The sequence below is a fragment of the Xiphias gladius genome, chromosome 3 (assembly GCF_016859285.1).
Source record: "Xiphias gladius isolate SHS-SW01 ecotype Sanya breed wild chromosome 3, ASM1685928v1, whole genome shotgun sequence".
Classification (NCBI taxonomy): domain Eukaryota; kingdom Metazoa; phylum Chordata; class Actinopteri; order Istiophoriformes; family Xiphiidae; genus Xiphias; species Xiphias gladius.
Genome location: NC_053402.1, coordinates 13,109,044 through 13,226,005, shown reverse-complemented (window position 1 = coordinate 13,226,005; position 116,962 = coordinate 13,109,044). Strand labels below are relative to the sequence as shown.

The 116,962-nt window shown below is 41.7% G+C and overlaps 13 protein-coding genes and 1 pseudogene across 19 annotated transcripts in view; 6 read left to right on the top strand and 8 right to left on the bottom strand.

The window, feature by feature from the left end:
• Nucleotides 1-12,029: 12,029 nt before the first annotated feature.
• On the bottom strand, nucleotides 12,030-13,781 carry LOC120807294 (annotated as a pseudogene).
• Nucleotides 13,782-13,877: 96 nt separating this feature from the next.
• On the bottom strand, nucleotides 13,878-16,255 carry LOC120807304 (methionine-R-sulfoxide reductase B1-A-like). The gene is made up of 4 exons (XM_040159095.1): nucleotides 16,124-16,255; nucleotides 15,359-15,501; nucleotides 15,061-15,175; nucleotides 13,878-14,482 (listed from the first exon to the last, which is right to left on the bottom strand). The coding sequence occupies exons 1-4, from the start codon at nucleotides 16,176-16,178 to the stop codon at nucleotides 14,463-14,465; spliced, it is 333 nt and encodes a 110-aa protein (XP_040015029.1). The 5' UTR covers nucleotides 16,179-16,255; the 3' UTR covers nucleotides 13,878-14,462.
• Nucleotides 16,256-17,105: 850 nt separating this feature from the next.
• zgc:174624 (uncharacterized protein LOC100151757 homolog) lies at nucleotides 17,106-24,894 on the top strand. 2 transcript variants are annotated; one of them, XM_040159072.1, is made up of 5 exons: nucleotides 17,106-17,413; nucleotides 17,675-18,815; nucleotides 22,050-22,262; nucleotides 24,537-24,583; nucleotides 24,713-24,817. In XM_040159072.1, the coding sequence occupies exons 1-4, from the start codon at nucleotides 17,230-17,232 to the stop codon at nucleotides 24,568-24,570; spliced, it is 1,572 nt and encodes a 523-aa protein (XP_040015006.1). In that variant the 5' UTR covers nucleotides 17,106-17,229; the 3' UTR covers nucleotides 24,571-24,583; nucleotides 24,713-24,817. The 2 variants fall into 2 exon arrangements, with proteins under 2 accessions (XP_040015006.1, XP_040015000.1); XM_040159066.1 differs by lacking the exon at nucleotides 24,537-24,583 and having other exon boundaries at nucleotides 24,713-24,894.
• Nucleotides 24,895-27,810: 2,916 nt separating this feature from the next.
• LOC120783659 (testis-expressed protein 2-like) lies at nucleotides 27,811-41,324 on the top strand. 2 transcript variants are annotated; one of them, XM_040116791.1, is made up of 12 exons: nucleotides 27,811-28,259; nucleotides 32,032-33,375; nucleotides 34,856-35,056; nucleotides 35,479-35,758; nucleotides 35,853-36,037; nucleotides 36,665-36,865; nucleotides 37,506-37,605; nucleotides 38,097-38,229; nucleotides 38,358-38,495; nucleotides 40,022-40,231; nucleotides 40,329-40,449; nucleotides 40,631-41,324. In XM_040116791.1, exons 2-12 carry the CDS (start codon nucleotides 32,182-32,184, stop codon nucleotides 40,775-40,777), a joined length of 2,910 nt encoding a protein of 969 aa, XP_039972725.1. In that variant the 5' UTR covers nucleotides 27,811-28,259; nucleotides 32,032-32,181; the 3' UTR covers nucleotides 40,778-41,324. The 2 variants fall into 2 exon arrangements, with proteins under 2 accessions (XP_039972725.1, XP_039972718.1); XM_040116784.1 differs by having other exon boundaries at nucleotides 27,812-28,259; nucleotides 35,850-36,037.
• A 22-nt stretch (nucleotides 41,325-41,346) lies between these two features.
• On the bottom strand, nucleotides 41,347-47,069 carry LOC120783638 (60S ribosomal protein L3-like). Of its 3 annotated transcripts, none has more exons than XM_040116743.1 (10): nucleotides 46,956-47,069; nucleotides 44,641-44,833; nucleotides 44,178-44,346; nucleotides 43,663-43,798; nucleotides 42,856-43,042; nucleotides 42,574-42,734; nucleotides 42,311-42,412; nucleotides 42,028-42,123; nucleotides 41,748-41,867; nucleotides 41,347-41,552 (listed from the first exon to the last, which is right to left on the bottom strand). In XM_040116743.1, exons 1-10 carry the CDS (start codon nucleotides 46,989-46,991, stop codon nucleotides 41,493-41,495), a joined length of 1,260 nt encoding a protein of 419 aa, XP_039972677.1. In that variant the 5' UTR covers nucleotides 46,992-47,069; the 3' UTR covers nucleotides 41,347-41,492. The 3 variants fall into 3 exon arrangements, with proteins under 3 accessions (XP_039972677.1, XP_039972694.1, XP_039972686.1); XM_040116760.1 differs by lacking the exon at nucleotides 46,956-47,069 and adding an exon at nucleotides 45,686-45,729; XM_040116752.1 differs by lacking the exon at nucleotides 46,956-47,069 and adding an exon at nucleotides 45,181-45,222.
• ndufb10 (NADH:ubiquinone oxidoreductase subunit B10) lies at nucleotides 46,973-49,558 on the top strand. The gene is made up of 4 exons (XM_040116772.1): nucleotides 46,973-47,212; nucleotides 47,492-47,630; nucleotides 48,901-49,040; nucleotides 49,415-49,558. Exons 1-4 carry the CDS (start codon nucleotides 47,065-47,067, stop codon nucleotides 49,501-49,503), a joined length of 516 nt encoding a protein of 171 aa, XP_039972706.1. The 5' UTR covers nucleotides 46,973-47,064; the 3' UTR covers nucleotides 49,504-49,558.
• Nucleotides 49,559-50,010: 452 nt separating this feature from the next.
• Nucleotides 50,011-52,959, bottom strand: rps2 (ribosomal protein S2). Its single transcript, XM_040156430.1, has 7 exons — nucleotides 52,848-52,959; nucleotides 52,393-52,530; nucleotides 52,198-52,287; nucleotides 51,021-51,128; nucleotides 50,591-50,924; nucleotides 50,231-50,322; nucleotides 50,011-50,138 (listed from the first exon to the last, which is right to left on the bottom strand). Exons 2-7 carry the CDS (start codon nucleotides 52,525-52,527, stop codon nucleotides 50,058-50,060), a joined length of 840 nt encoding a protein of 279 aa, XP_040012364.1. The 5' UTR covers nucleotides 52,528-52,530; nucleotides 52,848-52,959; the 3' UTR covers nucleotides 50,011-50,057.
• Nucleotides 52,960-53,763: 804 nt separating this feature from the next.
• rnf151 (ring finger protein 151) lies at nucleotides 53,764-57,198 on the bottom strand. The gene is made up of 4 exons (XM_040122354.1): nucleotides 56,705-57,198; nucleotides 55,924-56,093; nucleotides 55,701-55,797; nucleotides 53,764-54,558 (listed from the first exon to the last, which is right to left on the bottom strand). Exons 1-4 carry the CDS (start codon nucleotides 56,705-56,707, stop codon nucleotides 54,088-54,090), a joined length of 741 nt encoding a protein of 246 aa, XP_039978288.1. The 5' UTR covers nucleotides 56,708-57,198; the 3' UTR covers nucleotides 53,764-54,087.
• Nucleotides 57,199-57,239: 41 nt separating this feature from the next.
• tbl3 (transducin beta like 3) lies at nucleotides 57,240-73,989 on the top strand. Its single transcript, XM_040117203.1, has 23 exons — nucleotides 57,240-57,459; nucleotides 57,587-57,638; nucleotides 57,956-58,051; nucleotides 58,883-58,930; nucleotides 59,041-59,182; nucleotides 59,275-59,359; nucleotides 60,057-60,227; nucleotides 60,385-60,460; nucleotides 60,604-60,700; nucleotides 60,786-61,006; nucleotides 61,541-61,682; nucleotides 62,421-62,479; nucleotides 62,668-62,774; nucleotides 62,931-63,066; nucleotides 65,873-66,112; nucleotides 66,516-66,586; nucleotides 66,704-66,710; nucleotides 67,430-67,488; nucleotides 68,935-69,038; nucleotides 70,383-70,454; nucleotides 71,047-71,205; nucleotides 72,242-72,335; nucleotides 72,833-73,989. The coding sequence occupies exons 1-23, from the start codon at nucleotides 57,428-57,430 to the stop codon at nucleotides 73,203-73,205; spliced, it is 2,643 nt and encodes an 880-aa protein (XP_039973137.1). The 5' UTR covers nucleotides 57,240-57,427; the 3' UTR covers nucleotides 73,206-73,989.
• On the bottom strand, nucleotides 73,952-78,219 carry noxo1a (NADPH oxidase organizer 1a). The gene is made up of 8 exons (XM_040122342.1): nucleotides 78,154-78,219; nucleotides 77,957-78,037; nucleotides 77,787-77,859; nucleotides 77,505-77,688; nucleotides 76,471-76,661; nucleotides 76,250-76,369; nucleotides 75,947-76,061; nucleotides 73,952-75,249 (listed from the first exon to the last, which is right to left on the bottom strand). Exons 1-8 carry the CDS (start codon nucleotides 78,217-78,219, stop codon nucleotides 74,517-74,519), a joined length of 1,563 nt encoding a protein of 520 aa, XP_039978276.1. The 3' UTR covers nucleotides 73,952-74,516.
• Nucleotides 78,220-81,004: 2,785 nt separating this feature from the next.
• On the bottom strand, nucleotides 81,005-85,376 carry gid4 (GID complex subunit 4 homolog). The gene is made up of 6 exons (XM_040154973.1): nucleotides 84,973-85,376; nucleotides 84,474-84,533; nucleotides 83,530-83,637; nucleotides 82,778-82,879; nucleotides 82,558-82,688; nucleotides 81,005-82,429 (listed from the first exon to the last, which is right to left on the bottom strand). The coding sequence occupies exons 1-6, from the start codon at nucleotides 85,195-85,197 to the stop codon at nucleotides 82,366-82,368; spliced, it is 690 nt and encodes a 229-aa protein (XP_040010907.1). The 5' UTR covers nucleotides 85,198-85,376; the 3' UTR covers nucleotides 81,005-82,365.
• An 897-nt stretch (nucleotides 85,377-86,273) lies between these two features.
• On the bottom strand, nucleotides 86,274-90,300 carry drc3 (dynein regulatory complex subunit 3). The gene is made up of 13 exons (XM_040123703.1): nucleotides 90,288-90,300; nucleotides 89,783-89,983; nucleotides 89,590-89,706; nucleotides 89,292-89,458; nucleotides 88,996-89,142; nucleotides 88,659-88,778; nucleotides 88,446-88,558; nucleotides 88,191-88,365; nucleotides 87,951-88,082; nucleotides 87,584-87,654; nucleotides 87,117-87,240; nucleotides 86,608-86,739; nucleotides 86,274-86,483 (listed from the first exon to the last, which is right to left on the bottom strand). The coding sequence occupies exons 2-13, from the start codon at nucleotides 89,940-89,942 to the stop codon at nucleotides 86,388-86,390; spliced, it is 1,554 nt and encodes a 517-aa protein (XP_039979637.1). The 5' UTR covers nucleotides 89,943-89,983; nucleotides 90,288-90,300; the 3' UTR covers nucleotides 86,274-86,387.
• A 474-nt stretch (nucleotides 90,301-90,774) lies between these two features.
• On the top strand, nucleotides 90,775-109,225 carry LOC120785113 (TOM1-like protein 2). 3 transcript variants are annotated; one of them, XM_040119486.1, is made up of 16 exons: nucleotides 90,775-90,906; nucleotides 96,057-96,141; nucleotides 97,865-97,943; nucleotides 98,484-98,633; nucleotides 99,191-99,325; nucleotides 99,414-99,557; nucleotides 99,786-99,902; nucleotides 100,938-101,071; nucleotides 101,671-101,713; nucleotides 102,753-102,924; nucleotides 103,493-103,607; nucleotides 104,462-104,537; nucleotides 105,498-105,572; nucleotides 107,748-107,807; nucleotides 108,399-108,435; nucleotides 108,601-109,225. In XM_040119486.1, the coding sequence occupies exons 1-16, from the start codon at nucleotides 90,855-90,857 to the stop codon at nucleotides 108,744-108,746; spliced, it is 1,620 nt and encodes a 539-aa protein (XP_039975420.1). In that variant the 5' UTR covers nucleotides 90,775-90,854; the 3' UTR covers nucleotides 108,747-109,225. The 3 variants fall into 3 exon arrangements, with proteins under 3 accessions (XP_039975420.1, XP_039975431.1, XP_039975441.1); XM_040119497.1 differs by lacking the exon at nucleotides 105,498-105,572; XM_040119507.1 differs by lacking the exons at nucleotides 105,498-105,572; nucleotides 107,748-107,807.
• Nucleotides 109,226-112,383: 3,158 nt separating this feature from the next.
• Nucleotides 112,384-116,962, top strand: part of srebf1 (sterol regulatory element binding transcription factor 1) — a 15,327-nt gene continuing 10,748 nt past the window's right edge. The window contains exons 1-2 of the mRNA XM_040119293.1: nucleotides 112,384-112,753; nucleotides 115,366-115,944. Of these exons, the coding sequence (XP_039975227.1) occupies nucleotides 112,594-112,753; nucleotides 115,366-115,944 (739 nt within the window). The 5' untranslated portion in view covers nucleotides 112,384-112,593. The remainder of the gene's footprint in view (nucleotides 112,754-115,365; nucleotides 115,945-116,962) is intronic.

Sequence of the window (116,962 nt, the reverse complement as noted above, 5' to 3'; positions counted from 1 at the left end):
ATTACTTTTGTTCTTTTTTGCAACTTGTGTACCACAAGTAACAGAAATTGTCCTTTTTGTGGAACTTTCTAGCATGAAAAAAAAAAAAATCAAGTGTACTTTGTTATGAGCTACAGGAATATCAGTGTTTTACAAATGTAAACTGACTCCACAGAGGAAAATCCTCCGTGCCCCTTTGAACCCATATGATAGATGTCTCAGTCGGCCCTGTGAAAAAGAGAAGCCCTGCAGACGTCTATTCAAAACCTCTTGTACTCTCCCTGCACCCTGAGACTCAACACTGAACCAACACATAGCCAACATAGTGACAAGTCTCCCGACACGACCCTCCCAAAACAATAGGCCTGAAGCGAGGAGGGGCCCCTGCGTCTGCCCTGTCTCCATCCCATAAATACAGTATCTGAGGCTGAGTGTGTCACCTTTGGGGCTGTACAGGAAGGATCAGCGCTGGGATGTTCCCCTGATTCTGTAAAGCTGGCGCAGGGGATTGAGTTTCTTCTGGCAACGGGATGGAGCTCAGACTTCGAACCTGACTAACACACCAAGGGCAGCCGTCTGGAAGGGATGAAGGGAGAGGGAGGAGAGGTAAAGGGAGGTGAGAAAGAGGTGCACACACACTCACTCACACATACTTAGACATTCAGCCCTGGGGCACAGTATGTTTCAGACAGAGATAATAAATGAATTTGGCAAACTCACTGTGTTGGCTAATTGAGGGATTTTTCTATTTTATCTTTGTTCAGCTCCCTTCTTCAATATCCACAGATAAAAACAGCTCGCTTGGTTAAGAACAAAAGCCTGAAAACAGCAGGAAACATCAAGCCTGACTCTGTTTGAAGTATAAACACAGAAATGTCAAAATGACAAATCGCCATTTTACAGGGGGCTATGAACTGGGTTATATGTTGCTGGTGACATTTGCCTGGCAAAGAATTAATTATTGGGATATACGCTTATTTCCTTTTTGGCAGAGTTAGATGAGAAGATCGATACCACTCTCATACCTGTCCGTTAAATATAAGGCGCAACTATGGCAGCCGGTTATCTTAGCTTAGCACAAAGACTGGGAACAGTGCAAAACAGCTAGCCTGGTTCTGTTCAAAGGTGACAAAGCACACATAACCCCCTGTAAAGTGACAATTTGTCACCTGCACTTCAGTTTTTGTAAAGATCAAGCAAACTAGATGAAAGATGTTAATAAGTGATCCTTAGAGGCGACTGTAAACGGATTTTGTTACCTTCAGACACAGCCATGCTAGCTGCTTCCCCCTGCTGAAGCTTAGTCTCGCCGCTAAGCTCAGTTAGCTGGCTGCTGGTTGTAGCTTCGCATTAAGTGTAGGCTACATGAGAGAGGTATCACTCCTCTCATCTAACATTCAACATTAAAGTGAATAAGTGCAAGTCCCAAAATGTCGCAGTTTTCCTTCAAGGAATATATGCACTTTTCAAAGTTAAGTATCGCAAAGCCTGTGATTACAATTTCCACCTTCTGAGATATAAAAGCAGTTTAAAAAAAAAAAAAACAGTGTTCAAACAAAGGTCTGTGCGCATACTGACATGACCCAGGCAAATATAGAATAATGATATGTTTTGAAGCACAAACAGCCATTGTAAATCCATCCAAAGAGAGGCCAGCCTGGCACTGAGGCATTCACAGCTTGACTGTCTGCTGGCTAGCGGCAGATTCGGTCAGAATGAGGTCAGGATCCGTGCTTTGCTTTCATCAGACTTTTTATTTGCTTTTCCCTCACGCTAATTGCTCTAGCTGGAGTTATACTGACAGGTTTGGATGCAGAAATATAAACAGTGAGATTACAGAAACAAACAGACGGCAGCGGCGTTGAGGAAACAAATCCAACGTGCAAATTGTGAACTGTGTCTTTCTGTACAGGATTGAGTTTGGATAATACGTCTCTCTGTTGATGTGTTTGTGTGCATACATCTCTCTGTCTTTGTGTACATTACTGTGTGCTCGCATTCATCTGTAGGCATTTATGCGTGCATGCGTGCAGTGCAGACTATATATCCAACTGTCGCACCTGCAGGTGTGCGCTGCTGCTGCATCCCTGTGTGTACCACTGATAGAGATTTCCATAGCCAGAGGCCTGCTGTTGGCGTGTACATGTGTCAGCCATTACAGCAAATTACAAATCCTCCCGAGCAAAAGCAGAATGTTCCACTCTCATTTTGTAATTTCCAGTATGTGGAAGAAGCCGTCGGTCTCTTGCGATAGCCGCAAGATACCCTTCAGAATCCTTAAAGCCATCATGACAGATCTTTGAAACCACAGCCCAGGAGATGCTCATTTGGCAGTACAGAGGCATGGCTGCAGTTTCCTACAAATGGAACCTGATGCTTTTCTGTGTCTATCAGTGAGATATTTACTATTAATGAACTCCAGACTGAAGATGTACAGTGTAAGAGTGTTTTTCAACAGTTTTGGATTGGATCTTGAGACAAGATCTTTATGGAATCTAAACAAATTCACTTTTCATTTAGTTTCCTTTACAGTGATGTGGTTATTAGAATAAAGCGGGGGTTATCCCAAAACAATTCAATTTAACGCTCATATTGTGGTGTCTGAAGTGCAAATCCTTTGAAGAAATAAAAGATGGCAACACACACTGTCTGCAATATGTTATATGCTCAGTCGTCGAGCCCTCAGGTGGTGAGGATCAATGCATGCAAAAGCCAACAACAAAGCAACAGTGAAGCCCCACCCTTCTCCTGGAGCCTTCCCAACTTTCATCTTCAAACGCAAGCAAAGTCAGTAAAAATGATGGTGTGGAAGTGGAGCCAGAAGAGGGAACAAAATCAATCTTATCTCTTTATACATACAGAATTTTCTGCCCCCACATCTTCCTCTTCTCCTCCCACCCTCCATCCCTTGTGTCCCGCCACCTTCACACAGGTGCATCGATCTTTTCGCCTCCGGCAGAACTTTTTAAATTCTCAGACTTGCCCTGTAGCTATATAGAGACAACACTGAAAGGATGAATGTACTTAAGATCTGAGAGGAGAGATGTTGTTTGCAGCTTATGCAACACCCTCAACGGCCTTGAAAGCATTAAACAGTGTTAGACCCGTGTAATGTGGTCTAAGTTCAACATGGGAATAATTTATATCTGAGGAAGGGGTTTGCTGCAATTCATTCCAGCTTCCTGAGGGTTAGATTTGGTCTGCACCCAAAGGCAGGGAGTTCATTTACGCAAATGATACACATGTATAGAGATATAAGCCCACAGATATTTTTCACCTAACCAAAAATGAATGCAAGTCGTCCTCGACCGCTAGAAAGCAGCTGCACGGAACAATTTTCAATGTGTCTTTCATCTTGGCAATAAAAACGAAAATACCTTTCCAGGAAGCAAGTCTGTACAGGAGCCCCATGTTTTTTCAAACTGTTATTTACCTTCTCTGGGTGCTTTATTGTAGCAGTAGAATCAGGCGAGCAGGAATCTAAGGAGTGCAGAGGGAATTAAACTGAATGACAATCATGTCATCACACAAGCCGCAGACCATTTGGGAAATGCCTTATTTTCTAATCCACAGCTCCGAAGTGAAAAGTGGGATCTGGCGGTTGGCTCCTAAGTGATGTTGGGTGTGTTGAGAAGGGTGGAGGTGCAGGGAAAGCAGGGTGTGGGGGAATTGCGAGCGTGTGTGTGTGTGTGTGTGTGTGTTTGTGTGTGTCTGTGTCTGTGTCTGTGTGTTTGTCCCTGTATGACAGAAGACGAGTGTGAGTGAGACAGAAATGGAGTGAGAAAGAGGTTAAAAAAGAGACAACCGTGATTAGTTCAGTATATAGTTTCATGCCTCCCAGCTCACTTTGGGGGATCCACTCAAGACGTGTGGCTGCAAATCTGACAGAGCTGTGAAGGTGAAACATTTTGAACTGCAGCATGTGTCTGACTGCACACACGAAACGTGCAGGTATGTGTGCAGATGCATGCATCCGTGGGCTCGTGGAAGCCCACTGTCCCACCCTGCGTGTACGTTGTGGTACTCAATCCTGAACCGTTACTTACTGAAATGTTTGTGGGCTGCTCCATCTGGCTTTCTATCATCAAATGGCCTCGTCGTTTTAAATGTTGATTACCATGACGTCAGCTCCAAACCGCAGACTTGCCCTTTTTTGTGTCAATGTCACCATATATTTCCGCCCAGTGTGTGAAAAACAACTTTATTTCTATCTTCGCAATTGACATGGAGGGTTAGATTGAACACTGTGCTACTGTTAATGTGCCAGAGCTGTCACCCAAACGGATGTGCTCGTTAATTTTCACACTCACACAGCTTATTTGAAACAATTGGAAGGAGTAAAGATGCGCGTGAATGAACAACTGGGTGAATCTCTCCTTATTTAATCGGTGGCTACGTGTTAATTTATGTGAATGAATCGAACCTGGACAGTCTCTGCAAATAAAAACGCAAACAGTCATCAGATGGGTGTTAACAGACTGTAATTACTGGTGTGAAACCACAGCAGTTTGTCTCTCCACTTTCTGGAGTTTCCCATGTTTTTCGAATTCCAACCTGTCACATCAACTGTGAGAAAAGAGAACTGTCATCCTGAAAAAAAAAAAAAAGTTGTCCATTCCCTCACTGTTGAGTCAGGCCTGCTAAAATGGTATCACCTGTCCTGTGAAATCCTGCAGGCCAGAGGGAATGTGCGCGCGTGTGTGTGTATGTGTGTGTGTGTGTGTGTGTGTGTGTGTGTGTGTGTGTGTGTGTGTGTGAAAACTGTTTCATGCTGCAGAAACAGGAGACAGGCTTCTGACCCGTGGGGGCAGTCTGCATTTCACAGGAATGTGAAATCATGTGCGACTCAAACAAGCAAACCCTCAGCTATGGTGCTGATGGTGGTTTTGGCCAAAGGGGACGGTAGTGTACCAAATATGTGACCTACCAGGAAAACAAACAGGCCTGTTAGGAGATAAATGAGGTGTAAAAATGAGATATTTTGCTGAAGAGATTGACATGTTGCTCTTTTTGAATCATTTGAATTATTATCTGTTATAAGATGTTTAAATTGCTTGGAAACATCCATAAGCATTATGAGGTTTATATCAGCAACCAAAGCTCAATTTTGACCAGATACAGTAAGAAGAATTGTCAAGGATGGAGGAAAGTTAAGTAATAAATTGACATTAACAAATACGCTCATTCCCTTTATAGTTAGATGAAAAGATTGATACCACTTCCATATCTGTACACTAAATATGTAGCTACAACCGGCAGCCAGTTGGTTCAGCTTAACACAAAGACTACGCAAAAAGAGGGGGAAACAGCTAGCCCGGTTCTGTAAAAGGTAACAAAATCCACCTCTAAAGCTCACCAATTAACAGAGGTATAAAAATGATGGAATGAGAGTGGTATAAGTGGTAAAAGTTCTCATCTAACTCTCAGAAAGAAAGCAAATTTCCTGAAATGTCAAATTATTTCTTAAGCTTTTGGTGCAAAGATTTGGATCAAGGCTTTCTTTTACAAATCAGCCCAGGTGTGTGTGAAACGGACATCTGTCTGATTTACCACCACACTCTCACTTTGTCGCAAATCGGATATTCATATTAGTTTGTCTGTGAGCTTGATTCATATGGGAATGTATTTTGAGTCTTCATTTTTTTTAAAAACCCCTGCCAACAGACACACAGTCACGCACGCTCTCACACAAAAAATCTTCCTCTCTTTTCCTTAGCACTCATCTGGTCTCACTTTAGGTTTTGTGGTCTATGTTTTTGGGGACACAGCGGAGCTGCTGGCCCAAATGACAGCAGGAAGGCTTTTCTGCGGACTTCCAAAAATACATTTGAAATTAATTTGGATTCTGTTTTAACCAAACAGTCATTCACTTTCTGCAATAACTTTTACAGATACGTATGAAGAAAAACACAAAGAACAATCTGTGTCTTCACTGTGTCTTTAGTATTGGCGTAACACTGTGTTCTCCACACAAATCCAGGACACTGACATGCCAATAGGGAGAGGCTGACGGATCAAGAGAAACAATTGCTGCAGAGTGATTTACAGGTGAGATTAGTGTGTTTGCTTTTCTTGAACAAAAGCAAAAGAATAAAGTGCAAATGTGGAGAAATGTCAATGCTGGGGAAAAATTAATCATGTTTTCAAGGATTATTTTTTGATTGATAAAAGCCGCTGATGAGTCATAACTCTAGAAAGGTAGTTGGCTCTAATGTCACATACTTTGAGGAGCTGCATTAAAGAGGTGTGTGTGCATTTGTGTGTGTGTATGAGTAGCACAGTAGCTATATAAGCTATATAAGTTTGTGGAATTCCCCTTATTCTTGAAATGAGGGGGATCCAGATGTGATCACATAAACAAACACACACATTTAACGCTTTATTTAAAGCCAGTAATTATTATTCTTTGCAGTAAAATATAATATTACAGATGCTAGATGTGCTTTAAAGAAATAGGTTGACATTTTGAGAAATACGCTTGTTTGCTTTGTGGTGGAGAGGACTCTGCAGCAGGTTAGCTTAGCTTAGACTAAAGACTGGAAACAGGGGGAAACACCTTGCCTGGCACAGAGCCAGCCAAAAGGTAACAAAGTCCAACTACCAGCACCTCTAAAGCTCATTAATCAAAATGTTATAGCTCAATTAATCTGTACAAAAATTGAAGTGTCAGCAGTGCTGTCAGCTTTATATTGGTGGTAGGAATACTGAAGGGGCCCTACGGATCAGGGGGCCCACTGGCCAGAGTCTCCGTTTGAAGTGACAGGTAATATTCATTGCTGGAAAAATCAAACAACTGCAAAGAGACACAAAATAACCACAAAGACACAAAATGACCACAAACGTGCAAAGTGACCAAAAAGAGATGCAAGATATAAAACCACTACAAGGAACTGCAAACTGACTACAAAGAGACTCAAAGCGACTACAATCACAAAACGGCTACAAAGAGACACAAAAAAAAACAACTACAAAGAGACAAAAAATAACTAAAAGGAGTTTTTAAAAAAAGGACTACAAAGAAAAAAAATGACTAAAAAAGACAAAAAAAAAACTACAAAGAGACACAAAACCACTACAAAGAGACACAAAACCACTACAAAGAGGCAAAAAACAATCAAAAAGACACTCAAAATAAACACAAAGAGATGAAAAATATCTACAAAAAGACATAAAGCGACCACAATGAGACACAAAGACTATGAAGCTGTGTTGGTTGTAGACATTTTATGTCTCTTTCAGTCTGGGTGTCTACGCTCTTATGAGGGGGGGGGGGGGGGTTACATGTCTGTGTCCAGGAGCCTGTTGTCTCATAATCTGTCCATGCTTGTATTTGATGAACAGACATGATAGTGGTATCGCTCTTATCCTTAAAGCAATGTCAGACTATCGCTTTGGGGACAAGCTGACACACAGCACATGCTGTGCATACACACACATACATGCACACAAACATACTCACAGGCTCACAAAAATACAAATGGAGGCCTGCTCCAGCAGATCATCTGCATCTTCTTGTTCATCTTTAGTAAAAGAAACAAATGTCCCCTTCTGTTCATCTATCGCCTTATCCACAGAGAAAGATTAAAGTCAGAACACCTCCATAACTGTCTCATAATACTGGGGATGGTGTAGATTATAGGTTCCTGATTGGGTTATAATCAGTGAGGAGAATAAAGAGCTCAGGCACCATTTTCTGCACAGAAGTTAGCAATCAACATGACCAAAGGAGCAATTTTGACTATTAAGACCACACATCTGAGGCCTGTGGGGGGTTACAAGGTTCACAAAAGTTCTATACAGACCATATTTATACATGTGTTGCAAACACACACATACACACTTAGAGAAAAGTGCATGAACATATAAGGAAAACAGTATGCACAAACTTACAGCTTACAGTTGACACTCTTTGACACACACGCACACACACACACACACACACACACACACACACACACACACACACAAACACACACACACACACACACACACACACACACACACACACACACACACACACACACACACACACACACACACACACACACACACACACACACACACACACAGTATAAAGTTTTTTATTCTCTAACACACATAGTACGATCTGGATCTCATATTAAGCGCACTGGGATAACTAACCAAGATGACAGAGGATGAGCAGCCACAAATTGCAGGGAGCTGGGGCTGGCTTGGTGGATGGGTGGGTGGGTGTAGTTTGGGCGGGGGGGGTGGGTGGGATGGAGACAGTCTGTGGCATTGTACCCAGGGAAAGACTGAGGTAATTACTTTCTTCTCCCTAGTAGTGTTCAGTCTCTGTGCAAAGATTTTTTTAGTGTGCCATAAAACTCTCCAGACGTCAAAAGCCTCTGACGTTTCTGGACATGCGCTGACACAAATACAGCATTTTCCACAGTCCATCACTGCTCTGACTATCTGTGAACCAAGCCTCGTTTTAAATCATTTTGCTGAAATCCAAAACCGTCCTGATATTTCCATACGTCCTGATATTTCCATACGCTGAAGACTGCGCCTTTGATAAATGTTTCCTGGCCTCGGGCACACTTTTATCTGAGGCTCCATTTGATCATTCTTACCAGCCCCTGACTCTGAAATTCAGAGAGCAAACACAAAGTAGAAAAAGATTACCTGTTTGACATGAGGCGCACAGCTTGTCCACAGTCTCTTTCTGGATTATGGTGCCTACCTTTGCGGCCTTTCAAACCCCCCTGTAGTGGCTGATCGAGGCAGATAAGAAAAAGTTGACATGTGGGCACACAATCATCCAGTCTTATTCTCCTGTTTTAACCTTCTCTTATCCCTCAGTGAATCCAGCATCCCCGAAAATAAGGACACTTCTCCCCGATCTCTGCGAACAATACCAGTGCCACACACCTTAAGTATTCCTTTGAAGCCTTCAGACCAACCTGTGCTGCTCTCTTGGGGTCCTATCTCCCTGAAACAGATCAGAGTGCAGATAGCGAGTGATGTTTGCAAATACGTATATGTTCAAACCCCCCCTGTGTTATTGAAGCTGGTGGAGCTCAAAAAACAAGAATGTGATCATGTGATAAAGATGACAATAAAGCAGCAAAAGCCATTGAAATTTCGCATATTGTTTATTTTCTCACTGGGAGCCCCCATACTTGGGATTTTACAAGGAGCTTTCTGGCTTTGCTGTAGAAGTTTGCATCCTGCAAGATGATCTCTCAGAATGTTAAAACTGTTGACATTTTGTTGGAATGAACAGAAATTTGAGGTTTCCCATTGTTTCTTCCTTGTATGTGATTGTAAATGTAATTGTATTTTTATTACTCCTCATTCCACATTTACAGTGTTTATAACCAAGACGGCCCGTCAAAATATGCATTTCATATACCCACAGCACATAAAATATGTTTATACACTCAGTAAACTGTACATCAATTCATATTGTGGTTCACCGCTGGGCCTGTCGGAGAGGATGGGCAAAAATATTCTCATTTTTGTTTTTATAGGCTCCATCTCTCTCAAACACATGTCGTCAGGACAGAACTGCAACAATCACCAACCTGGACCGCTTTCAGTTTCCAGAACCTTCCTTTGATCCAGAGCAGAAATCACATTCCGGTGTCATGTTTAAAAAGCTTTGTTTATCCTGTCATTCATTACTGTGAGGGAGACAGATGTTTGGCCAACATATGTATGCCTGAAATATGTGGAGGGCACCTCCACCATGTCTGGATGGAGACATCACATATAGCAGTTTAACTCACATGCTGCAGATATTACTTACTGATGAAAGGAGTGTTCTCTATTTCTGCTACAGTCACGCATTAAGAAGCTTTATTTCTCCCACAAAGTGATCCCAGCTTCTGTGGTGTGTGAAGCAGAGCCACCGGACGACAGATGTTTTTAGGGAACACTACCTCGATGAACTCGGACATATTGTTGTGGCTTGCGGAAGCAGATTGAGACACTTTTTCTCTGTGGTTCAAAACAGAAGCAGGTGCGGTGCCCGTAAACATTCACATCCAAGCAACAGGCTCATGTAGGTTAGAATTAAAACAAGATGTCCCGTGAACCCGTCAGTGGGACACACATATGTTTAGTCGGAACCCGAGGCTCAAGGCCTTTGGGACTGAGGAAGGCTTTGGAATAGAAGTGGTTTAATGTAATTAAGGACCATGTTTGCTTTACAAGTAGGATGAGCCCCAGAGGTCAGTGGAAGAAAAATGGGGTCTGTCTCATGATTCTATCAGTGGATTACCACTTCCTCCTTCCTGTTTATTTCCTCTTGGCCATACAGCTGTGCTCAGATACCAACCAGAAAGAGTGTTCCTGCAGATAGCAAATGTTAATTACAGTCCTGTGTTTTCTACAATTTCCTTCTCACATTCTCACATCTAGTTTATCTTCGTATTTTCGTCTCTGTCTGTCTGTTGGCGGACCACAATATCTAATCAGTCATCGAGAAGGTTTTACTCAATTAATGAAGAGCTTGAGGTGAGGGAACGTTAGGAATTGGAGGAGACAGTCGGAGAGATGCGTCCCAATGAAGTCTCTGCTTGATGAACTTCAGAATTTGAACTTCCTGAACATCAATTTATGCAGGACACTGAAAATTAGAATATATATATATATACTACTCTTTAAATACTAAGCACATTACACTCACACATTTGCAACAGCTGCTCCCTCTGAAGTGAACTGAGGAGTTTTGATGATACCTCACAGACAAAATCACTATCACATCAAATGAATAGAACTGTCTGCGCTTTAAATGCTTTACCACTGCACAGCATTGCAATCTATGAGTGTTTGCACTTCCTTTCTTAATCCTCTGGCTGACACTGAAGCTTTCATCTCCCCCTCTGATCTTGCAGCCTTTGAAATGAGCAGCTCCACACCTGCTCATCCCAGACACTTAAACAGCACTAGAGTTGTTGAACGTAACCCCCCCATTTCCTCGCTTTGTTTAGAATTCCTCCACTCCACCGGCCAAGAAACAGGTTATTGAGTAATCCAGAAAACTTTGCTGAGTTGAAAACCACAGAACCTCCTAACACGTCTAACATGGACAGAAATTTCAAAAACAAAAAAAAAAAGCAGAAAAAAAAAAGCTCTTTGTCCAGGTAACTCGGTGAATCTGCTTTCTAAAAAAGCCCCCTGGTGTTAGGGGGAGATGGCTAGTGGGCACATTTCTTTGCAAACACTTGGCGGAGACCTGCTGCTCAGATATTTACCGTACTCTCAATCAGTGGATCTTGGCGAGTTAATTGAGAATGTAAAATAAATTACATGCAGAAAGAAGGTGATATATTTTTGTGATAAAAAGCACTTTCTCTTTATGAAACACTGAATGTTTGCAGGCAGCATTGAGGAATTTTCTGCAATAAATCAATAAATGAGTTTAAATGGGGGAGTGCATTGACAGCAACCAAAAGAGGTTGATGTCAATACACTTGTACCGTGGAAATGGTAGAACAGTACCGTGGAAATGGCTTTGTTGTTTGCCATAAATTAATGAGCATATTAATTCCATTTGCAGGATATTCTCTGTTATTCACAACAGTAATATGTATACTCATATGTTGCGTTAAGGTAAAGTGTTGTGGAAAAGTTTTAAGCACTTTAGATGTGTAGATTCTTATCGGTACCATCAGGGAGGCATCTATTGGGTCCCAAATTCATTCTGCAGAAGGACGAGTCCAAACATACAGCCAGAGTCGTAGAGAACTAACTTCAGCGACAAGAAGAACAAGCAGTTCTGCAACAGATGGTCTGGCCCCCACAGACTCCTGATCTCAACATCATGGAGTCAGTCTGGGATGAAGAGACAGAAGAAACACAGACATCCTAAATCCACAGAGGAACTGTGGTGAGTTCTCCAAGATGCTTGGAACGACCTTCCTGCCAAGTACCATGAAAGACTTGGTGCTGTTTTAAAGGCAAAGGGCGGTCACAGCAAATATTGATGTGATTTAGGATTTTTCTCTTCAATGCATTTTGTATGAGGTTACTTAATAAATAAAAACTAGTCAGTGCATTCTTTTTGAAAGCATCTTCACTTTATTTTTAGTGCCTGAAACTATTGCACAGTACTGTACATCATGGTTCTTAGCACAAAGAACAATCTGTGTCCACAGTGATGCATTAGCTAACTTGTTAACATGGTTAATTAAAGGTTTTTTAGAGCAAATAGCACCATCAATTGATGGAAACATGCAATTGCACTTTTGAAGGACGATTTGAGATCTGTCATGTACAATACAACCAACATATTTTCATAGATTCACATGTAGATTAATTTGCATTGAAGCCTGCAAACAATGTGCAAAACTGAGACAAGCAAGCTGGGACTCCATATTCCAGTAAGACTTTAACTCATAACTGTTAAACATCTTAAAACTCTTTGCCAGAGAGGGAAGTTAAACATTCAAGTGTACAGTACAAATGAAATGTGGCTGAATCTGTATGACCTAGGTGCTGTTTTTGTGTGTGCGTTTTTCTATGCTAATGGTTCTGTTCGGTCTCTTCTTTCTGCCCAGTGAGGCCAGAGTCCATCAGTGCCCGGGAGACCTATTGGGTTTTACCCCGGAGCACTTCATCCACTGGCTGCACCTACAGCAGCAGAACACCGCCTTCTCTTTCACAGCTCACCTTTCTGCCCATCAACCTTTTCTGTGGAGAGAGAAAAGGTCAAAAGAGTGAGTTAAAAGGTGGATGGTAAAGGTTTAGGCTACGTCGGAACCAGCTACACAGAAGACGAAGATAGGCCCACCTTTAGGGACGAACATCAGTGAGCTGCTGAATATTCAGAAGCGGGACAGCCCTTCTCTTGGTCCGTCATACAAGAACTCATGGCCCAATCCATTGCCACACTTTCCACAACAAACCTGGGACGTTTAACAGCAGAAGGTTCAAATCAAAACTCTATAGATCACAGAATTAGTAACAGTTATAGTGCTGGAAGAAAATCCCATATAGACCAGCTAGTGTATCATAACAAACATTCAGCAGTGATACCTTTGCAGAGGCAGTCTACCTTTATCGGCCCCCATGCTTCGGGGTGTTTGGAGACACTGTCCTCGTGGATTGTTTCTGAGAAGGCTGGCCAAGGAGAAGAGTGCTCAAACTTTGACGTGCTGGAAAATAACTCGTTCCCACACTCAGAACACACGTATGTACCTGAGAGACAAAACGGAGCCATGGACTTTTATTTTTGCCGCAGCAGGATTTGTTTCCCCGTGACATGCAGCGTTGTGCTTCCTTGTCACTCACCAGCCTGGAAGTGATTTTTGTATTCTTCTCCACCAGAAAAAGAACAATGTGACATCTCATCCATGTCAAATGTCTCAGTCCCTTAAAACCAAAAGTAGTTTCCCTTTAGTTAGTTTACAAACATGTCTACCAAGAGTCACCCGGTCTAAGCTGGAAGAAAAACCCTGCATGTCCAGATCAAGTGTCAGCAGCTCTGTCCTGCTTGTGTAACACCTGATCTTACTCTCAGTACTTCCACACGATGGCAGTACATATATGACTGAGCAGTAGTGTCAATGTAAGGCAAACTGTGCCATTTTAAATTTGAAGAATGGTTACGGATGCTATATTTCTGATTACACTTGTGTCCATAAATAAAATAATATATAAAATAATAAATATAACTTACGATAATATAACTAATATGGCCAGGGCAAAACAGGAAGAGGTGACTGGATTTGGGGCAGTTTCATTTCTTCCTCCTTTCTCATCTAGGAGAAAGTGGTTTAATATTTGAAAACAAGATTAATCAAAAGCAAGTATTTACCAAAATATCTAGGGAGAGTTTTGTTTTTTTTAATTTAAAATATATTTATTTCATTTCTTTGCATATTAGTAATTTTTATCCATTTACATAAAGCCCTTCAACTGTGATGTAGACTGCATCAGCATTATTTTCTTTAATGATATAGCATTTACATTTTCTGCATCTAGCATATGAAACACCGCAGAGGCCATTACTGACAAATTATTTTAAAACAAACATCATGAGTATCTTTGGAAAAGGTTCATCTATTCTTAGATTCGATTCTGTAAGCTACTGTTTTCTGGTATATTGGTTCATTTACTTGGACAGTTTTGCGAAATCAGAAGACCTACAAGAAAAACTGTGAAGGTAAACAAACAAACACTTTTAGTCTCCCAGTAAGAAATAGATTACAGAACCATGAGAAGTCTGCTCACACCATGAGATGATACAAGCGTCAATCAATGTAAAACTGATGAGACAGTGATTGTGTCTTCAGCGAGGTGATCCTGGTCACTGAGTCTGTGATGATTGCATAATAAAAAGGTGCTGAGACCAGTTCTCTGTTCTTGCTGTCCAGTGAGGCCACCATTCATCAGAGGCCTGGTGCTCCCAGCCTGGGCTTTGTCCCAGAACTCTTCATCCACTGACCGCGCCTTCAGCAGCACAAAGAAACTTCTACAAGTCTGGCAACACGTCCCCCTTCCAGCTCACCTTACTGTCCATCGACCTTATCTGGGGAGAGCAAAGGCAGACAGGGAGATGTGGGGTTGTGCTTGCGTAGTTTTCAACATCTAAATTTTGATGGGCACAGTCTCTAAATAGGAATTATTGAAATTGAGCCAGTTTCAGCATTTGAGACAAGATGTCTGCTGGACTGTTCACACTCTGAATCAGACGAGACAGTGCTGGAAACAACATAAATACAAGAAGAATGTAACTGCATATAAAAGTGTCTACATGTGTTGCTGCCTTATATTGTTTGAGGCACATACAAAATGTAAGTGTTAAGAGTTTTACAAGGATTTCATATTATATCAATACATATCCCTTTAGCTAACCAAATGGTATTGGCAGAGCATCTCTCATAACACATTTTTTAACCTATTTTACATGGTATTTGAAAGAAAAAACTCATACCTGGTATTATAACATATTTAATGAGGAACAATATCTGTACTGGAGAAGGCATTACTTCTCTCAAGTTGTGTTTGCTCAATGGAGATATGGTATCAGCAATAAAATTGACGTCCGTGCATTTCTAGGGCCCAATAACACAAGGTAGAAACTTCTGTGTAATAATCTGACTGTACCTTTAGGGATGAACTTCAGTGAGCTGCTGAATATTCAGAAGCGAGACAACCCTTTGGCTGGCCCGTCATTCACAAACTCGTGGCCCAGTCCATTTCCACACTTCCCACACCGCACCTGGAACAACACATCACGCATGTGACTCACGACTCTGTGCATATCCGCGGAGTTGTCCTTTAATGCGTTAAACAAAAAGTCCATCACATGAGAAGTCCTTAAAGGGTTGCAAGTTTTTGTTTTTTTTGTTTACTGCTAGTACCTTAAAATCATTTTTTTTTTTTTAGAAGTTACTGATGCTACCTTGTACGCCCCAGGTCTCTCCTCGTGTTTGGAGACACTGTCCTCACGGACGGTCTCTGTGAAGGCCGGCCAGGGGGACGAGTGCTCGTACTTGGAGCGGCTGGAGAACAGCTGGTGATCACACTTGGAGCAGACATAAATCCCTGAGGAGTGAAGGATGGGAGACGATGGCTGGTGTGCACCACGACGAGAGAACTGTTTCAACACAGATCTTACAGGCTTGCCGTCACGTTAGCAACGATTAATGTTGCTATATTGGTATCTTTTTAATCATGGACGCTTGTGATCGTGTTTTAGTTCTTTCTGTGATCCCTTTATATTCTAAAACAATATACCATGTTTACATATAACATTTTATACGTTTTTGTAATATTGATATTTATAACGTTGCATTTATATTTGTTTTTAAGCTCATTTAGATCCAGTTTTGAAACAGAGTCGTTGTGTAACCTGAACATGGGTTACAAAACTTTACGAGCTAACAGGTTTTTTGTAAGTACTTCCATGCCCATCAATTTAGATTTCTGTGACCGTGCGTGCAGTGTCAAGCCGACATTTAAGCCTTTGTTGGTAGCTACATCCGATAGGAACAGGAATGGCTACTTTAGTACGATATAGACAGACGTTGGCAAAGTTCTCTAGTGTTACAAAGACTAGTTAGCTAACAGTGGCTAGCTAGTTATCGTTAACTCCACTTCTGCTAAACAGCAACTGTTATGCTGAAATTTTTGAGCAAAGTACAAGAAGTCAAAGTCATGAGGGTACCTGGTTTAAAATGGTCTTTAAAGACCTCTCCACCGAAGAAAGAACAGAACGACATGACCCCCGCTTAGAGAGTAGTGATGTTTTTAATCAGCCTTCTGCTCGGAGCCCAAACAGTCCGTTAACGACAATAACACTTCCGGCCTGAGAGTCTACCCTTCAAAATAAAATCAGAGCCCTTTATGAAGTCTTTGCTTTGGAATAATTATTTACAGTTTCTAATCATAATCAAATAATAAACTGCATACATTCTAAAAAGCCACTATTAATTGAATGATTTCATTGCCCTTTAAAAGTATGCATTATAAACTTCAGGTAAATATGATAATAAAATAATTATTTGGGACGGGTGGCTGACAATCACTGTTGGAGGTTTCGAAAGGAAGCATGTAGTTTTCTCCATTTTTTGGTTTCTCCTCCTTAGGAAAAAAATAGTCATAATATTGGAAACCACTGCCACATTTTCTCTAATGTCAATAAAAACTGAACATTATGAACTTTGTAAAGGTAGAATTTATGGCACAATTTTTGTATTGATTCGTGATCCATTGTACAGGTTTGTCTAATGAAGTAGCCACCAAATGTATGAAGCAAAGACAGAAGTATGAAGTGGAGCTGCAACATAAATTCTAAAAAATACAAATGTAAAAATAGCCACTAAAGTTAAGAGGCACTTATTCACAGTACGTGCTGTTCGTCCAGTAATGTTTACTATCCTTTTAAAGTTTCAGATCAAAAACCTCAACAAAAAACTACAACAAAAATCAGTTTGGCTTTTTTTTTTCATCATTGTGAGTTACATTACTAGGCATTATCAATGTGTATATACAGTATATACAGTACTCAGAATTAGACCATGCTCTTGGTTTTAGTTGAGTTCGGTTTCTAATTATTTTGGTTAAATTCATCCAAATTCCTCCTCTATTTGGAACTGACGCTTTTATTCTGAACGATGCAGACCGGATGTAGCGTTGTGGCTGCTGGCGGCGGCGGGGGGGGGGCCTCAGCCTCTGGGGCTTGACAGGTCGGAGGTGGGTTAGCAGACTTGATGTTGTTGCTGTCCAGCCGCCGTCGCTGATGTTCCTGCGCCGCGTCTGTTCTCCCGAGACATGGACGCCACGATGTTTCAGCTGAGGTCGTTCGTTCACCAGCGGCTGTACGCAGCGGCGGAGGAGATCCTCGGAGAGGTGGAGAAAACCATAACGCTAGCGCTGTACGAAGCCGAAGTTAGTCGGTCTAAAGAGGAGGTCGAAAGTCTGCGACGCCAGCTGGGCCTTCTGCGAAAGAACTCAGGTTTGGCACTCAGCTTTAGTGCGCTGCGTGGTGGCGTTTTGGTCCTCATATTAGGCGGTGTAGCGGTAGCTGAAGAAGTAGCTTAGGATGTTGCTCCTTGTTTACGCATGCGCGCACGCACACAATCCACTCACCAAGCACTGAGAGTGCCCGTGCAAATCGGAGTTTTCTTATATAGCGCGTATCTTTTATAAAAATGACCCAGTTCCAATGGAAAAATGACAGGCTGTTAGGAAACTTTTATGTCTGTGTCTTTTGTAGCTGCAGAGCTTCCACTGACCAGAAGCACCACAGAACATGGAGACCAACGTGACACCCTAGTGCTGCAGGAAAACCCAGGACCCTCGACTCCAGAGGAGACTAACTTCAGTCTGAGTGCTGTGTTACCAGGACCCTCACAAACCAGCGCGGGCCTGGGCAATAATAACTGGAACTACTGCCTGGTTGAGACAGATTTCAAGATGTCTGAGATAAAAGAGGAGCAGGAGGAACTTGGGGACGAGAGTCAAACACAGGGGATTGTTTTTCCTTCCCCGGAAATTGTGAAAAGTGAGCGAGATCAGCCAGAGACGCAAGCATCATATGAAATGCAGCCAGTTTCCTCAGACTGCTCTGCAGCTCAGAGCGAGAACAATGACAGTGATGAGGAGTCAGTGAGCAGCAAAGGAGAGCAGACCAAAACAATGAAAAGGAAAGGAAAGAGTTTGCAAGGACAAAGCGGCAGTAATGATAAGAAGGACCAAGCCGTGTTGCCTTACGAGAATCGTTCTTCTAAAGGTCAAAAGGACCGCAGCTTTTGCCATTTATGTGGCAAGGGATTTCAGTACATCGGCTCCTTGATGAAGCACATAAAAACGCACGAGAGCAAGACTGATTGCACTGTTTGTGGGATGGCACAACAGTCCACAAAAGAGTTGATAACTCACATGAAGGGCTGTCACAACAAAACATATTTTTGTGACATTTGTGGCAAGACTTTTGCCAGTAATCGTTGTCTCCGGCTGCATGAAAGAATACACACAGGCACAAAGGAGTTTGCGTGTCAAGAGTGTGGCAAAACATTTTACCGTAGAGAGCACCTCGTCGTCCATGTGAGGACCCACTCTGGGGAGAAACCGTATCACTGTGATATCTGTGGAAAAGCATTCAGCCAAAGCCAGAACCTCACAATTCATAAAAGAAGTCATTCAGGGGAGAGACCATATCATTGTGGCCTGTGTGGCAAACTCTTTAACACTAGCAGTCACCTCAAAACTCACATGAGATACCATTCGGGAGAAAAACCGTACCCCTGTGATATTTGCGGTAAGCGTTTTCGCCAAAGTGGACAGATGACGAGACATAGGACCACACACACGGGAGAGAGGCCGTATGCCTGTCATGTTTGTGGCATGAGATACAGGTTTGCACCCAATCTTAAGGTACACCTGCAAACTCATGAAAAGGCAGCTGCTGAGTGAAAACAGTCAAATTAACTCAGAAGACCATATCATAGCTTGTGTGTTAGTTAGGCGAGAAAAGATGACCTGCGTGCCGTGACTCACCTGTTGGCCATTCCCGAGTTTATCTACAAATCATATATACTTAGGTTACTTCCGGCCCTTTCCGAAGGCATACCATAAGTTGTTAAACTCAGAGATACTTGAGGTAAGTCGTCTCACTGTGAACATTTAGTCAACTTTTTCTATATGTAGACTGAAGTTGGGCAGAGCTGGAAATTTGCCTAGGCCACCTATTTTAATGACTTCAACAAAACTCAAGATGCAGCCATACCGGATTTCGCCCCCCATTCATTTCTATGAGGAACAGAGGGGGACGCATTTTGGTCGCCAATCGACCCCGCCTCTTTCGCTTTTTGCTGATTTCAATCCGATTGAACTTGGACTGGGGGAATTGCGAGGCTCTCCAATGCCAGTTTGAGAGAGTGAGTGGGACTGACCTCCTACTCAGCAGATAATGATAACCTGGAGAAGGAGGGGTGCTGCACGGCTGTACCGTGTGCAAGGACAGTGGCAGAGATTAATGAAGTACAAACACCTGTTATTCCTACTTGGAAGTGTTCAGGAATTATTCCAAGGTGTTAACCCTACTGCTAACCTTTACCACACCAGATAAACAGCCTAAATTAGCTACTTTCGGTGAGTTATGTTTTTGCAGTAGTTTGAAGTGAACCATATATGAAGAAAGAGTCTATAGCTCCTGTAAAATCAGCCGAATCCATTGCATCAGTGTTAATATTGGTGTCAGAATTTCCCGATGTCTCCGACCCAGAATGACAAGTCGAAGGCTGATGTGAGCGTGTTTCCCACTCGGATGCTCATAAGTACGATTTAAACGATTAGCAGGAAGCCAGCATTACAGCCCTACCCTGGCTAGAAAGTAAATATTGCCCGACGAAATGCGGTCTGACCGGGCTCAACAGGTAAGTGACAGGTGTCCTCGCGGCCCTGAGTCTAGTCCCGCAGAATAAGTGAAACCACCTCTGTGGGTGTACCACGGGTGTGCGGGGCCTTTATCAGGTGCAACAAAACTTAACAGGAGAATCATACAGATGCCATTCAAGCTGGACTGCACATCTGCACACATTAGTGAGACTTGGTCTAATCAAACCCCTGGGTTGGTGTCCTGGGGCTTTAACTGTTTGAAATTAGCAACGTGAAGAGATTCATATCCATGTTAGCAAAAAAAATGTGATTGACAAATTCTCAGTTTGCTTTATAGATCAGTACATATTATCACTGCAGTTATTTACAGTTGTTTGTGACCACGCTTTAACTACTTTCACATTACATATATTCATTTGGCTTTTTTATTTTTTTTCTTCTCAAAGACACTTATTTACTGACACATATCAGGAGCATTTGGGGGTTCAGTGTCTTCAATCCTACTACTCTACCACCTGAGCAGCAGCCAACCCATTTCTGTAGTAAATACAGCCCTGAAGCAAGACTAGTATAGAACATAAGGCAGGTCATACAAAAATTAGCAATACAATATTTTTGGGTATCATTCAACTCTACAATTAGGTGTATATAATAGTTGCAATGAGTAAGCTAGTGACCTATCAAGTATTGCCCATCGTCAGAATGAATGGGGCATAAATTATGACCTGGCAGCAGTACTCGTTGCAAGTGTTGCTTTCCAACATATTTACACAGATAGTCAAAGCAAGAAAAAAAATAAATAATTAAAGGACACATTTTTATTATTCATTTAATCTTTGTTGCAGTGATCATTTAACAACAGAACCAGACAGACATTTTTACTGTGTATCATGATCAGCCAAGTTATTTTTACATCTGACATTTTTATAAATTTATCCAATACCAAATTAGGAAAGGAATTGTCTGCATGTAAACTTAGCTGATGGTGTTAAATGGAGGTCATTTCATCTAGGCTATGGATTTTGTCTGCTACTGTTATCACACAAACATGTCTTTGACAATGTGAATGCCTTGTTGTGATGTTTTTTCATAAGCTACTTTCATTTTGAAGAACAACTAGGAGAGCCCCTTTGCCTGTTATCCAGAAAGAAAAAAAAACACAGTCTAAATATGTTCATAAATCCCTTGAGGTTTCTGTTCTACATGATTTAGTCGGCTGAAATATGTTGGCATTTATCAAGACACTTAACTGACCCCCATTGGTAAAAACAATATGTATTTTTGTATATTGTTCTGTGTGATGTCTTCTTATGGTGAAACCAATTTTCCACACGGGGACAATAAAGTTTATTATCCTGTCATATTACATTACAGTAGTCTATCTTTACCTGGCTGTGGCCAACAAATCAAAATATTAACACCCATATTATCCTTCAGTCTGTCTAAACCCATAATAGCCAGAATAAAGCTACCTACATGGTACTAAAGTAGATTTACTATATGTCTGTTATTACGAGGGTGTACGTAGCAAGGAGGTACTGTGGATGGTATTTTTCCCTACCCGCATTATGGCTTGACAAACTTCCCAGCACGATGGTGAATATGGAAGAGACTGAAGTCCATCAACTAGGGTGAAAGACTTTTATTTTCTTTACATCAACTGCTGCACTTATGTGTCTGCATGTTGCCTTAAACTGAAAGCTGTCTGTGAGTTAAATTCGAAATTTTGACTTGCAGATTATTAGTTTCATTTTTTTTTTCATTGAAACAGAATTTTGAAAATCTGAATTTAAAATAAGCAAATTCATTATTACAGAATCTTTTTTTTTTTTTTAAAGGGATTCGTTTCTTGGCATTCCACAACTACAATACCCATGAGGCCTGGACACGGTGTCTTTTTGCTAAGACTCGTGGGATATGTTGTGAAATTCTAATAAAAACTAGTTTTCATCTTAGATATGTTCGTAGATATGTTCGCATTTTACTAGCCAGTGAACATAAAGCCCCTTAAGCTTATTGTATGGACAGAAAACCCCAGAAACACAAGAAATAACGATTAAAAACAGAGTGAATAATCATCGTCTTTAATATAAATATATAATATATATATATATTATATATTTTTCCAGCCGTCGTCACGTGACGGATACTTGCTTTTGTTTTAACCGCCACATTGCACAGCGTTACCGTTCTTGTCTTTTTTCTTTTTTTCTTTTCTTTTTTTTTGTTTTTTTGTACCAAATTCCATACAGCGTTTGTTTTCCCACCACCCCTGTCCACCGAGGACAGCGCGATGTATCAGCTGAGGTCGTTCGTCCACCGGCGGCTGTACGCAGCGGCGGAGGAGATCCTCGGAGAGGTGGAGAGAGCCATAACGCTAGCGCTGCAGGAAGCCGGTGTCCGCCGACCGGGAGAAGAGCCCCACGCGCTGCGTCAAAGGCCGGACTTCACGGAGCACATAGCAGGTTTGGGTCTTGGTAGCTTTACTCTCGTGTGGTAAAGTTTCAGACGTGCCTTGTTGATAGGATATGAACAAACAAATAATAATAAAAAAAAACAAATAAAAAAAAACGCCAAGGCATCAAATTCTCCTGCTATCTGACATCTGGCTAGCTTTAGCTTTCCTCCCCAACTCTATCGACTACATAAATTAACCGTAAATTTACCCTCGCTTCTCTGACGGATTACATGAACCTCAGCGTCCTGGTTTTAATCATGGACGACCACGGTGTTTGCGCGGAACACAGAGAAACATGGGGCCTGTACCACGGGGCGAGATTAGTGGGTCGTCCAGCCCTCTTTGGGCTTTGGAACCCGGGTCATCAGGTACCACGAAGCTGGCAGACTCGCAACCGCGGTGTGTCACCGTGGTAACTGGGCTATGTCACCACGGCAACCTATGCCGCAGGGCTAACCTGCTCCAGAGCAGGTTAACTTCAGGTTAACTTCAGGTTAACTACTGACCAGTCAGATTCCCACCGGACAAATGGGCCTACGAGAAAGCGACAAATCATATAGAGCCATGGATGTTTTTATTGATTAGTCGACTCGTTTTGCTGCTGCGGGCTTTCCATGTGTCCACTCTGGTTTTATAACAGAGCTTCTAACAAACGGAGGGAGAATTTACAGAACTAAACGACTACGTACCGACAATCACAGCTGTATTTTAGCTGCCCAAAGATTATTTCACCCCCGTCAGGATTCCTGACAGTGTCGATGGTTCTACACTCTTATTCCATCGCTGTAGCTCAGGATAACATGACTTGACTGTGTGACGACAAGGGGAAATAAAAAAAAAAACCGAAACCCTCTGTTGTCTTTTATTAGACTAAACTAATCCACGCGCAGTTAAGTATTCCACATGGTAAAACAATGCAACATGCCAGTCAGATAGACCTTCTCAGGTATTAACTACTTCTCTCATCTCTGCTTTGGCAGCAAAAACGGTCAGAAATTAATGGTAACTTTTTTTATGTGCATCACATATTCATAATACTTTGTTCATCCTCAGACAAAAAAAGCAAAAAATACTCACCCTATACTAAAGACTCTTATAATAATCCCTGCATGTACTTACAGTATATCCTTAGCCATACTTTAATATTTGGAAATTATTTCTAGTGTTTCTGCAGCTTCGTATTGTATTCTTTACATTTTATGTATGATTGTTTCATCTCATTTCATATTTTGTACTTTATTCATGGTCGTGACGACGTCCCCTTTGTCACAAGAACCCGGTCATAGTCAGACAGGTAAACCCAGAGTTAACTGAGCCAGTTGATAACCACCTTCATGATACCGGTTTTCCATGACAGCTGGTGTTAGGCTCCGTGAAGCCAGATGACCCCAAGAGAGCCAGACTAAGCTGAGCTTGCTTTGTGGTACAGGCCCCGGGTTATTCATATCCCTGTATTTACATGATCATAACAGTGTCCAGCTTTCTGTTGGTTTGTGTGCACGTGTCCTGATCCCTGAATATACCAGCTTTGTATTTCTGCACTGACTGATGTTGCTCAACAACAGAGAATGAGCAGAGTTGGGTTTCTGGCTGTCTAAACTCTGCTGCATTTATTATTCTGCTGGATCTGGCTTCTCCATCTGATTTTAAAAAAAATTTATAATTTTTTTTTATCATCGCCTAACTATTGGGAATCTACAAACATGGCAGAGAACGGTCAGAACAGAGGATAATGTGTTTATATGCCATAGTATCCTGGTTTCTACCGTAGTTCTCCAGCTTGAATATCCAGGTTTCTCAAAACCGGAATAATGGCTCATCCAGGATAAGGTGTTTACATGTGCAACACATAACCAGGATACTCCAAAAACCTGATCATAACCAGGATACTTGTACGTATACTTAAAAATTGTTAAAAGACATTTATGGAGTCCTTGCCCCTTGGCTTCTTGGCATTGTAAATCAGTCTCTGTCATCTGTTGTGGTCCCAGACTGCTTTAAAAGAATAGTCTGGCCTCCAGCTTCTCCAGAAACCTGGTCCAGATGCAGTACTCCCCTTTAACTGCTGTCCTATACAGTTTATTTGACAATTTTCAGTCTGGCTTGATCTATTCAAGGTTGATTTGATCCAAAGTAGGGCTGCATCTAATGACAATCGTTGGTCTAAAAAAGTGACAAATGTCTATCAGAATTTTTCTTAGATCAAGTTTGACATGATCAAATTGTTGGTTTTGTCAGAGGAGCAGTCCAATACCTAAAGATATTCTGTTTACCATCATAGAAGACGAAGAAAACCAGCACATCCACACATCTGAGAAGCTGTAAACGGTGAATTTGCTGAATTACTTTAAAATATGACTTAAGCAGCAATCAGATGTATCGCAGGTTAATTGAAAATTAGTTTCAGTTCTAATCCAGAGTAGCCTATTGAGGAACTTACTTCCATCCCCTTTGTAGTTACAGAATCTCCACTTACCAACTGCACTATGACTGGAGAGGAGGTGCCGCAGGAGACCTCAACACAACCCGTGGTACAAGAGTCTGACCGAAGTACAGCTAAGGTCCCAGGCTCCTCTCAAAGCGGAGCAGATACAGAAAACAATGATGGGAACTACTGCTTGGTTCAGATAGACTTCAAAGTAAAAGAGGAGGAGGAGGAACTTAGGGATGACAGTCAAACACAGGAGGTTATTTCTCCTCCTCCTCAAGCTGTGAAAACTGAAGAAGATCAGCCAGAGACACACGTGAATACTGAGCTGCCGCCAGTTTCTTCAGACTGCTCTGCAGATCAGAGTGAGAACAGTGACAGCGATGAGGAGTGGGTGCAGAGCAACGGGGCGAAGGTTTTGCAAAGACAGAATGGCAGCATGAAGGAGGACGCTCAAGCAACATTGCCTGATGGAGATTATTCTTCTAAAAGTCAAAAGGACCGTAGCGTTTGTCCTGTGTGCGGAAAGGCTTTCCAGTACATCCGTCCCTTCATGAAGCATCTAAAAACACATAATAGGACAAGTGAGTCTACAAAGGAGCTTCTAAGTCATTTGCAAAGTGCTCACAACAAGCGCCTCGTTTGTGATGTTTGTGGCAAGAAGTTTACCAACCCCGGTTGTCTACATATACATTCCAAAATACACACAGGGATTAAAGACTTTAAATGTCAAGACTGTGGGAAATCTTTTATCCGAAAAGAGCATCTGATTGTGCACATGAGGACGCATTCGGGGGAGAGACCCTATCACTGTGATATCTGTGGGAAGGCTTTCACTCAGAGCCAGAACCTCACAGTTCATAGGAGGACACACACAGGAGAGAGACCGTATCAGTGTGGGTCCTGTGGGAAACTCTTTTACTCCCGTGGTCAGCTCAAAAAACACATGAAATGTCTTTCAGGGGACAAACCCTACTCCTGTGATATTTGTGGTAAAACCTTTTGCCAAAGCGGACGGATGATTCGACATAAGAACGCACACGCAGCAGGGAGCGCGGAGTAACCTATATATGCATGGGGGAAACATCCCATAGGGATAAGACGTTTTTTAGATAAAACGGCTTAAATGCATCTCTGATACCCTGGATTTGATAGTGCCATTTTCCACAGACATACCAGTTAGGACAATCTTACTGATCCAAAGTGTTGTTCCGTTCGCAGGTTGAATAATTCATCAGCAAAACAGTGAAAAGTCTCTCCTCTCTTTATCATATGTATGAATGGAGATACGTGGCAAATAAATGACTGAACAGCAGTAATCACTTTACATATTGATCACCATCATGTTGTTTGTTGATTTCAAAATGTATCCCACAAGGAACTACAGCGGAGTTTATCTAATAAATTGAGCTCTTTCATTCAAGACGATTTTTCTCATCCATTAAATGTATTCATGGTGGCTGGTCAGTGAGCTGGCTGGGCTTCAAGTGGCACTCTTCTTAAAGTTCAGTGCACTTGCCGCTGTCGCCAAGTGCTGGCTCATGGGGGAATGCTGGGTCTCTGTAAATATAACTATAAAGAGTACGGTCTAGATCTGCTCTATATGAAAAGTGCCCATGAGACAACCTCGTTATGATTTGGCGCTATATAAATTGAATCGAAGTGAATTGCCACGAGGATTACTTCTGTGAAAACGGTTTGTTTAATATCTTCTGTGGCTCCAACGTCAACTGATGATGCTAGCTGGAGGCGTGGGGTTTGAAAGAAGTGGGTATTTACCAGGTAGGGAGCGTCTAATGAAAGATGCTGTTGAGTTGCATTATGGGAACTAGGATCTGGCAACTAAAACACAGCATATCGTCGATTTTAACCTTTTTTTTTTTTTTTAAATAAAAAAAATCCAAATCAACTTTATCGAGGTGCCGTGCTAAATTGTTATAGTACCCCTTTAACGCGCCCTATCTGGCCTTACAAAAGCAACATTTAACCCAGCTTTAACTTTGCTAATCTATGCTGTAGGGCCTAACTGCTCAAGATCAGGTTCATGCTAACGCTGTCAGATCCAAACATACCATACATAGATGGCCTGCAATAAAGTCTGGATAAATTAAGTTAGACAGAAATACTGCCTGAATTAATTACAGTAGTGCACATCTGGGGAGATGTGCACTTCCATCATGATTTTTTTTTATATCTAAGGTGTTAAATGTTCTAAATGCAGCCTTGTAGCAAGGCTTTTGTTGTGACAAGATCAGTCGCAATTATCAGTAGAAAGTAGTTTTATATTACCCATTATGACAAGAAGCATTTTCTTTCTGTGGATGTGCGCATTCACGTTAGGAATGAATTCCGGCTCCTTACGGGTGAAGGGCGAGCGACTGCACCTCCCAGCCGCCCTTCAAGCGTGACTTCTTCCTCTGGAGCACGGCCAACAGGTGGCAGCACACACACACACACGCCAGCGTTGTTCTCCACGAGTAGGACCGGAGGGCACACGACGCTCACAGCTGTCGGTACCATTAGCTGACACTGCGATGAGCAGGGAGTCCAAGTGTATGAAAGTGTCCATAAAATCCGCCATGTTTGAGAAAGTGGATCCAGCGGTTAAATGTCGGGTCACAGAAATCCAGGTTATTGCCTCACTGACCGTGTTCAGCCTTCAGGCTGATGTCTCTCTCTCCCTCCCCTCTACATGTATTCCTTTCAGTCCCATAGGCAGACGTGATGATCTAGATCACACATAGTTCCCGCGTTGAAAGAAAATCGAGGCTCAGTGGTTGAGATACGTTATGTAGCTCCATTGGGAGACAAGTAGAAATTCAATGCAATTTAATCAGAAGGGAATTTCAGAACGTGTCCTGTTTGTAAATACAGATCCGATGACTCCTTGGACACGTGGCCAGTGTGCCCTCATCATAATAATAGTAAAAATCTTTTTTTTTTTTTTTTTAAAAAAAAAAAAAAGGGATTCTTGCTTTTGAGCTGTAACTGGCGCGGATTTTCCAGGTCTTGCAATTACATAAGTCTGCGTACAGGACTGCGGTGTCAGAGGGGGAAGAGTAGAGCTCGGTCTGTGTTTTGACGCTGAGCGCAGAGCAGAGAGGAGTCGTCGCTCTGGCAACTGTTGGCCCCTCAAGCGTAATCTGGATTAGAGTTTCGTCCGGTCTGCAGCCAGGACTCCAATAATCACATTATTCTCGATTGGGTTTAACGCCTCCCGAAGCGGAAGGGAGGAAGGAGGAGCGATGTCGAGCGGCGCCGACACCTCTGACGCGTTAACCTCCGAGATGAACTGTCTGTGCGGGCGAGATCTTTTCAGGAGTTTGGCCGTTTTGGCGACGAGGACGGGCGCCAATCTGAGTGAAGTTGACTGAGTATTTCCTGCCTGCGGTGGACGGACGGCGCGCATCTCCGTGTGCGGGCACGCCGCACTCTGCGGCACTCGGACTGAGCACCGCGGCCCGCACTTGAAGCGCATTTCTGCACAAATCGATGCCTTATTTACAGGGCTGTGGACATTTCCCGACCTCTGCCAGTGATCTCGCGGGACCAGCTGGTCAACCATCGCAGATTCACGTGAGTGCTTTTTGTTTTCACCGATTGCGGCAAATACATGTTTATCATAAAGTGCCCGCAGCAGAACAGATGCCTTCATTTTCAAATGCAAGACTCGCGAAATTGTCCACAGGTGAGGGCGGAAAGAGTGCAGGCTGACAGTGCAGTGATGAATCTGGCGTTGAAGGAAAGTTGAGTGTCCATTGCCCACGAACAGTCGATCAACCGCTTTTAGCAAAGGAGATATTGCCTTAATGGGATAAAGAGCAGCTTCACCAACACTGACCATGTGATACCCAGACAAACACACAGCGCATTGCCAAATGTGTCAGTCATCAGGGTCAAATGATAGTCTGAGGACAGGATGAAGCACAGGAATGCCATGTAAAAAAAAAAAAAAGAAGAAGAAAAGACAGTCCTTACATGATCTCATACAGCACTTTACTTGGTTTTTTAAATGAAATGCATATAAGGAAGAAAAAAGAATATGTTGTGCCCCTTGATTACCCGCTTGTCCTGGTTAAGCCAGGATAAAAAGGCCAAGACGAGTTCAGAGAGGGGAAGACATGCAGATTTTTTTTTTTCTGGCAGGATTCAATCCCATGACGACGACCGGATTACAAATGGGATTTTCTACTGGCCACATCATTTCTCCCTCTCCATTTTAATCCATTTTAAGTGATCCACTCCTTATTGATAGGCCTGTCCCATCATAAGCAAATACATGGGGTTTGATATCCCTTTCTCATGTGACCTTTTGATGACCACCTAAAAAGAGACGACAGATACATTAAGCGGCTCTGTCAATACCTTTAATCATTAAAAATCTTTCGGTTTTTTGAATCCATTAACTTTTCCCTCCATACCTTTTATCTGATCATATCAACAGGCAAATTACTTTTTATGTATTATTCAAAGTCTTTTCCTTATATGCATCCAAGAAACCCACTGTATTCTGTTGTATTTAAAGATGAAACGTTTAGTTGGTTAATCGATTAGTTGATAGACAGAAAGTTATTCTGCAACTATTTTGATAAGCCATAAATCATTTTAGTCATTTTGTAAGCAAAAGTGCAAAACAGTCTTTGATTTTCTGCATTGCAAATTTGAGAATGTGCTGCTTTTCTTTTATATCATTGTAAAGTGAATATCTTTGGGTCTTGAGCTGTTGGTTGACCAAAAACAAGTCCTCTGAAGGCATCACCTTTGGCTCTGAAAAATTGTGATGGGCAGTCTTTCAGTATTTTTGGCATTTCACAGACAAATAATCAATAATAAATTGAGAAAATAATAAGCAAACTAATCAATAATGAAAATGCTCTTTAGTTACAGTCCTAATGTGACCTTTCTTGCCTTTGCGTCACTTTCCACTTTCCAGGGACAAACAAAACACATTAAGGGTTTCAAAATTTTTCCCCCTTCAAATCCTGTGTCAGTCCTCTGGCGGTTACACTTATTTCCTTCCTTACTTCAGCAGACATTCATGCACAGTCCTGACTGGAGAGCTGCCAAGTCCCCTCGTGAGGGTTCCACTGAGCAGCAAAGGTTTTCCTCTCCCTGTCAGCACGAACTGATCCAAACTGACTCCGAAGTAGAAATTGGTTAGGGTAACGCAGGGCTGTCTGGAGCAGCTGAAGCACTGGCAGAGCAGCGCTTTCGGTTAATTAAATTTGACAAACAGCCCAGCAGATTGGTGCTAAAAATTAATAACTCTTCTTATGAGCAGTGTGCAGAAAGGGGGAGAGATAAGGAGGGAGCCAGTGGGGGTAGTAATTTAAATTATGCCAGCAACATGGTAATAAATGAATATTTGTAGCCTTGAAAATTGGTTTCATCCAGGTCAGGGCTAGAATTCGCAAAATCCAGTACAGGACAATGGCCAGTCAACACTCAACAAAAGTGCAAATTTTTATTTTTGCAAATTTTTTCATCTGTTGGTGGATCATTTCTAATAGTCAGTTTTCTTATGCTGCACTTCTCCATAAATACAACACTTCGTATTGCTTATAAATCCCACTTGTGACTACATGTGACACTGCATTATACTGTATGTGTGTATAGCTGACAGCTAGCACAAGTGAATCCTAAAATGTATCTGAAATTGACACACTGATGGCCCGTTCATCAGATTCCATTCATGCCCCAAGTGTCTTAATTTCCTTTGATAAAAGCCTCTTTAAAATGGAGAATTACACTTAATCTGCACTCAGCTTGGAATTGTACCCCAGCTGTTGACTATCAGTGAATTGGGCTGTGCAGCTTGCCTGCCATGATACATGTCAGTGGTTGTCACTTGTAAAAAAGCTCTGAAGGGCACGTTATAGATCCATACACTCTCAAAGCCCAGATTTCCCCCAGAGGGAGTGTCTAATTGTTATGCTTTCAAAGGCATAATGGACAGTGGTTAGGGTCCGGTTGAAAAAAAGCAGCTTTTTTTCCCAGTTACAGTCATGACATGGAGAAGCTTAAGCATTACTAATATAATTGAAGAGAGGGCACATATACATTGTGTTCATCTTTAGTGCTTGGTCAAGTGTTTGTGCTTTTTTTTTTTGTCCTTGCATCAGACGTTCTAGACACAAGGAACAGCAGCAGCATGTGTTCACTTTCATCATCCACAGATACAGAGGCTTTCAACGATAAACTCTCCTGTGCTTCACTTCAGTCAAACCTCAGGCAGCCGTGAGCGCAGAGAAGTGAACTTGTGATTAAAGAGATGCTGTGTTCATCACCTGCAAAGAAGGCAGCAAGAAAACTGCACAAATATTTAAAATGACAAGAAAAGAGGGCGTTTGTTTTACTGAGCATCTTCCAGGGCTCCTTAAAGTTAGACCAACAAGTACAGTGCTCGTTTAAAACGTACCTGTTATCTCAGTTATCTTAGTTCAACATTTTATTCAATCATCTAATCATCATCACCAAATTTCCACTTCACGGCTGTTATGATATTAATAATAATAATAGATCCTATTTTTTCAGACACCTGATCAGAAAATACTGGACCACAAATTCAAAAGGATTGGGTGGGGATAAAAAGAAAACAAAACGGTGCTCTCTTGCTTGATGCTTATGCTTCAAGTAACCGTGCAGAGCAGTTATACTGCTTTTATAAGCCATTTCCAATTTGCAGAGCTTGGGTCTCTTTCTTAAATAGTCCTACACTTTAGATGATCCCGTGCGAGGTTCCGTAGGTGCAGCTTGTCTTTAGGGGAATCCGTGCCTTGACCGGGCGTGGATGAGTCGCCCCTGAAGTCGATCAGATGAGCAGTTGTCGAGAAAATCTAAGGACAGACAGACAGATTTCTACATTTATTAGCAGGATGTGTCAAATTGGCAGGAGCAGCCTAATGGAATATGGCTGATGCATTGGATCATGCATCTAATTTGGGATTAGCTTTGACTCTCTGCTAATGACTCCCTAGGTTATTCCAGAAATCAAACCACTCGTCCACCCCTGCCTTACCTCAAACCCAGACTCGAATTGACAGCACACACAGAGTTAAACAAACAAATGGCTGCGGCGTAACAGTAGAAAAGACATAGGAGACAGTGCAGAGGAGATTAGAAAGGAAAGATGTTAAGGTGGAAGGAGAGAGAAGTTTAGAAAAGTCAAAGCAAAAAGGGAGTGGAGAAGAGGGAAATAGGAAGAAGTTCAGAGCAGCAGGTGAAGACGTAGCAGAGCGGTTTAATTTTAAATGTTATGCTATCATTAAAAAAAATGTTGCTATGGATTAGCTGAAGCTGTTTAAATAACCACATTGTATATTTTCCTTGTTTCTCTTCACATTTCCAGCATCCAACATGATAAGCTACCCAAGGAGGATCTTACAAGTCTACATGCAGTTACAGAGTCACATTGTTAGCACCACGTTCCATGTTTTGGAGGTCTGCTACTCCTTTTGGTTGACGGCGTTCTCACCATAGCTCGTGGTTGACGGCCAGCATGGAGGAGAGCAAGCTCATCTTCAGCCTGGACCGCCATGATGAGGGTCCCACCGTGGCCTTCTCCAAAGACAAACCACAAGCCAGAGAGAGCCGGCATAACCCCAGTCTGGGGATCGACTTGGACCTGAGCCAAGGGCACCGCGCCCAGCCCCCCTTCCTGCCTCACTCCCCCTCCTCCCCAGGCTCTTTAACTGATCTGTCAGCATCATCAGCGGGCATGCTTATCACCACCAACTTGGTCAAATCCTCCTCCACGGACCTGGAGCCGAGGGAGAGCAGCTCTCTAAGAGGCAAACCTCTGCTCAGCCTGGTCAAGTCCCTGAGCACAGAGATCTCCCGTCGGGTCGAGCCAGAAGTCAATCTCTCCAAGTCTGACTCCAAGCTGCATTTGCATCCCTGGAAACAGCTTACCCAGCCAAAGATATCCGAGGCAAGGCCTGAAGCACGAGGACTTAATGAGAGTGACGATTGGGTGTCACCTCCTTCCACAGGCAGCATGTCTCCCACTGAACCCCGGGGCAGCTCGCTGATCGCTGAGCTGGAGGACACACGGAGGAAGTTCTCGGAGGCCATGCAGGATCCTCTGAGCATGCTGAGTAAGATCATGGGCGATGAAAACTCTGGCAGCCCCAAGCAGGGGAGGGCTTCTGGTGCCGGAGACTCACCAGCCTCCCAAGGGAGCTGTGGAAGAGAGGGGAGCAGCGAAGCTTCAGACTTTAAGTGCCGGAGGAGGACTGACGGTGAGCACAGAGGTGTGTGTGACACTCCTCTGAGAAGACTCCAAAAGAGTTCATTAATAAAGTCCTCCCCAGAATGCCACACCCTCAGCAGAGACAGCCATATCGAAATTCGCACTTACGGAGATATGATTCAAGTGGTGGAGCTCCAGAATGGATCCAGAGTGACACATCAAAAAACTTACACCCAGTCTCGAGGCACGGTCCCAGGCTCATCGCTGCCCATTCACTGGCTCTTCCCCGTGGGTCTTCTAGCTTACGGGTTCTTTGTGCTGCCCCTCCCTTCCTATCTGGCGGGTGTGTCTGTGGGGGTCGCATGTGGCTTTATGCTGGGCCTGGTGGTGGTGTTCATGTTTGCCCCACGACGCTCAAATGCCAGAGGCAACAAGGGCTGTCGGGTCAAGTCCAACATGGATCCGCTGGACAGAAAGCTTAATGATCCAGAAATCCTAGAGGTAATAAGATATAAAATGAAATATGGTATATAATAAAAAGAAAGGCGTAACATTAAAGAGACATGCTGGCATTGCAACTCTGTGTCTCTACTTTTACCCAAACTTGTCTCTGTGCAGTGTAGTCCTCATGTAAGTGTCGCAGAGAGCAAGAGGCTAGGCACTGGTTTGGAAAAACTACTGGACTAAAAACAGCATGAGTGATTTTTCAGCTTGACTTTTGGTGTGTGTGAATATGTCTTGTTTTCTCTCTCAGACATTTTCTCTGTCAGCCCAGTAAACCCATAGCCTACCAACAGCTGTTTTTGCACGTCATCTTTGTTGGGACAGAATTGTAAGTTGTTTATTAGTATATAAAAAACGTTAATTTAATTTAAATCCAAATTTCTAAAAAAACAAAAAGAGCTGGCGACACTAGCCAGTCCATCACTATGGTTCCAGACTAAATTATCTCACCAACAAGGTGGAATGCCATGAAATTTGGTACAGATATTCATGCCCTCTCAGGATGAACTGTAATAACTTTGATGGTCCTCTGACTCTAGCGCCATCTTCAGGCTAAAATGTAATCCTTTGGTTTATGACCAAATACCTGCAAAATAATGCCACTGCCTACATTAGCTGTCATTAAGTGCTAATTAGCAAATGTGATTAAACATTAAACCTGCTAAAAAAAATAGCATTTTAGCATTGTCATTATGAGCATGTTAGCATTTAGTTCAAAGTGCAGCCTCACAGTGCCTCTCGCACGCCTGCAGACTCTTAGCCTTAGTCTTTGATATGCAGAGGCGCCTCTGCAGCTGCTCCTACAGTAAGTACTTTCCGTTTTCCTGTGACAACGTTGGCCACACCGAAAGGAGCTTCAAGCTCTAGTGTTTTTTTTCTGCAGGGTGAGAGATCAAAACAACAGCAGCCATGCGAGGCCCCGGATAACACTAAAGATAAAGTCAGTGCTCTCAGTGGTGCCTCATGGATTGGTTTTAAGGTAATTACTGTATGAAGAATTACCCTCGGGCACAGCAGGTTCAGCGTCTGCAGAGAGGGTTGTTTTCTTAATAGCCTTCACAAAGCACTTCTTGACAGCTCTGCTGAGAGAGTGGTGCTGTCTGCCTCAATAAATGCAGAGTTAGCAGGTTCAAGTAAGGTAAAGTTTATGAGGACAGAGGAGTTACCACCATGAGGCTGTAGGCTATTTCAAAGACACTTCCACAGTGTTAAATGAGACAGATGTATTCTGCCATGGCTCATGTTTCCCCTCCTGCTGAGCTGTATTGTCACAGTTTGCACCACTCACTGTGAATTTAATTTGCCTGAGTAGAGACTTTGGTAGGTTGGCATATTTTCTGTTTTTTTATTAACCCTTAGCCAGTTAAATGCACTTAAATATAGCCCCAATGCAGCTGTCAGGATTGTTCAGTTCCCAAGGGAAAATGCGAAGGGATTCGTGAATGACTGTGTTGCTGCTTTCATCATTTTCTTCCAGGGCTGGATGAATGAGACACACAGCTACAACCCTGAGACTTTCCACCCCTCCGTCACACAATCTGTCTACGTCACACTGGAGGGCACCCGGGTGCACCTGGCACACCCACGTGCCGCCATCCCACGGTGGGCGGCGTTTGACGAGACACCTCGCGAGGCTGTCTTTTTGCGTTCACGCACTTATCAGCTGGCTAACTGTAAGGTCAGTGTGTCTGCAAAAAATATTCTCATTTCTGGGTCCCGGCAGATCAGCCATGTCCCTCAGAGGGTAGTAAAAGAGAGAGAGGCCGGGTGACCTCTTGCTTGAACTCTTCATACTCATCTCTCTTCACCCACTTTGTCATCTAACACGGAGGTGAAAGACCAGAAGGATTAGGACTGAAGTGATGATGCTCTGAATAAACTTGACCCCTCTACAATGGCAGTTGCATATTGAGGCTGACTACAGTCACTTCCAGCGGGATAATTGCTGACACGCAGTCTAATCAACGTGGGGATTCAATTGGCAATAGAGAACTGTCAACACAATTTCTGCATGCCAGCATCTCTTTTGGGAAGAAAATATAGATAAAAAGAGAATGATATTTTTCCTTTATTGTTCCTTTCTGTTCATTTTTACCCAAGGTGTCTTTGTTGCCTCCCGGTTTGGCCCGCAAGAGGGTGTGGAACAAGAAGTATCCCATCTGCATCGCTCTGGCTGAGGGGGAGGTAGGGGAGGAGAGTCTGGTTGAAGGGCAGGAGGAGGAAGAAAGCGCAGAGAGACACAACGTACCGGACCACCAGCTTCCTGTTACCCTCTACCTGTTTGGCCGCACAGGAAGAGAGAAAGAGGAGTGGTTCCAGCACTTCCTGTCTGCCTCCAGGGCGGGAGCCAAGAGTAGCGTGAGTGGTGAGGAGAACACAGGTAAGAAAATGTTGTGGCTCATGGTGACTGGTTATGTATACCTGCTCCTTCAGTCCAATCACGACATATCTGTCTTTAACTTGTCACTCAGAAGCACTATGTGGTGGAGATGCAGTTAAAGAAAGCACAGAGGAGCCGCAGGACTTGCCAGGAGCCATGAAAACAAGAACACTGTTGGACTACAGCATTTACATGGCTCAGCTGATTGGGTCAGAGAGTTGCAATCCCACCCCCAGCCCCTGCCACAGTGACAAGGGAAGCCCCACGACCCACAAGAAGGTCAATGAACAACACTTCTAGCCAGCTTTGAGGTCCAGCATCATGTCTAGTATCATGGCAGTGTAGGTTGTAAAGAGATTCCATTTAAAGAAGCCCCATGTCCATTGTGAGCAGATATCACAACTTTGCTTCTGCTCTACTTACCCTCTGGATGTCGTGCTAATACTTTACATAGCTCCCATCGATCAAACCTGGTCGATATGAGCTACTGTTCTGCTGTTCTGCTCTGCACTCAGAAATAGCCTTTTCAAGGATGCTGGCTCAGCCAAACATCCTTGCTGACTAGACCAAATGTCAGTCTGCAGAAATATCAGGTATCACCTAGCTGGAAGGATATTAATAGGAACTAAATGCGGTGCATCTGGAGCACCAGACTGAGCTGCTAATCCTGGTTTGGGTGTTTTGGAATTGGCACCAGGCGCAGAAACAGTTTTTCATGATGTTTAGAGGAGGTAGATGCGAAATCAGCATGATGAGAGTCAGTGAAAATTGGGGTCCGTTATTGATTGGCATAGAAATGGCAAAAAACCTTGCATCTCAGTCATATTAGGTCAAATAACCTCCCAAACAATGTTTGTGAAAACGTATGTGCTTCCTAATGACTTATTTCCTTTCAATTCCCTGCAGATTCAGAATGAGGAGCACGGCTCTGGAGGTCAAGTTGGAGCTGAGTCCAGTGCAGGTTCAAGGGTAGGGGGATTCTCTGCAGAGGGCCAGCCCACCTGGGTGAACTCCCTAGTGGGAAGGATCTTCTGGGACTTTCTCCGGGAGAAGTACTGGACTGATCAGGTGGCGCACAAGATCCAGAAAAAACTCAGCAAGATCAAGGTGAGGGTGGATGAGGGTGGTAATTGATTTTTCAAGGTTGGTCCGTGGTTGACAAGGAATTTGTTTAACTGATGGTCTTGGTTGTGCTTTTCATATGCACATTCATCTTCATATTCACACCATCATCAACAGCATTGTCAGTGTCATAATGACTAATGGCAGGGCAACAGTGAGTATCCTGTAGGTCAGAGCTCTACAAACGGTGCCACTCAATGATATGAGCTGAACAGCAGCACTGGTTTTCGCACAAGGTCAAAAGACGCGTCATTAACTACATCATTGCTCTGTGTGTGTGTGTGTGTGTGTGTGTGTGTGTGTGTGTGTGTGTGTGTGTGTGTGTGTGTGTGTGTGTGTGTGTGTGTGTGTGTGTGTGAGGTACTCATTTCCTGCTCACCTCTTTGACACACACCATCCTTTGTACTCCACTCTCTCTGTCTTTTTTGCTTCTCTCTCCTTCACACACGCTGACACGAACACACACACTTGCTTGCGTCCTCCATTCCTCACTCATTTGTTTGAGGTAATTACCTACCTCTGCGGGTCTCTCTATCTGTTTTACATAGATTTAATTTGAAAGTTTTTAAGTCTGGCTTGAACGCAGCATGTTTACTAATTACGTAGACTGTTTGTCTCATTATAGTTGCCATACTTCATGAATGAGCTGACTCTGGCTGATCTGGACATGGGCACCTGCCTACCTCAGGTCCTTAACACATCCAAACCTATGCTGGATCGCAGAGGTACAGTATGTGTGTCATTATTTTGTATGTATATGCCTGTACACACCTTTTGCTCTTTGCTGATTTGTTTTCTTTTCTATACCACTACACATGTGGAGGAGTCACCAAACAAGGTTTACCCGACAGTCTCTACCCCGATCTCTCTCTCAGCCATATTCCTGCAGTCAGCTCAGGCCATGATCTCATTTATTTCATTACAGAGTTTGTCTTGCCCGCATTAAAAGCTTTCCATTGTCTGCTGCTGAAGCGATTAGCAATCCTCTTAGCCTTGACTAAGCTCAACCAACAATAACATGCCCAAGCTATCCTCTATTTGTCTGATGTTCCCACTGCAACAACACTGTGCCAGACCAGATCAAGAGGACATGTTGGCTCAGCCTCCAAACCAACTCAGGGTTTAGATCAAAGTTTCTTAAGACCTCTGAAGCATTACTGGCTACCTGTTAGCTGTTCTCTTCTCACTGCTTAACCCCCCTTCCTCCATCTCCAAGGCCTGTGGCTGGAAATGGAATTGATGTACACAGGCTGCCTTCAGATGACCCTGGAGACCAAGATGAACCTGTGTAAGCTGGGGAAGGAGGGAGAGGACGAGGCTCACACTGTTCCAGAGACCCAACAAGTGGGGTGAGCCCCGTCTCATTTTCATATTCCTCAACAGATAAATGTGAGGGCAAAGGTGAACGTGCTGAGGAGAAATGTGTTTTCTAAGCTTGTTGGTTTGCCTTAAGAGGTACCACTGGTGTGTTTTACAGCTCTAAGCCCAGGCTGTGTATACTGGCTGATAGTGATGAAGAGTCATCCAGCGCAGGCTCATCCGATGAAGAGGAAGTCCCTCCATGTGAGCCCCAGGGATCTGTGGGAGATAAGAGCACAGTGGTATCGGCTGATGGGTAAATTAACAACTTTACTGGTGTTTTCTACCACAGGGATCAAATATACCATGGGGCACCGGTCAAAAATCTGCACCTCACTGTAATTTCTGAAGCGTGTTGTAGTTGTGGCCACGTTTAGATTTGTGATGTGGCAGCAGGTGTTTATCCCACGTTCACAGACACCTCATGTAAGAGGAAAGGCAGCAACGGAACAGAGAGAAAAACGTGTTCTCCCTATTGGGTTACTGAAGATAGCAATAGCACAGTGTTGAATTAATCCATGTTTGTGTGCTTTTCAGAAACTTCCATTTTTTAAGCCCGTGGTTCCCAAACTAGGGGGCGCAGAGATGTAGGCAAACATTAGCGGTGAAACTGAAATTGAATCGAGCCTTTTTACAGTAGACGCTTGACTTGTCTAACGCAAGTGTAATAAATAACACTATTATTTGCATTAAATGAACTGCAGTAATTGATGGAATGCAACATTGTTAAGGTTAATAGTTCTACCTGTGCATTACCCACTGTGACGAGTCAAAATGTCTGCTGTGAAAAAGCGAACCTGACAACCGAAGGCCAGCAAGATTCAGGCATGCAAGATTTATTCAGAAAGTGAAGTACAAGATGGACAGACTTTAGACAGGAAAGAAAGGGAAAATTGTTGATGCTCTTAACCAAACATGTTAGTCAAATCCAAAAGTTGACTTTACTGTCATATTACCTTGTGTCTTTTGTGTGTAAAAAATCTGGCAGTTTGGGTCAAACGTAACAGCCATTTTTCACGTCTACAACAGAAATGAACGAGAAATGTGTGAAAAGAAACGTTTATTTAACATTTAACTTGGCTCCTTTTAGTTTCCTCATCATCGTTACCAGTCAGTATAAACACAATTAGTCCTGATATTGGGAAGGATGAGACGTTGTTGGGGCTTGCAACGGGAAGCATGACAGAAAAATCTTGGGAGCCACTGATTTAAACTAAGTCCAATATAATCTAGATTTTAGGAAACGTTTTGGGAATACACAGTCGAAACTAACACTTGAATGTTGACAGTAGTGATATTTATGAGACAAAAATTTGTAGTAAATATGGCAATTTCCCTACGATGTCAATCGTTTTAAGCCTTTGACAGGTGATGAAAAACACCCGATTCATCACTAATTGTGTCCATGACTGGAACATGGTTGAAAGTTTCAAATTATTTCAAGAAGTGGCCCTAACTGCTTGTGCATTGGAGTGCAGGTTCAGTCCTTATGTCTCGTCCAAATCTACGAAGAGCAAAAAAGTGGAGCATCAACATACATTTAATATCTAAAAGTCTTTTTTTTTTTTTTTTTTAGCAATAGTAACATTCTTGGACTAGTATTACATTTGTGAGCACTGTGCATGTAAAGCATGTGAACCAGGGTTGTAGTCAGTTTATTGCCAGTTAAGACAAGTTTATCACGAGCTAGCTGGAAAAAACGAGCCACTCCCAGTCATTTTTGGATTTGCAGTATACAAATATGTATGACACATTTTTACTGTTGTCCTTATTTTACCCCAGGCACACTGGTGGCAGCACAAGTAGGAAAATCTTGAGATTTGTGGACAAGATAGCAAAGTCCAAATACTTCCAGAGGGCCACAGAGAACGAGTACATCAGGAAGAAGATCGCTGAGGTGTCCAACATGCCTCTGATGCTCAGCGTGGAGGTCCTGGAGCTCTCTGGTACTCTGGCCATCAACATTCCCCCTCCTCCTACTGACAGGATATGGTACTGTCATTTCATACACACATTCAATGCCAACGGCGCATTTGTTGTTATTTGTTTTATCAGCAATGTTTCTTCACTAAAAGTCTTCCTCTCTCAGGTACAGTTTCCGGGTGCCCCCCAGGTTAGACCTTCGTGTGCGTCCCATGCTCGGGGAGAGGGAGGTCACCTTCACCCATGTCACTGAGTGGATCGAGAAAAAACTGCAGTGCGAGTTCCAGGTGAGTCCATCCTGGGATCTGTCTGCTTGTGTAGGACAAGAATTAGGCTAATATTCTGAAAATAATAATGTAGAAAATTTATAATCCACATCTCACTGTACACGCTCCTTGTGACAATAAAAGATGAGTATGTGAAATACCGTAGACGGATTTCTAACTTTTAATCATTGCTGCTCAACAGAAAGTGTTTGTCATGCCCAATATGGACGATTTATATCTGCCCCTGATGACATCTGGCCTGGAAAACCCGCCTGCATCCCACCACTCTTCCGTCCAGTCCACATCCCACCAGTCCTCCATGGAGTCCCAGGAGTACGTGTCAGAGTAGTGACCCCTTGAGGCTGCAGATGGGACACTCCTGATGCAAAATAGCCATTGTGCAGCTGTTGCCATGGATCTCTAATGGATTCTGAGGCCGGGTACCGGCTTGGTGTTTAACAGAGTGTTTTTGTTGTAACCTGTGCGGGATAGATGTCTCCTGAGGACACACTGAATATAACTCAACTGTACTTAATAACCTTAACACCAGTGAGAACACATAGTGCAAGGGATTTCCAAAAGGGACCTTTTTTTTTTTTTTTTTAAAATGCTGATGCTGATGTAGGCGCAGGACTGAACAACTGGATGTCTTTACTGCACAAAAACAAGGTGCTGTTGATGGCCTCTGTTTTAAAAGAATGCAGATTGAACAGCAAACTATCCATCCATCAATTTTCTAATCCGCTGACCCTGTTAAGGGTTGTGAGGTTGAACAGACTAGAAACTGAAAGACGTGGAGATAATAACCTGATAATTACTTGGTTCTGTTCAACCAAGCTGCCGTGGTGCATGTGATTTCTGAACAGTGTTACTGTAATGTGCTCATGGATTTATCAGTGAACAATAAAAACCTGTTCAAAAGTTTAAATATATGTTTATTGTTGAACATAAACTGCATATAAATATGTAGATGATGCAGTTAAAACACAAACACACAGCTGTTGCATTGAGCTATTTTACATGGAACAACAGCACAGTGTATTTGAAACTCATAATAAAATTTTTCAGGCATCCTTGGGCAGAGACTCTGGCAGTTTCTTCAGGGCATCTTTCTTCAGTGGCCCCTGCAGGTAAACCAGAGGTCGGAGGTTAAAATAGTACAAAATGATTCAGGAGTGATTAGGTCAACGCTGGAGAAAAAGAAAAATAGACCCCTTTTGTGCAAATATTGGCTTTACTCATGCAAATGCACAAACCATTCTTCTCTTCACTTCCTGGTATTCAGATTTTAGTGCGCACCGAACCTCCCACACACTCACCATAAATGCCCTCTTCTCCTGGGCAGTCTGGAAGCAGCCGTGACCAAATTTAGAAGTGGTGTCAATGAACTTGAGCTCAATGGCTTCCCTGGACTTGCGAGAATTGTGCACAAGCAAAGACTGGGGAAGGGGGAACACACAAAAATACACACATACTGTAAGTTTCCTACAACACTGTACAAGGGGCTTCGCTTTTTACTTTGAGACTAACTCAACTTACAGAGTCAGAAATGTTACAACAACAGATATTTAAAATTGGACTTGCAAAATCACACTGTACCTTTCTGAGAGTGAGGACGCGTTTCTTAGCCCCGACCACGCAGCCTTTCACCATGACAAAATCATTATTCACCTCACCATAGTGGGGGAAGCCTCCCTACCGGGACAATACGCCCCCCCCCAAAAAAAAGGACAATGGAAGATTAAAGGAGAAGAAAGGGTAAATGAAGACTGCTCAGGGAGAAATGTATCACTTTCTATGCAACCTATAATGATGCCAGAACCACACCCAACTGATCATCAGTTTGCTTCATAAGGATTTTGTCACAGAAAGGTGGGAGTACCATGGGGGTTATGGTCTTCTGGCTGGTGTCGTAGTTAGTGGAGGCATTGTTCCGGATCACCTTCCCATCCTGGGTGTGGACACCCCTACCAATACGGTAGATCTGAGGACACAAGTGACACAAGGGCCTCGAGCACGGACGCATAGAATTATGGTAAACCTACCTACATATACTAAAAATAATATTGCTTATGATTATTCACTAATATTGAATAAAAGCATATTTCTACAAGAACAGTTGAAGCTGGGTCTTGTGGGTGAAACCTTCTTGTTGAGCTCAGTACGGTGGTGGTATCCCTTCTGACCAGCACGAGCGATAGTGAAGCCGCATCGGGCTGGATGCCAGGCTCCGATACAGGCCACCTTCCTCAGGCCCTTGTGAGTCTTCCTGGGGAGCTTCTTTGTGTGCCAGCGGCTTGTCACACCTATAAGCCCCAAGAAACAAAAAAGGCCTGAGTTGAATGGTTGATATGACCATTCAGTTCAATCTGGGTACATCTGATTTTCAATTCCACAACCTAGCACAATCAGCAGCATGTTTCCTACCTTTGAAGCCACGACCCCTGGTGACGCCAATGACATCAATCATCTCACCCGGGTAGAAGACAGCAGATACAGGCACAGCCTGCTCCAGACGCTCCTTTGCCCAGTCCACCTTGTCTGCGATGCTGCCCCCATTTAGCTGCACCTCCATGATGTGGGCTTTTTTCTGCTCTATGGGCAGCAGTCGCATCTGGCAACGGAGAAGCGATACCTATGAAGCCCGTAAAAGCCTAGAAACCCCTATGGTTTTCTCTGAGATTCAAAAGCCAGAGAATATCTTGCTCTGAACTTGTCTTTTTCCTAATTAGATTTATTATTCAGCATGAGATCATATTTGAACTCTTGGCAATAATATCAGGCAGTTACCACAGCTCTGATATTTAAAAGTAATTTATTTTAATCTAATCTCCACTGCACAGAGAAAGACTGGTTTTAGCAACACTGTCAGTAGTCGAGATCTTGGCTAATCCCCATTTTATTTGTTGCCAACATCGATGTTTTTCCCGCGGCGAGGCCCGGGAGAGCGGCCAGGTTCTGCCCCGAAAATTATTTTTAAACTGCCATTTGAAACGGCACCTTCCATTGCTCCCCACGGGCAGAGATCCCAGGTCAGAGTTATGTGGATCTCGGCAGCCAAGAGGTTTGGGATGTGGCTGTTTTTCCTTTCCGTTGCACGTGGTCTAAGTCCGACACCTTTGCCCTTTTGCAGGGAGCGCTCCGCGAGAGGGAGAGGTTGGAAACTGGCCTGACAGGAGGCCAGAACTGTTGCGGCCAGTCAGTCCAAACAGCCTTGAGAAAATACCGGCCTACCTGGGAGTGAACAATGACCCTGATGACGGAGCAGTATTTCTTCATCGCGGCAAAGTCCCTGTCCAGCTGCTGCTTCCCCGTCTCATCCTGCCATTTCTTGCTGTACTTGGTGAAGGCCTTCTTCTTGCTCTTGTGCCTGAAACACAACACAGGCAGCTGCGCTGACATCTGGACATTCGAAAACAGCTGTAAAACACCATGCAGTCATTTGGTGGAATCAGCTGATCTCATTAGCCTAACGTAAATACATACGTTTTTATTAATCTCCTTAATTAATCTTGTTAATTCAACTTCAAATGTCTGTTTCTTTCTTTTTTTTTTTTTTTTAATTTTCAGATCACTTCAACTTATAAACATTACGTGTAACCCGTAAACGTCCAGCTCGCCTGAGCTGAGTAACGTAGTTCACGTGGCTCAGATCAGCAGCAACCACAGCTGTAAGTAATTTTGCGTTAAGTGAAGAGCGGACCCTTCAGACTCGTGGGGGGGGGCGATGTATATATAATGGCGCGCACCAGTTTTTGTAGAACCTGCGCTTGCACTCGTCGCCGAGATGCTCGGCAAAGATGGTTTTCAGGGAACGCAGGCCACGGACGGTCTGAATGTATCCCACCACTCCCACCACGATGACGGGGGGGGTGTCGACGATGGTCACGGCCTCCACCTCCTCTCGTTTTGACTGCTCTGTGGGAGGAACATGGAAGACATCCGTCGGTAGGGAGTTAGAAAACCGCAGTCCGGCGCTGGATTTGCACCAGGAGACGTGTGGGCATTGGGTATCAACGATATGCAGCAGAGGAAGGGCAAAAATATGCAAAAAGAAAAGAAAAGGAAAGAGATGGCAATTGAAGCGTAGATGTTAGGCTGGCGTTGGCCCGCACAGCAAAAATTATCAATAATATTAGGAATCACTCAAGGTCCATGTGTATCCCAAAGCCGCCCGCGCACCCACGATGCACGAGGTCCAGCCGTACTTACTGAGGCCCGCGCGGTGCACCTCCCTGACGGTGTGGGTCATGCCCGCCTTGTATCCCAGGAAGGCGGTGAGGTGGACAGGTTGGCCCGGGTCGTCCTTGGGCCACGTACGCACCTTCCCCCTGTGCCTCTTGCTGCGCTTGCGGGGCAGAAACCCCAGGTGCCCGTGGCGGGGTGCGTGGAATTTGCGATGGGACTAGAAAGGACGTAAGGCACACGGTCGCTACTCATTAACATGGAACTCAGAAAATGCCAGATGTATTACGGTGATTTTTTTTTGCAGCAGCAGCAATGCCTGGTTATTTGTCTGGTATTTGACATAGAGGTGACGCACATGTGTGTGTCACGAACACACTGCACGTGTACAGCGTGAACAGATGTTCACGGAATAGGCAACAGGTTGGTATGGTGTCCAGATGTGTAAACTGTAATGACACCAATACCGGCAGACACTGTGTTTGCTCTGCATCCCTTCACAGTCTATTACACTGAACATGTACATACATGTGGAATAAAAGTCATGCAGACACAAATGAATTATACCCCATCGGTACAATGATATGTTGCCATAAGTCGTGTTTTTGAACGACTGCGTTTCATCCAATTTCCAAATTTTCTTCAGGCATTCAGATTCCTCTAGGGTCTCCAGAAGTTGTAATCCTAAAGCAAAACATCATGCAGTCAAGTCTCGTAATCTTCAGATCTATTGCCTTCCTATCCAGGCCATGTGATGGCACTTTCTGCAGTGATTTCTATGTCACCTTTAATGTGATTCGGCCCAGCCCAAACAATTAAGAAAACACAGAGCACGATACGGAGCAGGATTTGGTAGAAAATAGTAGTCAGCATTTCAGAATCTCAAGTGGTCTCCTCAGAGGCAGCCATTGCAAGATAAAGTTTGCCAAACACGACCTTTAAGAACCCAGATGGCCAAACAAACCCAAGAGTCACACACACACGCTCACATGTAAAAGACAACAACAGGTGAAACCGCACAATGATGTATCCTTTATAGTAGAGAAGAACCAAAAACACAATGAGTACTGACCATGTCCGCGCACTGTCCAGTCGAGGGATAGAAAGAGAGGGGAGCCGGTGCTGACGTAAAGTTCATACTAAGATGATACACAGTGTAAGAGCTCTAATTTGGTGTTTGGCCCAGTTGAGGAGCTGTATTCGCTTTCAAACAAGGCAATCTCTGCCAAGTTCTGACGGGAGAAGATAAGAAGAGGGAAGAGGTTAAAGTCTTAGGTCTGAGATGGTGGGGAGGTCCATTGGACGGGAACCATATAACCAAGAAAGGAGAGAGAAAGGGACGAGAAAGTTTTCATCTTCATGTGCCCCGCATCCACCTGCCCTTTAGAGATGATACACTCTCTTCTCTCTCTTTAGAGAGCAATAACGCTGAGGTCAGTAGTCGGTCACCTGTCGCGTAGGGCTGCTGAACTATTACTCTCTGCCTGCCTGCTGTGTGTCCATGTATGTGGCAGTGTCTGATCTGAGTGTCTGGCATGCCTAATAAGACGTGTCTTGTGATTGATCGTTTATTAGTTACAACTTGTCCGGATTGAAAGAAACAATATGTCACAGCCGCATCACGTGTAATATTAAATATTAAAACTACCACAAGAACCACATTACAGGTTGTTTTTTTTTTTGTATTGGAGTCATCTGTAGCAGTTTGGGGTTGTGTATCTTTCTTCAGAATAACTTACAAAGAGGTGCAAGACCGGCAGACAGAAAGAGACACAAAACATTGTTTGTAGCCAGGTCATTTTGTGTCTCTGAGTGATTGTTTTGCATTTTTTGGGCAAAATTTAGGCTTCTTTTTGTGATTGTTTTGTTTCTCTATAGTTGTTTTGTGTCTTTGTAGATGGTTTGTGTCTCTTTTTGTAGTTGTCTATGTAGTGATTTTGTCTCTTTGTACTGGTTTCGTGTCTCTCTGTTGTTCTTCTCTGTCTCTCTGTAGTTGTCTGTTTGACTTGTTGACAAGAAATGTTAAGTCTGCTCATGGGGGGCCCTGGTCTAGGCCCCCCATTGCCCCTTTGGCCCCTGGGCCTCTGCCAGGTGGGCCCGTTCAGTAATCCGTCCAAACTGGTGGTTGAAGGTTGTCAGCTCTGCACCGCCACCTGCTGTCTTTAAACGGCACAACAACTCTACCTGTAACCTTTGCCCTTCAACCTTCATGTTTTTAAAAATACCGCTATTGTGCCTGCGCTAAGTTCCCCCTTAAGCATAATATTTGTAACCAGTGATAATTTTAGAGCACTACAAAATAAAGAATAACTAGATAAAAATTAAGTTTTACATTTACTGACCTCCACTTCGCCATTTGTGCTTTGCCTTCTGCGCATGCGCTACCTCGAAAGGAGAGCTGTCGAGGTCGAATCGTAGGATTTCCTTAGTATTGGTCAAACTACGGCAAAAATGCCTACAGATTTTGATAAAGGAGCGTACCCAGAGCCTCCTCGGCAGACCCCGGCTGTGGACAAACAGACAGCGCTGCCAAACCCGGCCCTGATTCTGTCGAAACTCTTCTATTACTCCGTGGACTTGCCCGTCACCACATTTAGAGGTAACTGAAGCTAACGGAGCTAACTGTGCTAGCAGGACAACAACACAGCTCTCAGGACCTGAGGCTGCTAAATAGACAAAACGTGGTTGTGTTTAGACGTGTTACGATGATATCACAGCCGGTGCCTCGCAAAAATATCACAGTAACTTAATTACAAGGCTCTGCTTTGTGGAGGTAACGTTATGGACAGAGTCAGCGTCAGCTATACTAGATATCCATGCGGCGTAGACTTGCCCAGGCTTAACTGAGCTCTGGACTGTTGTTTCTTCCCTCATCCAGATGTTGTGGACAGCATTCGGGCTAAAAACAGGTCCGTGTACTACCACCAAAAATTCCGCCGTGTCCCGGACCTGACCGAGTGCCAGCAGGGAGATTACCTCTGCTACTATGAGGCAGAGATGCAGTGGAGGAGAGACTAGTAAGTAACGAGTCAAACACGAACCCAGATAAGATTGAATCACCCCGGAGGAGGCATGATTAGTAGAATAAAGATACATAGCATATATAGAGCATGGAAACATAGTATGTTAAAGCACACACACAGGATAGATTACCCCCAGGGCCCTCATAAACTCCAAATTTAATTTCAGACTTTTTTTAAATACCAACAAGAATGCAATTTAATGCCTGTTCCATGGTCATGCTCATCAAGTGCGATGGAACACCAGCAGGGAAAATATGGCTTAGAATAATCACATTTTTTCAATACTTACCAGCAGTATATTACAAGAATTTTGTATGATTTTAATTATTCAAATTAACTTGAGTGGCATCATTCTAAAAGAATGGGTAAATGGATTAACTTGTAAAAAGATAGAAAGAATTGAAATTCATGTAAATCTTTGCAAAAATCTCAACTTATCCATCCTGAGCTGATCAGTTTCGAGCTACCGTAGTAGCAGCAGTGACAATGTTTGCCTAAGGTCCGTTGGTGCAGACTGAAACAGCGTTAAACCGCCTCCTGAAGCACAATCCTCCGTCACAACAGTCACTCTCTTTTAAAGACCTGCAAATAACCCTACTGGTAAGGATAGCACTCCAGCAGAGGAATATGGGGACGGGCACTTAAAGGAATAGGATGCATGCACAGTACGAGTGTAAGTGGAACTGGGGGGGGGTCAGTAGGGGGCCCATAGCTCAGTTTTATCCATATCTTAAACAGTTTGCTTAAAATTTTCAACGACGTGGCGATACCCCTGTGCGCAAAGCAAGCAAAGTTTCTCGGTTTGGTATGGAAGAACGTGACTGGCCTGCACAGAGCTATCACCTAAACCCCATCCAACACCTTTGAGACAAATTAAACACAGACACAGACTCTGGCTTTTTCACACATCACCACTAATGATCTTGTGGCTGATTGTGAGAAAATCATTGCAGCCAGGTTCACAAATCTTGAAGAAAGCTTTACAGAAGGGTGGAAGCTGTTAGATCAGCATGTTCAGTAATCGCATATAGGTGTAATGTTTTTTGCCAAGAAGTGGCCAGAAGTATGAACCTTGAATCTTTGTATGAACCTTTTAATCGTGAGAAAAAATGGGGTGAAAATTTGTTTCCCTTATTACAAGGGCACAAGTGTAAATCCATCCATGTGTTAAGTTTTTTTTGGCATAATGAAAACGGCATCATGGAATAATGATGTTCTTCTAGCCTCCCGGCTGAATGGGATTTTTTTCGTCTGCACTCCTCAGTAAGGTGGACCAGGAGATCGTGAAGGTGATCCAGGAGCGTCTGAGGGCCTGCCAGCAGCGAGAGGGAAGCAGCTACAACCAGAACTGTGCCAAAGAAATACAGCAGTTCAACGAGGTGACCAAGAACTTCCAGTCACGCTGTGAGTACTGTCGTTTGGAGCTTGAACGTGGAAGCAGTTTTTTTTGCTGTTTTCCAAATAGCTCTCTTTTAGGAATCCTACATGTCATGACACACTGCTGCCTGAATACAGCAAAATATCAAAGTCAGCAAAATATCAGCAAAAAAATAAAAATGAATAGGTTCCAGCTTCTGAAATGTGAGAACTTGCAGTTTTTATCTAATTTGGGCACAGAAACTCTGAAGACAGCATTTTGGGTTCCGGGAATTCATGCATTTTTCTTACATTTTACAGATCTGATAATGAATATGTTTATGGACATTGTCATGTTATTTGTCACTTAATTTTTGTGTGGCTATCACTAAATCCTTACTCCACAACCTTCCTCTTTTCAGACGGAGACCTGGGAGCGTACGCCAGTGGGAGGAAATGTCTAATGAAGCAGAAAGAACAAATGATGGCAGCTCAGGCCCAGAGTGCTTAAGAACAGTTCTCAGTCCAGTGTAATAATTGTAAAATAAAATGTATGTCACAAATCATGTATTAGTCTTTCTGCTCTGTCCTCTGATGAAAATGTTATCAAAAAGTGAGATGAAACTGTCAAGACTTGGTAAAGCAACTTTGCAGTCAAGGGATTTTTCCTTTAGATTTAAGTCTTGCAAAAAAATCATGGAGAATGACGTTTTCCTGCAAAGACACTAGGTGCACCGGGCAGAGTGAATTAGACACAAATCCATTTGTCAGCTCTGCAGTTTTACAGGAGCTATTAGGTTAAGGTAGACAATGCAAATCAGTGAGAATTTATGGCAACAGATGTCCGGATTAGAACGTTTCAACTAAATATGAGAATTTGATATGAAGTATTGTAACTTCACACATTTACAGTATCCATAACACTTAATCCATGTTAGGCGCTTCTTCTAATCTGTGATCCACACCTTTTCTTTCATGAGCTCAACATATGCAAAATAAGACACTTATGCACTTAAGATAGTTGTGTTTAAGAACGTTTATTCAACGATTCTCTGTACAAAAAGTTTAGGAGGTAGCTGCCTGGACAGCCTGTCCCCTCTGCACAGACACCCTGGTGTGAGTCTTGGCCAGATGGTCAGTGAACTCCTGGAATAAGAACAAGGTAGACAGTCTGTTAATACGTAAACTTAACATGTTTTAAAAAATTATGACAAATGAGTCCAAGCTGTTTACTATACCTGGTAAGGAGACTTTGTGAAGACAGTCTCCTTCCAGAGATCAGGGGTCAGGTAACTGTAGGTCTTGGAGATGGCATCAAAGGTGGCCTTGGCTGAGGAGGAAACGAAGAAATCATGAGTAGATGCTTAAGATGGAGCTCCAGTACATAATGGTGCTGCAATGTGATTTGGTAAAATTGTTGAGCACTGAAAAGGGGAACAGAGGTGACCACTAAGCCGTCATTCTGCCGTGCATTACACTACTCATTTCTTTCTCTCCTGATAACGACAACTACACCACTGTAGAGGTGAAGCTGAGCAGAGCAAGGAGAAAACCAGAAACACTAAATAGATGAAGACAACCAATTGCAAGAATCTTACCAAAGTTGCCAAGTGTGGCGGTGCAGCCCCTGGCAGAAGTGTAGCAGTCATCGATACCAGCCATCATGAGCAGCTTCTTGGGCACAGGGGCGGACACGATGCCAGTACCGCGGGGGGCGGGGATGAGACGCACCAGGACAGAGCCGCAGCGGCCGGTCACCTTGCAGGGCACGGTGTGGGGCTTGCCGATCTTGTTACCCCAATAACCTCTCCTGACGGGGACGATGGACAGCTTGGCCAGGATGATGGCTCCACGGATGGCCGTGGCCACCTCTTTGGAGCACTTCACCCCCAGACCCACATGGCCGTTGTAGTCGCCAATGGCAACAAAGGCCTGTGAACAAAACAGTGTTAGATTATAGACATTAGCATTACAAGAGGATAACAATCATTAACAAGAGGGGACCTACAAAGTGTTGGTACAACTCACCTTGAACCTGGTGCGCTGACCAGCCCTGGTCTGCTTCTGGACGGGCATGATCTTCAGCACCTCGTCTTTCAGACCAGAACCCAGGAAGAAGTCGATGATCTCAGACTCCTGCAGGGAAAAAAGTGGAGAGCTTAGCATTAGACGGGGGTCCACTGCAGCTGTGAAATAATATCTACCCTTGTATAATTTTTTATCCTTTCAGTTAGTATCCATGCATCCACTTTGACTTTAGAATTTCAATCATGGCAGAATGTGCAGCTCTCCCATTATAAGTCCTTAGGTTATATTAGCACGGCGACCCAAAACTTGGCATTGTAGCATAATACTAGGGCTGCAACAAATAATGTATATTATTAATCAGCTGATTACTTTTGATTAATCCATTAACCATTGTTTATAAAATGCCAGAAAATAGCAAAACTAAATACGATAAGTTCCCAGGGAACAAAGTGACAGCTTCAAATGTCACACACTCAGTTTTCTTGTCTTGATACACATCAAACCCTCGTATCTAAGGAGTTATAAATGGCAAATATGGCAATTTTATTAAAAAAAAAAAAACTATCAAAAATGTTGCCAATTTTCAGCTCTATGTAATACTGCATCCAACCTAGGTTATGTGCGTATCCATGCAGCTATATTGTACAATATAGTAACGTCTGTTTGTGCCTTGCACACGTTTAAATTATGAAAGAAGATTTTGAAAACCTAGGATTAAATCAGTTTGATTAGTCCATCGTTCCTCTCTCGGGTATCCTCATACTCTAAGCATTCATATTTTGCTCATGTCTTGCAAAACGAGTAAAGACATACACAATTTTCAGCTACTATCTTGCAACTTGGGAAACTGGTTACAAAGTCTTTGTGCCGCAGTACAATATTATTGCTCCAGAGTGTGTAAAAGTCCTGGAAATGCCTTCAGAACAGCTCTAAGTGTAAAAGGACCAAGGTTTCCAAACATTGTCAGGATTACTCTTTCAGAGAAAGTGAGGCTCTGCTCTTTCACCAAATGTGATGATACAGAATGTACAAAATAGGGCTAACAATCCACCAAATGGTATTCTGCAAAAGTAAGGTTTATCCTGGGGAGATGGACTTTTTTGCACGTGACAGACCTCCCTACGCTCCCTTGTTAGTATAGTTTGGAGTGTTGTGGTCATCCTAACACACTGCTTACCTTGATGGGCAGAGAGTACAGGTAGATCTCCTCCAGGGACTTGATTTTCATGTCCTTAACCAGGCGGCCCAGCTTGGTGACTGGCACCCACTGACAGAGGAAAGAACATCATCTCCGTTAACATTACCCTTGGCATCAATTTCTCATACACGCCATTGCCTATTATTAAAATGAGGTTTGGGGTCTGAAACTTACTTCCTTGTCCTCGGACTTGCCGCCACGCGCACCGCGGCCCCTGCCACGGCCTCTGCCGCGTCCGCGGCCCCGGCCGCGTCCACCACCGCCAAAACCTCCGCGAAAACCTCCTCTACCACCGGCGTCGTCCGCCATTTGCTGCAGGGCAAAACATATTAAATTTAATTTATTTTCGAACGGGTGACCCTAGACAGCACTTACATTTTCTGAATATTTGTCTGTAAACGTTTAACATCTCCAAGAACACGAGCATCGCCGCCATATTGAAAACAGTGAACGTCCCTTCAAATGTATAAGTATCTCGGATTCTGCTTCATTGCGCTTATAAATATGTTACGTGTTTGATATAGCATGTTGTCAAGTACTATCATAGGTAATTTCAATGCGTTTGGCAGGACGATGCGTGAGATACAGGCGGATTATAATCAGAAGCAAGACGTCCACATCCAACTTACGTGATCGTTATAACAGGAAGAAGACCCGTGAGAAGTTCCACTGACTTTTATGTAGAGGTGTTATCGCGATATTTCCTCCAGGAGCCTACCACACAAACAACTGCCCCCTGCTGGCAACTTTTCCAAACATGACCTGTACTTGTTGAATGTTGTGAAAAAGCCGCGGTTAACAGGTTATGTTAAATCCTCATGATGAACTTTGTAACACATATTGGGCCCCTATTGAACCCCACTGTACTTGGCAGTGTCATTATTTCCTCGGGCATCCATAAACAGAACAGTACGCCAGAGCCGAAATGATTTGTAGATTAATTTATTAGTTGATTGACAGAAAATCAATAGGCAACGACTTTGATCATTTTTATTAGAGGAAAAATGCCAAAAATTCACTTGTTCCAGCTTCTCAAATGTGAACATTTGGTAGTTTCTCAGTTTTCCAAGGCAGCAAACTCAACATGCTTGGGTTTTTAACTTTTGATTAGACAAGAAAAACTTATGAAAAATGAAAACTTATGAAAAAAATTATGAACCTTTTTGATTATTTAATAAAATTATTACATATCGATAATGACAATAATTGTTGGTTGAGGCCTTACAATTAACCCGTGATGGAATAATACGACCTTGAGAGATATTTCTGATAAAACACAACTTTACAACAAATGACCACAATATAATCTAAAACATTTCAGGTCTTAAAACTAGATTTCGTCACTCTTCAAGACTTTTCTTTATCAGACTGTATCAGTAAATAAAATACTTAGTAACTTAGTCTATTATCTAAATATTAATTAATTCATTTGTAAAATCTTTTATCAATTCCAGTTTTTAATAGTACAATTCAATATAAATCAATGGAATGCTTAATAACCATTTCTATAGTTATCACTGTGGTCCCCTGTTTCGCATTAACCAGTAAAATAGTTTAAAAAATAAAACCTGCTCCATCCTCATGATTTATATTTTGTCAGACAGATGCATTAGCCTGTTAATCAACATCTTTCATCTTTCAGCAATTCAGTCACCACTTCTCCCTTAATTGAAGAGAAGGAGCAGGTATGATGAGAGTGTAGTGTGAAATGCTTTATTTACAAAATAGATGGAAATACAGCACAAAACTGTTACAAATCCACTCATTTTAATCCTGCCCACATATTCAAAAACACGCCTTCAAAGAAATGAACGCATGCAGGAATGATACACAGCAGTAGCCAACCAGCAGCGGTAACTGACTCATCCCTCAGCAGTTGCTGTTGTTGCTACTCGGAGTCCCACCGGAGCTGCCACTGCTCTCTTCGAGGTCCTCCTCCTCTACCTCATGCAGATCGTCCATCACCTCTAGGCTCTCACAGATCAGCCCTATTTGCCTCTTCATGTGGGCCATGGTGCTCTGCATCCTCCTCATTTTCCTCTGAAGGGCAGTGGCGATGGCCCTGTGGTTCCTCTGTCTGGCTTCGTACTCCTGCCTCAGTTGCTTGTAACAGTTGTGTTGAGCCTGGGTGCGGTGGGAGAGTATCGTCCCGCAGCCCATGTGGCAGGGCTGACGCCAGTGTTCGCAGTGGCGTGCGTGGGTGTCCAGGTCCCGTCGCAGGAGCTGCGCCCGGCAGCCCTGGTACGGACAGGGAATGAGCTCATACAGACAGTTCATACTGTGGCAATACTGCTCGGAGAGGGGGAAGGTCTCTGCACAACCACGGATCTCATTCTTACACTGCAAGAGGCCAGAAACAGAGTAGTACAATCTAACATATAACCAAAACAAAGACACATAAATGCTTGCAGGATTTGAGGGAAAATTCTTCACAATTAGAAATACTACTTGACTTACTTTTTAAGCATTCAGATCCTTCACTGAAGTAAAAGTACCAATACTGCAGTATAAAAATACTCCACTACAAGTAAAAGTCCTGCATTGAAAATAATAGAATATTAAAGTATGCAAGTAATATTAGCAAAATGTATTTAAGGTATCAAAAGTACTCATTGGAGTATTATTACTCGTACATGGTGTAAGTGGCATTTTACTGTTGTAGGTCACCGAGGTGGAGCTATTTTATGAACTGACAGTCAAACCGTGCATCGTATTTCTTAAGCTCGTCATTTATTTTTTATGAAAAATATCAATCCACCAGTAAAGTACAGTATTTATTGTTATTATTTCCTTGAGTAAACTTTGTGACATTCCACCACTGGAGGATACTTGTGTTGAGAACTACGCAGGTAAAATTAGTTCTTTTCAGGACTGGGTTACTTACATAAAGCGGAAACAAGTGAGTGTGTTTTATATTTGTTTTATAAAAATAATTTATTTATAAATGTAATATACTGTATTTGGGTTTTGGTTTGTTAGTCAGACAACACAAGACATCTGAAGACATCATCAACTTGGACTCTCGTGATGGGCATTTTTCATTATTCTCTAACATCTTATAGACTAATCGATTAATTGGTTAATTAAAAAGAATAATTTGTATATTAACTGATGATGCAAACAATGTTAGTTGCACCCCTGCCGTTACAGATGTTCACCACTGAATCCTGACTGTACCATTACCACATGAACATACACTGTGAAACCAGTTCACAGGGCCAGATAAACAGCCAGGGCAACAATCTACAGCAGAACCCGATACTGACCCCCTCCCCACTATCTAGACCCCCAAAGACTAGATAGTGCAGGGCAACCTTTTAGGCCATCTTATAATTTTTGTTTGGTCCTCTTTTTTTCTCCCAGAGGTAGCTACTCAATTACTAAAACTAGAGTTGTCACGATGACATAACTTTGATCCCTGGTGACTATAATTTATGCACAAATGCAAACAAAATCCAACACTTCTATTTTCAGTTTCCCACCTTGATCTTCATGCGTCCAATAGATTTGCTCAGCTTGAACATGACAAAGATCAAGCTCGGGTTAACAGGCTTTCTGCAGCAGGGACAGGTCTCCTGTCTACAAAGGGCAAACAACAGTTAGTCCTCTTCTTCTGTATGGACCAAGCATCAAGAAAAAAATCCAAAGCCGCACAATTGTACAATGTTCTTGTCCAGTGGTATTGATCAATGCAGCGCTCAGTACCTCTTGAGCCACTGTAGGATGCATTTCTTGCAGAAGATGTGGTGGCATGCGGCTCTCACTGGACACCTGAGGACCCCCTGGCATATGGTGCAGATCAGATCGTAGTCTGGGGTGTCCACAAACAGCTCCACATCATAGCCCCCGCTCTGTGTTGACACCTCTGGGTCCGCCTGGATGTGGCCCATTGAAACACTACTTTATTCTGGTTTATCATTGATTATGATTATGTTTGTCGGGGTGACATTACAGGTCAAATATGTGACATCTGAGGAGATGGAAAGACTGTGACCGTTTATGAATCAACATTTTCCTCAACAACTGTAAAACATGGCTCTGCAGCTGCCTACAGGCCGTCCACAGTGTTTTCAACATAAAGGCAAGAGGCAACAAAAACAGAATTGTTCTGGAAAGTCATATGACTGATCACATGATCACAAAAAGCAGGCGCAATCCGTCTGCCAAAACTGTCTTTCCACGACAAAACGTGTGAAAGATACAAAATGCTTATCAGCACACGACGTGTCCCATTACAGTGTGGATCTCCTTAATTGCATTTTGAATTATTCAAATACCTAATAAGAAAAAAGATGATACTCATACAAGAATATATATTTCAAAAGGAAAGCACATTTTAGAGTTCACCAAAGATATTAGGAAGGTGGCTGTTCCAATATTAAGGATGTAAGAATAATTTTGTAAAAAATAACCGCGAACATCCGCGAGTAAAAGTGAGAAATAAAATCTATTTTAAATGAATAAAGAGAAGCATTTGTCTACTCACCATAATAATCTCCTCTCCTCACCGTGTTTCCATTCCCGGCGCTGGTTTAGTCGATATCGATCCTCTCACATGTCAGACGCGGGACACACACACCCTCGTTATCAATGCAACACACACATGAACATTCCTGACAAAACATGAAGGAGGGACCGTGTGTTTCTCTCTGTTTGTGTATGTATGTATGTGTGTGTGTGTGTGTGTGTTCGCGGACAAATGAGAACAGTAAATTATAAAAACGAAGGCAGATAATGGCGCTCATTATGGAGCGCGTCCTTTCCCTGCTGTTCTAGTATCAGTGCTCAGCCCCCACATGTCAAACAGCGACTTTTAAACATGAATGGCTCCAGCTGAGTCAATCGTTGAAAAAAATTTAAAAGTAATTATCACATTTTGGATACGATTATTAATTATGAGACTCTGAGACTTTAAACATGGAATTTGAAATCCCTGCAAATCACAAGTTTATATGTTTTATTTCATGGATTTCTTTCTCATTGCATGTTGACAATACAAGCGGGGTTTTTCTGGGTTTCCAGTAGCAAAACGTCCTGGCCAATCACAGCTCCGTGCGCTCTGATGACGTACAATGTGTGCGACTCGGCTATCAACATGCGGGATGGATGTGTTGACTGCAGCCAACGTGTGAAGTGAGAAACAAGTCGTTTTCAGCGCTGTAGCTGCCTAAATATTGGGTTTTTTTGGGGGGCATTTTTCGTGAGCAAGATGGCAAATACCAACCTTCAGTTCAAAACAAAGTAAGTTTTCTGGGTTGTTTTTTTTTGTCACATGACACGTCCAGGCTGCAAACATTGCAGGCTGGCTAACACAAGCTAAGCTAAAGTTGCCGCAGCTTACAGTCACATTTTTGTTATTCTCTTACAGTTATGCAGTTTCCAGCAAGATTGAACCGTTTTACAAAGGAGGGAAAGTGCAGGTGAGTGTTCTGCTTTGTGCGTAAAGCGTCTGTGTTGCTAAAAATCGGTATATTGTTTATAATATTATATTAACCTGGTGATATAATATCTCACTGCCGTAAAGTTTGGGGCACTTGTGAGTAACAGATCTAAACAAGAATGGCCCAAAGCGATGCAGCAGAGGACAAAATATCTAGTTCTTGTTCCTAGCATGGGACCAGCTCCAAAAAACAGATTTGACTTCTGCAAAGAAAACATTATACAGCTGCTTTCAGGGGCTGACTGAACTGACGTTGACAGTGACATCGCATGACCCCTCCGTCTGTTTGTTTTTCAGATCAGCAAAGATGAGAAACACGTCTTTTGCACCTGTGGCTCTCGTGTCAATGTTTTGGAGATCAGCACGGGGAAGATTGTCCACAGTGTTGAGCATGTGAGTCCACAGCCGGTGGTTACATTTTGAAGGCTGGAGTCATTCGACAACGGAGCCCCTTAGTGTCTCAAAGACCACTTTCATAGGCGTTGGACAACCCTGCACAACAGAATAGAGCTAGTGTTGCTGTAATTTTTAAGAGGTCAAATTATGGTTTATGGGGAATTTTAAAGTGTAAGCTTTTTCTATTTACAGTTTGTATGTGCTTTATTTAATAAGTTTGTTTGCATTTTGAATTTATTGATGACAAATTAGACATTTATAGTATTGGTTTGTTGCTAATATGATTCCAGCTAAAATGATTAAGTGATTGGTCAATCAACAAAAGATGAATAGGCAGCAGTTCTGATAATCATTTAAGTGATTTATTAAACGAAAAATGGCAAACAGTTCCTGGAGCCAGCTTTTCAAATGTAAGGATTTGCTGCTTTGCTTTGTTTTGTATCAATGTAAATTGTATGTTTTTGGAGTTTTGGACTGTTAACCTGACATTAGGACAAATTGAAGACGTCAACTTGGGCTCTTGGAGCTTGTGATGGGGGTTTTTCACAATTGTTTGACATTTATAGGCTAAATAACAGATCAGTAACTCAAAAAGATCAACAATTTAATCATAAAGGTAATTGTTAGTTGCCGCCTTGAGTATGATGTAACCTATTCACTTTACATCAAGCACCACAGTGGAAGTAAATCCTGAATTTTATTGTGTCACCTTGACATTTTATGGATGTGCATTAATTAACCCCCACAATAATGTAAATAATATATAAATTTGTACCTTTGATTATTCTGACATCCTCTCCTACTTGTCCATCCATATTGTAACTGCAGGACGATCAGGAGGACATCACCTCTTTCGCACTCAGCTGTGACGATGAGGTAACGCGAGCACTTCGACGACCTGTCATGACTTCCGTGTGAATTTGCTGCATGTTCTAATATCAGCCTGTAGAAGAGTATTCAGTATTTGCTCTGTGTCCCAACCACAGCTGCTGGTAACAGCCAGCAGGGCTCTGCTGCTGAAGCAGTGGGACTGGAGGCAAGCTCAGTGTACTCGCTCCTGGAGGGCCATTCATACTGTGCCTGTAGCCAGTATGACCTTTGACTCCACCTCTACGCTCCTCGCCACAGGTCAGCTCACACTTGACTAATAGCAGTCAGCTACACCTGCCTCGTGGACATTTTTACAGTTTACAGAGTTTCTCCTTTTGTTGCCCTTGCAGGTGGCTGTGACGGCACCATAAAGCTATGGGATGTGGTGAAGCAGTACTGCACTCATAACCTGAAAGGGTCATCTGGTGTTGTGCAGTAAGTCCAGATAGCTATGAACTAGAAACAGAATGGAGCTTATTTGAAAAATAATTTATTACTACAGAAGTTGTAGCTTGGTTTTAAAAGTTATACACTCAATCAGGGGGATAAGATTAGCCAGTCATTCCTGAATAGTCAGCCTTACTGATGTGAGGGGGAAAAAGACAAACAACTAAATAATCTGAATTTCTTTAGATCCAATAATATATTCAGTCTGAATCTTACAGGTGCCGACATGTTAAAGGACAGTTGCAAGATATAAGAACAGGATTGCACATACAAGGCCTGTATAGTACTGTTGTCTTATCATATATACTCAACAACAAGCAGCGACTAAAGGCACAAGGGATTTGAAAAAATAACATTTGTTTGAATTAAAAGTGATCAAAAAAATTCTTTTTGTAATTTATATTCAGTAGTTTTATGTAGTTAAGTTTAAATCAATAACTTGAGGTTGAGAAAAGTAGTTTTTTGCTTATTTTGTAGGCCAGTAACATCACATTCACAGATATGTTCTTAATGTTGCTTATACTGAAGTATCATAACTCAGGGAAAAAGAACGTGAAACCGTGAAAGTTGTAAAGATACTAATTTCACAAGTTAAAGATTTCAGGTTTAAGTGGAGGCTACTGATTTTGTAACCACATTTAGTAACAAGAAATAACAATTGTATTGTCTTTGTGTATATCTCCAGCCTGGTCCAGTTCCACCCAGACATCAGCCGGCTACAGCTCTTCTCCTCCTCTCTGGACTGCGGTATTCGGCTGTGGGACCTGCGCTCCAGTCAATGTGTGTGCGTGCTGCAGAGCCACTACAGCGCCGTCACCTCCCTCTGCTTCAGCCGTGATGGTGGCACCATGGTCAGGTATTGTACTTTTTAACTATCCCCCCAAAAAATGGATATTCTATCTGTTATCTTATGTCAAACTTAGGACATTTAAGATTTGTCTGGCTTCTAAAGCTGTGTGTTTTAAAGCTGTTCTTCTCATTGTGTGTAAATGTGTGCTGATCTTTATTTGTAGTTCTGGCAGAGATAAGATCTGTACAGTGTGGGACTTGAAGACTCGTAAAGCCAAGAGGACTGTACCTGTCTACGAGGTAAGACAGGGAAACTGAAAGATACTGGTGCTTTGTTAAAAGACGGTTATTTCTTATTTGAATAACGCCCCAAATCTTTTTTTATTCATTCGTGACTCTGAACTCCATTTGTTTATTGCTGTGTGTGTTGTCTTCGTCTCCAGGCTGTGGAGGGTGTTGTGCTGCTGCCTGAGAATAAAGATTTCTCTCAGATTGGAGTAAAGAGCAAAGACCTGCATTTCATCACAGCTGGCAGCAAAGGTTCGGTTTCTGCGCCGTTCTGAAAATCTAAACTGTGTGTCTGTGCTTTCTTTAACTCACTTCTTCTCCGTTCCCTTCACTGTAGGTGTGTTGAGAGTGTGGGAGGCCAGCACGGCGTGCTGTGTCTACACCCAGACCCTCCCATCCACCCTCACCCCTGTTTCTGGGGAGGAGGAAGAGAAGGACGATGACCCCCGCAGTCTAACGTACCTGCTTCACCTGCCCACCTCGTCCAGACTGGCCACAGTCACTGCAGAACACAACATACTGCTCTACCAGCTGCCGGAACTCACCACACAGCAGCAGGTTGGTAATGGGAACACACCTGAGTGCGCTATTTAGATCCAGGACTGATATTTATTATTTGGAAGTTAAATGTCTGATTGCAGTACCAATCTGCAAGTGTATTATGCTTTTAATTATACATTGATTTAAATTTAAATCTAAATAAATGATTGGCATTACATAGCTTGGTTTAATACAGTTTTTTCCTAACAAGACAGATATGTCTACATATTTACCCAATGCTTTTGTTGCCAAATAGCAGGTTATTTAACTGGTCAGCAGATAGCTTGTATGTTAGAGAAAAACTTTAAATTGAACATCAAACAGGGTGACATTTGTTCACGTTCTTTTATAGGGTTAAATGAAGAGCAAAGTCACATTTTAGCTCTTTTGCTTCTCTGTATTAACTTGTATTTAGTTCCTTGCACATTATTATCAGCAACACGTGTAATGTCAAACTGGAGACCCCAGACATCAAGGCCTGGTTTCATTGTCACTGATGCAGATTTAATGGACACTCTATCTCTGTTGCTCGCTCTGTCAACCCTCTCTCAGTTTGTGGGTTACAGCGATGAGGTGCTGGACGTGAAGTTTCTTGGTAAAGGCGACAGTCACATCGTGGTGGCCACTAACAGCTGCCAGCTGAAGGTGTTTGAGCTGCTCACCAACAGCTGCCAGATCCTCTACGGACACACAGGTCAGTCACCAGCAGAGGGCAGCATGTGTTCGTGTAGATCTACATGTGAAACATCTCGCGGTATGTTCATTCATTTGCAAGAGGGCAGAAAGTTTCGGTGGTAGTTCCATTTGCCCATAGAGGTGTATGGCAAAAAAAAAGATACAGTATTTTTTCTTAATTTTATTCATTTATCTATATTGTACACATTTCAACTCCAATTTGTCAGTGTCAAACACTGGCAGGCATTCTTCAGTCTACTTTTGCAACATTTACTGCGTTTTTTCATTGAATGTAAAAACCCAGGTGACTGGAAATGAAAGTCTTACCACAATTATAAATATATTACCACACTGTTAATGATGAACAGTCTCACAGGAAAAAAAGTGCTTTGTATCGAGGCTGACTAAAGCTAGGCGTTCTGTTATGGTTAGTGGGCTGAATAATAATGAAACTTATTGTGCTTCCCACAGAATGACTGACAAAGGGCATTGAAGTGAAAGAACAATGAAGATGATATAATCGTAACACAGCTGCCAAAAGCAAAAAATAAACCACCGAGACAGTTTCCAAAAGCGTAGGCAGGATTAGTGAAAATGAAAGCTGTCATTATAAGAACCAGAATCGGAGACAATCAGGTTAGCTGAGCTCAACTCAGCTCTGTGTTGTGAAAAGGTGACTTGCTGGGCAGGTCGGATCGATGCATATCTATCGTGATTGTTATCTATTCTTCTATGTTTATCTGTATATCTTCCACAGATACTGTCCTGTCACTGGACGTGTTCAAAAAAGGCTTTCTCTTTGCAAGCTGTGCAAAGGTGAGTCACGCATATTTCCAACCTGCAGCAATACTGCAGACAAGGAATAGAAAAAGAGAAAAAAAACTAAATTGCACACATTGTCAACTCAAACCCACAAATGTCAACACATCTGCGTGACCAAAAGAAGTTAGTGTATGAATAGGGGCACATTAAACCACATTTATGGTGTGGTTATTTGTCTTCAGGACAGGTCAGTGCGTGTGTGGCAGATGGACAGTGACAGTGGTCAGGTGCGATGTGTGGCCCAGGGCTCCAGCCACACTAATGCTGTGGGCTCCATCACCTGCTCCAGGTAACACTTAACATTCCTCAAGTCACTCATGTTTTTTTTTTATCACATTAATGAACCAAGAGGTACTTGGTGGATGTTCAGAAAAGATGGGAACTCAATGAGTCTTTGTGAAGCTGCGTGACAGTAATGACTCTCTATATTTGTCTTTGTGTGTAGGATGAAAGCATCTTTCGTAGTGTCTGGCAGTCAGGACTGCACCGTGAAGGTGTGGGATCTACCAGGAGACTTGTCTATGACAGGGGAAGACATACATCGGCTGACCGCCCGCATCACAGAGAAGGCACATGATAAGGTACACGACAAAAAATTCTTCACACAGTCCAGGACGAACAACAAACTGTTAACCATTTGTAGCCGGCAGCTTGCCTGAAGAAAGAAATGTACATTTTTAGCCAGAGATCACAAGTGGAATTCAGAGCTTCGTTTAAAGTCCCTGCAAGGTATTATTTCCAATGCATTTAGCTTTTATCAAATACAATATGACAAAGGTCTCTGTCCAGATTTGAGCCCAGAACATCGAGGTTGCAGGAAATGTTCCACAAAAAACATCCTTTGCATGATCTTCTCAGAGAAGCAGTTGTGTTTTCTGCCAGCTCATAGAAATCTAAAACCAAATTACTGAGGTGACAATAAGTGCAGGAACAAAAGTTCAGGGTGTGTCTACATTTTTTTTGCCAGGCTCCACCTGTTTAAAAGTAAAGAAAAGCTGCTTGTGAATAAGGAGGTATTATTTCTCCTTCAAATCCATACATGAAAGGCTTTTGTGTGCACATTCAGATGGCCCTTTTTTAAAGGACAGCTACTGAAACAAGGAAAACACAATCATTACTTGACTCTTTTATTGTTCAATCTCTAAAAGTGCTTCTCAATAGTTTCTAATATCGACCATGGTTATATCCCAACTATTTTGAGACCTGTCAGTAGAGAAACAAGTTTTCCACTTCACCAAAGGTAGGAAATGTTACATTTTAGTGTCAACAGGAAAAACCTGAACCAATTATGACAAAAGCTGTTATAACATTTTTGCATATTTTAACTTTTGGTCACTTCCAGCTCTTTGTCGTTGCTCTTATGCCCACATGGTTGGTTACACAATACAAGTTTTTTCATTGGTGCGTCTTCATGTCGTCAAACACTACATACATTTAAAATATGGTTTTGATTCAGGGTCTTTATAGAGCTGCCCAGGTAATATAATTAGCTTTGGTTACCATTTGTGTCCTGTAGTCAAATCTCTGTTTTATAGCACATGTCACTGCATTTTTCTATACTGAAAAACAGACAAGTCATTTCAGAAATTCTGAGGTGAGAGAACTGATCATCCATTCAAGTCTGTGACAATGGTCTATTATGAAAAGTAGCTCCACTCCTTACCTAATGATGCCACTAAATGCAGAGTTTTTTTTAATTGCTTGAAGTACAAGACATTTAATCACTTTGATGTAATCTTGGGTTTTCAGCTTTTTCCATTTCCCGCATTATGACTTGTCTTTGACAGCTTCTCTGTAATTTGAAGAGAGGTATTGACACACTACACCATTGTTTTCTCTCCACTCTTACACTCAGCTAATCTCTTTTTCTCTGGATTAGAAGAGGATGGCCATTGTTTGGATTTTAACAAGGAACAAGGTCACTTGTTGAAATCTTTTTTTTTTTTTTGGGGGGGGTCAGAGCACTTGGACCGGTGATGCAGTAAGAGAGCACAGTCTTTCCTTACAGTGCGAATATGTCTGAATTTCACTAACCGACCACTTTAAAAGCTGTTATCCTTCATTTTAGCATCAGTTTCAATTTTTGTCTCTGGCTTAATTCTTTCCTCCAGCATCCAACATCCTTTCATTGTCTGAGACCTTTTTCAATGCAGGACTTTTACTTGTGTATTTTATAGTGTGGTATTGGTCAGTTCACTAAGGTAAAGGATCTGAATACTTCACCGCCACTGCGTGAGACCAAGAAATCATGTTTCTCCTGCAGAAAACTGTGTCTGTAGTAACTACAGTTTGTCTAATCCCTGACCATTACAGAAGCAGGTTTTGTGTCTAAATTACATTTAATAAGTCAGGGTAATGTGGGAACACGAAAGCAAATTATAAAAATTATAACAAGTGACCATCAAATAACTCCCGGATTATGCAACTGTGGATATATAATGGTGTAACAAAGTTTCTGATTTAAAAAATTTCCCTTTATAAAAAGCCAGCTTAAATGCATATATTAATAAATAGTACCATATTTTATAGGATCCTTTAGGCCTTGCCCAAAAAGATTTTTAGTGAGGATACATGCACACACACACACGCAGGCACACGCACACACACACACACACACACACACACACACACACACACACACACACACACACACACACACACACACACACATTCTTATAATGCACAATGCATTCTCTTGCCCCTTACCCTAACCCTAACCCTAACCTAAGCATAATTCTAACCTGAACCCTAAAACCAAGTCTTAACCCTCAAACAGCCATTTAAACATGTGGGGTCCAGCATTTTGGTCCCCACAAAGCTGTCGGACCCCACAAGTAAAGTGGGCTCCTGGTTTTCAGACTCCATGACTCCAAATTCCCAGAAAGGTGAGTCAGTTTCCAGCTATCTGTTTGAAAATAGTTTTATGAGAGGTGACTTTTCTCGTAAGGAAGTGCTTCTAGCAGAATTGATGATCGTTAGCAGGATGCTGGGAAACAAATTTTTAGCATGTCATAATTTCCTGCTACACCTGCACATTCCTTACTCCGGGTGTAAGATTGACTATAACAATTGACTATCTGTCCATCAGCAGTGGCTGATGGCTTAACTTTCCTTTTGGAAACATTCTTTAGGAAATATCAGACCAAATACAGTGTGAGATTTCAATCATGAGTGACAATGGAGAGTGTGATGAGAGAAATTTAGAAAATCTGTTTCTCATGGAAAAAAAATGTGATTTACATTATTTCATTTCAGTTCTCAGCACCACCTTTTTTTTTTTTTTTTTTTTTTTTTTCCTCCTTCAGACTTGCATTTATAAAAATCTCATCACCTTTTGTGGAAAATTATTTTTCATTTCTTCATTTCCCTCCTCTGTCATTTCCCCAGGATGTAAACAGTGTTGCGGTGTCGCCCAATGACAAGCTGCTGGCCTCGGGCTCCCAGGATCGGACCGCCAAGCTGTGGTCGCTGGCGGGGGAAGGGAACGTGGGCCTGCTTGGGGTTTTTCGGGGCCACCGTCGCGGCGTCTGGGCAGTCTGCTTCTCTCCTGTCGACCAGGTGCTGGCCACGTCCTCTGCAGACGGCACCACCAAACTCTGGAGCCTGCAAGACTTCAGCTGCCTCAAGGTAGGCCACTGGGCCGAGTGTGAATAAGTCACCAAGTGTTATCTATCACAAGAACGGATGACTGACTGGATGCATTAGTTGTGTATGTTGAGTAAACCTCCCTTCCTTATCAGTGTCCTATTTTTGAAAAACTTGTTTTCATACTGATACACTTATTGGACATGTTATGACATAATATCTCTCACTTCAACAGGGGATTTTTTTCTTTGGTGTTGCACCAAAATAATTATGTCAAGATAACATTTATCTGAAATATGTCAGCAGTGTTAGTTAAGTTTAATTAGTTCCAGACTGTAATTTTGAGCTTTTTCATTTAGTTTCAGAGATGTCTTTGATTGTGAGGTGGAAATGATGTTTTTTTTGTTTTTTTTAGTTGTTTTTTTTCCTCTCTTGATTTCTTTAGACATTTGAGGGGCACGATGCATCAGTTTTGAAGGTGATTTTTGTGAGCCGAGGCACTCAGCTGCTCACCAGGTAACCCCAAATGCCTCTCATGTAAAGATTTTCTCCATAATAAAATTATTACAATACAAAGACAATTATTATTAAACATACATACATACAAACACGCTTTTACCTACATATGCTCAGATGTACAGTAGTTTAGGCACTAAAAGTAAAGTGAAGATACTTTCAAAAATGATGTCATGAACAGTTTTTAAATTTATGAATTAACCTCATTAAAAGTGCATTAAACAGAAAAAACCTAAATCGAATCAATATTTGGTTTGAATGCCAAAAATTGCGTTAAATAAAAATATAAAAAAATTGCTACATATACATTTGAAAATATATCTTTTTTTTTTTTTTTCCCCCTCTCTCTAACTTTAGGGACAGGTTTACAACTGCTCTTTGGATGTAGTTACATGCCATTCTTGGAAATAAAACACAAAATGAAAGTAATGAAATCCAGTTAGGTTCATGAGTGTTTGGACAGTGATACAATTTTCACAATTCTGTCTCCATACACCACCACAATGGATTTGAAACAAATTGATCAAGATGAAACATAAAGATTGAAATAGACAAGGCAGGGGAATGATATGGCAGCTTGACTGGACATTTGTACACACGGAGATGTAAGAGCTGTTATTTATCAGCTCAGGTACCAGAATATTTGAAAAGGAATGTTCAGTAGTAATTTAACAGTGCACTCAGGGCTTGTGTGGTCAATATAAGGACCACGTATTTAGCTGGTTATTTATTGCTGATCTTTGACTTGGACTGACCTCTTTCTTTTCATGGGAGACAAAAGGAGGAATTTCCCCTGGGATCAACAAATTATCACAAAAAATGTTGTCTTCTGTCCACCACTAGGATGTGACTGAAGTGGAGCTGGCAGAGGAGCAGGCCAAACAGGAGGATCAGATACTCAAGTAAGCTACACACAATTTTATCTTTTAGATATGACAAAACCCACCCGCCTCTATCTGCGCTCTTAAACTGAAGTGGTGGACAAACAGTGTTGTCGTCTTTTTGTTTGAGGTTAGAAACCCTATAGGAGTCACCCAGTCCCAGTCCCAGACCAAACCTGGGTCTATTTTTTTTCTCCACTTGTCTGTCTGTTGCCTGATGAGTAAACAGAGGCTGTGTTAGGCTAAGGTGGACCTCACTGAGTCACTAGGTCAGGCCTGGCAAAGATCAGGTGTGTGTGTGTGTGTGTGTGTGTGTGTGTGTGTGTGTGTGTGTGTGTGTGTGTGTGTGTGTGTGTGTCTGTGTGTCTGTGTGTGTGTGTGTGTGTGTGTGTGTGTGTGTGTGTGTGTGTGTGTGTGTGAGCGAGCGAGCGTGTGTGTGTGTGAGCGTGTGTGTGTGTGTGTGTGTGTGTGTGTGTGTGTGTGTGTGTGTGTGTGTGTGTGTGTGTGTGTGTGTGTGTGTGTGTGTGTGTGTGTGTGTGTGTGTGTGTGTGTGTGTGTGTGTGTGTGTGTGTGTGTGTGTGTGTGTGTGTGTGTGTGTGTGTGTGTGTGTGTGTGTGTGTGTGTGTGTGTGTGTGTGTGTGTGTGTGTGTGTGTGTGTGAGCGTGAGCGAGAGCGCAGGAGTGTTCCCTTTGGTATTCTGATAAGCATGAAGCAGTCCCAGGTCTCAGATAATTGATTATATGTGTTTAACATATGAACGTGTTTGCTCACTGATGTGTGCATACATGCACAGACATTTGCATTCATTTTGACGCCAGCCTAGGTAACAAATGGATTATTATCGGGTAGACCCGCACACAGAATACACAAATCATGTGTGCACAGGCTGATGTAATAGAGGATGGATTTCTGCAAAACGTGCTTCAGATTTCTTTTTACTGAGGATAACATTATCTCAAAGTTTTTCTCTTTTTATCATCACCTTTTCTAAAAAAAAAAAAATCACTGAATGCCATTAATTTCCTTCATTAATGAACTGGTTCCATCCAGACTCTGGCTTAAAACCAAAACTGGTGTATTTGCTGTAGCGTTAGGTTGATGGGTGACGCTGTTGTGTAACGGCAAACTGAGAACCATGATATAGTCAAGACATTTTCACCTGAAAAACATAAATGTATGTACATTTGACTTTGTGTATATTGTGGGAAGGTTGTAGTGTACCACAGTTGAACCCACTTTAAGACACACATGACCTATACCTACAGTTAATGTGACTGATGTATTAATCTGTCAAACCATCATGGACAATTTCCATTTTTGTTTTTGATTTGATGTTTCTGGTCACCGTCCTTCGAGCTTATTTTCAGTAAACACTTTTGTTCATTATACAAATTCTCAAAAATGCATACAGGTGCATGTTGCCTGCCGCTGTATGACCAAGTGTTTATGTGTTTATTGTGTCTGAAGGCAGCAGGAGTTGTCCAACCTGCTCCACGAGAAGAAGTACCTTAAGGCCCTGGGTCTCGCCATCCTGCTGGACCAGCCTCACACTGTACTCACTGTGGTCAAAGGTGTCTTTCGTAACACATTATATCCTCCTGCATGTATCTATCTCTGTCCTTCATCTTTTCAGCAGTAGTTACCTTAACAATGTGTTGTCCTGTCAATCTGTCATCCCTCACTGCTCACTTGAAGAAATTAGTCATCAGAAGCTCTGAACACGGCACTCAAAAACTCAGTTTGTCCCGTCCCATGACACAGAGTAAAAAACATGTAACGTGCAATTTTTAAAAAAACAAAGAAGCGCAGTGACAAGAGCCATCATTTCCTTCAGTACTTTGGGAATACAATTGCAGGTGTCACAAGACAAAGAGGTTTCTGGGACAAATCATAGACTGGTTATAATGTTAGTACTGTTGTGAACTCTCTGAACTTCTTGTTTGTACTTAGATTAAAGCCGACACTGTGCTACTGCAAAGTAAAAGTCATATTATGGTAGTCAACATAGCGTCTTACCATTGGTAGTCTATTTTAAACTAAACTTCCCCAAAATCTTCACTTTTCAAGAAATATGAAGAGACATTAGAACCTTATATTTTTTCTGATTCCCTCATGTGTACGTCTCTCCAGAGCTTTATCAACAGTCTTCAGTGTAGGACGTCATTCACATTCAGTACTGCAGGTGGTGAATCAGCATGCACGTCTTTCAGTACGTGTGGGTCAAATAAAACGCTGATGCATTCTAAGTTTTGCAACATTGTGCCAATTGATATCGACACGTAGTCATACTTACACTGAAAAGAAAACGGATTTAGCCCAACCCAGGTGTGCACGAAGGGGTTTTTTTTTACGTGGAGCATCTGGTTGTGTGATCCTAACATTGTTTATATTACAGTTTCCACACACCGGTGATTTTGGTATTATTAGAATGACACAAAAATGTGTGATTACAAACAACTTGTGTCACCCATTGTGTATTCACAAAACATTCAACCCCCCCTCACTTTTTCTCATCTGCAGTACTGCAGTAGTGCCATAACGTAATTCTGTTAATATTCTGTTAGGGGCTAAAATATTGAGAAATGTTTACATTTAAAAGGAAGGTGTTTCAGTGGCACCAGATGAGACTGTTAGGATGAGACTAACAAATGTGAGAACACAAACATAGCCACACATTTGTCTCACTCAGAGATTCTTCTTTTATTTGACGATTCACAACGTTTCAACCATAAATGAGGTAGAGGTGAAGGTGTAAGCAGAACTGTAGTACCACGTCACATATCATCTTTGAATTAGGTAATTGATAATGTGCATGCGAGGACAATTTGTTCAGTCTCCACCACAAACTTAACATGAGATGTACCTCAGCCCCTGACTGACTGCTGTGCTGACATGCTGTTCTCTGTCGCTCTTAGCGATCCGTCAGGGGGAGGACAGCCGCCAGCTGTTGGAGAAGACACTACTGAAACTTCGACTGGATCAGAAAGGTAACAGCTCAATGATGTCCTCAAACCTTTTTAATGATTATGCACAGGAACAACTCGAAAAAGAAGGTGCCTGAACTCAACTGCAAATGCTTGATTCATATTGAAAGTCAAAAAGTTTAAATAAATAATCTTCTAAAAGTGGTTCAAGTTAAAATACAGATTATCAGTGAAAAAAAAATGATTAAAACTTTTTTAAATTAATTAAATACATTAAATTAAATGAATTTTCCAAGAATGAGAGAAATGTCTTTAAAAAGGCCCTATTTAGGAGGCGAAGTACACAGAAGTACCTTGATTTTTTTTTTTTTTTTTAAACAATGGACCAGAGGCTCAGCTTCTTTGAATGTAAAAGTAGGTGAGGTCTTAAAATTTTGGAGAGATAAACAAGGTTATTCTTGGAATTTCACAAGCCTGCTGGCTTTTCAAAGAGAGAAGGAATCCCTGTCAAATACAATAAGCCGTAGAAAGAATACCTGTCAGTGGTCAAAGTAATAAAGCTTGTCCCTTCTTTTTTTAATCTTCCCTTCCTTTCCACCTTCACCACTGGCTGCTGCCCCACACTCAACCCTATAACGGCTTCACTCCCACTCAGAGTCCCTCCTGCGCTACTGTGTGGTGTGGAACACCAACGCCAGAAACTGCCTGGATGCCCAGGCTGTCCTCCAGGTGCTCCTCACACACTTGCAACCTGAGGAGCTGTTGCAGTACCAGGGTGCCCGAACACACCTGGAAGGACTCATTCCATACACAGGTCAGCAAAAGGGTGTGTTTGTGTCTAAGTGAGACAAATAGTTTTTGGCACAGGAGACGATGAAGTGTATTTATGTGGCTTTAATCCAGGTTATATGCCCCCATTTTGGTCAAAATACCCACATTATGGATCTGTATATAAAAACAACAACCCTCTCCAGACCGCAGACCTCCGCCAAGGTCAGTGTCAATCAACATACACCAGAAGTTCATAGTAAATGATCAAGATCTGCCCCAAAATGTAACGGGTTCTTCCCTGGTGCATGCCCCAACCCCTTAAACAAGTTTGGTGCAAATTGGTTCAGTGCTTTTTGTGTAATCCTGCTGATCATTAAACGGACACGGGTGAAAACATAACCTCCTCAGCATAGTTAATAATACATTGGGATTACTGCTGGGATCCAGGGCTTAATAAGAACAATACCTTAAGCACAGTTGACGAAATGCCAAAGAAGCAGTATTATAAGCTGGCATGATTGTAGTGTGATTAAAAGACAAACAGGTTTTAAGACATCTGTAACATTTGCTACTGCAATTAGAGCAGGGACTCTCCTGCAAATGAAATAAGTTTTATTTTTAGGTCCTTCTTAATGAGATAGGTGTGCCTCATGGTATGGGTACATATGGTCCTGTACCTTCCTCAGTGAACATATACAAAATAAACAAATGTGTGTGCATACCCACAAGATGACAGCTGAGTTTAGAGCTAAAGAGGATGTGATAGGTATGTCGAGACTCTGGCAGCAGGGGTCTGACTTTAACATGGTAAACTGGAGAAACAGGTCATTTAAGTCTCGTCACAAGAAAGAGGAGAAACAGGTTCAACAGTGTTTCCCTTCCTCTTTTTTTCTGTGTGGTAGTGTTCATATAAACACAATATACAAGGAATTTCCATAGGTAAAGTATATGGGAAAAATTACATTATAGTGAAGATATAAACCAAGGTTTCCTGTTACCTTTCACAAAATGCCCTGGTCCTAAATCCTAAATCTAGTTTTGGCTGAAATGATGACGGATTCCTCTTCTCTCTCCCACAGAGAGACACATGCAGAGGATTGGGCATTTGCTGCAGGCGTCCATGTTCCTGAACTACATGTGGCAGAAGATGCGAGTGGCTGGAGCACCATCCAGGTGAGAGAGAGCCTTAGAGTCTCAGACTGGAGCTCAAGACCTCATCTAAGAGACTGCCCTGTCTTTTCTTCTTAGTAACAAAATATTGTCTCTATTGTCGAGTGGGTCAGACATGTCATACAGGTTGTGATCAATCTAGTGAAAGCAATTAACCACAACACAAACACTGTGGTTGTGTTTCTGTCTGATAGGATTCCAGGAAGATTAAAAGGTTGTGGTTGTTACCGAGCAGCATTCTCAGGCATGCTGCCACATTTCTCCTTTTCTAAATGAAGCATTGACTGTTTACTAAATGTGAGATCCTGAGAGATTTGACTTTAAATGATCCACCATTAATGATGTGTGGAAACAGTTTCAAGGTTAACTTCTTGACGTAAAACCTTCACTCCACATATCTGGAACTTAAACCCATTGTATATATCTAGTTAGATGATAGATACTGTTTGAAAACTAATTTGCACTTTATGAACCTAATCCATGTTGGTATATCTGTCTAGCATGGGCCAAGATGAAGAAATGGACACCACTCCTCTTGCACAGACCCAGCCTTTCTTCGTGATTGACAAGGAGAAAGGAAAGGGCAGTGGTGAGGAGAGGCGAGATGGCGGGCATGACAGCGATAGCGGACAAGATGAAGATCCAAATTGCCCCGCTGAAGAGGAGGAGGAGGAGGACGATGAGGTCAGTGTGACCAAGAAAGCCTCTGCAAACAATAGGAGAACCAAAAACAGTGCGAGCACCAAAACAAATGGCAACCACCACTCTGAAAATGAGGAGAGTTCAGAGGAAGAAGACGAGAACGATCAAACTAAAACAGTGAAATGTCTTCCAGTTTCTTCCGCCCCTCAGTGCCAGGCTTTCGCCAGCTGACAGGGATGACCAAGCTGAACACAGATGACTCACTCCTGAAGAAAAAAAACCCAGGAGGTCCTCTTATCTCGGACCATTAGCTGGAGCGACACACTGAATGTGTGGCGGTGCAGGAAAAGACAGGTGTGGGATGACGATAGTACAGACAACAGGCCTCTCTAGCATGATTTCCTCAGCCACAATGGACAGAAGGGAGGAAAAGATGAGGAAGGGGAGATGGAAGGAAGGAGGTGAAAAGAGCTGCATAAACAGTCAGGCAGGGTTGAGCCAGTCTTATCTTCCCTCATAGCAAATATCAGCAACCATTGTCTGGTTCTGCAATGTTGCGTAGTCCTGATCTACCGGCTCGACCACAACACAAAAGGCTTGTTAAAATACCTTGCATTTTTTTTTATGTCATGACTTCAAATGTTTATAAAATAAAAATTTGTTATTTGTGATTTAAAATGAGTTAAAAATGAATTGTATTTTGTGTTACAACATGACTTTTTTTAAGTCGCCCAAGCAGCGGTCTGTAAAATTTGATCCATCGGTCATTCACATGCTGAGTGAATGCCTTGAATAAATTAAAAAATTTCTGTGGGTAGTTTATCACATTTAGATTTCCTCATATTTTATTAATGTTCGGGTAAGGCACATGTAGCCTACTCTTCTCAATCCAACCACTGGAATATAAAGTTTCACAAAATGATGACAGCTGATTACACACTGTATAGCACATGACAAAAATGCTTTTATTTGTTCCAAGCAGAATTTACATGGTTTAATCTGGGGTGTGTGTTCAGTGTTAATTACACACATCCATTCTTAACGTGGGGTTTGGTGTAAACCTGTTTTTCAATCACTCTGTGCGTGGGGCACAGTGAAAATGCATATAAGGCACAACACAAGGTTTCCAGTATGGAAAATAAACCATCATTCAAAACCAATAGTAAAGAGGTGAGTTATGAATGTTTAGTGTATCTTGATCAATCGTCTTGTTTATACGTCTAAGGCTATTAAATTTAGCAAATTTTGTGAAAGTTGTACACATGCACATTACACATGGCAGACAACATTAACAAAACTGTCACTTTTCTATTCAGTTTTACAGACCGCTGAATTACGATTACTTATTCCCACATTCCTCTCAAGGCATATGATGATGTAACTCTCAATTCTAGCTATTTTTCTGAATGCGGTCTTACTACTTTCCTAATCAATCATTAAACAAATCTCACTAGCAGTTGTAATTAGCAGAACTCCATCCCTAATAGACCAATGCTGGAGCGAGACTACAAAATAAAGCTAACCTTTATGTCAATAGAAACTTCATCGGCTCAGTATCTCAGTTTGTGTGGGTGACGCACCGCCTCTGGCTGCATTCTTGCGGGTGACAGTGCTGCAGCGGGTGAGGATCTCCTGAGCCCGCGGCCTGGGTGGCACCTTAGGTGTTGTAGGCCCCTTGTAGAGGTTGGGATCGGAGACACTGGGGATTATTTTCCCCTCGAGGCCGCTTGTGGGACTGAGTCGGTTGCCCAACGTGGCTGGAGGCGTGTGGCTGAGGCACAGCCGTTCATCTGTGGCGCTGCGGCTCAGGTTGAGGGACGAGTTCGCTGAGGAGGTGCTGAAGTCGTCACTTAAGCTGATGTCGCTGCTGCTGCCGCTGCTGCTCACAAAGCTTGCATCGCTATCTGCTCTCGCGGTCGTGCCACGTGGTTCCTCCTCTCCGACGATCTCCACCTTGATGGTGGGCGGAGGAGCGCGTTTCCCAGTGGCGGGTGCGGTGGAAACGCTGGCAGCGGAGGTACTCGGTGCAGACCAAGGAGGGAGCTGTTCAGACAGAATGCTAAGAGAGTGCGACCTCGGCTTGCTGTCTGGCTGTGGAAGCTGCAGCATGTCTCCCTGAGAGCGGCTGAGCTCGTGGGACCGTCCCAGCATCGAGGTGGGGAGCGGGAGCGCGGAGGAGACGCACTGATTTTGATGGTTGGTTGTCATGCGGATTTGGGGGTATTTGTAGGGCCGCAGGTACATGCTGGGGATGTAACCTGCTTTACCACTGTATCTGTTGAAAAAAAAGGCAGGGTTGAGAGTCTGGTTTATTGATTTGCATACAGGCTTCACTCATTCAGAAACTAAAGAAAGCAACGTAAAGCCAAGATGAGCACAGGCGCTGTCTGTTATTCCATAGTTGATTCATCTTGTTTACCTCCCTGAGTCTCACGTCTGCCTTTTTCCTTTACCTTGTGCAAGATGTCCATTGTGCTGCCATTTCTGTCAGTTTTATTTTCATGAGCGCGCATCCATCATCTCATCCTACTCATCCTCCACCATCCTACAGTTCTGGCTTTCTGACAGTCTCTGTCGCACCATCCTCAGCAAAGATTGTTATCTAAGAGTTCTGTAAGTGCTCTGCGAAGGCGACTGGCCTTCTTGAAGACGTTTCGCCTCTCGTCCGAAAGGCGTCTTCAGATCTCACCAGAGGATAAATACCTGGAAGTCCCCACTAGTCGGTTAGAACTGAAGAAACCTTTCGGACGGGAGGCGAAACGTCTTCAAGAACTTCAAGCAAGTCCAGTTGCCTTCGCATAGCACTTAGAGAATACCATGACCTGGACGACTGAGAATCTTCACAGACATGTTATCTAAAGATATTTTCTTCCAGCTGAAAACAAGTTTCTAATATTAGTTTAGTGAGCCTATCTATAACAAATAGGCCTGGTGTACAAATTCTCAGCCAAAGCCAAAGATTTAATAAATACCTGACGAGCCACCAGCCGTTGTCAGACTTCTGCAGGACCTCCACCACCGCACCGATGCTTATGCTTATCTCATCATCTTTGGTGGCCTTGTAGTTCTTGATACTGGTGTACAGCGCTCCTGCAGCGAGTGAAGTAAATTACCTAACTACATAATCTCATGTTGACTGACATTAACCCACCAAGGTAATAAGGTGTTGATACAATATTTAAAAAACACGCACAGTATGCAAATAAGCCAATTGTTGAGAGTGTTGTGTCTTGAGAAAGGGTACAACAGGAACTGTATCTATGCATGTACCGTACCTCTCTCAGGAGTCTCATCTATGTCATCTTCATCCCCCTCCTCATCATCATCTAGCTTCTCCAAATAGGGGGCAGGGAACCAGGCCATCCGTTTGTCCTCACTCTCCACAAGCCACCACCCTGAACCAGCACAAACACACACATTAAAACGATCCCAGAGTGTATGCACTGGGGCCTGTTGCAGCCCACCACAGGATACTTGCTGAAGATTGTTTGCTCACCTGCTTTGTCTTTGATCAGTACGTCCACTTTTTCATCCACCGCCACTTTGAAAGGTTTGTTCTTGGTGTCTTTGGTTTCGTACGGGGCCACACATCGGTATGTCTCTGTGACAAACGGCTGAGTCACGTTGCCACCGTTGCCGTGCCCTGCGTCTGCCCCGATTTCGTCGTCTGATGGCATGATCATGATGCTAAAGATAACAGCTGCAGGTTAGTTTGGAGGTAAATAAATGAAAAAAAAGATTCCCCCCCCTTTTTTTGGACCATTTATGCTATTTTGCTGTGCAGTTACACAGGTGCACCTTTAGTGGCGTCAGGGTGCCACCTGGGCTGGTTCCTGGTCTACTGGGTTGTATCTCAAAGGCTCATGGCACAGATACTAGCTCAGCAGTCCAGGTCCACATGCTTGCAGGGCTACTCTGCCACAACTAAAGTTGGATCTTGTATTTTCATGTATTCAGTGTATTTGCATTCATCTTCAAGTCTGTCATTCTTTAGTAGTGAGGGAAAATGCCAACTCTAAACGACAAATGACTTTTTGTCACGATGTGACGATTTTTCTTTGGGTCGAATATTCTCAAAAGGACATTCTTGGAAACCTGTTTCAAAGCCCACTGCAGTTAAAGCCAGCACATCTGAATACGCAGAAACCTAAATGTCTAAAATGCTGTGTTTACTTTGATTTAGAACAAATGCACTGTAAATATATGTACTGTAAAATGTAATGAATTTTGTTCTACTAAATGATCGCCCTCTTTTCTTTTTTTTTTTATACAACATTTTATTAAAAAATCTGCCTTAATGATAGCTCAGACTGCTTTTAGACTGGGGATTTTTTCTTTTTGTTTGCCTTAGTGACAGTTTTAAATATTACTGCCCACTTTGTATAGTTTTATGCAGCTCCAGCTCTTTTAAATACGAGCCGCAATCTAGGTGACACCACAGAACTGGTGAGGATTTGGAGGGGGATCCAGAAAGCCAAATCTCATCTGGCATCCCTGCAGAAAACTGTTAAAAACACACGTCTAGCCTACCTGTTCTTCGCGAACTCCGGCTGCAGGTCCTGGTCTTTGGGTTGGAAGAACTGGATGAGGTCTGCAGACTGACCGACCTGCGGGTTGCAGCTCAGAAGCTCGTTGCAGTACTTCTGCAGGAACTTCAGGCGCACAAGTGATTTTGTGGGACCCTTCCTCCGGCCGCCCCGCTTCATCTTCTTGTCTAAAGTAAAGCAGGACACATAATGTCAAAATGTACAATGGCCTGTTATTGCATATTGTGATGTGCACAAGCTGCAGCTGGAAGTTACGCATGCTTACCTTGAAATTTGGGAATGATTCTTTCAGATTTTTTCAGCTTACTTGTTTTTTGGAACCTTTTCTTCATTTGTTTCTGCAATAACCAATTAGAATAAAGGTCACAGACCTGATTCTAAAAACCATCAGCCCCCTTCACATGCGCAAGGTCACGACAGGTGTGTTATACTCACGTGCATTTTCTTGAAATCGAGAAAGGTTCTGTAAACAACAATGTCATTCTGATCTGACCAAAGCACGGAGGTCATGTACATCTGGAAAAAGAAAAAAAAAAAAAAAAAAAAAGCAGATTTGATCACACTGCAGAAAGGCACAGATTCTTACTCGTCCCAAAAAGAACACAATGGGAAACAACCCCATCTGCGCTTACTTTGCTCTTCTCCTTGTGCATCACCCCAATCAAACGGACACTGATGGGATACCGCTGGGCCTCCATGATCAAACGACAGAGACGAGGCAAAATGTGCTAATTAGTCCAGTTGTGAGCCGCAACAGAAGCCTCTCAGCCTTGTCCTGCTTTGAGATTGAAGCAGTGTTACCCTGCAGGTGAATTTATATTTCCTCCACCTGGCGCAGGTGTGGCTACGTGAGTCATGGACAGCCTGAGGTGGAAAAACCTTGGTTGCTGGAAACTCCAGCATTGCTCCAAAACTGCCATATTTGGCATTGTGACACATGACGTGTTACATCACAAGCACGTCTGTATTCTAAATTAGGATACAACGTGAGGCCAGTTAATAGAGAATAAGATGACAGAAAATAACGACGAGTAGAATAAAATGAAATAAGCAAGAAACAAAGTATTAAATAACAAAAGAATAAATATTGTGTGAAGAAAAAGAATGATAACAGGCACACCCCTGGTGTCCCCTAAACACACTGGTACTTTTGGAAGAAAAAAAGGGAAAAAAAAACACATGCCCTCGACCACTGAGTTGAGTGTTTGGAATTAGATTAGATTTGTTTTATATCCAACCCTACGGATGGATGAAGGCAACTGAATAAGTATTTTAACTGGCAGGCCCTGAGGCAGCACGAATTACATATACAGGATAAGATCAGAATTGCATTTATTTCTATTAAGGTCCATCCCCACATCTTTTGAGCTGCACTCACGTCCATCACCCTCAACAGCCACTAGAGGTGCAACCACACCAACAATGTGGTTAGTTTCTTCAGACACAGACACAGACAGACGCACACGCACATCTGGATAACTACAACTTCTGCACTAGAGAAAGATTAAAACAAGGTTGTGTCGTGAAATGCAAGAGTTTGGAGATATATGAAATCACACTACTTCAAAATAAATCATCTGCAAACTTTATTGTTTATTAATATTCTGTCAGTTGTAATCCTAAACGCTGTGCGTTCCACGCTATATGAATTAAGCTTATGATGATGACAGTTTCACAGTGAAAGGGCGCAGCTACAGATGTTGACAACCAGCCTTTATCAACTTGATTTAATGACTGTTTAGTTTTTAATTTGCTTCGCTTTTTTATGACTACATTATGCTCATTTTACGTCTGTTTTCATAGCCATGATAGTTAAAGTCGGAAGGGAACAAATCATAATTACCACGATAATCTGAAAGTTTTATTGATTTGATTTTTTGGATTCATACTATGTAGAGCAGTGAACTTGTTTCATTCTCTGTTGGCTTCCATTAATGCTGCATCAAATGCTAAAATGTTTATATATTTTTCAACAAAAACATCAAAAATATAAGTATATATACTGTATAATAAAATTAATGTAATGTTTTAAAACACAGCCAAAGTACATAGATTACTAGGATACGCTGAAATGGATTAGCCCTGCACACACTATTTTTAACATTTCTTTCCCTTTCGTGGTTGTTAGGAGCAATATTTTCTTATCAAGCCAGGCATCGTTAGCTGCAGCACGTACACCAATCTTGAGCCATATCTACTGATCACTTTTGATGTCACCAGGAAAGCGGCATTTTTAGGGGTTGACACGCATCCTGCTTGTAACCATGCAGCGGAAACCCAAAAATGTCAACATCATTTCTCTGCCCATTTCTCAGTTGAAGTTTTTAAAAAGCCCCATTGTTAATGTAACACTACCTTTGGTCTCCAAGCACCTCTTCAGGTGCCTGGAGACCAAAGGAACATAAACTGCTGTTGTGTGTGAATTTGACCTAATAAAAGGAATGGAGGTGACCTGCATTTGTTGGGAACACGCCGCAGCCTGTGGGATTCAGATCACTTTCTCCATTTAGGAGATTTGTGTGTGCATAAAGGGGTTGCAGGGTAAGGGGGGGGGGGGGGCTGGCCTGTATTAAGTTGTAGCAGCGAAAATGAATTTTTTTTTTTTTTTTTTTCACACCACTTGGTGGTCGATTTACTTATTAGCAGCTACACTGTCATAGACATTACAAAGTTGACCCCACCGTACTTAACGACAAAAGTGCTACTGCAAAAATGTTTAGAGGTTTGAACACTTTTCTGAAGTTGGTTGGGACACCCTGACGTCTTTGAAAGGGAAAAAGACTTGAACCTTTTCCTGATCCAGTACTGACATCTAGTGCTGGCTGCTATGATCTCCGTGGTCTGAAAATCTCCTACATGGGAGCTTTAACTAAACTTTTACCAGAGCTGAGTTTGTTGAACAAAAAAAAAAAAAATCCCCATCAAGAATATACAAATAGTTCTTTTTATTTCCCCCCACACAATACATTCATAGCAGATTTATCATACATCATCTTTAAACTGACCTTTTTGAAATCAGGTGTACTCAAGTCAGCATCTCTATTGACACACTCCCAAACAAACATTTCTTTCACACATTGCACGTTTTGTTGATTCCTCTATTATATGATTAATAAAAAAAGCAAATCATCTTGAAGTAATTCTGATTCTAAGATCTTCAGTCCACTTACGTGGGGTTTAAAAAATTACAGTGCCAACAGTATTCCCACGACAACCCGTCAAGTCCACTTGTCATGCTGCAGGCCACCAAGCCAGCTGAAAGTCTACAAGCAACAAAGAGGCAGGCAGGGTACATGCTCTCTCCAGCAGATAACTTTTACATCAACCCTTTTCAGAAAGTTGATGAAAAGCTGTCTTTTTTTGCACAATTTCTCTCAAGCACAGAAATATACTTTAATGATTTCTTTCAAATAAAATATTAACCTTATAATTTAAATATATAATAATATATAATTTAAAAAAAAAAAAAAAAAAAAAAGGAGCTTTACAAATATTTAAAATTAAGGCAGCAGGTTTTTTGTAAGCATCAAAGGAGGTTTAATTCTTTCTCCATCACCTTTTCCAACTTAACACGCCGCAAGCCACACGAGGTGCTTCTTTACATAATATTCTCCACTGAGGACAGGACACTAACACATTGTGGCTAAGCATGTTACTTGAAGCTTTGCGCGTTACGTCCTGCTTTTTGCACCTTTTTCAGGACAGAAAAATGTCCTAAAATAAACCAATGCAGCCACATTTGAACTGCTTCTACACGTGGAAATAATGTGGGACAGATGAGTATTACCATGAGGAGACAGAAACTGAAGAAAACTCAAATTTTATGGACAGACTCAGTCTCAAGTCACTCAAACTCCACATGTGCCTGGAAATCACAATTATTCTGGTCCACCTTTCATGTGACCAAAATTTTGAAAAAACCTTAGGTTTCAAAATAATTAATTTGCATTTTCCCTCTTCATTAAAAAAAAAATCAATCATTCTTAAAGAGAAATAATACAAAAATTAAAAAAAATGATTTAGGTGGCTTAAGAAATCCTTCCTATTAGTGAGCTTGCTTGCATAGAGAAAATTCACTGAGGCCATTTACAGATTTTTTTTGTTGATACAACAATGTTTAGAGGATTTATGAAAAACGCAGTAGCTTGGAACTGATTAGTTATTGGTTAATAATGACCATTTCCAGTTCTTGTTTATACCATCCCTGATCAACAGACCATAACTTAGAAAAAAAGTAGATCACCAATGCTTCTGTTGAAACCTCTTGGTAAGTACCCCTCTATCATACTCCGCATTAATTACTATGGCGAGTCAAAGCGATATTGCAAAGATGCTCTGTATTTAAAAAAAAAATAATAAAAATAAATTAAGCTTTACTGAACAAAACTCCTCTTGCTTTATAATCTCTGTTTTGCAACCATTAACTGAAAGGCAATTGTGTTTATAGTGTCTCCACTGGAGAAACTGGAACCTGTTTTGATGTCCAATTACAGGGAGACAGATCAGATCAGGAGACAGAACCAAAAAAAAATCAGTTGCACAAAAAGAAAATTAAAAACAGGCCAGAAAAAGAAAAATTAAAAATGAAATCCGAGGCAAACATCAGTTCTACGGCAACCGTGAGAGCTGTCCATCTGTCTTCCTTTCAGGACTTCTGTCTCACTCAACCATCTCTCATTCAGTCCACCAGAAGAGTGTCTGACCACTTGTTTATTTCCCAGCTGTGAGGAAAACAGGTCACCCCCATTCTTGCCATTAAAGGCCTCTCCATCGTTCCTGTTCCATTTAAACACAGGGCAGTATGATCTGTTCCTTACTTCACGCAATACTCCTGTGTGTTTGTGTCACCGAAATTCATAAATGGGCATACTGTGCTCTCGAACATGGTTTAGGTTTAGGGACTGGTACCTGCAGATGTAAGTAAAGAAAAAACAAAGAATGTCAACAATATCAACATAAGGAATATTAAAATTACTGTTTTAATCATTGAATTTGGCTTGTAATGCTGTTGAGCTACAAATAGGAGAGGCAGTTACCATTCAGAGCTCCTATGGTAATAGTACCCCTCGATAGTGGCTGTGGACTTCTGGAAGCAGATGTAGTAGAAGCCTGCAAAGGAGGCACCGCTGATGTCTTTGATAGTGTGGTCTGGAACTAGAAACTGCTCCTGAGCGTGCAGGAAAAAGAGTGACGGTTAGAGTTTAAAGCTAACACAAGAGAGACAGATGAGATGTGACAGCAAGACCATGTACTAACCTTCCATCTCATGAAGACATAATCACTGTTGTCCAGTGCTTCATAGTCAAAGTCATCTGAGTTGAAGCTTTTGGCATATTTGAAGAAAGGCTGAAACTTGCTCTAGTTTAGAGTAGATTAAGCACTTGTAAGAGAACAGAAACTAAGGAGATGACAACAAGAGAGCAACTACAACTAGGGATGCAAAATTTAATTCTCTTAGTTGAAAGTCTGCCATTTAAATTATCATTATTAATCATTACATGAATAAAAAAAGAGATGTCAGTTGTTCCTTGACAAAAACTTGATTTTAACAGTTTCCATGGACTTTTCTCACAACATAGCGATAAATGCTGCTCTATTGTTAATCAAGAGGTAGCAAAAAAAAATTAAAAAGACAAACATTAATTTTGCAGTTTCCAAAGTGACTGTGAAATGGTCAGATGAAGAGCTGCAGGCTACACTCTGGGTGAACTTAAACCTTCAACATGTCTCATGTTTCCTTCCCACAACGTGGAAAGCAATTCACATCATAGTCGCTCATGGTATACATCCTTGAGTTTTCCAAACTGTATGATGATGTGACGCCAGCCCAGCCACTGAAAACGTCCCCAAATGCTAAACCAGGGAATGCACAAATAATGCTGAACCATATTGGTGCACTGTCAGTTAACATATACTAGACTGATCAAATTCACTGGTCATCGATGAATTATTAACAGCCCTAACTGCAACAAAGCAAAATAACAGAATGAAGGATCAACAGAACATACCCAGTGTTTTCTGTCCACATCCTCATCTGCGTCCCACTTCCTAGTTAAAAAAGGCCTCTTTTGACTGATAATTTCACCAGCAAAGAAGGTCGTGAGAGTGGGGTACTCCTGTCACACAGAGAAAAAAAAAAAAAAAAGGGAGAAAGGAAGAAAAAGTTGAAACAAAAGCTGGCAGTGAAACTTTTTCCAAACCTCATGAGTGCAGATTATATTTGCTTTCAAAATGCATAAAATTAAGTTATAAAAGGGTCTGTCAATCCATCACTGTGCAAGGTGAGGATGATTCATAATTCCTGATTTTCAGTGACTTGTTTGTTGTGCAGCAGTACATGAAAAGAGTACATTACAGTAATCATGACGCAACCCTTGCGATTTAGTATCCCTTTTCCCTATGTCCTTAACATCTGTCTATATCAGGATGTAGCAGTGTATAGCTGTGCATGATGATTTGCCCTGTATATAGGCCTACTACAATAGTTAGATGCAACAGACACACATGTTTAAAATAACTGAAATATGTGAAAATATCTGATTTCTCTTAGTTTCATTTCTCATAAAACACCCTGTCAGTTCAAATGTATTTTACTACTCCAATAAAGACACAGACACAACCTGGCTACTCATCTTTTACGCCACTCTGCCACAGCCAAATTTTACTCCTGGATCCTGCTGACTTCTTCCCTTCCTTACGTTGTATAATGTAATGGGTATACAGCTGACAGACTTAAGCTAAGGACGAGAGTCTACACTTCAAAGGAGAGGGTTAAACCTTATGTCCCCTCATTGGTCTACGTCTAATCTTTGTCACAATTCAGCCTGCCTCAAGCAAGTGGAAACCAGTTTCTACTTGCTTGAACGTGGTTAAATGCGTAAACCAGTTTGTGCTCAGTCTTTGACAGAATAAAGGTCAGTCTTATTACACGTGACCTAGTTTCAAAGCTTACCTCGGTCAGGCCTTTGATCTTCAGGTATCCACACAAATATGAATCCTCCACAGTCACATGCTGTCCAAGACAAACAGATTTATGTAACACATAAATAGTCTGAAATCACTGGTGCAGAAGTCGTTCCCCTTCATTATTTTGAAAAAACGCAATAGCAATGATGTGAATAGAGATAATATTACAAGTGGGATAAAAGATAGGCATTATGTTTTCTCTTAGTAAGGTAGAGCGAGTACTGTAAAATAAAGAGAAAACGTCCATTACTGAAATTTGGTCCATATTCAAAATGAAATGCCAGAGTACAAACACATTCAAGTGGGCTGGCTCAAAATTAGGTCAGCGTGTTAGGTGACTGACAGCGAAAAAAGCTAAAGGAGCTAACGTCTGCTAAATTAGAAAGTTAGCAACTAGAGACACAAATATGCTGACTTTACTTACAACTATAAACAAACTAATGTTGAGACCAAACAGAATTAGTGCACGTCGCCGACAATTTTACCTGCAAAACAACCTCAACGTCGTAGGAGTTGCCTTTGCTCTTCTGGTGACCCCGAAACTGTGAGCCGCTGTACAGCAGCGACGTAGCCACACCCGGCTGGAAGGTGTTGATCGGGGCAGGGGGAACAAGAGACGCCGAGGACGTGCAGGCCGAGCCGGTAGTGCTGCAGCACTCTGCTCGGACAGGCATGATGAGCGCTAAAGTGCCACCGTCAGCCACCGTCATGAACTTTGTGACTAAGCACAACACAGCCGGAGAGAGAAGGGGTACTGACACAGGAGGGTCTGCCGGCTGTCGAAAACTTTGCTCAGTTTTTGTGAGCTGTGCATGTACTGGCTGCTAAGGAGATGTACTGCTACGTCTCATTTGAGAATCCAGCTTCCTTGAATCTCATTGGCTGGAAACCGGTGCTCGGCTTGAGCAAGAATCTTATTGGATAATGTGCCGAAATGCACTCCGGGAGATATATTCAATTTTTCTACAAGACTAGACTGTGGGGTCTGGTTTTTAAATGCAGTCTAGAAAGACTAAAATGAATAATTCCATTAAGTTACTGTGTCTCTTGACCAAATATAGCATTTCTTCAGTTTCTACAACACATATCAGATATGATGTATTATACAAAAAATGTACCATATTTACCATGCCAAATGATAAAATAAAGTTTTTTTTTAAAAACAAATTCTTAGGAGCACTGGACATAATATTCCACTACTTTTTTGTGTATGAATGTATGTATATATGTGTATGTAAACCTCTGTTTTGTGTTGAACTTGAAATTTTCATATACTTATGATTGGACTATTTCTAAAAACAAAAACAAAAAAACAAAAAAAAAATTGAAGACATAACTTTTTTAAAAGATATATTGTGGATACATTGTCAGATGATTTGTATCTATGTTCATTTTCATTTTGGTTTCTATAAATATAAATAGATTTACTTAATTTTGTAGTACGCACACACACACACACACACACACATACACATGCGATTAATTCATTTTTGCTATACATTTTTCTTTTCTTTCAATGTATTTTTATTTTTGGTGTATACTCCCTGTACCATTGTTTGTCTTTTAATGTTAATGTTTCTTTAATAAAGTACACCACATTAAACTCATATACATGTATTTGTTTGGCTGGGGAACAAGGAAAGACACTGAAACAGTATACTGGTTATCAGAATTTCTTTATTACCTCAAAACTGGCAGCAAGAAATTGGATTAACAGGTAGAATTATTTCTTAAATTTTTTATTGGTTATGGAAAAAATACAGAAAACAACTGATGAATATTTTTACTTGGACACAGTGCAATTTGTTAAAGTTGTCTAGGAAGGTTGTGAAAATGTCCTATTCCTTTTTTTACATGAAAAAAAGGAATGTTTGTGGACTCAGTTGTCTTAAAGATCATGCTACTGCAACTCTTCCAGCTGCTCCCGCAAATGGTCCAAATATCGGTGGATGTCAGAGATGCGCGTGCGGTTCTGCTTAAGTTCTTTGTCTTGAATCTGTAATAACCCAAAGAGACAAAAAGCAAACAATAACAAGACTGTGAGATGCAGAGGAGAGGTATGTCATCCATATAAAAATATAAATTGGGGTGCTTGCTGTAAGGTAATTCCAGCTCCCCACCCCTTTGATGAGGGCCACTTTCCAGGCATTGACACGTGTAACCAACTGAGTCTCACGGTCACTGATCTTCAGCAGGTGGTTATCGTGGCCAGTGGCCAGTGCATCCATCACTGTGTCTTTGTCTGTAAACAGCTACACAGAGAAAACACAGGTGTGAAAGGCTGAGGGTGCTGACACTGGTAATGAACCATGTCCACATGTCACCTGACGGATTCAAGTTAATCGATATATGAGCTAAATTGAGCAAAAGACTTTCAGGCCTTTAAGAGTGGTGGCTGTAATGTGACACTAGAATGTCAACATGAAGGAGTGTGCAGACAATAACATGCTGTAATGCTATGGCCTATACTCTATACAGTCATGTTCAGTTTTCTCTGAGACTGAGCAGAGGAGAATTGCAAGAGAAGCTATCATCAACATTTACTATAAGGCTATAATAGTCTGAAGTAACCATAATGTAATCATGTCCATTAAATAGCCATTTTGGTCCAAAAGAGATAAAAAATTACCATTCTAACATCATCTGACATGTCTTCCTCCAGGTTGTCCCTGGCCACCTTCTCCAGAGTTGCAATGGCAATCCCCTGCATGTTCTGATGATAATTATCCTCCAGATCTCGGTAGTGGGCAAATGTATGATTGTGTCAAAGAAGTCATTTTCATAGGACTGCATTATTGACAAGGCAAAACAGGTAACTGCCCTGGGATTCAGATTTGAATTAAGTTCAATCCAATTCAAAGAGAAAGCTAGGATGTTTCTTAAGATCTTGTTCACAAGCGAGGGTAAGCCTTTAATAGAGGCAGCTTTCGGCATCATGCTCTGTTGGGTTACTCTGGAATTGCATTAAGATGTATCTTGATCTTTTTCTTAAGAAAATATTTACTATATAAATATAGTAAACAGTTCATTTAGAACAGTAATGACTCAGTGTTATTGGAAATGATCGAAAACTTTTAAGATGATGAAAAAGGATATATCCCTTGAACAGTTTCACTGAAGTTGGCAACCATGTCTGAGATGCTGATATCCAACTTTTTGATGATATCCTGAAATGAGCAGGCAGCATCACTGTGATTAAATGTGAAACTAAAGAACAGAAGCAGAGTGACTGATGTGTAACCATCATGGTGACCATATTAGGATAAATATATAATCTCCATCTATAGAAGCTACAATAATTAGTATACAGTTATACAGTTACATAAGAAATGGCTCAAATCCAATGACACTTTCAATTTTTTCAGAATATACTTTCAGTTTATTTGGAGAGCAGATGCTTAAAAGGTACAAAGGTGTACACACATGCACAAATACATACAAACACACCCATAAACACACCTACCTCCAGCTGGCTGACCAGCTGAAACTCCAGTGACATGAGGCTGTTGCAGAGCTGGTTGATTTCATCATTGCAGTGGCTGATCTTGACCTTCAGTACGTCTGGTTTTGATAATTGCTGCAACTCCACTACCCTCTAGAAAGGTGTGAGCACAAGAGATACTAATATCTACTAGCAGATTTAATTAGTTATCAGCAGAACCCGCTGCAGGTCTTTTTAAGACACCATGTCTTCTCAGCTCACCTCTTTGTGTTGCTGCTCAAAATTTGCCAATATCTGTGATGATTTCTGCTGGTAGCCTTTCACGGCCTTAGTCTGACCACTGAAGAAGGAGTTCACCTCTGTCTCTCTTCGTTTATGCTCAGCCAAGCCTATTTCAAATAACTGCATACACAGTTCCACCATTTGGTGCTCAAATGTAAGAATAGGGTCAAGGATCTCCTAGATTATGTCATTGATACAGCTGCATGGATGAGAAAGACAAGAAACAAAGGATATGTTTGAAGCAGATGAGCCACTCCTGTCACGCAGTGTAGTGTCTCTGCCTCTGGATCATCTTTGAACATGCTCTTAAACAGATAAGACCCGTTGAGGAACTCCACAAAGGCATCCTGTAAGGAAGAAGAACTGAATTGACACACTGTGCGTGCATTTCAAGTTTGAGAGCTCAGTGAACAATGACTGCATTACCAAACGAGAACTTTTTATTACTGTGTGTAATTGGAGTTCAGCTTTCTGGCTTTGCTCAGCATCTTCAGCTTGTTGTATCTGCAACTCTTCATGCCCCATTTCCTCAAGGACATATTGGTATTTGATAGATGCTTCGTTTTTCTGCACATAGACATGCGTGATTTAGTTTTACAATATCAACTTGGCAAGCTATGAATACCCATGAGGACAATTACCAGACAGCCTTGGGCATAGTCATGGTTTTAAAGAAAATCAGATATAAAAATGTCTATTGCTTAAAGGAAGAGGACTACAAAACTAATATTACAGTAGATTACAACTTTAATTTATGTCAGAACACATCACCGTTTATACTTACTGTCTTCTCATTAAGTAATCTGTAGTCTAAGCACATCAAGTTTGGAAGGAAGGCGGCGATAAAAAATTTGTAATCATCCTCCTTAGAGACAGGATTTCCAAATAGATTGAGGGTGAACAGGTTCTTAAATTTCCTGAGATAGTGCACCTTTGAAATGCAGTAGATTTGCATAAGGTTATATAAACATTCTGTAATATTATACTCTGAAACTTCAGTACACAAATGTTAAATACTGCTAGCAATGAAAATGGATGTAGATGTAATATGTAACAGATTTATGAAAGAAATGTATCTACGTTGTCCAGCTGTCCAAGGAGGTTGTTTGCGATAGAGAAATGAGTGAGTTTCTCAAGTGTATCCATGTTTTCGATGACAGAAATTCTGTTGTTGGACAAATTCAGCAATTCCAGCTTCCGTTGAGATGCCAGACCCTCAATTTTCTCTATTCTGTTGAATGACAGATCTAAAAGACACAGACCGAATGATTGTAATTCTTACTGATTGGAACTGGGCGGACATTGTCAGATGTTTTCTACATGTTTATCAGTACCTGCACCATTACGACAAGAATGTAAATACAAAGCTCCATCTTACTAAGCCATGTCAGATTAATCAGACGGTCCAGGCCCTCAATCCTCTCTATGAGGTTGTTGTTCAAATCAAGCCTGGCCAAGGATGTGAAATCCCATAAGTGGTCAATCTTCAGGATGTCTGTGAACAAAAAACATCTCACATAGATAAACCCGATACACATTCATATACTGACTAAATTTATGATTTTTCTCACCTCTGTACTCCAGACGTATTTTAAGGACTTTATTAAAGTGTATTCCATCCGCCTTGGCAATACTCCCAGCCTGATCTTGAGGGGTTTGCTCGACCACGGCCTTCTGCAGAATCTTCTCATCCATCAAAATGGGCTGAGATGTACCACAGTGTCTGTTCATGCTTCTGTGGGGAGGGGGCACGCTTGACTTCACTTTATCCTCTGCCCAAAGAAGAAAAGTAGACCACATTTTATTAAGTTGGAGTTTGGTTTGTTCACTTACAGACGATAAAAAACTATAAAGTAAGACAAAATAACTACTGGTGGTTTAGCTAGGATAATTTTAGTTAGGCTAACGCCTTTATTATTTTGCTAAGAAGAATGAAAAAATGGGCTTGCCAAACATTATTACCTACCGTTAACAAGCTAATAAAGTAACTACTTACCAGAAACAACCGCAAAACATACCCACTGTAGTTTTTTCCAATGCAAAGTACCTAAAAACACACAGTACAAGTTTTAGTACCTTGATAAAGTCTCAGTTGTTTACACACTGTTACATAGCAACTGGCTGGCTTTAAGCTGCGTTCAAGTACGGTCAAGTGATTCTGTCAAGATAAACTTTTAACTTCAAAATATACTTGCTTGGCCTATTAATGTATGTAATAACAACACAAATGAAAATAAGGGTTAGCTAAAATCATAATAAGATTTTGTGCACAGATTCTTTTATTTTGGTTAAACATCCTTTTCCAAAAATGCAACGTTTGCGCTATCCAATCAATAATTATGTATACTTATAGTTTATACCTCAAAGGATTAATTCTTGAGTTCGTTTATTATTGTTGTTTGTGTGTTTCCTTGCATTTACATACAATAATGTTGAGCTACAATGTAAAATACATGTTTACTTTTATAAAAATGTTTTTTGAATATAGCTTCAGTTGCTATATATGACCGACATTAATTATAGCCATACATATTGAGCCTTCTGGATATTTACACCAATAGGATGCCTCTGTGGGCGGGACTCTGTAGTGCCGCCTCTGGGCCTCAGCCTCTGTCATTCCCGAGCGGATTGTTTGTTGTCAAAATGGAGTTCTTACTTGGCAATCCGTACAGCACTCCCGTGGGCCAATGTATAGGTATGTTAGCCTTGGAATCGTTAATCAGATATGTGAAACTTCTTCCACCATACATAATTTGAGCGTGGACAAACATTCGGTGTTTTCTGTTAGGATTTAATTAAGGTTTCGCCAGTGGAAATAGCGAGCTAGCAGGCATCATCGTAGCAAACGTCATCTACTTGGACTGTGCTTTTGGCTAATGTTAGCCTGCTAACCTACCCAAATTAGTCCGACTTAATCACAAATTATTACGCTAAATTATTCTGCATTTATGTAGACAGTGCAAGGCAGTTTTTCAGATAGTTAAATGCGAGGGAACGGCGTGGGCAGTGTAGTGACACGGCTTAAAGTGGCTTGCAGAGCCTTAGCCAAGTTGAAGTTCAGTTTCTGAACAATAGTTGACCACACTGCGTGGTCAGCCTGGTTGATATTAATTTTCTATCTCGAGGCTCTGCAGCGTGGTGCTTATTCGTCCTGCAGAGGAGAAGACGGACATGTGGCTTATCACATCCCTTTGGTGTGGTTGCATCTATCGTTGCATCTTGCCTGTGGAAAAAGTGCTCAGAGATAAAACAGTCTCTGCCCCAGGCCAGTTGTCACCCAACCGTGATGTGCCTTTATCATGAGAGAATTGCACAAATGATGATGATAGCTTTTCTGTGAGAGCTACAGAACATAACTGTGCATTGTCTGACAATGTGACAGTGTAGTCTGGTACATTTCTTTCGTTTTTTTTTGTCAGTTTAATGAAATCCCGTAAGGCTCAGTGATATTAGTCAATAGCACCCATCCCACTACACTGTTTTTACAACATTGTTACTGTTCTGCTCCTGTTTATAGAGACACTACCATCTTTGCTTCTGTTAGATCATTTCCTACATTGACCTCACTCCAATAGCCTTTACCTTCTTAATTTGAAAACAGTTTTGATTTGATTTCAAATGCCACTGTTTATGAAGTTGTGTAAACGTTCCTTCGGCTTTTATGCAGCATCTCCTGTTTTAGTAAAGTTTACTTAAACCCCTGCAAACAGATGTGGACCCTACACTAATTGCTCACACTGCTGATTTATGTTTATGTTTAAGTAAATGCAACAGCTGTCACAGAAGCATTTGCTGACTACATTTTTTTTTTCTGGCTGTCTCAGGGTAAGCTGCTCTTTTATAAATAAAGCATGTCTGTGTAGATTCAAGACTTTCTAATTTTTGTCCCCAACTTGTTTTTCACTCTCTAGAGATAGAAAGTAGATAATCATGCAATGCTTTAACCAATCTCATGGATGCAACTGAATAGAAACAGTTTGGAGGAAGGAAGTCTTCTAGAGTTGGAGGTCCTGTTTGACCGCCCACTGTTCAACTGCTGTTAGACACATCGTGCAAGACGGCCGTCAGGCACCAACTGCAAGCATCGTCTCTAGTATTTTACTCTACAGAGGTTATTTTAGGTCATGCAGTGGGCTGTATGCAACACATCTTGGATTTCCCCATTTGACAGAGATGGCTGTATCTCCCGGCTGATCTCGCTGGATGAGTTGCTGCACTGTGCAGAGCTGTACAGCCAGCTGTCTTGTTTGGCTATTGCAGTGGTACCACAGCAGCGGGACGAAGGATCAACTTACCTGACACAATGACAGAGAGATAGACAGAGGAGACAGAGAGCAGCTGATGAGGGATGCACTGGGCAATATTCATTTCCTAAGTGACCAAGAAGGTGTTAGAGGTGCTGAATGATGTACGCAGGTGTTTGCCATGTGTGCATATCTTTTTGTTGTCATTTTACATAAGGGGCGGTTCAAGCAACGCTTCTCTTATTTTTATTTGTTATTTTTTTCTCCTCTTCATGCTGCAGCTTCATGGTCAAGGCATTGTGACAGCTTTTCTCCACTGTTCTACCTTGTTCTTGAAAAAGTAAACATAGTGGTGAGGGGAGTGGGGTATTAGTATGGAGAGCTAAAGCAATGCATTCTGTCATTCAGTGAGCGGAACTGACAACGCAGAGCAACGTTCACACATTTAAACTGATTGAAATGAAAGAAATGATGCATTGTTGATGAATGAAAGGGAAAAACACATTAAACAGGTTCCTCCCTTTGTATTAATGCCACAGATTTAGTGTGGGAGTCTGTAGAGCTTTTCAGGTTGGTCAATTTGTTATGCCATCTTTTTATACTATTCTAGTATCCACTGTTTATTGTCCTCTGCAGAATATCATACAAAAATGAAAATTCTAAATCTAAGAATTTCTTCCAGTGTTCGACTAGACGAAGGTCCTCTGACTGCTGGTTAATTCTATGCTTAAGAGCCCTAATATAATCAAAATTTGCAGCCAGCTTTTGGCTGGCAGCTGGTGTCAAACATCTACTGTTCCTGAGAAGAGTAAAGGAAAGAGAGGAATAGCAAAAAGCAAGCAAATACAATAAAGACAAAAGATAAGGACAAGTGGAAAATGTGTAGAGATAGGAAGAGTCTTAAAAGGACAAAACATGGAGAGATGGGGCCAGAGAGGGACAGAGATTTGTGGCCTTGATGGCAGTGCATGGCACAGCCTGCCACTGTTAAAGCCATGTGATCGACTGGCTTCACTGGTGTGGTGTTTATTCCCAGGACTGGGGAGATTGACACAACACCATGAATGAATGCATTTAACTTCATTAGCAAGGCTCTGATTGTTCAGGTTCGTTGTAGCTCATTTCACATGGAGAGATCAGATTTTTTTTTTTTCCTCCTGCCACCCATACTCTGCCTTCCCTTGACCTGAGGATCCACTTGAGGATATTAAATGGGATATCCCAGTGGAAGTGGATGGTTAATTCTTCCAAACTCATGTTCTATATGCTGTACAGCCTCTAACCAAGACACGGCGTTGTGTTTTTAAATGCTGCTCATATTGAAATTCACTTTATATCTCTCCTTTTTTGTAGTTTGTAGATGGGAGTTTGCCCCATAAAAGATGTCTGTCTCTTGGTGGTTGCCCGGTGTGTGTCAAGTTGATTAGAGAGGGGAGGTAGACCATGAATAAGTCATGGCGATCAGGCTTGTCCAACTTTGAGCTTCCCAAAATGAAGGCAACACGGCCCAGCGAGAGGCTCTTGGCCTGGGCATGACAGCCTTCTCAGGGCCTCTGGGCTTCAGAAAGAGGAGCTCCTCCTGTCCAATGTCAGGAATCGTCTAATGAGAATCTATCTAGTGTCAGCCACAGGAACACGGTCACAGCTCACTTCAACAGAAAAACTTTGTTTTTGGTTTATTCTGAATCTCACCTCAAATGACTGCGATCCTAAGAGATATCAGCATTCACAGATATAACGGATGGATTCGGGGGACAGGAGAGGAATATGGAGACAGAGCGAGGAACACAGTGATGACTGCAGTGCCAGTTCATCACCGTAGCTTCTCAGAGTCTGGATCACATTATTTCCTGACAAAATGCTATTAAATGGCAGGGTGGAGTGTGAAAGGGATAACAGGTCTCTGTGGTTTCGGTTTTTCGGCTGTTATATCAGTTATGACTGATGTACAGACACATCACACCCACAGTCAGCTTCACTTTCTCCTGAGATGTGAGCTTTCTGCTTCCCAGCTGACTGTTTGGTTCTTTCAGTTAATTTCCTGGAGTTGGAGGCATCGGAGCAACAGGTGCTGAATGATATTTTATAGCACATGAGGATTACTTGCGAGGCTTGGAGATAACAGTGTTGTGAAAGCTAAATGGTATGAAGATTTATCTGCCTCGTCTCCTGATCCTAGACCCCAATCTTCATCCCAACCCGTATAACAACGATTAGGTTCCAGTTAGGCTATGAATGGACCTTGCTTGGAAAGGCTGTTATCATGAAGTAAGAAAGCACTTTCATGTCAGTTTATAATTGTACTTATAAACAGCTGGAGTAGATTTTTGCAGGAAATCCTATTATGTAATAGCAGTTTTGCTATCTTATTATTGAGTTTATCATTTTACTAACTTTTACTATCATTTTGTCAGGTAACTCTCAGTGAAAAAAAATTCTCAGCAGAACAAAATACATACAAACAAGACATAAAAGGCACTGAAAACTTTTTCACCATCAGCTTCTTAAGATGTACCCACAGCAGAAAAACAATAGTCTTTCCCTGCGCGTCCAGCGTTGGTCGGTGCAGTATTTTCCGCTCCAAAACTCTGGTGGCGCTGTTTTAGCTACAATGCTAATGTTGCTACCATTAGATTGCTGTGTTTCAGAGATTCAAAAGGTGTTTTTGTAAAAAACCTGGTAGCTGCATCTGCAGGATATTTCATCAAGCAAATGTCTTCTTATCTGGTCTTGATATGAGGCCAATTTGTTATCGTACATTTCTGGAAATTCAGAATCACAAGTAGGCTAAATCCTTTATGTCCATCTTTCAGTTAAAGCAGTGGTCGTCAGTGATTGGCTGCGTCCACAAAGATCAGCGCAGCTCAGCTCAGAGTTGAACACATTTGAAGACATCGACACAGAGCCGTCACACCAGATACACAATAATGAGGACACGCGCACAAAAGCTGTTTTTCAACAATAATATGACAATTTTATGTCCTTTCAACAATAAAGGACATAAAATGTTTGGCTGAATAAAAAGGGACATCAGAGCGACTAAGAGCACTCAAGTCTGTCACCACATGCTGACTTGCTTACACAACAGTTTTTACTCTCAAAGTTATGTAAACTATTGGTTGCTTTAATTAGTGTGCATCGACTTAAGCCCAGGCGACAACCGAGCCGGCCTAAAAAGCAGCATCATGCGTGGTAGTGAGAGAGTGGCGAGTTGCAAACAGTTGATTGGGTATCAAAACTAAAATTTTTGTCAAAGTCAGCCAGAGTGCTGGTTTGGGTTTTCGAGTAGCCAAGACTTATGGATCACTAATACTCAGATATGTCGTGTCCCCACAGAACTAAACCTAAACTGCCTGTAGGCAGTGATATGTTTCTCTCTACGCGTACTATTGTCTGTAAGTGGGGTTGTGAACTTTTTGTATCTGTGCAGAAAGCCACCAGCTTCCTGTGGCACAGCACCAGTATTAGAGTCAAACAAAAACTTTTGTAATGTTAATGTGTGCCTCTCGAACATTATGCTTGTATAGAAAACCCCACAGTGGAGCCTACAATGAATTAAAATGTAAATGATATTCTGTTTGAACTCTGTGTTTTCCTCCAGAGAGGGCCACAGATGGAGGCCTACAGAATGAGGACTGGACCCTCAACATGGAAATCTGCGATATCATAAATGAGACAGACGAGGGGTGAGCTTCTGCACCTTCGGGGAATTGATGATTGTTGGGTTATAATAAATGTATATTAAGCACTTCATGTCATCACTGTTTCACAGGACTTGTCAGGCCATGTGGCCCAAAAGACTTGTGGTCCCACACTTTTTTATAATGGAACTTTCCTTGTTTTATCACACACTGGCTGGCTGAGTGACTCAAGCAAATAATACACTGACTACTGTGCTTTACCAGCAGACACCACATGACAGAAAGCCTTTTGTTTTCCTTACGTTTCACTGACAGAATGAATGAATGACTGAATGAAATTCTTATACCAGCCTCCTACACTGAAAGATGCCCAGCCTACTGTGGTTTATAAAACAGATTCTATAAATGTGAGATTGAAACAATCAAAAATGACATGACAATGACATTTTTCATGATTTTTTTCAATCCAAAATTATTTCAACAAAAAGCTTTTTCTGTCTCAAGCATTAAGAAATGAAATTCGAGATTTAGACATATATATATATATATATATATATATATATATATATATATATATATATATATATATATATAGATGCAGCATATGATAACAATTTAAAATTTTCATGTACGATAAAATATATAGTTTCATTTATTTAGCACTTTTGTGACGTTTTTCTGTAACACCATTAAATCCTCTCGTAGTTGACATATCCTAGAGATAATGTTTACAGTAAGTTAACATACTAATTAGCAGGACATACTAATTAGACAGTTTCATGATATGATGAAATATAGTTGTTAGGGGATCCCAGCAGATATCACATTTATGAAAAAAGGGTATTTTTGGGCAAGAATATATAAAATGTCTTTTTTGGAATCTGTGTTTCTCCCCTCAGCACTTTCCTTTTTCCCCATTTCCCCTGTTTTTCGCATTCTTCATGCCTACACACACTCATTGTATTGGCATGTGACATGGGGCCCTCTCTGACAAACACACAGCGACACAGAAAGAGAGAGAGAGAGGGAGAGAGAGAGAGAGGCAGTTCAGCTTCACAGAGCACAGAACTTCGTGTTTTCAAGATGTTCAACAAGTTAAACAGCCTCTGGTTAGCTCAGGAGTTGGACTTGAGGTTCTGCAACTGAAAATGACTTTCTGGCCTTAACGCATTCTGCTGTGTGCATTCAAATGATGAAATATCTAATTTTACAAGTGTGGCAGCATGTGATGAGCACTGAAACAGGATATAACAAAATAGATGTACCATCCAGAATTTAAAAAAAACAACAAACAAAACTCTAACAAAGAATCTGAAACACACTAGGGACCATATATTCACTGAGCACACACATACAGAGTACTGGAAGCTATGTATTAGACTACTTTAGGTTCTTTCTCATCCACTTCGAGATAAATAGAGGACAGATAGAAATGTAAACTCACTGAATGTAAAAAAAAAAAGCTTATTATTTCTCAACTGCAGTGAAGAAACGGGCAGTTTGAGGCAGAGAGCCAACCTGAACTCTTCATGCATGGGCAGCTTTGATCTTGCCTCGGGAGAAACACATAGTCACGCAAAAAGAAAAAAGAGAAACAGATGGTGTGACGATGCTTCTCCGTCTTAGTCAAACAGTTACACTGACAGACCAACTGGCGTGTGATAACGTGGCACAGAAAATAATTTATTCCTACAAAGTCAAAGATGTTACACCTACTCTCAGGCGGGTTGCTTTATGCAGCTGTATCTTCTCTGCTGTTTCCCTCTAGGCCAAAAGATGCTATGCGGGCACTGAAGAAGAGACTCAGTGGCAACAAGAACTACAGAGAAGTGATGCTGGCACTAACGGTAAGAAGTTCTTACTTAAAGCTAGATTATTTTTTTATCGTAAAGCTGGCATTAAATTCCCCGGACATTTCAGTGGGCAGTGTGTCATAAAAATGGCTTTGCACCTTGGAACGTTTTGTGATAGTTTAATACTCAGATGGCCATGTTTGGCTTTTTTTGTTGTTTGTTGTTACTTTTCACTTTTCAGTGTGTGCACCGCACTGAAAGGTTGGACCCCGCATTAAACTTGACCTCTCCTGATCTTTTGTTCTTGGTCACTTTATTCCACTCTGTTTCCACCCCCTGCCACTTTCAGGGCTGTTTTTGTCTGTCTGACATTGCTCGTCTTTCATTTTCTTTATAGCAGCCATGCCATTTGAGCTGTGTTCTCAGTTCTCATCCACCCACATCTTTGATAGCTCTGCTTAGTTCAAAGCCCCTCTTTGTGATGAAAGCATCCTGATTTAGATGTTTTGTGCTGTCTCTCACCGACAAACCTTCTCTGCAGTTTTTTCCATTTGTCAGGTTTCTCGCTTTGTTTAATCCCCTCCCTCTCTGCAGGTATTGGAAACATGTGTGAAGAACTGTGGTCACAGGTTTCATGTTCAGGTGGCCAACAGAGATTTCATCGATGGCGTTTTAGTCAAAATCATCTCTCCCAAAACCAATCCTCCAACTATCGTACAAGACAAAGTGCTGTCGCTCATACAGGTATTGGAGCTTTCTCTCTTTTTTTTTTCTATTTTTAGAACTTATATTCACTCAGTGGTGGTCTCTGGGAAGCCAGGTGTGCACTGTATGCACCACTTCCCAGGTGTTGTACCGCAGACTGCTGCCTCTGGTGCAGCTATCCAGTCACATGAGGTAAGCTCGGCCAACAGGTGGTGTTGTCTGTTTCTCTTCCTGCTGTGCTCTAAATATTTATAAGGATTTGTTGACGGATACCCCGAGGGACGCTTCTCTTTTAGGCACTTTTCTTGGTCTATTTACACTGTCAGTGAGTGTACTGTATATTTGGGAGGATGGAAGATATCCTTGACCATTAATTTTTCTTTTTTGTTAAGGATTTGCACACAGGGCAATAACAAAAAAGCTCTTTGTACTGATACTGTGATATAAAATGATAAAATGGCTATTTAGTCCTTTATTTTTATTGCACTTTATAATGTGTGTGTGTGTGTGTGTGTGTGTGTGTGTGTGTGTGTGTGTGTGTGTGTGTGTGTGTGTGTGTGTGTGTGTGTGTGTGTGTGTGTGTGTGTTGGGGGCAGGCCTGGGCTGACGCCTTCAGGAGTAGCCCTGATCTTACTGGGGTGGTCCATATTTATGAGGAACTGAAGAGGAAAGGCATTGAATTCCCAATGGCAGACCTGGATGCATTGTCTCCAATTCACACACCACAGAGGGTGAGAAGAAGGAAATGCAAATACTGTACAAAAACACATGTATATTCACACAGCAATATTGTAAAGTGTTTTTTTTTTTTTCTTCCAGGGTACACCTGAGGTGGACCCAGCCATGATCAAGTACCTAGCCCCTGCATCACCTGGTGCCGGGGCTCCTAAACCTGCCCCAAACCCACCCCCTGCCACACAGGTCTCACATATGCCCAGCCCCATCACAGCAACCGCTGAGCAGGTGACAGGCATCGGCAGCGACTTTTGACCAGTTATATTAGTGAAGTCAGCTTCATTTATTTACGTATATGGCCCATTTCACCAGAGTCTGAAAGTTCAGTGATTAAGTGCATGATTTAAAGCAGATTACAAGCTTTCACAACTATTGAGTCTGCTGTCTTCAAGAACATCTGCTGCGCTACTGCCACTGGACAGGTCCTGAATGACCTTTGACCGCCTGTGCTTTCAGATCGCCCGGCTGCGTAGTGAGCTGGACATAGTGAGAGGAAACATCAAAGTCATGTCCGAGATGCTAACAGAGATGGTCCCTAGCCAGGAAGATGCCTCTGACCTTGAACTGCTGCAGGTTAGATGAATACTCTGAGGTCAATCTTAACCACACACGTGCAACATCTTGACACATCGCTGCTTATGTTGTGCCTGACAAGACTTAACATTTTTCATCACAGTTAAAAACAGCGGAAATAAGAGTGAATTTGTGGCCATGATTTGATTTGTTTTTAATTTGGCTTTAAAGTTACCAAGGCGAATCCGAATCAGAAGGTGATCAGGTGCATTTTTTTTTTGTTCTTTATATGAAAGGGTCTGTCAGGAGATCACGCTACCACCCATACTCTAAAACCAAACACTGGTATGAATTCCCTCACATTGTAAAAGTTACTGTATACGATTCAGAAAGCAAAATGCTTTCCAACACGGCATGTAAGCTGTGAATTGTTGCAAGTATTTGCAGCCACTAGGGGGAGCGGCGTCTTTAGTTTTCAGAGGAAAGGCTCAACTCGCCTACAACTTAACCAAGAGCCAGTTGGCTGTGGTAAAATTCCTGGAATTGGAAATTAACCAGTGCTATAGAAACTCGTGTAGAGTTTAATCTGCTAAAGGCCAAATCCACTCAAGTATTTGGGTCAGCTGCAAGGATTTTGCTTTGTGCTAAGGAACCAGTACCAGTAGTAATGGTTATGTGGTACCTTTTCTGGCTTTTCTTTTAGCTTTCTTTTTTCCCCCAGTTGCTACTGAAAAAGTATTAACAGAATTTCTATGCAATTGAGCAAACATTTCTGACTTGCTCAACTCTGAATGCCTTGTAAAAAAAAAAACAAAAAAAAAACATATATGCATTTATTGTTAAGTGAATTTCCTCAGATTTAGACAATGCTCTACACCCATTCTGTGAAAACTGAGCCATATGAGCATGTGTCTGAAAAATGATTTGTTAATACAGGGTTGAGTCATTAGCTGACATACAGCTGCCTTCTTGTGTGTATCTTTCTGTCCATCTCTCTACAGCTCACTCTTTCTCCCTCTCCCATTGTTTCTGTTTTTATCGATTGATTTATCAGTTAATCTATTGATCAATCTTTTGATGTGCCAATCTATCAAGGAGCTGAACAGGACATGCAGGGCTATGCAGCAGAGAGTGGTTGAGCTGATTTCACGCGTCTCTAATGAGGAAGTGACTGAGGAGCTGCTGCATGTCAATGACGACCTCAACAACATTTTCCTACGATATGAAAGGTACAGTCAACCAAACCATCAATCAGAACTATTGTTTGTAGAGCAAAACAGGGGCAGAAAAGACAAGATTGTTTTTCTCAAGGTGCTGTGATTATCAGAAAAATCCACTTCAAATTACTATTTATTTATTTTTTTTTAGCTCATCAGAACTTTGTTTTGTAATCTTAAAATTCTCTGTGGTGGCAATACGATTTTTGCCTGTCCAACAGCTGAGCTTAATGTCTTTGCTGGCCCAGTGTGTAAGATCAACATGTTGAGTGGATAATTAATTGGTGGGCAAACTGCATCTCAAACCATGATTTCAAAGATTCTGCTCTAGATATGATTATACCTCAGCATATCAATGAATTATTATTGGTTTGGTTTTTTTTGAGAAAACATGCTCGACACAGATTTGGGCTTACATTTTGAGTCCAAACATTTAGAGTGAGAGATCTCCTCTGAAACACTATACATAACTCATTCCTTTTAAAACTCTCTGTCGCCTCAGACTGCTAAAATGTCTCTTTCATCAGGTTTCTGAAGATGAAAGATGTGTAAGTATTTGAACCACACAAAGAATGAGGTAAAACATTCAAAGGTTTTTGTGCTGTTCACAGGTATGAGAGGTACAGGTCGGGTAGAGCTGCACAGAACAACGGGGTAAGTACCACCAATAGCAGCTGTGCGTGCAAAGAGCAGAAATCAAATGTGCAAATACCTCTCTAAGGATTGCCTCTATTCTTTTTGATTTTAGCATGTTTTCAGGAAATGTTTTATTTTTTTTACACGTTAATACAGCTAAATTGCTTGTGGCACTTTGTCTAACGTTAGGGATGCTATGAGAGATGTTTCAGACATAAATCAGTCCCTGTAGCCATTTGCTGTGCATATTTACTTCTTTATATTATAATAGCATACAAATTCAGCAAGTGGATTCCATTTCATTTTAAGCTTTCATTTTTAAGCTTTGTCAAATTGGACGAGCAAAGCAGAACAAGTTCCAATCTTCTATTTAAAGTGTACATTTGCCAGTACGGGTGATTCGCCAGAGGACTGGGGCATCTCTCACTACATCCCACATAGCTGTTTGTGTTTGCATTCTGTTGATCTTTCTGTGTGCTCTTTCTGTTTGTGTTGTGGCTAGCTGACGGAGGCAAGTATGACACCAGTACCGCATTCAATCCAAGCCAGTGTGCGGGGATGAACAGTGTGATGAATGTTAACATGTCTGCTATATGGAGCTAAAGCTCAGACCCATATGATGTGTCAACATCAGCATCACTGTGTGAAACTAGATAATATACATATGTCCCTCTCTCCCCTCCTCCTTGCCTCCCGGCTCACACATCTGAAGTCTCGTGCAACTGTTTGTTCAACCCCCGGTGTTATTCCTGTGCATAGCCTCCAGTACACAACTGCTGACCCACAACGTTGTCTCAAATTGTGCAAATCGTCAATCCTGCAGAATTTCAGTAGCTGCAAAGTATTTCCTCTGTACACAAAGGGCTAACACTCTGTAATATAATTTGCTCAACAAACTTCTAAGCTTCCTTCATCTCTGTTTGCTGGCTGAACTCTGTTACTTCCATCACTTTTAGCAAATCCTCAAAAGTACTGCATACGAAAAAGTACTGCTTCCATCCATTCACAATTGTTGACAGCCACCTTTCTTTCCCTCTCTCTCTCTTTCCCCTCCCAGATGTTGAACGAGGCCACAGAGGACAACCTGATAGACCTGGGCCCAGGCTCCCCTGCTGTGGTCACGCCCAGGATCACATCAAGCCCTCCACCCAACTCCACTGCCGGGGCCACTGCCTCCCCAGCCCATGACCCCATTACAGCATCGCTGTCCACTGCACTAACTGGCCTTGGTACGAACAGATTGGTATTAAGTCTATGTTCCAGTGTGTAGAAAAATATTGTACGCAAACTACATAGAAAAAAAAGCCTGCTAACCTAGACATACTTCTTGCTTCAAAATGTCAACTATCACACACATAAACTTACTCTCACCAAAGCTGTAACTTCCCTCCTCCCCGGTGTCTGCAGAGCTGCCAATGGAGAAGCGGCAGAGTGTGAAAAAAAAGGCTCATAATCTGGCTACTAACAGGAAATAAACCCAGCAGCATAGCTCACTGCTACCACTGCTAGCTCCCCTGATGGTCTCTAGGAACCCTCTGCACACTGTAGAATTCTGGTTAAAGCTTGGATGTATTGCAACTCTTATTTTGTCGAGCAGAGGCAAGCACATAGTGCTGAGTAGGAGTGCTGTGAAAAATGACCAATCTGTAATTATGAAGACAATAAATCTGCATTGTATTCATTTTTTCACTTCCCTTGTTACGTTTCTTACAATCTTTCTTCATAATCCTCCATTTTTTTCTGTCTTCCTTGCGTTTCCCTTTTTTTCTGCTCTTTTCTGTCACCATCTCACTCCAGATGTAGGTTCAGACCGTGTGAGTGGCACCCTGTCGTCTCTATCAGGCCACAACCAGGATGACTTTGACATGTTTGCCCAGACGAGGAGTAGCTCTCTGGCTGAACAACGCAAAAAGTAGGTCTAGATTTAATTTTCCTTCTGGGGCAGCCCAGGTCCTCTGATGTTGTTATTCAGGGTGTCATATATTTTGATTAAATAGCTATTCATAACGACCATTAATATTTACAATAAAATTCACCCTTGGGCACTTTTACACTGTCTGTTCCATAATGAAATGGTACCGGCATACAAGTTGTGTTTGTTTGTTTGTTTGTTTGTTTTCTTTGATGTGCCCACTGTCCCTTAACTTGCCATTACTAGATCTTCTTAAGGTGCTTCCTCCTTTATTATCTCCTATGACTTTTGAAGAGAAAATAAACATGATAAAGTATGAGGAAGAGAGACAAGACAAAATGTGTAAAGTGAGCTTCTCTTTTCATTACTGCATTAGGTCTGTTTACGCTACTTTTTCAGGAGAAATTCTCTAGTACTATGGATTTGTTCCTTTTCTTGATGAAAGTTTGTGCAAATTCCAACCAGACATTCTGTTGGATGTCTGGGGGCACAGGGCTGTCTACCACATAACTCCAACATCGCCAGTTTGAATCTGGGACCTTTGTTGCATTTCACTCTCTTCATTCTCAACACAATTCCTTCCCTTTCTCCTCTGTCGAGGCAATATGGCCGGAAGTAATAAAAGCCCCTATCAAACCAAATATTTGCTCACTTATTTTTGAAATTTGAGGAGATATTCGTGGAAATGAAAATACTGTACGTTCATTTACTAATTAATTAAAAAATTGATCAAAATTTGTCAGAAACAACTGCTATTGTTCTTGTTTCACTGTGTTTGACTTTTAGGATCAAGTGTTCATTGTGCTGCTTCAGTGCTATATCTTATCCATGTTTCTTTATGTTTTCATGCGCAGTGTAAAGTATGAGGATCCACAGGCTCTGGGCAGCCTGGCTTCAGCTTTGGATGTGAGACAGCAGAACACAGGAGGGGTGAGTAGACTAAAGCATGCAGTTTAATACAGCTTTCATCCATACATGGAGTGTGGGTGTTGTGTTTCTTACATGGCTGACAAGGTGTCCTGTTCCAGTCTGTCCTCAGCCCTTGGTCACTCTCTGCCTGTGATGTTCTGTAATACTGTGTGTTCTACAGTGACATTTGTCCCGTGTGCCGTGATTTGAACTTTGACCAAACAGAAGAGTGTAGGTTTGTGTATTGACTATTTCTAGCTCTGACTAGCTAATATAAATATCTCACATTTTGGTAGCTCTTTTGGTAATAAGCATGGATATGAGTTTGGTAGGTAGGTACTCAAAATGGGTGCAAAAATGAAAAACTTGCAATATCTAAGCCATTGTCACTTTTTGCATTTGTCCTGGCAAACATTAGTCTCAGCGGACAGTGGATATCAGTGCTTTCTTAGTACAGTTTCTGTTCACTTTCACAGTTTGCAAAGAATATCAAACACAGACGTCACATGTTAGTTTCCAGATTTAGTCATTCTCCCTGTCTGAGTACACATTGCAATATATTTGCATTGTTATCACTAGGTACACAGATGATTCTGAAACCTGAACTGCCGCACACACACACACACACACACACACACACACACACACACACACACACACACACACACACACAGTAATGATTGCACATACCATCCTTTTTTTTTTTTTTTTTAGTTACCTTAGGTGCCCTATTTCTCCTACAGTTCTCTTACTAGAGGGAGTTCAAAGTCTTTTTCCCCTTTCATTTTCCTCATTTTCATCTTTATGGAATGAACCTTTCGTCATTTTCGTTCTTCTCTTTATTTTTTCTCTTTAAATAAAAATCGTCTTTTGCATATTTGACTTCTCCTCTGTCTCTTTCTCTGCACTGTATGCTATGCTGTGGTGGGGGCCTGCTACCTTTCTTCTCTTGTGTAAGGTGTTGTTCTGTTGTTGATTCAGCTGAGGTTAAAAGGGGATGATAACCCGGCAGATCAGGAGCTGCCCATAGACAGCTGGCTTATTACCCAAGGAATGGTGAGGACTCCATCCTCAGTGTGTCCTCCTACCCCTCCCTCATGTCCACCGTCACCCCTGCTCTCAACCTCCTCCGGCATCATACATAATCCTCATAAACTGCACTTCATTCTCAGCCTCATCTCACTGCTCTGTCCTGGAATGCTCAGAGAAAGCCAGAACCAACAGAGTTTTCTCCTTAAGAGCATCCACCTCCATATCTAGTACAGATGTTATACTCTAGTGTTGGGCAATATGACAGTACCATGAGATGTTAGAGATTTGTCAACTGGTTCTAATTTCACTGCGCTGTATCTTTGGAGGTAGCCATCTCTGTAATATCTGTTTTATTGGTTGTATTAAGCCATTGCAGGAAATGCTGCAAATAAAAAATCAGAGCAGATTTATGGCAATACTGAATTTACTGGATTTTTGCATGATGAAGTATCTTGCTTTGTCAGTATCTCATTCACTGGATAAGCCAAAAAACAGACCTCCTTCTCAAGTTATTTTATTTGCAAACAGTTGATTTTTTCATATCATGATATACTGTGATTGTATTCATATTGCTCAACTCTATTGTATTTTATTGACACGGGCACTAAATAGTATACCCATTACTGATGCTTTCCACCTAAATATGTCCTCTCTATGGATTAAATGATGAGTCCAGCTGGTCCCCAGGAGCATCCATCAGCTAGATCCATCTCTTAACATTCATGCACTAAAACAATGGAGGAGTGCAGATACTTATGCTACACAGCAAAGTCATATCAACTATGATGAACAGTGTTACTACTGATCACATATCATCCAAGCATAAAAAAAAGTAAGAGAATGAACGGTGATTTGCTGTGTAGTGGCGAGTATTTATCCGCTGTTCTCTAACGGTCTGTGGATCTTAGATAATACATTAGATGTTATTAATGACGGCCTCACGTCTCACTCTAAACAGAAATAAATCAACTAACAGATGAATCACTGTATGTAATATTGGTAACAGTATAACAATTAAGTTGCTTTTATGACTGTGAATGTTTGAATGTGAATGATTACACTTTGAACTTTTATTGGTGTAATTCCTAGGGGTCAGGATAGGGACAGACTCCTTATCGCGCACTTTTCTACAACATTTACTCCCTTTTTCACACAGCTGCATGTGTGTGCGTTTTGTTTTGTATTTTTCCTGTGAAAGACTCACTATCCCACTGCCTTGGCCTGTCTTTGGATTTGCTCCTTCACTGCGTCAACTGTGATCTCATTTGTAGAATATAACAGGGCCTCAGGAAAAGGGTTTTTGTTCTCTCACTTAAGCTTAGATATCAGGTCCACATCAATAATGGACTTTGATTCATCACATGCAGTGAAAGTATGTGGAGGACTAGACTTTTAAGTATTGTGTATGAACTTGATGCCTTTTCTGCTTTTGTAAACAAAAAACATGCAAGTGACTTCTAATTTCGCTAGCTGTTACTCCTTATGGATGGACTTAAAGTTACCTGAGCCATGAGAAGAGTTTCCTTTTTCCCTTTTTCTTAGCAGTCATAATCGATTGATGCCCAACACCCACATAAACATATATATGCACCATCCACTCTAACATTGTTTCCATCATCACAGTCACTGCACGCCATGCAGCATTGCTCATGCTCCGTGCGCCCTGCGTGGTGTGTGTTTATGCGTGTGTGCTCCACGTATGTGTATGCCATGGGATTGCCCTGCCTCTCGACGGTCCCTGTGCTTTCAGCTTATCCCATCCAATCAATCTCTTAATCATGTTCTAGCGATTTGCTAATTAAGTAATGATGTGGAATAATTAACACTGCTGTGTGACATTAGTCGGCAGCTGTTAAGCCATGTCAGCTCTACAGAACTAATGAGAACAATACACAACCTGGGAACTCCTGCTCTCACAGAAAGAGACAGCTGAGTAGCACAGTGTTGCACTTGATAAAACAGTAAGAGCACAGAGTCAAGAAGAGCTGAGTGTTGGCAGAGCAAATTTTTCTTTTTATTCTCATTTTGATTTGCTTTATTTTTATCCTCTTCCCTTCTGAGCCTTTGGTGATCCCTCTATTTTTGTGTGTGTGTGTGTGTGTGTGTCACAATTTTTTGTTTCTGTTGTCGGGGTTGGGTGTCTTTCTGTTGTGTGGCTTTGGTGCTGCCCCTTGGTTTGTCCATGGCTTTGCTCCATAGATCCCCGTATCGCAGTCCTCTGTCATGGATGACATAGAGGAGTGGCTCTGTGCTGACGTGGTGAGACTTCTTTATCTTGATTTATATCTTCTTTTCTTCTTTCTCTTTCTCTCCTCCCCATTTTTTTTTTTTTTGTATTCTTAGATAGCAGATTTCATCCATCCATCTCATATAACTGAGTTTCATTAGTTTCTCATCTCATATAACTTAGTTTCCTTTACCTTCACATCCTTTCATTCACTATAATCTAATTTATTCCCACCAATGACTGACATATAACAGTTTCTTGTGAGGTCTGGCTTTCAAACACTAACATGGCGCTAACAATGGTCGAGTTTAAACAGATGATATGATCTTACTTAGCATATGCATGAGAAGGTTGTGGAGTTGGGTTTAAGGAGGCTTCTTGTTGAGTCCACCTGTAAAAAGTGTGAAGAATGCATGATTGAGGGATCCTTCATGAGCGACTTTGTATGGATTTGTCTCAGTTTGTGTGAACTTTACAGGCATTTAAGTTGTATGACGCTTTTGTGTTTCGTCTTATTATGTTGCTCACGATAAAATAAGGTTTATTTCTGTCTTTTGAAACAAAGACAACTCGATTTCTTCCAAAATGTGTATATTATCTTATGACTTTTTTCTTCTTAATAGAAAGGGGATGCCGCCGAGGAAGGGGTGACCAGTGAAGGTACAGACTCTGATCACAATTATTGTAAACAATTGCATATGTTCCACTAGCTTCAGTGTGTGGGGAGGCTTAAGTATTTTTCTCCCCTCCACTAATTCATCTATATGACACTGGTAAGCCTTCAACTGCACATGACTTTGAGACAGATCTATTTGTTTCTCTTAGAGTTTGATAAGTTCCTGGAGGAGCGAGCGAAGGCAGCAGACACCCTGCCATCTCCCCCCGGAGCTAACCCTGCTCACCCCACCCGAGCCCCTGGTGGCTCCCACAAGAAGGCTGAGCGGTCGGAAGATGCCCTCTTTGCCTTGTAGACTGTTCTCAGAGAAGATCAATGTCTCTCCAGGGCATCTAAAGGTCTTCACCCTAGATGATTCCCCCCCAAACAGTTCTTCCGGTCCCATTTCATCGCTGACTGGTAGTGCTGCAGCAAGTGATCTCCACCTCCGTGTCATTCTCATGCCACAGTGTTGCTCTAACATACAGCGGTCCAACGTGTGTACTGCATACTACTGTGTTGCACGCAAATATATATGGATGTATTAATGTGTTAGTGTGGGATGTACTACTCAAAGCCCTGCAGCCCTCGTGCTTGTAAAACTGAAATTTGTGTGGAATGGTAACGTGTGTTACTACCCAGTTTGCCTGAAGCAGTGTCGTAAAAATAGTAATTTTAGCAGGCAAATTTTGCTACCTGGGAATATAATGGCTAAATCATAGTTAATTGTGGTGAGTGTATGCCAGCATTCCTTTAACCAAAGGGTATTAAAAAAAAAAAAAAAAAAAAAAAAAATCTAAAAAGCACTAGTTAAGATTCTCTGCTATGTATTTCGAATGGCTAAGGGGAAGGAACATGCCCATGGAATATTTCCCATTGATCTTTTCAGTCCTCTGACATGTACAACAACTTAACTGAAAGAAATACAGTGTGATCTTAAAAAGTTGCAAACACGTTTAGTCATTCCAAAGACTATGAAGGCTGACCAACTAGCACTTAATGCTGCCTGTCGTAAAATAACCACATTCATGTGTTATAAATGTTAAGGGATAATGAACATTTTCCTTCTCCTGCTATAATCAATGTCTGTGCACTTTGAAGCAAAAACAAATCTGTATTTTGTCCTTTGTGTTTACAAGATGGTTACTATTTTTATAGGGGATGGGAAATGGTCTTTAGATTGACTTCATTTTGCACATTACTTTTCTAACTGTGTAACTGCAGCGCTTGTTCACACAGAAGTGGATAGATGAACTGTCAAATTTATGATTTTAAAACCTTCTAAGAGTATTAGAAAATTGCATAAAGATGCAAGACAAAGTATGGCTTTTAAATTATCGGCATGACTTAGCGCTAGCATCATAACTGACTAAAAGACACAAATTATAGCTTACAATAATGCGCTGCTGTAAAGGATGTATTCAAATAGGTAGATCTTCACTTACTCTATACTATGTAATCTATATACCTCAAAATACAGGAATTTTAGTTTCTGTATCTGGTTAAAATGTATTGGCTCATAGTAATATCCAGAAGGCAATGAGGTTTATGCATTATTTGATCCCGATTGTATTTTTATAGAATATTTAAGAAAAACAAAACGTTTGTACCCTTGTACGACTTCATCTTTTTGTGGTTCAGGCCGAAGCATGTATCAAACAAAAACAATTGTACTTTTTGCACAGTCAAAGACATATTTTCATTCTCGTATATTTTCATTCTGGTATAATTTATCTGCTATTGTTGGAGCAGCTGCCAAGATTTCTGTGATTGACTGATTTCAGCAAAGTAGCTGTGACTGGATTTTGCCTTTTGTGTATTTAAGATCACACTTTGAGGCAAAAAGCAATCCTTTCTTCATTCCAGCTCTTTTGCTGATGCTCTGGTTTGTTTTGTTTGCTCTTATACGATTTTTTTCCTTTAATCAATTTAAGACCAAATGACTTGTCAATCAGAGGCAGTCCGTTTGAAACTACTCCCAAGTTGTAAAAGCCTAATCAGACTTACTTTTTTAATAATTCATTGTCAGTGTAGGCCTTCCACTGGAGGGAATCATTAATTTTTTGCGTCTAAATAATCATAATTAAATATTCAAATGTATATTAGTTAAGAAAAATAAATGATTAATGAGCTTTAACATTCTTTGATGCATTATGGTTAATATGGTTACATAGGTTCAGTATGGTTGCCAGGTAACTGAGATAATAGCATTAAATTTACAATCACCCACTCTGTCATTTTTCAAAAACTTTAACCATGCAGACTGAACAAAGACCATTACTAAAAATGTAACAGCAGATCCTTTAAAATTTGACTTTTTTCTGTGTTTGTGTGTTAAGTATCTCTGGATCTGTAACGGAGTGTATTGTGTTACTTGCTTTTATGAATAGCAACATGTATTCCTCGAAGTGGCAGTGGCTATTTCAGAATGGTTACTGAATGTCTTTTAATACTGATGAGACAGAGTATTTAGCGAATACTTTGTGGACACGGAAGACAGGCTTGTTGTGTGTTGTGGGTCTCCCATGTCTGTTTGGCTGTGCTGTCTGCTGCCATTACTAATGGTCAGATTTTTGTTTGACCAAATGCACGTATATAACTGCCCAATAAAACACTAGCAATGTGTGACCTCTACCTCAAAACTGTTTTTATTGGTTATTTTGCATTTTTCGGGTTGTTTGACATCTTGTTTCACCTTCACGCATGTGCTGATGCAACCCGGCCTCAATCTTGCACTGTACTAGCCATTCTTGTCACATGAGCCTCTCACCCCCTCCCTTACAGTGATTAATGGGAACTTCATCCGTTCTGCTCCAAAAGCTTAGTACATGTAAAATGTAAACAAATCCTGTTCAGTTTTTATAGAAATTATTATTTATTTGCTTCTTCCAAGTCACCTGTTGAGGATCACTGACAATTTTCCAAAATGAAGCAAGCGAGTAAGACATGCACCTTCAAACACACCCCACCACCACCAATAACATGCTTGTTGACAGGCTTTTAATACTATATCCGCTCCCCTAGCACTGACAACAACTTTGCAGTGTTACTCTAGGTCACTGACCTATTTCCCCGCCATTACTTTGTGGGGCTCCCTCTTTGAGCTCGTGCAACTGTGTGCTCACATTAAAGTTGTACTTTAGCTGATGCTGGCCTGAAATAAGTTTGCATTGGCTGGGTTTTAGATTATTAGTAATTTACGTTTTGTTTTTTTGTTTTGTGTGTGTGTGGGGGGAGGGTCATTGTCCAAAAATTACAATTTACCTCCTTTTTTAAATTCTTTTTCCCCACCAACATCCTTCCAGATTGCCTCCCTGTTGCTGCCACCACGATTTCAAGAGAGAAACACATGATGTAATCACTAGACCCAGAGATGTGACGTCGGATCACCCCATTCGGTTCCTGGGCTTCCCATTGGACGATTTCTCTGGTTCTACAGGAGGAGCCGCGGCTTCGAGTCAAACAAACTTGGCTTTCAGTTGCACACGCCCGCTCTGCTTCTGATTGGCTGTTGGGGGCAAGCCCACAATAAACACATCCATGCTTTCTCCCTCAATAAAAAAAAAAAAAAAAAAAAACACAAATTGGTGAAGTATATGCTTGATATGATTGTTGCTGTAAAGGACTTGAATAAACACCACTGATTCAGTTTTAGGATATAATATATTACATTCGTGCTTCAGTAAATAGATACATTTTATGGTACTTTTCAGATGGATCCATATAGGCGTCCTTGAGCCATTATATCAGTTTGTGTATTAGATTAATAATCATTGCTCATTGTACATCGCCATACGAAATTATGGCCATATGGGTAACATGCTGTAACCTCCTCTGTCAGACAGTCAAAACAACCCCGAGAAGTAAGGACGTGGGAAATCCACTTCAAGGACGGTGATTGGCTGACGCGCCTGTCAATCATCATAGGCTACGTGGGTTGTTCTGTCGCTGCCCTAAGCAGTTAGTGATTACTGAATGAGCCTCGGTGTTTGGCTTGGTCTGACAAGTTTCCCTGTACGATCATGGCGGTGGGAGTGACTAGTTAGCAGACACATTAGTAGAAAGTTGCAGCTCACTAAGCGCCTGTTTCAGGTAGGCTACACTTGGGGCCTGGTGCTTTGGCAAATGTAGGGACGTGAAAAGTGTCCCATTTTCCCCTCTTAATGATTCGACAGCCAGTCAAAGTCTACACTGGAAATACGGACACAAGAGTAAAGATGAACAGCCTGTCCTTTGACGATCCTTCGTTGGATAATCTGGATCCAACACTGTCGCTGAATGACCCCAGCGATATTGACACGGCCCTCTTAAGCGACATTGATGGTAAGAAAATGTAACGATAGCTGTTAGCCAAACCAGTAGCGTTTAAGGTTTGGTAAACCGCAATAGCGCTGTTTGTTACTACATCTGTGCTTCACTTATCGGTTGACTTGTCTCCTGTGTTCTACACTGCATAGTTACCTCATTTATACTAACAAATAGCACTAGCAGGTGCTTACAGGTTTTGGCTCATAGGGTAGCTTCCATCAGCCACCGTTAGCCAGACCTGCTACCATTAATCATTTAGCTAGCTATTATCCTTCGGAGGTTGGTGGTGGTCTTATTAGACGTCCACGGTGTTGTTTCTTGCACCACCACAACTCACTTTCATTTTCTTATTGTAGAATAACAATAACCGGTTATTGGAGTGGGTTTGATGGACTAATAGTGACTCTAACATGCTGCTAAATGGTGGTAAGTGCGCCCCGCCCCCAGCCTGCTCCACAGACCGTAACAGGGGTTACTGTCGTTCATTCCTCTCTGCTGGGTTCACCGTGCCTCAGTTGCCCGAGCACACAAATCTGTATTATTATTATTTTTTTTTTTTTTTCAAAATAGTACATCAAATAATATATTGTTATAACCATTTGCTCAGTTGACGCCATTCGTCCTTTTTTCTTGTTTTCTTGCAAACGCATGGTGCTTTACGCATGTATAAATATACTGTTTTGATTAAAGCCTTGAGCATATTTAAGGATTTTGATAGCAGTTCGCCTGTTTGTTTATCTGCTATGGCCCCATTACCATCACACACAACATTGTGGGAATGTGAAAGAAAACGTTAGTTAATTAGACCCATATCAGTAGTGTAAAATTTTCTGTCTTCTGGAAATTTTTGCCTGTAATGGCCAATATGTTTTCAAGATGCTCGCCAACATGTATTTGTGGCAAGCTGAACAGCGTGATCGGTGGCCGGTAACGCGCATCCTTCTTCCATGCTCGCCGTTCTTTCCACCTTTTGACCGAGAGTAACCCTCGGTGATGCTGCTCGATGGTAACCTCGTGTGAAGCTACAGACAGCGCTCCCTCTCTTTCCTGTCTTGGGCTGATCGGAATAGCAAGTCTCCGAGACGAGCTCTGATTGGTCAAGGGCGATCACCTCATATAAAAACACTGGTTTACAAATCCAGGCTGCTGCGTTTCCACTGCAGACACAACATACACTCACAGAGTCTCAGTTTTTATAAATATATATATACTCCTGTTGAGCTTCATCGGGTCAAAATGAGAGACTTTAACATTATTTGTCAATTTGGCATCTTTCCAGAGCAGAGTAGAACAGTACCCTGAATAAACCAATGAGCGCAATGCTGTTACTTTTATTTTGAACCTTGAATTTCTCATATCAATCTTACATCAAACCACACATGTTCATGTGGGGGGAAAAAATACTTTTTGGAATATTTTAGATGTCTTATACTCAGACCGGGCTAATGTGAAGCCACGAGTCAATAGTTTGTGAGGTACCAATCAAGTTAGTTTTGTCACTCTTTCACATGTTTGTCACAGCTTTCTGTTCATTCTTTGTATTACTTTGACCCCACAGCTGCAGGAATGCTATAAATAGCCTGACTGCACATGGGTTGATGACATTAAATGTACAGTGTCTGGTATATGTGTACCTGGTGCTTAGTGTGTCTAAGTTTGTCTTGTATGCAAGGCTTCGTTGTGTTTGTACTGTGTGTCAGCATGCACTGTGACTAAGGTTCATCAGTTTATCCATTCAGATCCAATTTTGGTCATTATCGAATCATGGTTCATGGTTCAATCATGATTCATATCATCATATTTTTTGAGTATGGAAAAAAACAATGTGTTCAAAGAAGGCAAAAACAGCCTTTATTTTTAATTTTAAGCTGCCACAAACAATCACATGCCCTAAATCATAAACTATTTGGTGAGTCCGTTTTTGGGGGGAAAATGGAAAATAAAGAACAATATACATATTGTCTGTTTTACCGATGGAAATCTGAAATGGATTTTAAATTATTTATTAGTTGAGTTCGACATCTCAACATTAGCTGGTTCAGGGGCAAAATGGTGCATTCTCATCTCATGCTGCAGTAAATGCTTTGTTAGATGTACCGTACTTCCTCCTTGCATGAAGTAGTTTTTTACCCATTGATTATATTTTGCCATATTACTACTTTATTTTGTAGCTTACTTTTGAGTGCTCTCATCTGCTTTATCATAAACACTGTACATGTGGTTTGATACATGGGAAACCTGCAATGTAGATGGAAATGCACGAGTTCTAGTTTATTGATGAGAATTTCAAGTTCTGTTGTCATTTTTACACAAATATGCACAGTATGTCAGCATAAAAGAAAATGAAAAGTTATTTCTCGTTGATCACAGTACAATATGGGACAAACATCTAAGGACAATAAAGGTTGTTTTGAGGAATCACTAAGTCAAACTGAAAACCATGTTTCTCAACAAATGACCACTTCTTATGAATTTCTATTTCAGAACTGCACTTGGTACCCAGACCTAACTCAGAGGTTTTATTGATTTCCTGTGTGTGTGCACCAGAGTCATCCTGGCTAAATCGTTTATATATTTCTACTTGTTCAATAGCAGTGATAGTGGTTCTGATTTCTCTTCCTCTTTAGATATGCTACAGCTCATCAACAACCATGACATGGAGTTTACAGGACTCTTTGATAACCCTCCATATGCAGGGCCCCCACCCACCCAAGAGCTTCCTGGTTTGACCCAGTCCATCGCCTCAACTGCCCCCCCAACCACCACTACCACACCTCCATCTTCATCTTCCTCTTCCATCCTAAGCAGTAGTCCCCACCTGGATGCACTCCTGGGCCCTCCCATCACCCGTAGCTCCTCCACCCCAGACAAGGCCTTCCAGCCGCCCACTTTCCAGCAGTCCCCCTTGGCCCAGGTACACAACTCCACCCCACGGCAGCAGCCAGCCTCCCCTCAGCAGGCTCAGACCCTCAGACAGGCCCAGGTGGAACAGTCCCAACCCGTTCTCAGCCCGCCTGCCCCGGCCCCGGCAGCTTCACCTCATGGCTCACCAGGACCAAGCCCAGCGTTCAGCTCCACGCCCCAAGCTCTCTTCACCTCGCCTGCACCCCAGACCCCGCTTCAGCCCCAGCCACAGAGACAACTTCCGACCCAGGCTCAGTCGCAACCAGCCCGGACCAACTACAGCAGCCAGAACAGCTACCCAGGTAATCACTCTTTGATGGTTAGGGTTTATTGCAGTCTGTCTGTAGGGGCTACTTTTTTGTCAGTTACATAGGAATTGACAAAAATCTGAAAATCTCTAAAGGTAAAGGATCTAAATTAAAGGCTTTAAAATCTATTGTGATATTTTAACATGGGTTATTGTAGTCTTTCCTTATGCCTGACAGGTATCTTGGCTTTGCATGTCTGTCATTGGATCAACCCAATATCCATTATGTATTCTGTGTGCTTCATTGAATACAGTTTTTCTTTAACAGTCAGGATCCTGTTGCCCTTCATCTTCATCTTTTCATGTTTTTTTTTTTTTTAACACTTTCAGTAGCAAGGTTCAATCGGAAAAAGGCCAAAACTGAAGCCTTTGTTTATTATGGGTTTGAAAGCTGCAGATGCCTTTTACTAGATATTCACAATGTGTAAAACTAGTTGCTTTAATGAACACATTAATGCCACATTTTTAGCAAATATTAGCTACAATATTTGGTATATTATCAGTGTCAACTCTTCAGTGATCAGACTACAACGATCCCTCTCAACAATATTTGTATAGAGTGTTTGCAGTCCTGCATGCATTGCTGTGTTATTGATTCTTTAGGTGCAAGTTGAAGACTCCTGTGCCTTTTTATAATGACACAGGGCACACAAACCCATTAGCTCACAGCGTTAGGTTCCAACCCTACAATCATACACTGATATACAGTAAACAATGCAACAATTTAAATAACATCTATTCAGAAAAGGAAGGAAATGTTAGAAATCAAGAACAAAAATTAATATATAGAATGTGCTCTGATTTGCTGTGTAGATGGATGTTGTGTAATATTGACATTTAAAAAAAAAAAAAAAAAAAATGATTCCACCAAGTGTATGTATTCTTTCCCTGTGTCTGCTAAATGTTAACAGGTTTAAATTTTGACAGCTGCCTTTTGTGCACATCTTCTGCTAAAATAGTTAATTACTTTTAAATGGATTACATCATCAGGGGCGATGCACTTTAAAACAGAT

What these genes read in the sequence shown, in the direction of transcription:
- zgc:174624 (XM_040159066.1), top strand. Translation starts at nt 17,230, where the DNA reads ATGGACGCCACGATGTTTCAGCTGAGGTCGTTCGTTCACCAGCGGCTG. An exon ending in GTTTGTGGCATGAGATACAG is followed by an intron (nt 18,816 to 22,049) that starts GTTTGCACCCAA and finishes AATTCCATACAG; the next exon opens with CGTTTGTTTTCCCACCACCC. An exon ending in CTTCACGGAGCACATAGCAG is followed by an intron (nt 22,263 to 24,712) that starts GTTTGGGTCTTG and finishes TCCCCTTTGTAG; the next exon opens with TTACAGAATCTCCACTTACC.
- LOC120783659 (XM_040116784.1), top strand. Translation starts at nt 32,182, where the DNA reads ATGGAGGAGAGCAAGCTCATCTTCAGCCTGGACCGCCATGATGAGGGT. An exon ending in ATGATCCAGAAATCCTAGAG is followed by an intron (nt 33,376 to 34,855) that starts GTAATAAGATAT and finishes ATTTTCTTCCAG; the next exon opens with GGCTGGATGAATGAGACACA. An exon ending in CCAGAGACCCAACAAGTGGG is followed by an intron (nt 38,230 to 38,357) that starts GTGAGCCCCGTC and finishes TGTGTTTTACAG; the next exon opens with CTCTAAGCCCAGGCTGTGTA.
- LOC120783638 (XM_040116743.1), bottom strand. Translation starts at nt 46,991, where the DNA reads ATGCGCAGAAGGCAAAGCACAAATGGCGAAGTGGAG. An exon ending in CGCAGGTTCTACAAAAACTG is followed by an intron (nt 43,799 to 44,177) that starts GTGCGCGCCATT and finishes GTTGTGTTTCAG; the next exon opens with GCACAAGAGCAAGAAGAAGG. An exon ending in AGAAGACCATAACCCCCATG is followed by an intron (nt 42,124 to 42,310) that starts GTACTCCCACCT and finishes TTGTCCCGGTAG; the next exon opens with GGAGGCTTCCCCCACTATGG.
- ndufb10 (XM_040116772.1), top strand. Translation starts at nt 47,065, where the DNA reads ATGCCTACAGATTTTGATAAAGGAGCGTACCCAGAGCCTCCTCGGCAG. An exon ending in ATGCAGTGGAGGAGAGACTA is followed by an intron (nt 47,631 to 48,900) that starts GTAAGTAACGAG and finishes TGCACTCCTCAG; the next exon opens with TAAGGTGGACCAGGAGATCG. An exon ending in CAAGAACTTCCAGTCACGCT is followed by an intron (nt 49,041 to 49,414) that starts GTGAGTACTGTC and finishes TCCTCTTTTCAG; the next exon opens with ACGGAGACCTGGGAGCGTAC.
- rps2 (XM_040156430.1), bottom strand. Translation starts at nt 52,527, where the DNA reads ATGGCGGACGACGCCGGTGGTAGAGGAGGTTTTCGCGGAGGTTTTGGC. An exon ending in GCAAGTCCGAGGACAAGGAA is followed by an intron (nt 52,288 to 52,392) that starts GTAAGTTTCAGA and finishes TTCCTCTGTCAG; the next exon opens with TGGGTGCCAGTCACCAAGCT. An exon ending in TGTACTCTCTGCCCATCAAG is followed by an intron (nt 51,129 to 52,197) that starts GTAAGCAGTGTG and finishes TTTTCCCTGCAG; the next exon opens with GAGTCTGAGATCATCGACTT.
- rnf151 (XM_040122354.1), bottom strand. An exon ending in ATCCTACAGTGGCTCAAGAG is followed by an intron (nt 55,798 to 55,923) that starts GTACTGAGCGCT and finishes TGCCCTTTGTAG; the next exon opens with ACAGGAGACCTGTCCCTGCT. An exon ending in TTGGACGCATGAAGATCAAG is followed by an intron (nt 54,559 to 55,700) that starts GTGGGAAACTGA and finishes GGCCTCTTGCAG; the next exon opens with TGTAAGAATGAGATCCGTGG.
- tbl3 (XM_040117203.1), top strand. Translation starts at nt 57,428, where the DNA reads ATGGCAAATACCAACCTTCAGTTCAAAACAAA. An exon ending in TTGTCCACAGTGTTGAGCAT is followed by an intron (nt 58,052 to 58,882) that starts GTGAGTCCACAG and finishes TTGTAACTGCAG; the next exon opens with GACGATCAGGAGGACATCAC. An exon ending in CAGAGAAGGCACATGATAAG is followed by an intron (nt 63,067 to 65,872) that starts GTACACGACAAA and finishes TCATTTCCCCAG; the next exon opens with GATGTAAACAGTGTTGCGGT.
- noxo1a (XM_040122342.1), bottom strand. Translation starts at nt 78,219, where the DNA reads ATGGAGGCCCAGCGGTATCCCATCAGTGTCCGTTTGATTGGGGTGATG. An exon ending in TGCACAAGGAGAAGAGCAAA is followed by an intron (nt 78,038 to 78,153) that starts GTAAGCGCAGAT and finishes TTCTTTTTCCAG; the next exon opens with ATGTACATGACCTCCGTGCT. An exon ending in TCGATTTCAAGAAAATGCAC is followed by an intron (nt 77,860 to 77,956) that starts GTGAGTATAACA and finishes TGGTTATTGCAG; the next exon opens with AAACAAATGAAGAAAAGGTT.
- gid4 (XM_040154973.1), bottom strand. Translation starts at nt 85,197, where the DNA reads ATGACGGTGGCTGACGGTGGCACTTTAGCGCTCATCATGCCTGTCCGA. An exon ending in AGATCAAAGGCCTGACCGAG is followed by an intron (nt 83,638 to 84,473) that starts GTAAGCTTTGAA and finishes TCTGTGTGACAG; the next exon opens with GAGTACCCCACTCTCACGAC. An exon ending in ATGTGGACAGAAAACACTGG is followed by an intron (nt 82,880 to 83,529) that starts GTATGTTCTGTT and finishes ACTCTAAACTAG; the next exon opens with AGCAAGTTTCAGCCTTTCTT.
- drc3 (XM_040123703.1), bottom strand. Translation starts at nt 89,942, where the DNA reads ATGAACAGACACTGTGGTACATCTCAGCCCATTTTGATGGATGAGAAG. An exon ending in GATTAATCTGACATGGCTTA is followed by an intron (nt 89,459 to 89,589) that starts GTAAGATGGAGC and finishes TGTGTCTTTTAG; the next exon opens with ATCTGTCATTCAACAGAATA. An exon ending in TTGAGCAGCAACACAAAGAG is followed by an intron (nt 88,083 to 88,190) that starts GTGAGCTGAGAA and finishes ACACCTTTCTAG; the next exon opens with AGGGTAGTGGAGTTGCAGCA.
- LOC120785113 (XM_040119486.1), top strand. Translation starts at nt 90,855, where the DNA reads ATGGAGTTCTTACTTGGCAATCCGTACAGCACTCCCGTGGGCCAATGT. An exon ending in CTGACCTTGAACTGCTGCAG is followed by an intron (nt 99,903 to 100,937) that starts GTTAGATGAATA and finishes CAATCTATCAAG; the next exon opens with GAGCTGAACAGGACATGCAG. An exon ending in CTGGCTGAACAACGCAAAAA is followed by an intron (nt 103,608 to 104,461) that starts GTAGGTCTAGAT and finishes TTTCATGCGCAG; the next exon opens with TGTAAAGTATGAGGATCCAC.